Source organism: Phascolarctos cinereus, unplaced genomic scaffold (assembly GCF_003287225.1).
Source record: "Phascolarctos cinereus isolate Bilbo 61053 unplaced genomic scaffold, phaCin_HiC Scaffold_4;HRSCAF=312, whole genome shotgun sequence".
Taxonomy (NCBI): domain Eukaryota; kingdom Metazoa; phylum Chordata; class Mammalia; order Diprotodontia; family Phascolarctidae; genus Phascolarctos; species Phascolarctos cinereus.
Genome location: NW_027555847.1, coordinates 217,178,868 through 217,323,046, shown reverse-complemented (window position 1 = coordinate 217,323,046; position 144,179 = coordinate 217,178,868). Strand labels below are relative to the sequence as shown.

General features: G+C 37.3%; 2 protein-coding genes and 1 non-coding gene across 22 annotated transcripts; 1 reads left to right on the top strand and 2 right to left on the bottom strand.

The window, feature by feature from the left end:
* The first annotated feature begins 4,956 nt into the window (after window positions 1–4,956).
* On the top strand, window positions 4,957–5,063 carry LOC144457221 (U6 spliceosomal RNA). Its single transcript, XR_013486547.1, has one exon. It is a non-coding gene; the product is annotated as a U6 spliceosomal RNA (small nuclear RNA).
* A 33,851-nt stretch (window positions 5,064–38,914) lies between these two features.
* Window positions 38,915–59,933, bottom strand: GET4 (guided entry of tail-anchored proteins factor 4). Of its 2 annotated transcripts, none has more exons than XM_020977336.2 (9): window positions 59,542–59,933; window positions 51,203–51,281; window positions 50,246–50,327; window positions 49,135–49,284; window positions 44,533–44,671; window positions 42,608–42,748; window positions 42,445–42,520; window positions 42,092–42,164; window positions 38,915–41,681 (listed from the first exon to the last, which is right to left on the bottom strand). In XM_020977336.2, the coding sequence occupies exons 1-9, from the start codon at window positions 59,697–59,699 to the stop codon at window positions 41,593–41,595; spliced, it is 987 nt and encodes a 328-aa protein (XP_020832995.1). In that variant the 5' UTR covers window positions 59,700–59,933; the 3' UTR covers window positions 38,915–41,592. The 2 variants fall into 2 exon arrangements, with proteins under 2 accessions (XP_020832995.1, XP_020832996.1); XM_020977337.2 differs by lacking the exon at window positions 59,542–59,933 and adding an exon at window positions 59,134–59,513.
* Window positions 59,934–62,302: 2,369 nt separating this feature from the next.
* SUN1 (Sad1 and UNC84 domain containing 1) lies at window positions 62,303–128,247 on the bottom strand. Of its 19 annotated transcripts, none has more exons than XM_020977323.2 (22): window positions 128,160–128,247; window positions 103,166–103,262; window positions 98,849–99,034; window positions 97,252–97,445; window positions 93,886–93,912; window positions 93,598–93,783; window positions 88,429–88,626; window positions 87,772–87,855; window positions 87,342–87,452; window positions 85,831–85,929; window positions 85,192–85,285; window positions 83,024–83,082; window positions 82,710–82,855; window positions 81,613–81,699; window positions 77,354–77,397; window positions 76,425–76,560; window positions 71,755–72,018; window positions 71,083–71,167; window positions 69,155–69,270; window positions 67,025–67,192; window positions 65,457–65,549; window positions 62,303–64,097 (listed from the first exon to the last, which is right to left on the bottom strand). In XM_020977323.2, exons 2-22 carry the CDS (start codon window positions 103,240–103,242, stop codon window positions 63,987–63,989), a joined length of 2,565 nt encoding a protein of 854 aa, XP_020832982.1. In that variant the 5' UTR covers window positions 103,243–103,262; window positions 128,160–128,247; the 3' UTR covers window positions 62,303–63,986. The 19 variants fall into 19 exon arrangements, with proteins under 19 accessions (XP_020832982.1, XP_020832983.1, XP_020832981.1 ...); XM_020977324.2 differs by lacking the exon at window positions 128,160–128,247 and adding an exon at window positions 110,940–111,130 and having other exon boundaries at window positions 62,303–64,094; XM_020977322.2 differs by lacking the exon at window positions 128,160–128,247 and adding an exon at window positions 110,940–111,129.
* Between the last annotated feature and the right edge of the window lie 15,932 nt (window positions 128,248–144,179).

The window sequence follows — 144,179 nt, the reverse complement described above, 5'->3', positions numbered from 1 at the left end:
TCCTTCCTTCCTTTCCTCCCTCCTTCCTTTCCCTCTTTCCTTCCTCTCTTCCTTCTCTCCTTCCGTTCTCCCTCCCTTCTTCCCTCCTCTACTTTCTTCTTCCCTTCTCCCTTTCTTCCCTCCCTTCCCTCCTTTTTTCCTTCTTCCTTCCCTCCTTTCCTCTTCCCTCCTCCTTTCCTTCCTTCTTTTTTTCTTCCTTATCTCCTTCCCTATGTAGGAATCAAGACACTGGAATTTTTGTCACCCAGAGGCAAAATCAGCCATTTTTGCAGCTGAACAAATCAACTAAGCTAATGTACATAGCCAATAGAGGCCATGTGGTACAATAGAAAGAGTACTTCAGATCCTACCCCTGTTACTACTTCTATTACCGTAGGCAAGTCACTTTTTAACTTCACTGGGCCTCAGCTTCTCATTTCTAAGATGAGGGGATTGTACTGGACAGCATCAGAGATCCCTTCTTTGTCTACACCTCTGATCCGATGAACAGCCTCTACTCAGTGACCCTTTCAAGAACTGTTCTGGTCCCCTACTGGGTTACTAGTTTTTGTTTTTGTTTTTTGGCTAGGCAATGGGGTTAAGTGAATTGCCCAGGGTCACACAGCTAGTAAGTGTCAAGTGTCTGAGGCTGGATTTGAACTCAGGTCCTCCTGACTCCCAGGCCGGTGCTCTATCCACTGCACTACCTAGCTGCCCCTCTACTGGGTTACTAGTAACCAAGTTCCTACATCGAAGCTTGCCCTAGTCTAGTACCAATACCATGCCTCTGCGCCTATCCTGGGTGGAGCCCTTCTAGGTAATTATTCCCACTTGATTTTCTGTCAGCACAGCTAGGTGTTACAATGGATAGAGCACCTGCCTTGGAGTCAGGAGGACCTGAGTTCAAATATGACCTCAGATACTTGACATTTACTAGCTGTGTGACCTTGGACAAGTCACTTAACCCTATTTGCCTTCTCCCCCACCCCCCAAAAAAAACCTGCATCTGGATCTTAGTCTATTCATCTGCATAAATGTGGGCATAACTGTAGCTCTCCTGTCACTAGCTCTTTAACCATGTAAACTGGAGACAGGGGACAATGTGGTCAGTGGAAAGAGCACTGAATTGGTCCTGCTGTCAGAAGACATGGGTTCAAATCCCTCCTGGGATGTTTACTGTCTGACACAGAGCATGTCATTCAGCTTCTCTGGGTCTCAGTCTCCTCATCCATATAAAAAGGGAATTGGACTAGGTGGTCTCTGAAGTCCCTTCCAGCTCTATGTCTTTAATTCTATAAACTTGGACCCAGCCTTATACTCCCATGGACTTCTTCTGGCTTTCCCCCCTCCCCCCCCCCAGGACTGAAAATCCAATCTTTCAGCTTTAGCGACATCTACTGTTGGAGAGAAGAATAGCAGAGGAATGTCTGATAAGATTTGAAAGAAGCCGATGGGGCTGGGGGCATTGTCATCAGACAAGAGTCCTAAGTGTCAGGCTGACATGGACATGGGATTATGAATGTGGATGTAGAGCAGTCATTTTGGGTGTCTGAGTAGAACGGACAAAGCTTGTGAGTCCCAACACCTTCATGTGAATGCCTCACTTGGATGAACCACTTCCAACTTTTCAAACTCCCTCCCATGATCCATAATCTTGTTTTTGACCAGAGGCTTCTTGTTCTATAATCACATTTTCCATGTTACAGGAGCAAATGAAATGATGGAGGTGAACACAGCATGTGTAATAAATTGGGAGAAAGCACCTACTATGTACTGAACACTGTAAGGAAGGCACTGGAGATACAAGCACAAGAGGAAGAGCTTATATTCTAGTTGGAGGATACAGCACCCATAGGGGAGTAGTGGCCAGGGAAGGGACGGTTGTTCTTCTTGTTGCTTGTCCTTCATTCTCAATGAGGACCGTGACATTAGGAAGGTGATGTCATGACTTGCAAGGGAATTGGATTTGAGTGAGGAAGGGCTGTGTACCAGCCTCACTTTCTCCTCTGGAGCCATCTGGGTTCAGTGGCAAGATATAGAAGAGGACAACTGGAGATGGCCCTGGATGGTGTGGGAGACTTGGGAGTTACAGGAATGGCAAGCGTAGCCAAAGGACAGCTGATTGTCACTCCTGTTAAATGAGCCCTTGGGATAGACTGCCAGGTTCTCATGGCCCCTGACACATGAACCATTGGGAAAACGGGGGAGGTCTCAGAAGGTGACATGGATGAAGTCGTCTTCGACCTCTTGACATAGCGTCATTGTCCCAGGCCCTCTGGAACATGCTGTGTCCTAAGACTTCTGTTATTCAGTGCTTTGTCAATCACGTCCTACTCCTTATGACCCCATTTGGTGTTTTCTTGGCAGAGATACTGGAGTGGTTTGCCATTTCCTTCTCTAGCTCATTTTATAGATGAGGAAACTGAGGAAAACAGGGTTAAGTGACTTGCCCATGGTCACACAGTTAGTAAGTGTCTGAGAATGAATTTGAACTCAAGAAGATGAGTCTTCTTGACTCCAGCCAAGCACTCTATCCACTGTGCCACTTCTAGCTGCCCTCTAGCAACCTTTAATACTGCATGAAATTCTATAAAGGGATATATAGGAAAACATTAGGCAGCTAGGTGGCACATTGAAGAATACCAAGTCCAGAGTCAGGAAACCTTGAATTCAAATCCAGCCACAGACACTAGCTGTGTGACCCTGGGCAAGTTATTTAATTCTGTTTGCCTCTGTTTCCTCATTTGTAAAATGAGCTGGAAAAGGAAATGGCAAACCACTCCAGTATTTTTGCCAAAGAAAACCCCAAATGGGATCATGAAGAGTTGGACATGACTGAAAACAACTAAACCACAGGGGAACATACACAGAAAGTCACACATGTGACCAGACTCCCCAAAGCTATGTTGCTTGGCCACTAAGAGGTCTCACTGGGCTCTCTGGCTGTCCTTCCCTGTTGTTCAGTCCTTTCTGCAGTATTTAACCCGATATCCTAAGACTCTCCCCAGTGCTAAGCTGGCTCTACCTTTCTAGGCTAGCTACAGACAGCTTAGGGAGTGAGAAGCTTAGGGAGGACAGGAGAGGGAGGAGGAGGCTTCCTGCACTAAAAACCAGTCATTTCCTCTGCCTTCCCAGTGATGGTAGCACAGAATGCCATCTAAGTCCATACTTAAAGCCTTTCCATAAAGGTAGACCTCTCCAAACCAGTGCTCCCAGGCTTAGGCTTAATCCCCACTAAACAAATTTTAAAAGACCATCCCAGGAGCAGCTAGGTGGCACAGCCTATAGAGCATTAGCCTTGGAGCCAGGAGGACCTGAAATCAAATCCAGCCTGAGACGCATTACTAGCTGTGTGACCCTATGCAAGCCATTTAACCCAAATTGTCTCAAAAAAAAAAAAAGATCCACTCAATACAGTTATGGTTCCTGTAAATGCAATGGACTCATTTTCTCATGCCTTTCGTTGCATAATTTTTTAGCTCTTATTCCTCAAACCTGGCTTGCACTTTGCCCTGCATACTATGTATATGGCATGTATTCCTATGGGGTTTATAGAACCCTTGGGGGTGGGGTGAGGTTTGAATCAATTTTATATAACAACCTCTGGAGTGCCTTTTCCCTTTGATTTCTTTCTTTATGTTCCTTCTGCTTATTTCAAATTCTGGCCTTCTCCATACACATCCTGACTCTCTTATTCTTACTTATTGCAAATGGAGGGAGAGGGGTTCCTTTGTCTTTTCTCACCCTTAATTCCTCTCCATCAGAGATTGGTCCTGACATCAAGCTTAAATTGAGCCAGCCAAACAGATAATCCCTCCTCATATGACAGCCCTTCACATATTTAAAGGCAGCTCTCATATGTCACTCCTCCATTGAATCTACTTTGATTCACATTTAGACTCAGACTAGACCTCACAGGCCATCTAGTCCAACCCCTCATTTTCTAGATGTAGACACTGTGACCCAGAGAAATTAAGGGCATTGCCCAAACAGCAGAAGTGGGATTTGAACTCAGGTCCTTTGACTCCAGATCAGTCGTCCGTTCCATTGGGTCATGCTGCTCCTCTTGAATATTCTCCCTCTAACCTTTTTTCTTCTTCTCTGGACCCCAGACAATCTCCCTACCCCCAAGCTATCTTGTCCCCTTGTGGGTTTTTTTTCTTGCTATTTTCTTCCTGCAGTCCTCTCTGCTCTCCCTATCTCCCTCATCTCTCTCTCCTCACTCCTCCGCTGGGGGGAAAAAAAACCCACAACCACAAACCCAGCAATCCATCTTCATTTCTCCCTTTAATATGAAGCTATAAAACAAAGGAAGGCATTGCTCACTCCCCACCCCACCCCCACCACATACTCCCTTTGGACCTCAATTCCCTCATTTGTGAATGACAGAATTGAGCTAGATTTTCTCCAAACCTGTGTCAGTAATTCTTGGATTCCATCAAAGCAGATGGTTCCCCTGAATTCCTTGGGGGCCAGTGTTTACAAGCTCAGGGGTTTCCTTTTCCTTTTCATTCTCCAGTTGTGCCTGCCTCCTTCTGACTGTGACTTGGTTCTATGCAGTTGTTATACAGGCTATATACATATACATATACATATACATATACATATACATATACATATACATATACATATACATATACATATACATACATACATACATACATACATACATACATACATACATATATATATATATACAGGTAGCCAGAGTGTCACAGTGGATAGAGCACCAGGTCTGGAGTTAAGAAGACCTGAGTTCAAATCTAGCCTTACTAGCTGAGAGATCCTGGACAAGTCACTTCACCCTGTTTGCCTCAGTTTCCTCATCTGTAAAATGAGCTAGAGAAGGAAATGGCAAACCGCTCTAGTATCTTTGCCAAGAAAACTCCAAAATAGGTCACGAAGAGTCAGATATGACTGAAACAACTGAACATCAACAACAAAGCATTTATATAGTTCTTTAAGATTAGCAAAGAGGTGCTCGCCTTGACAGCACTTATACTAAAATTGGAATGATACAGAGAAGATTAGCATGGATGCTGTGCAAGGATGACATGCAAATTCATGAAGCATTCCATATTTTTAGCTAATATAATAAAAATGACAATTCTACCTAAATTAATTTACTTATTCAGTGCCATACCAATCAAACAACCAAAAACTTATTTTATAGAGGTAGAAAAAAACAATGACAAAATTCATCTGGAAAAGCGAAAGGTCCAGAATATCAAGGGAATTAATGAAAAGAAATACAAGGGAAGGTAGCTTAGCTGTACCAGATCTAAAACTGTATTATAAAGCAGCAATCATGAAAAATACTTGGTACTGGCTAAGAAATAGAGTGGTGGATCAGTGGAATAAGTTAAGTACACAAGACACAGTAGTATCTACTGTTTGATAAACCCAAAGATTCCAGCTTCTGGGATAAGAATTCACTATTTGACAAACTGCTGGGAAAACTAGAAAATAGTATAGCAGAAACTAGGCATAGACCAACATTTTACACCATATACCAAGATAAGGTCAAAATGGGTACATGATTTAGCCATAAAGGGTGAGACTATAAGCAAATTAGGAGAGCAAGGGATAGTTTACCTGTCAGATCTATGGAGAACAGAAGAATTTATGACCAAACAAGAGATGGAGAACATTATGAAATGCAAAATGGATAATTTTGATTATGTTAAATTGAAAAGTTTTTGCATGAACAAAGCCAATGCAACTAAGATTAGAAGGGAAGCAGAAAGCTTGGAAACAATTTTTACAGCCAGTGTCTTTGATAAAGGTCTCATTTCTAAAATACGTAGAAAACTGAGTCAAATTTATAAGAATGCAAGTCATTCTCCAATTGATAAATGGTCAAAGGATATGAACAGGCAGTTTTCAGATGAAGAAATTAAATCTATCTGTAGTCATATGAAAAAATGCTCTAAATCACTACTGATCAGAAAAATGCAAATTAAAACAACTCTGAGGTACCACATCACACCTATCAGACTGGCTAACATGACAAAACAGGAAAATGATAAATGTTGGAGAAGATGTGGGAACATTGGAACACTAATGCATTGTTGATGGAGTTGTGAACTGATCCAACCATTCTGGAGAGCAATTTGGAACTATGCCCAAAGGACTATAAAACTGTGCATACCTTTTGATGCAGCAATACTACCTCTAGGTCTGCATCCCAAAGAATAGGAAAAGGACCCACATGTACAAAAATATTTGTAGCAGCTCTTTTTGTGGTAGCAAAGAACTGGAAATTGAGGGGATACTCATCAATTGCAGAAAGGCTGAACAAGTTGTGGTATATGAAAGCAATGGAAAACTATTTTTCCATAAGAAATGATGAGCAAGAAAACTTCAGAAAAACCTTGGAAAGACTTGTATGGACTGATGCTGAGTTAAGTGAGCAGAATCAGGAGAACATTGTACACAGTAACAGCCACCTTGTGTGATGACTAATATTGATAGACTTAACCCTTCTCAGCAATACAAGCATCAAAGACATCTCCAAAAGCCTCATGAGGGAAAATGCTATCCACATCCAAAGAAAGAACCGTGGAGTTTGAATGCACATCTAAGCATACATACCATTTGCTATTTTTTTTTCTTCTGTTGTGCTTTGTTTTCTCCTTCTGGTGGTTCCTCCTATTGGTTCTAATTTCTTCCTTACAACATAACTAATGTGAAAATATGTTTAATAGGAATGTATATGTATAGCCTATGTCAGATTGTGTGCTGTCTTGGGGAGGGAGGCGGAGAAAATTTAAAACTCAAAAGCTTATGGAAGTGATTGTTCAAAACTAAAAATAAATTAATTTTTTTAAAAATGACGAGCAGACAGATTTCAGAAAAACTTGGAAAGACTTACATGAATGAAGTGAAGAAAGTGAATGAAGCTGAATGAAGTGAGCAGAACCAGGAGAACACTGTACACAGTAACAGCCACATTGTGTAATGATCAACTTTGATAGACTTAGCTCTTCTCAGCAATGCAATGATCTAAGACAATTCCAAAAGACTAAAGAGGAAAATGCCATCCACATCCAGAGAAAGAACTGTGAAATCTGAATGCAGATGGAAGCATGCTATTTTCTCTCTCTTTTTTTTCCTCTCTTGTGGTTTCTCCCTTTGATTCTGATTCTCCTTTATAACATGACTAATATGGAAATATGTTTAATATGATGGTACGTGTATAGCCTTTATCAGATTACATGCTGTCTTGGGGAGAGGGAAGAAGGAGGGGGAAAAATTTGGAACTCACAATCTTATAAAAATGAATGTTGAAAACTAAAAATAAATAAATATTTTTTTTAAAAAGATTAGCAAACAGATTGACAAATATCTCATTTTATCCTTAACAATGCCTCTAGGAAGTAAGTGTTATTATCTTTTTTTATAGATGAAGAAACTGAGCCAGATAGAAGTTGAGTGGCTTGGGTCACCACAGCCAGTCTGAGGAAGGATTTGAACTCAGGTTTTCCTGACTCCAAGTCCAATGCCCTATGCACTGCACCACATTCAATAACATACCCAACACGAGGATCATACAACCCCAGCTTGAAGACCTCCATCAACAGGGAATCGACAACCTCCTGAGACTATAGAATTCATTTTTCAAGCATTCTAATTGTTAGGAAGGATTTCCTGACATCAACTCACTAGCATTTCCTAGTCAATGAAACTTGTTTCACTTTCTAAGGCCAAGAGAAATAACATTAATTTCTTTCTTTTTTTGGGGGGGGGGTGGGGAAGCAATAGGAGTTAAGTGACTTATCTAGGGTCACATAGCTAGTAAGTGTCTGAGGCCAAATTTGAAGTCAGGTCCTTCTGACTCCAGGGCAGTGCTCTATCCACTGCATCATCTAGCTGCCCCAGTTAGTTCCTTTTCAATGTGACAACCTTTTAAATACTTGGAAGTAGTTATCATGGAACCCATCAATCCTCTCGTCTGAGTTACAGAACCCCAGAGTTTGGCAATATAATGTACCCAAGTGGTTGCCCAGCGTCTAGTGGAAGGCCCTGTACCCCTTGAGGCAGCTCATTCCACTTTTGTGCAGCTTGAATTATCATTCTTATTTTTTTATTTGAAGTAATGGGAGTAAAGTGACTTGCCCAGGGTCACACAGCTAGCTAGCTCGTAGGTGTCTGAGGCAAGATTTGAACTCAGATACTCCTGACTCAAGGGCCAGTGCTCTCTCCACTGTACCATCTATCTGCCCTCTACCTTGAATTATTAGGAAGTTTGTCCTGACATCAATGTATTGACTTCTTTGCTACTCCCACCTATCATCCTCAGGTTCCAAACAGACCAAGTCTAATCCCCCTTCACATAATAACCTTTCAAATATTTAAAGGCAGCTATCATATTCCTCCCAAATCACATTTTCTTCATGCTAAATATGCTTCTAAAATATGCCTCTATTCTTAGCTTGAGTCCATACAAAAACAGGCAGAAGGCCACATCTAGCCCTCTGACCATAGTTTGCCAATACCTATAATCTAGTCTATCAGGATCCCTTTTGATCTGGCTTCAGTCATTCAGTGTTCTATTTTGTGTCATCTGGGAGTCTGACGAGCAGATTATCTTTGCCTTTATCTAAGTCATGCTAGAAACATTCAATGATACAGAACAAAGCATAGATCCATGGAGTACAACATTGGAGCCATGCTGCCATGTTGACATTGTAATATTAACAATCATTCTGTGAATCTCATCATTCAACCAGTTCTGAATCTTTCTTGTTGTGTTACCTTCTAATCCATATCACTTCCTTTTCTCCATAAGAATAGCATGAGTGGGGGAGGAGCCAAAATGGAGGAGTAAAAGCAGTGACTTGCTTGATCTCTCCCCCAAACCCCTCTAAATACCTATTAAAAATGGCTCTAATCAAATCAAAAAGACAGAGTGAAAAAAATTTCCAGCCCAAGATAACCTGGATGGTTGATTAGTAAGGTATATCACGTCAGGCGGGCAGAGGAGCACAGTTTGGAATGGGCAAGCAGTCCACAGTGAATCTGGAGCAGGCCTCAGAGGACTGAATCTCAGGCAGCTGTGGTAGTTTCCAGACTTCTCAACCCACCAAAGCCAAAGACAACTTAGAAGGTCTGTGGGAAGGATCTGTTTCTGCAGTGAAAGAGAGGCATGGGGTCCCAGCCCCATTCCCTGAGCTTGGCCCCAGGGGATGGCTGCCTCCTGAGTTTCTGGTCCACTGAATGAGGGGGAATCGAGTGGCTGGTCAGAGGGGGATTGCAGGGATCTCTCTGCTGGTGCAGGATTCTCTTGCTTTGCCAGTGCTTGGATCTGGGTCAAAGTTCTGGGTCTTGGGGCAAGGAGGAGCACTGGTGTGGTGGAGCTTGTAGCAGCTGTGGAAAGGAAATCTCCTCACAGATCCAAGACAGAAAAGAGTGCTTGTGGTCACTCATAGACCAGGGCATAGGACAGAAAAAGAGTAAACACCTCCCCTTTGATCATAGCACCTTGGAAGAACTGTAAATTTACAGGTCCCTAGAAGTAGCTCTAAAAACAGCTGCACAAAATTCCTGAAACTTGGGACAGTACATTCTCCACATTGGAAGCAGAATTCTACCTTAACAAAGAGTTTATAAGTCAAGTAATTGGCTGGGATCATGAGCAAGCAGTGCAAAAAGAGTCAGACTGTATTATCTTACTTTGGTGACAAAGAAGATCAAAACATACAACCAGAAGAAGACAATGAAGCCAAAGCTCCTACATCCAAAGCCTCCAAGAAAAATATGAATTGGTCCCAGGCCATGGAAGAGCTCAAAAAGGATTTTGAGAAGCAAGTAAGAGAAGTAGAGGAAAAACTGAGAGTGATGCTAAAGGAGACCCAAAAAAATACTGAAGAAAATAACACCTTAAAAAATAGCCTAACCCAAATGGCAAAAGAGGTCCAAAAAGCCAATGAGGAGAAGAATGCCCTAAAAAGCAAAATTGGCCAAATGGAAAAGGAAGTCCAAAAGCTTACTGAAGAAAATACTTCCTTAAAAATTAGAATGGAGCAATTGGAAGCTAGTGACAATTTGAGAAATCAAGGCACTGTAACACTAATCCAAAAGAATGAAAAAATAGAAGAGAATGTGAAATATATCACTGGAAAAACAACTGACATGGAGAATAGATTCAGGAGAGAGAACTTAAAAATTACTGGACTATTTGAAAGCCATGATCAAAAAAAGGGCCTAGACATCATCTTTCAAGAAATTATAAAGGAAAACTGTCCTGATATTTTAGAACCAGAGGGCAAAATAGAAATTGAAAGAATCCACCAATCACCCCCTCAAAGAGATCCTCAAAGGAAAACTTCTAGGAATATTGTAGCCAAATGCCAGAATTCCCAGGTCAAGGAGAAAATATTGCAAGCAGCCAGAAAGAAACAATTCAAGTATTGTGGAAACGCAATCAGGATAACACAAGATTTAGCAGCTTCTACATTAAGGAACCAGAGGGCATGGAGTATGATATTCTGGAAGGCAAAGGAGATAGGATTGCAACCAAGAATCACCTATCCAGCAAAACTGAGTATAATCCTCCAGGGTAAAAATAATGGTTATTCAATGAAATAGGGGACTTTCAAGCATTCCTGTGGAAAAGACCAGAGCTGAATATAAAATTTGACTTTCAAATACAAGACTCAAGTAAAACATGAAGAGGTAAACAGGAAAGAGAAATCATAAGAGACTTATTAAGGTTGAACTGTTTACATTCCTGCAGGGAAAGATAATATTTGTAACTCATGAGTCCTTTGTCAGTATTAGGGTAGTAGGAGGGGAAAAAATTACAGATATGTATCCATAGAAAGAGGGCACAGGGTGAGTTGAAGATGAAGGGGTGATATCTGGAAAATAAAATTAAGGGATAAGAGAGGATTATACTGGGAGAAGGAGAAAGAGAGAAGTAGAATGGGGTAAATTATCTCACATGAAACAGACAAGAAATGGATTTTACAGTGGAAGGGAAATGGGGGAAGATGAGAGGGAATGAGTGAATCTTATTCTCATAGGATTTGGCTTAAGGAGGGAATAACATACACAATGGGGTATGGAAATCTATCTTACCCTACAGAAAAATAAGGGGGGGAAAGGGACAAGAGAGCAGGGGGTTGATAGAGAGGAAGGGAGATTGGGGGAGGGGATAATCAAAAGCCAACACTTCTCAGGAGGGACAGGATCAAAAGAGAGAATAGGATAAATGGGTGGTAGGATAGGATGAAGGGAAATATACTTAGTTTTTCACAACATGACTACTATGGAAGTGTTTTGCATGATTACACATCTATAACCTGTATCATGATGCTTGCCTTTTCGATGAGGGTGAGTGGAGAGGGAAGAAGGGAGAAAATTTGTAACTCAAAGTTTTAAAAACACGTGTTAAAAGGAAAAAAAAGAATAGCATGAGTGAAATGAGCAGAACCAGGAGAACATTGTATACAGTCAGAACACTGTGTAATGATCAACTAGGAATGACTTAGCTCTCATCAGCAATGCAATGATCCAAGACAATTCCAAAGGACTCATGATGAAAGATGCTATCCACATCCAGAGAAAGAAATGATAGATTCTGAATGCAAATCAAAGCATAGTATTTTTACTTTATGTTTTTCATGGGTTTTTTCCCCCCTTTTGGTCTGTTTCTTCTTTCACAACATGATAAATATGGAAATGTTCTACATGATTGCACATATACAACCTATATTAAATTGCTTGCTGTTTTATGAAGAGGGGAGTGGAGGGGAGGAGAGAGGGAAGGAGACATTTTGGATTTTAAATTTTGTAAAAATGAATGTTAAGAATTGTCTTTCATAATTGGAAAAATAAATACTATTAAAAAAAGAATAGCATGAGATACTTTATCAAAAGCTTTGCTAAAATCTAGGTAACCTATATTCACAATGTGTCCCTCTTCTACTAGTTTAGTAATTCTATCAAAAAAAAGAAATGAGATTAGTCTGGCAAGACTTTGTGATCATTGCTTTTCTTTTTAGATGTTTGACAACCATCTTTTCAAATCTGGCCTCAGACACTTATAAACTGTGTGAACCTGGGCAAATCACTTAATCCTGTTTGCCTCAGTTTCCTCATCAGTAAAATGAGTTGGAGAAGCAAATAGAAAACCATTTCAGTATCTTGGCCAATTAAACCCCAAATGGGGTCATGTAGAGTTGGATATGACTGAAAAACAACTGAACAAAAACCATCTCTTTAATAACCCTTTCCAGAATTTTGCCAGGATTTGAAATCAAATTCACTTACCTACAACTTACAGACTCTCTTCTCTTTCCTTTTTTGAAAATCAGGATGTTTGTCCATCTCTAATCTTATAGCAACTTCTATTTTCCAAAATCTTTTAACTCTCACTAGCAGTTGCTCAGTGATCCTCTCTCAGATATTCCAGGACTTGAGGATGTAGTTCAATTGGACCAGGTGACATATTCATCAAGGGCAGCTAGGTGTTCTCTTACCATTTCCCTACTTTTTGTTGGAGCCAGGCTCTGACTTCTCTTGCATATTTGGATGGAATGGAATGGTGGTCCCTTAGTTGGCACTGTTCTGTATTGTCTAAGACCTGTTGTTGATTCTCCCTTCCGCTGTCTTCTGCTTAGGCATAACTGCTGAGGTCATTAAGGCTAGCCAGTCTGGCCCATGTCAGTTTGCCACAACATTTCAGACTCTCTGGGCCTGAAGTCAGGAAGACTCATCTTCTCAGTGCAAATCTGGACTCAAGACACTCACTATAGCTGTGACCTTGGGCAAACTACTTAACCCTCTTTGCCTCAGTTTCCTCATCTGTAAATGAGCTGGAGAAGGAAATGGGAAACCACTCCAGTATCTCTGCCAAGAAAATATGGGGTCACAAAGAATCATGTCTGAACAAAAACCCACACTGATGAGATCCCAGATCTATTAAAGCATTGGAGAATGTGTCCATACTAGTTGAGAGGGAGTTCTGGTTAACAGGCTACTAGTTAAGACAGCTTACTTTATCTTGCTTCATTTTCACTGTATCCCCAGAGCTTAGCACAGATATTAAGTAGGCACTTAATAAATGTTGATTGATTGATGAAATGAAAATGAGATGATAAATCCAAAGTGTTTTGAAGTGCTACATAAATGAGTTGTTATGATTATTGCCACTATTTTATTATTGTTGTAATTATTATTACAGTAGAAAACTGTTCAGCATCATGATGGCATAGGCAAAGGTAAGTTTATAGTCTGAAGTTCTTGATGGGGGATCATAAATTCTCCACAACCACCACACTTGCTTTGTACCTGCCCGCAAATGTTTCTTACACCTTAGCCCCAATGCAGTCCTAGGAAATCATGAGTAGTGTTCACTGCCGAAAACAGTCTAAAAGAGCCAAAGCTGGGAAGAGCTTTAGAAGCTGGACTTAGTCCAGTTTCTTCAGTTTATAGAAGCAGAAGCTCTAGAAAGCAAAATGACTTGCCTAAGGTCACACAGGGAGAAGGTGGAGTTTGAAGCCAGATTTTCTGCCTCTGGAGCTAGCATTCTTTCCCCTGTATCATATGACATAAAAACAAGTTAGAAATAAAAATGAGATTTTTTAAAAAATGCATATAGAAGAATTTGGGGCAGATGGCAGTTTTCTGAAATAACACTTGGCTTGGGATAACTCTAGTATACGTATGTTAAAATTTTTAAATGCTCCAAATTTAAAAAAAACACCTTTTTTTGAGAAGGAAAAAAAAACAAGCTATTTCTTACACCTGAACACACAGATCCTCAGGAGGTTAAAAAAAAGTATCTCTAAGTTGTCAAAGACTGAAATTTCTGTAGAGAAGTGGTTCTCAAAGTATGGTTGCAAGGACCACTGGGGTCCTTGAGACTCTTTTAGGTTTTAGGAAGCCCTTGATTTCAAAACTGTTTTCAAAATAATACTAGTTATTTCCATTTCTAACACAGTAAATATTGATAGATAAAACTCCCATAACTAAAAGCTCTTTTGGCTGTCCTCAGTAATTTTTAAGAGTGTATAGTAGAAAGGGTCCTGAGACTTGTTACAGAGCAAAGCCACCAGGAGATGTTTAAAATGCCAATTTACTTTTGATAATATTTCTAAAAAAAACCTACCCCCAAGCCACAGTACATTCACTTGGACCTTTCTTGAATTTAGAGTTAATGTAGCACTTTCTGAACCATACAGTACATTTCAACAGGACCAAGAAAAAGCTCCAAAGTAAAAACAGAAATAATCCATCAGGTACCTCTTTAAAGAAACCCCAAAACAAAAACTCCCAGGAACATCATAGCCCAAAGCTAGAACTTCCAGGTCAAAAAAAAAAATTACAAAAAAACAGCAAGAATTTAAGTACTGAGGAACCACCCAGGCAAACAAGGTTAAATGACTTTCCTAGGGCCACACAGCTAGTATATGAGGCCAGATTTGATCTCAGGTCTTCTTGAATCAAGCCAGCACTCTATTCATTGTACTAACTAGCTGCCCAAAATATAAGATTTAGCAGTTGCTAAATGTGTGGAGAAAATGGAATGATATTCCAAAAGCAAATGATACAGGTTCACAACCAAAAACATAAAATCCTACTGGGAGGAAATGGACCTTTAATGAAAGAGGGGGCTTCCAAGTACTTTTGATTAGCGCTGAGGAAAGACTTTGAAATGCAAAGGAGTCAAGAGAAACTTCGAAAAGTAAATACATTGGTAAGCATGAAGGAATTACACAAATATTAAATGTTTACATTCTAAAAGGGGGAGATAACACAAGTGTCTCCTCAAAACCCTAAGGTCATCAGAGGTCACAGAGAGAGTTAAATAAGTCAAAGGGCAGGCCTGGGAGTGGTTTTATTATGTTTTGATGATCTTGAAAGGAAAAGGTATAAAGATGTGGAGAAGAAATAAATTGGGGGAAAAGGAAGAACAGTGGGAGAAATTATCTCACATAATCTGAGTGCACAAACATGGAGGAGAGTCAAAGAGAAGCAGGTGATACTTGAACTTCACTTCCATTGAGGTAGTTCTGTGGCAATGGATAGAGCAGAAGTGGGCCTGGAGTCACAAAGACCTGAGTTCAAATCCAGCCTCAGACACTAGCTGTGTGACCCTGGGCAAGTCACTTAACCTCTATTTGCCTTAGTTTCCTCATCTGTAAAATAGGGATAATAACAGTGTTGGGAGGAGCAAAGAAGATAATATGTGTAAAGCGTTTAGCATGGTACCTGGACCATAGTAGGCATCATATAAATGTTAGCTATTACCTGAACTGGTCAAAGGAGGTGAGAATATACATGTAGAGTTGAATAGGAAAATGCACCTCACATAAAAGGGAAAGAGGAGGAAACAGGGAAAACTGAGAAATAAGAGGCAGGGTAGATTCAGGAAGGGATTAATCATAAGCAAAACAAACTCTAACCTTGTAGGATGGGTTGCAAATAGGAGTTTAAAAGAAAAGAAAAGGTTAAGAACCTGTGACTGAGCTCTGGGCAAAGGAAAGAGGAGAAGGACAAGGGAGAAGAACTAGATTTCATCAAGCATAGAGCATTGGTTCCAGGCACACTCTTTGCTTGCATCTTTACTTATTCTCCTTTAAGAGAAAGAGGAATGAAAGGAAGGGAAAAGCATGAAAATGGGAAAAAAGAGAAACAAATAACTGAAAATCATAATTGTGAAAGTGGGTTGGCTGAACTTTCCCATACAATGGAAAAAGATAGCAACATAGATTAGAAAGAATCTAACAATGGGTTGCTTATGAGAAACTACAAATTTAAAAGAGCATGCTTACCCAAGTTCAGAGGCCAGCTTCATCACCTTGAGCAGGATATGCTGAACCTGGGTGATGCTTCCAGGCAAAGGTTGCGCTAGGGCCCAAGGTCATTGATGGGGTAGGGGGGTCCACGCTGTTGCCCCTCCCACCTCCTTCCTTTCCCAGGTGAGGGATGGGGAGTAAATCAAAGGTGAGGAGTAAAGGATGAAACTCTCTTCTCTTATGAGAGGGGTTAACAGATACACTCTTGACTTAAGGAAGGGAGTGGGAGAAAAGAGTGACCAGGATTGTAAGGAGGAGCTTCAAAACTCCTTAACGATCAATCACAAAACCTCCAGAATCTGCCAAGATATTTTTAGCTGTTCTAACTTTTCCCTGCAACCTCCATGTAGCAGGATTCAGAGGTGTAGAGGGAGGGGGGGTAAGTAAGCCTCAGGGAACCAAAAAGCAACTGCAGTTTTCCCCAATTCCCTAGGGCCCAGAGAATTGACAGAATTGGGTATACACTTCCAGATAGGGCATCTGTCCTTGTCCTCTATGCTGCAGAAGGTGTACCCAGGTCCATGGCCTTGAACCGACCCAGTGGACCAACAGCCTGAGAGCATCAGGCTGAGTGCAAGACAGCTTCATAACTGTCTGCCTGAAAAGTACCTCCAAGCCTTGGTGCTTGGAGAGCGATCCCAACTGCAGAGCAAGAAGGGGGGGGGGGAGCTTACATACCTTCTAGTCTTGGCTGGAGAAGAACTTGGGGTTAGGTAGTTTCTCCATATGGACCAAAATGATGAGGTTTAGAGGTTTAAGGGTGCTGGGACTCCAAAATCACAACATACGGGTCCTGCCCGAAAGAATTGGACCCAAGCCTCCTTTCAGCCAAAGACAAGGTTTATTAGAACATCCATCATATTGGGCAAACTCTTAAGGAGTCTGAACATTAGTGAGCTAGTGGCTAGATCTTAACAATCTGAGCAGTGGCTAGATTTTAAGAATCTGAGCCCTTGGCTAGATTATAAAAATCTGAGCATCTTAATGGAGACTAGATGGACCTTATATACAGAAAGGCTGTGGGAGGGATCTAGGAGTGGCCAAGTAGTTTGGGGTGACTGGAGGAGGGGTCTAAGGAAGATCTGAATGAAAGTGGCCAGTAAGCTGGGGTGAACAGAACTCCTGGGACCTGAACCATGTGGCCAAGGGAGAATGGAGACTAGCTAGGATTAAGGGTGGGAAATGGCCTGGGGCCATAGGGAGGTAGGGCTAGGCTAGGTTAAGGATAACAGAATTGGGAGATTGGGTGTAACCACAATGAAAGGCCAGGTGATGGGATTATAGCCTCAGGCAAATGCCAGAGATTTGGCCATGTGGTCCAGGGTTTTTTCCTTTTTGGGGTCTAGCTCCCATCATCAAAATCAGCAAAAGAATGGATCAAGAAAGAGGGAATTCAACTTAAAAAACAACTAGAAAACAAAAAAATTTATAAACCCAATTAAACACAAAAATAGAAGCTCTGAATATCAAAGATGAGATTAACAACAATGAAAACAAAATAACCCAATAATTTTTTTTTAAAAAGCCAGGTGTTTTTTTTTCAGAAACACAACAATAAATAGATAAAACAGTCAATTTGATTAAAAACAAAGAGGAAAACCAAACGACCAGTATCAAACATAAAAAAGAATAAATCAAAACAAAAGGTGGCCTACCTAGGTTTCAAACTATGCTACAAAATAGTACTCATCAAAACAATTAGATAATAATTAAGAAACCAAGAGGTTGATCAGTGGAATAGATTATCTAATAAAACTAAAGACTCTAGTTATTGGGGTTGTTCTGCCAGACATTTGATAGAAATTTACAGGTATAGACCAACATCTCATACCATATACCAAGATAAGCTCCAAATGTATATATTGCTTAAGACTTAAAAGGTAACAAATTAGAGAAGAAAATTATCATCTTTCAGATCTATGGATGGGGAAGAATTCATGGCTAAATAAGGGATAGAGAAGATGATAGAAGAGAAAAGGGTCAATTTCATTTTTTGTATGGAAGTTATTGCAGTTAAAATTAAAAGTGAAATACATAAACTAGAAAATAGAATTTTAAATGAAAAAAATCAAACTTATAAAAAGGAATTACCTAACAACTAAAGAGGCCACATAGCGGCTTAGTGCAAAAATCCACAGAAGGTAATGAAGGGTGCACAGAGTATGCAAGCCAACATAATCAATGAGAAATTTGAAGAATAGGACTAAAAGGTCAGGGACAGTCATTTGGTGAGGATGAGAGAAGGCAGGTGGGCAGCAAGCATCTCAAGAGATCCACTGGTGTCTTCTGAATGTCAGGAAAAAGTAAGGAAGCCCTCCAGCACATTGAGTAGGTGTCCTGTGATGAACTTATGTAATGCATGAATGAGTTAAATGAGACAAGCTGGTATGGATGAATTGCACTATACATTGTTAGAGGGAATATCCAAATCAATGAGATCAACGATTCATTTGAATATCTCAGTTCTCTCTATAATAACGAATAACTACATTTCTGGGAAATATCCATTAGTTATAGTGCTAGGGGATTAAAAAAAATGACTCGGATTCTAAAAAGATCAAGGAGGAGACCATTTCTAGGGCTGTAATTATTAACCAAAAAGAGAGGTAACCATAAAAGACAAAATATACAATTTGAACTATATTATATAGGAGGCTTTTGCACAAAAATCAATGCAGCCAAATAAGAAAACTATAGGTTGGGAAAAGTTAGTGTCAAATATTTCTGAAAAAGTTATGAGAAACATAGGGAACTAAAAACACAAAAGAAATAGAGCTACTCCCCAAAATACAAGAGGCCAAAGAATATGAAGTTTAAAAAAACTATCAAGAATTATTTGTAAAAATTCTATCACTATTAGAGAATGCAAATCAAAATAACTTCTTTACTTCAGCATCAAATTTGCAAAGATAATAAAAGATGAAAATAGTTAATGTTGGAATGGCTGCAGGAAGACAACAGGAACACTAAGAATACACTGTGAATTGGTTTAACCATTCTAGAAATTAATTGACATGAATTGTTCAATACTGGAACCCAGCAATACTCCAAAGAGGTCAAAGATAAGGAAAAAGTTTCCAAATAGTATTATAAATAATATTGATAAAAAGCTGGAGCAGAATATATTATGCTTCAGCTGAAGTAAAAAAAGCAGGGATAGCAATCCTGATCTCAGACAAAGCAAAAAGCAAAAATAGATGTTATCAAAAGAGATAAGGAAGGAAACTACATCCTGCTAAAAGGCACCATAGACAATGAAGTAATATCATTACTAAACACATATGCACCAAATGGTATAGCATCCAAATTCTTAGAGGAGAAGTTCAGGGAGTTACAGGAAGAAATAGACAGCAAAACTATACTAGTGGGAGACCTCAACCTCCCCCTCTCTGTACTAGATAAATCTAAGCACAAAATAAACAAGAAAGAAGTTAAGGAGGTGAATAGAACATTAGAAAAGGTAGGTATGATAGACCTCTGGAGAAAACTGAATGGCAATGGAAAGGAATACACTTTTTTCTCAGCGGTACATGGCACATACACAAAAATTGACCATGTACTAGGGCGTAAAAACCTCACAATCCAATGCAGAAAGGCAGAAATATTAAAGGCATCCTTATCAGATGGTGAAAAGGGGGGCGGTGGAGGAGTTGGGGCAGGGCCTGCCCCTCCCCAAGAACCTCTTAAAATAGAAAAGAAAATGCTAGTTGAAAGAATCTAGAGATTGCCTCCGCGGGGGGGGGGGGGGGGGGGGGGGGACCAACCCTATGCTACAAACTCCATGACATGTAGTGGTTAAATTTAATCATTCCATAGATAAACAACAAATTCTGCAAACAACTTTCAAACATAAAGGAAAGAAATTTGAATAACACAATACTATTCTGTACAAACAAGAAATGGTAGTGGGCAGGGAGAGGGGAATAAAACAAAATGTTCCAGAGAGCAAAGGAGTCCCAGATGTAACCCAAGGTGACAAACCTTATAAACTGGAGCCTAATCAAAAAACAAACAAACAAAAAAGATTTATGTTATTTTTTTAAAAGCCTAGACCTGAACAAATTATTTGCTTTGCAAACACCTCAGACAACAGAAATACAAGAAAGGCACATAAATACTCTGCAGCAATCAAGAACGACAGAGTTAGAAAAAGGCTGACTCCTCTGAAGGCTTGAAGCACTTGGAGCCCAGCCCACAGAAAGCTCAGAGCTTTCCTTCCCTTTGCCAACTTTGCATCTGGCATCTTGACAGACTTGTTCAATGGACTCATCTGGGGGACTTTGACAGGAAAGTCACTGAAAGTAAGAGCACAGAATTATGGTTTATCCACATTGGCTGATGATCAGATAAAGTCTGCCTTGGGGACTAAACCTCTAGTGTTTGTCTTTTGGTGGACATGAGACCAGCTCCAGAAGTTGTTCCAGAAATGACAATTGGGGAGTTGAACCTCAGCAAAAACCCAAGATTAGTTCCTTGATGGCACAGACTAAGTTTTTACATACCATTTGTGTTATCCCTTTACCCCTCACTGTAAACTACAACTGCATTTGACTGCCTGATGGACTTGCTCAATGGACTCTTCTGGGGGAGGCTGGCCTCTGCTTTCAAAACCTCACTAAAGAGCCTGTATCCAGAGGAAGTGTGAAATGAATGGCAGTGCTGGGGCCATATCTTGCACTGGATCCAGCTGCTTAATATACTACCTATCCCAGTGTAGACCCAATCTCTTCCAGGGTGCCATACCAAGGGAAAGGAAGGCGGCCAGAAGAAACTCCTCTTGCCCCTGCAATAAGACATTTCTGGCTACTGTTCATCCAAGTCTGTAATGATTAGCCCCTTTTATTCTCCCATTGATGGCTCTTGTTTGCTCTGTTTCAATGCACAAATATAATCGGTTTTTATATACTTATTGTGGACTGTGGTTGAGGCTGATTAATAAAGATATAAAAAAGTTCTAAGTCATAATTAAGCAGGAAGTTTTACCTTGAGGAGGCAGCAAGAAGTTTCAGGATTTCCTCATGTCATTCGAAACCGGGGGCTTTCCTGTTCTAATTCCATATACTGGGCCTTACATAAGTAACTCAACAGAATTAAGGCACTTTCATTTCATTGTCCCTTTCCTGTGATTATGTTTTGTAACTGGTTTTTCTCTAGAAGCTATTGTGTTGGTTGAAAGTCTTGGTTCTTTGTCATGTGTTAAAAACCTGTTTGTGAAGATCCTTGTGTTGAGGGGGTAAGTCCAGTCTCAGTTGAACTGCAGTTCTCTTTCTCCTGAAATATTGTAATAAATAAAGACTTGTTCTTAATTTTAAAAAAAAAAGACAGTTAATAAAAGAAATTTTTCCAGAAAAAAAAAAGAGGAAGAACATCTGTGGGGTTAATAACAGAAAGACCTTTAAGAGATTTCTTTTTAAAGTACACCATTTGAGAGAATGTCACAAGTGGCTCAAAAGGAGTGTGATCCTGAATTGCAGGTATGGATATCTGTAGCTGGGGAAAGATTGAGGGGATGATGTTGGCATGGCCAGAGGTAGAATCTTCTTAACTCAATGTCCCTATTGTGTTACTTCCTTTGGAACAGGAATGTTTCCCACCTGATTAAACCTGAATCTGGTTATGAGGTGGAATTGTTACCACATAATTGGTTGTCAACTATGATTCTTACCTGAAATCAGAGAAAGCTAAGGCTGCATTATTCTTTTATACAAATGTACTGAGTCATTCTGTGTCCTTAGGCCTGGGGGACCAGTTTTTTAAAAATTTAGTATGTATTTTATTTCCCCCCAATTATATGTTAAAATTTTTTTAACTTTTTTTTAAGTTTTGAGTTCCAAATTCTATCACTCCCCTTTTCCCCTCTCCCCTTCCTGAGATGGTAAGCAATCAAATATAGGTTATACATGTGCATTTATGTAAAACATTTCCATATTAGTCATTTTGTATAAAAAGACTTGAATAAAACAAAATGAATGAAAGAAAGCAAAAAATAGAGTGCTTCGGTCTGTATTCAAATAATATCAGCTATTTCTCGGTAGGCAGATAGTATGCTTCATCATTAGTCCTTTGGACTTGTTCAGATCTGACTTCATTTGTGAGAAGTGTTTTGTAGTTGTGTTTATATTGTTCCTGAGTTTGTCTTGGTAAGTAGACTCCCAAGTATTTTATATTATCTATAGTTATTTTAAATAAAATTTCTCTTTCTATCTCTTACTACTGGACTTTGTTGGTAATATATAAAAATGCTGATGATTTATGTGGGTTTATTTTGTATACTGCAACTATGCTAAAGTTGTTAATAATTTCAAGTCATTTTTTAATTGATTCTCAAGGATACTATTCTAAGTATAACATAACTGCAAAGAGTGATAGTTTCGTTTCTTCGTTGTCTATTCTAATTCCTTCCATTTCTTTTTCTTCTTTTATTGCTATAGTTAACATTTCTAGTCTGATATTGAATAATAGAGGGGATAATGGGCATCTTTGCTTCTCCCTTGATTGTACTGGGAAGGCTTCTAGCTTTACATTACAGATAATTACATTACAGAAAATGGTTGCTAATGTTTTAGATAAATATCACTTGTCATTTTAAGGTAAGCTCCATTTATTCCTATGTTTTCTGGTGTTTTTAATAGGAATGGGTGTTATATTTTGTCAAAGGCTTTTTCTGCATCAGTTTTGTTATCAATATGGTCAATTATTCTCTTGGTTTTCCTACTATTGAACTAGTCCTTCATTCCTGGTATAAATCCCACCTGGACATAGTGTATGATCCTTGAGATATATTGATGTAATCCCTTTGCTAGTATTTTATTTAAAATTTTTGCATCAATATTCATTAAGGAAATTGGTCTATAATTTTCTTTGGTTTTGGCTCTTCCTGGTTTAGGTATCAGTACCATATTTGTGTCACAAAAGACATTTGGCAGGACTCCTTCTTTGCCTATTTTTCCAAATAGTTTCTACAGTATTGTTATTAATTGTTCTTTAAATGTTTGGCAGAATTCACTTGTGAATCCATCTGGCCCTGGGGATTTTTTCTCAGGGAGTTCATTGATGGTTTGTTCAATTCCTTTTTCTAAAATGGGTTTATTTAAGTATTCTATTTCCTCTTCTGTTAATCTGGGTAATTTATGTTTTTATAGATATTCATCCATTTCATTTAGATCATCAAATCTATTGGCTTAAAATTGGGCAAAATAGCTCCTAACAATTGTCTTAATTTCTTCTTCATTGGTCATGAATTCACCCTTTTCATTTTTGATACTAGTAATTTGGTTTTCTTCTTTCCTTTTTTTAATGAAATTAACCAATGGTTTATCTATTTTATTGTTTTTCCCCCCATTTATTAGTTCAATGGTTTTCTTATTTTCAATTTTATTAACCTCTTCTTTGATTTTCAAGATTTCCAATTTGATGTTCAATTGGAGGTTTTTAATCTTTCTTCTAGCTTTTTTAATTGCATGTCCAATTCATTAATCTGCTCTTTCTCTATTTTATTGATATAAGCAATTAGAGGTATAAATTATCTCTTAAATACCGCTTTAGCTGCATCCCATAAATTTTGGTATGTTGTCTCATCATTGTCATTTTCTTTAATGAAATTATTATTTCTGATTTTTTCTTTGACCCAGTTATTTTTTAGGATTAGATTATTATTTGTTTCCAATTAATTTTTTATCTATCTTTCCATTGACAGTTAATGAATGTAATTTTTATTGCATTATGATCTGAAAAGGATGTATTGACTATTTCTGCTTTTCTGCATTTGGTTGTGAAGTTTTTATGTCCTAACACATGATTAATTTTTTGTGTAGGTGCCATGTGCTGCTGAGAAAAAGATATATATATCCTTTCTATTCTCTTTCACTTTCTCCAGAGATCTACCATATCTAACTTTTCCAGGATTTTATTCACTTTTTTAACTTCTTTCTTGTTTATTTTTTGGTTAGATTTATCTAGTTTTGAGAGGGAATGTTGAGGTCTCCCACTAGTATAGTTTTATTGTCTATTTCCTCCTGTAATTCATTCAACTTCTTCAAAAACTTATATTCTAGGGGGCAGCTAGATGGCATAGTGGATAAAGCTCCAGCCTTGGAGTCAGGAGGACCTGAGTTCAAATCCAGCCTCAGACACTTGATACTTACTAGCTGTGTGACCCTGGGCGAGTCACTTAACCCCAATTGCCTCACCAAAAAACAAAAAAAAAAATTTATATTCTATATCATTTGGTACATATATGTTTAGTAATGCTATTACTTCATTGTTTATGACAACTTTCAGCAAGATATAGTTTCCTTCCTTATCTCTTTTAATTACATCTATTTTTGCTTTTGCTTTGTCTGAGATCATGATTGCTACCCTTGCTTTCTTTGCTTCAGCTGAAGCATAATAGATTCTGCTCTAGCCCCTTACCTTTGCCCTGTGTGTATCTCTCTACTTCAAATGTGTTTCTTGTAAACAATATACTGTAGGATTCTGGTTTTTAATCCAGAATGGATTATGCTATCCATTTCTGTTTTATGGGTGAATTCATCCCACTCACATGTATAGCTATGACAACTGTACATTTCCCTCCATGTTCTTTTTCCCTTGTTTATCACTCTCTTCTCTTACCCTTACCCTTTCCCTCCTCACAAGTGTTTTACTTCTGATCATTGCCTCCCCCAATCCACCCTCTCTTTTATCAGTCCCTGCCCTGTTTCTATTACCCCCATTCTTTTTATCTTATCCTTCCTTATAGGGTAAAATAGATTTCTGTATCCAAGTGAGTGTGTATGTTATTCGCTCTTTCAGCCAATTTTTGATGAGAGTAAGGTTTATGCTTTGCCTGCCACCTCCCCGCATTCCCCTCAATTATAACAGCTCTTTCAAATCTCTTTTATATAGAATTTACCCTCTCTCAATCTTCCCCTCCTTCTTCTTCCAGTGAAATCTTTCTCATCCCTTTATTTTTTGGGGGGGGAAGGGATATCATCCCATTAAAGTCATCTTATATCCTCAGCCTCTGTCTGTGTATAGTCCTAATTGCCCTTATAGTTACAAAGTTGTTAAGAATTAGAAATATTATCTTGTCATAGAAATATAAAGTTTGACCTTATTGAATCTTTTATGTTTTTTCCTTCCTGTTTCTTCTTTACTTTTTTATGTTTCCCTTGAGTATTTGGAGGTCAAATTTTTTATTCAGATCTGGTCTTTTAATTAGGGATTCTTGAAAGTCCTCTATTTCATTTAATACCCATTTTTCCCTGAAAGATTATATTCAGTTTTGCTGGGTAGGTGATTCTTGGTTGTAATCCTAATTCTTTTACCTTTCCAGTATGTCATATTGCAAGCCCTCTGGTTCTTTAATATGGAAGTTGCCAAATCCTGTGTTGCCAAATTCTGATTGTAGCTCCAAGATATTTGAATTGTTTCTTTTTGGCTGCTTGCAACACTTTCTCCTTGCTTTTTTTTTTTCTTTTTGATCATGGCTTTCAGGTAGTCCAATAATTCTTATATTATCTCTCCTGCATCTATTTTCACATTTTCTTCTACTATTTTTTTGTCCTTTTTTAAATTTTGTTTTTATAATTTTTTAAGGAATTATGTTCTTTAGTGAGCTTTTGTACTTCTTTATCCATTTGGCCAATTCTATTTTTTAGGGAGTTATCTTCTTTGGTAAATTTTTGCATCTTTTTCCATGCTATTGACTCTTTTTCCTTTTTGGGGTGGGATGTATTGACTCTTTTTTCATGATTCTTTCATGTTGTTCTTATTTCTTTTTCCAATTTTTCTTCTATCTTCTCTAATTTGCTTTTTAAAATTCTTTTTAAGCTCTTCCAGTTCTTTTTAGGCCTGAGACCAAATCACATATTTCTTTGGCTTCACATGTACCCATTTTGACACTATTGTCCTCTTCTAAGTTTGTGCCTCGATCTTCCCTGTCACTATAGTAACTTTCCATAGTCAAGTTCTTTTTTTTGCTCATTTTTTTCTGCCTATTTTGTGACTTGGTGTTTTTATGTGAGAGTTGGGCTCTGGTCCTGCACTATCCTAAGCTTTTTGTGTTGGGGCTTAGGGCCATTGCTGGCTTTCACTGGGCTTCAGGCCTAGCTGCTCGTTTGCACTGGACAAGTAGACTTCCCTTCTGGCTCATACTGGAGATGGAGCCTCCCTGTTCACTTTCCCTGCATGTGGGGTTTAGCTGCTGGCCTGCCCCAGGGTTGGAGCCTTGCTGCTGGTTTGCTATGGAAACAGAGTCTTTCTGCCGGTTGGCCCGGGGGGAGGCATCTTGTAGCTGGTGTGCCTCAGGGGTGGGGCCCTGCTGCTGGGTTGCTATGGAAACAGGGACTCTCTATGGGCAGGTCCCAGGAGTGGGGTCTTGCTGTGGCCAGTCCCAGGACAGGGCCTCACTACTAGCCAGCAATGGGGTCAAGATTACCCTGGTGGCTTGTGCTGAGCGGGAGGCCTCTCTGAACCCAACACACTGCTCACTTGCCTAGGGAGCGCTGTTGTGAAGCTGGCTGCAGCAGCTGCTCTCTACCTCTATCTCCTCCCACCCCAGTGAGACAGACCTTTCCTGCTATGCTGGTAAGCTGCTCACCTGCTGTTCTGAGGTGGTTTTCAAGTTGTTTGGAGGGAAATTTGGGAGGGCTTCAAAGAATTCCTTTCTCACTCTGCCATCTTGGCACTGGAAGTCAGGAAACCAATTTTGATGCTGTTATGATCATGCCTTTGCTTTTTCCTTTTAGACCAAATTTCTATAATCAAGGAAGGTGGTCAGAAGCACAATGAAATTATGTAAGATCTTATTGTTTTCAATCTGAATGAGTGGTCATTCTATATCCCAACTAAGTGAATTAGTGCTCAGACTTGTCATTTGCCTGTTAAAAGTTACATAGTTAAGTCCCTGAAATATTCTTTCAGAATGCTATGGGGATGATTGGACAAAGATAAAAAGCTCTTGTAAAACAAAGATATAAATCTATTAATTTGTGAGGTTAAAGTCAGAAACCTTTTCTTTTTGGTTTTAAGGAACAGATTTTCACTGCAATCAATCATCTTAGTGGAGAGTAATCTTTGTGTAATATCTATTCTATTTGAATATGGTTAACTGGACATATTTTACTACTGGCAACCCACTTGATATATGCTGTTCTTTATAGGCAACTGGGTATTAATTGCTTAGTGTATCTACACAGCCCATCTCAGGTCTTTTGTTACAAGTGGAATAAAGTCAGCCTCTTGTAAGTAAATTCATTTGTATAACCATTGAACCTGGAGGTAGAAAGCCTCTACCTACCAAGAGCATTGTTACCTATATTTTCAGATATAGGATTAGATCCTTAATAGCATCTGATCCTCCTAAAGGAAATGGGATTAACTGGAGTGGGAAAATTTTGAGATAGCCATAAGATCAGATGATTACATATGCCAATTTCTACTGGGGTATGTGAAAACATGAATTCTCTGAAATTTCAAGTGAACTACGGGTCCCTAATCTGATGTTCACCTTACAGCTCTATTATTAATAAGATCAGAACCACAAAGTTTGAGCTGGTTTTCACCACATGAACTAGTAATTGAAGAAGTTTTAAAATTTGAGAGGCTAACTTGTTGCGATCTGTTTTGTAAAAGATTTTATTAGGAACATCTAAGGAATCTCTACAAGTAACTTGGAACCAGAAAAGCAAATCTACTGAAAAGGAGTCTCCTGCAGTGCTACCATGAGAATAGGACCTGTTCTGGAATGTTCAAGACACTTGGTGTTTCCAGAGACCAGACAACTACGTGGGCCATCTGAACCCAAAATGAAATGTGTTGCTGAAATGGACATTAGGAATGGGTTACTAAAATGCAAGGAGACTTGACATTAGTTAATGTTGATGGGCATTATTATTGTATTACTTTGGCTTTCTGTTTCACAGATGTATATGGATATATACTGAGATATCTTGGGGTCACATAAATTTACCCTCTATAATTTAGTCTTGGTCTTAGATATTCTTACTATGGCTTGTGCTATGATTAATCAGTCTTGTTCTTACATTAACTGGTCAGGGGAAATTGTGACAAGTCTCTCACTGACAAAAAGAGGGAAACTGAGAAAATCAAATTATTCTAATCCCATTTTGTAACTGATTCTATTCTGCATCACCCCCAATCTGTTGTAAAAATTGCCTAAGCCAATGTTTCTTTGTCTCTGAACTTAGTTCAGGAATTTAGCCACCCTGTAATAAATCAAGTTCAGAAATCCAGTTCTCCCACTAATCACCATCGACTCTCTTTGCCTCCTTGGAGTTGGGTGGAAGAAAACTGTAACAATTGTGGCAATTCTCTCCCTACTTGCTCGTGTATTGCTGTTGTGAGTTGTACCACTAACATAGTTCACTGATTTGTTCCTCTGCTTCCTCCATGAGAGTAAGACTGCTTGTGTACCACTCAAGGAATACTGGTGAAGAAACTATAGGAAACAATGTATGAGCAGGTCATGATGGGTGGAGTATATGGTGGGAACCAGGGCCTGAGTGTGACCCATGGTTGTTGTAAATAGCAAAACAGCTCTGTTACAACAACTGTCCCAGAGAAAACTTAAGCTCCCATGGGAAAACTTGCACACGACCCTGGGCCATCTCTGGCACTATGCCCTCTTTGTTCTGTTTCTGTATAATATCCGGCATGGCCTATAGGTGGGTGCGGAGATCTACCACTGTCTTCCTGCTGCCAACCAGCCCTAATAAATCTAATCTAATCTATTTATATTTATTTATATATATATATATATATATGTATGTATGTAAGTATGTATGTATATGTGTGTGTATATATATACATAAAACAAACCCTAATAAATCTACACATTTCTGCTTCTTTCTTCAGTATCTCAGTACATCCCTATAATGGTGGGACTGTTCTTTTAGACAGTTTGCATCTTTAAAATGGAAGAAAAGGGAAAATCTTGCTGTAGTGGTGGGAGGGGTTCCCCACTTCTATGGGGAATGAGATATATCGTATAAATGGAGAAGGGGACCTTGCAATGGGCATAATTTGCAAGGACATGGTACTTCAGAGTGACCACCCATTTTGCCTCAGGAGAAGAGAAATCAGAGTTTCTGGAGGAAATTGAAACCCAAAAAGGTCGGAGGGCATGGAACCAGAGAGATTTCATGGCACATAGAGAAAAGATGATCATGGGGGAAGGAAAAGACAAGTAATGAACAGCACAATCAGAGACACAGGAAAATATCTACTAGGGAGCAATATTTCTATCTTCTTTCATTGGCAGAAACTGGTATTTCTAAAAGTGAGGAACAAAAGAAAAAGGAGGCTAGGGAACATGACCTACAAGGCAATAACAGAAGCTATTTGGAAAAAAAGAATGCAAAATAAAAGCTTTACTCTCCTGGGGAACATGGAAACTAAGAAGGAATAAATGTAAGGGCCATAAATCAAAGAATAGAAGTCTAGAGCAGACAGAAAGAAGAGGAAAAATAATGAAGAAAATGAGGTACAGAAATCCTTTTTAGAAAAAGGCACAGAAAATCAAATTTAAAAACTAACAAAGAGACTTCTGGTTCACATGACCAACAAGATGGCAAACTAGGCATTTTCTCTGATCCCCACAACTTCCCAAATCTTTCCAATCAGAAATTATAAGCCAAAGATAAAGCAACTTCAGCTACTGTCATGGTCTAGGATACTCAGGAAGCCCAAAAAAGGTTAAGCAAAATACAACTGATGCCTACCCTAAGCTCAGCCAGCACCATGTCCCCCGCTGCCCATCACGCTAGCCAACTTGCAACAAAACTAACCTCACACTTCGGGTGCCCCTCCCTCTTTCTAGGACCATGGAGATGCAGGCTACAGTTGACTAAAGTTTGCTGTGGCCACAAAAGCCAGTTCCAAGGTGACAGCACTCTGTGGTATGAAAGAGCTCTGCAGGAAAGTGAAACAGAGAGAAAGAGGCAGGACATGGCTGGGTTTCAAATAGAACACAACTGTCCTTCCTCCCACCTCCACTATCTCCTTCCTCCCAGAGCCTCAGAGACCCAAAATACAGAAATCAATCCTATAGCACCAGCCTGGGAGCACTCTGGACTGCTGGTGCCTGGCCAGAGAACTGAGGAATGGAAGGAGTGGGACAGGACAGCATGCATGGGGGGGGGGGTGCAGAACTCCATTATGCCTGAGGGAAAGAGCCCAGTATCTATCTAAGGCCAGTGCCATTCCCCTGCTGTCATTTAGGGCAGAGATCTAGGCTAATGAACCATGAATTACTCAGTATGGGAGGAGGCTGAGGTGCTTTGAGATTGAGCCCCCAGGAAAACCACATTTAGAGGGAAGGGAATCAGAAAATGAGCAATGAGGAGATATAAGGAGGGAAAAAAAAACTGAAATCACCAGATATCTCAAGAAGAAGAAAACTCAAAGACCTTGAATATAAACAGATAAGTTAACAGGGAAAATGTTAACAGCAGAAGAAAATATGGTCTCCGGATCCAGTTCACGTGTCCATGAATAAATACTACAAGACAAAGGAAAAAAATCTAACAGTTGATGAGACAGGAGACCCTGTGGAATGTAAGAATACAGAAACATAACACAATATTCCTGAGTGGTTTTAAAAGAGAAATGAGAATTATGAGAGCAGAATTTATGGCCTGCACAGAACATAGCAGGCAAAACAGCTACAAAAGTCTCAATGGAAAAAAAAAATCCGGGAAGGAAAACACACAGAATGATGGACAATCTAGGACACTGCAAAATTCCTGAGCATGGCCCAAACTAGGTTAAAAAATACCTGGGAAATGTTTAACAAAATAAAAATAAAACATAGATAATGTTAATTTGTGGTTTTCTAAGTCTATATGCAGGGATCTGATATTTCAATTTCACCACTTATCTACAAGAAGAAAAACACAAAACAATAATATTAAAAGAAAACATGGTCACTGCAAGCAAAACATACTGAACTCAAATATAGGACGCATACAGACAATCTAAGGATCATAGGTCTCCTAGAACATGACAAGTCAAAAAAACTAGAACAGTATAATGCAAGAAATATTACAAGAAAAATACCCAGAACTTCTGAACACAAAAAATTAAATACTAAAAGAATTCATAGATCACCTCCAGGAAAAAAAAAAAGGCTGCAAACTCTAAGACACACCGTCATTAAATTTAACAATTCAACTCAGAAACAAGCTTTGTAAGTGATCAAGAAAAAGACCTTCAAAGGAAATTCAAATAGCATAAGACTATTATTATTCTGAACCCACCAGAAAACACAGAGAGGAGTGGTAACAATGTGTCCCAAAGAGCAGCGATGCTCAAGATGGAAGCCCAGGGTGACCTGTCCTACAAATCTGAGCTTAAATTTAAATGAAAAAAGATGGACATTCAATAAAAAAGTATTTGAAACATTCCTAGAAAGAAAACTAGACTTGAAGAGATTTGCTTCTTGAACATCCCAGACAACAGAAATACAGAAGGGGTACATGAATGCATCAGCCAAGAACAGCAATAGCAACACAGAGAGAACAGAGAGATCAGTAAACAACTTCTTTCTAAATGTACACAAAGAGACAGGGAGGGATTAAAGTGGGAGTCAAGTGGAGGTAACAGTGAAGAGGCAAGACCTGGGGCATTATGAACAGAACCTGGCAACTCATCTACAGATGAATCGATGTTGTTTGTTTTTATTTAGACTACATTACAAAATGGGAGGGTATATGAAAGGGGGGAAGAGATCAGAGGAATAGAGGGGAGTGATGTATGTTATTGTTCAGTCATTTCATCATGTCCAACTCTGACCTCATTTGACATTTTCTTGGCAAAGATACCTGGAGTGGTTTCCCATTTCTTTCTCCAGCTCATTTTACAGGTGAGGAAACTGAGGCAAGCAGGGTTAAGTGACTTGCCCAGGGTCACGCAGCTAGTGTTGGAGGCCAGATATGAATTCAGGTTTTCCTGATTCCAGACCTAGCACTCTATCCACTGCAGCAGTTGCCCCCAAGTCAAATTGAGGAGCTTGGGGGGAAAGCTGACCTCTAGGGTCTCTCAGAAAGAGAAGAACCTGCTGGGGAGTGAGTGAAGAGAGGTAAAGGATTGAAAAAGAGAGAGGTCTTGATAGTGGGAGAAGGTTCTACTGATGAATGCTCCTATGGGAGAAGTGAGATATTTTACAAAGGGAAATGGGGACTCTGTGCTGGGTGTTGTCTGAGGGATTTGATGTTTGAAAAGACCATTCATCCGGGCAGCTAGGTGGCACAGTGGATAGAGCACAGGCCCTGAAGTCACGAGGACCTGAGTTCAAATCTGGCCTCAGACCAAACATTTGACACTTACTAGCTGTGTGACCCTAGGCAAGTCACTTAACCCCAACTGCCTAAAAATTTAAAAAATGTTAAAAAAAAGAAAAAAGAAAAAACCATTCATCCTATATAGGGCAGAGAAGAATTGGAACTCCTGGGGGAAACTGGCACCACACCACAGAAAAGGGTAATCCTTGAGGTAAGCTCTACAAGGCACTAGCACAGCCCAGAATGGAAATTTCAGAAATTTTTTATTCTATGAGGAATACAAATAATAGGGAGGGATTATCTAATTATAGGGGTCATGAAAGAGAGAAAGAGGATGAATAATGAAGAAAGTGAGAGAAATTCTCTAAGGAAAAGGATGTAAAATTTTTTAAAAAATTAATGAACGGGTCCAATTGAAGGTAAGGGGGAATCTACTTGACTGAGGGGGGAAATAGAGGGGAGAATTAAATAATCAGATAAAAGCAGAAAATAAAAATAAATTAATAAGCAAAACTCCAAAGGGAAAGGGGCAACAAATAGGAAGAGGCAATCTAGGTAAGAGAAAAAGAGCCAGTGGGAATAGGGTCCCCATTAAAAAAAAAAAAAGATTAAGCTAAAGTAAGTGAAGAAACATAAGAACTTTACATCAGAAAGTGGGGAAGAAAATTATAACTTGAAAAAGAAACAATATTAGAGTCAAATGGAAGAAAAATAAACCTAATTCACAACTTCAAATGTGAATGGATTAAACAATCCAATAAAATGAAAAAGAGTGACAGAATGAGTAAGAAAACAAAACCCTACAATCTGTTGCTCACAAGAAACACATTTAAAGAGCAAAAAAATATATACAAAATAAAACTGAGGGGATGGAAAAAAAATTTACTATATATCAAGTAAATCCAAAAGGGCAGGGGCTGCAGTCATGCTGACAAGGCAAAAAATAAACAATTAAAAAATAAAAAGGGAAAGGAAGCTACATTATGCTTAAAAGAACCATAGACAACCATAGACAAATAGCATTAAACTTGCATGCTCCAAATACTTTAGCACTTTTCCTTAGCAAATTGCCTCGGGAAATGCCTTAGCATTTTAGATAGCCCAATAATTTTTAAATTATCTGTCCTGGATCTATTTTACAGGTCAGTTGCTTTTCCAATGAGATATTTCACATTGTCTTCTATTTTTTCATTCTTTTTATTTTGTTTTACAATGTCTTGATTTCTCATAAAGTCACTAGCTTCCAATTGCTCCATTCTAATTTTTAAGTAAGTATTTCCTTCAGTGAGTTTTTGGACTTCCTTTTCCATTTGGCCAATTCTGCTTTTGAAGGCATTCTTCTCCTCATTGACTTTTTGGACCTCTATTGCCATTTGAGTTATGCTATTTTTTAAGGTGTTATTTTCTTCAATATATTTTGGGTCTCCTTTAGCAAGCTGTTGTCTAGTTTTTCATGATTTTTTTGTATCACTCTCCTTTCTCTTCCCAGTTTTTCCTCTACTTCTCTTGTTTCTCAAAAACCTTTCTGAGCTCTTCCATGGCCTGGGACCAATTCATATTTTTCTTGGAGGCTTTGGATATAGGAGCTTTGACTTTGTTTTCTTCTTCCGGTTTTATGTTTTGATCTTCTTTGTCACCAAAGAAAGAGGCTACGGTCTGACTTTTTTCTGCAGTTTGCTCATGATCCCAGCCAATTACTTGAGTTACAAACTCTTTGCTAAGGTAGGGGTCTGCTTCCACTGTGGAGAATGTACTGTCCCAAGCTTCAGGGGTTTTGTGAAGCTATTTTCAGAGATACTTCTAGGACCTGTAAATTTTCAGTTCTTCCAAGGTGCTATGATCAAGGGCGAGGTGTTTACTCCTTTCCTGGCCTATGCTCTGGTCTATGACCACAAGCACTCTTTTCTACCTTGGAACTGTGAAGAGGATTCTCTCTTCACCACCACCACAAGCTCCACCATGCCAGCACTCCTCAGGACTGCCACCCAGAACTAAGACCCAGATTCAAGCAAGGACAAAGCAAGAGAATCCTGCCTCAGCACCAGCAAAGAGATCCCTGCAATCCCCCTCTGATCAACAACTTGATTCCCCCTCAGTCTGTGGGCTGAGCTCCGGAAGCAGCCATTGCCCCGGGGCTGTGTTGCTAGTGGGGCTGGGACCAAACTTTTCTCTCACTGAGGTCACAGACTTTTCCTACTGACTTTCTAAGTTGTCTTTGGCATTTGTGGGTTGAGAATTCTGGAAACTGCCACAGCTGCCCATGATTCAGTTCCCTGAGGCCTGCTCCAGGTTTGCTGAGGCCTTTTTTGCCTACACACCCACAATGAATTGCATTTCTCTCCCAGCCTAGCACGGCAGACCTTTCTAATCAACCAACCAGGTTGTCTTGGGCTGGAATTTTGTTTCATTCTGTCTTTTTGTGGGTTCTGCTGCTCTAGAATTTGTTTAGAGTCATTTTTTACAGGTATTTGGAGGAGTCTGGGGGAGAGCTCAAGCAAGTTACAGCTTTTACTCTGCCATCTTGGCTCCACATGCCCTAGCATTTCAGCCTTAACAAATTTGCAGATTCATAAAAGAAACATTAACTGAGCTACAAGAAGACACAGACACAGTAGTCACAGACTTCAATATCCCTCTCTCAGTTTTGGACAAGTCAAGCAGAAAGGAGCTAAACAAAGTGCTGGACTGCAAAAGCATATACAGATTTCTCAGCACTTTTACAAAAACTGGCCATGTATTAGGGTACAGAGATTTTGCAAACAACTGTAAAAAGGCAAAAAATATTAAATACATCTTTTATATACCATAATTGCAATAAAAAGTACTTGGTTCAGGGACAATCAACAAAAGACATGGATCCAAATGGAGATTTAACAATGGAATCCTAAATAATGAATAGGTCAAAGAATGAATCATAGAAATAAACATTATGTTACAGAAAATAATAATGATGAAAAGTACCATGCAATGCAACTGAAGCAGTTTTCAGGGCAAACATCTTATCCCTGTAAATACACATTAATAAAATAGGAAGAAAAAAAGGATTAACAAGCTGAATGTGCATTTAAAAAATTAGAAGGAAAATAAACCTAAAATAAGCATAAAAGAGGAAATATTAAAAATTATGAGAGAAATGGACAAATTAGAAACAAAAACCTGATGGAAATGATATATAAAAGTTGGTTGTTTGAAAAGACCAACAAACCTGATAACACAAAAGAAACAGAGGAATGACTTCAAAAATACAAAACATTCAAACTATCAGAAGACCAGAGAGATTTTAAATACCCCAATTTTAGAAAGGAAATAGATCTCTGTAAAGGATCTACCAAAATAAAAAACTCCTGGTCATAATTCACTGGCAAATTCTATCACACTTTTAAAGAACAATTAGTACTCATACTTACAAATTATTCTCAAAATTATTAAGGTACTCCATCAGAATCCTTTTATGAGACACATAATAGTCCTAATACCTAATCCAAGAAAAAATAAAGCAGAGAAGGAAAACTAAAGGTCAACATCATTATAATGACTCAAAAATTTTAAACAAATTCTTATCAAATTACAATTTCACCAAGAAGTCATTCACTATGATCAAGTGGGGTCACAATATACTGGGGATGGAAGGATTGGGCAGATAAGCGGCACAGTGGATAGAGCACCAGGCCTAGAGTCAGTAAGACCTGAGTTTAAAAATCCAGCCTCAGACACTTACTAGCTATGTGACCCTGGACAAGTCACTTCACCCCGTTTACCTCAGTTTCCTCATCTGTAAAATGAGCTGGAGGAAGAAATGGCAAACTACTTCAATGTCTTTGCCAAGAAAACCCCAAATGTAGTCCCAAAGAGTCAGACACAACTGAAAAAAGACTGAAATGCAAGCATGGTTTAACATTGGGAAAATAATCAACATAATTAATCATATTAAAAACCGAAACATCCAAAACCACATAATTATCTCAATAGATGCTGAAAAAACATTTGACAAAATACAACACATATTTATGCTATAAACTCTACAAAGTATAGGCACTAAGGGATTTTAAAAAATGATAAAAAGTATCTATCAAAAACCAAAAGCAAACATTATATGCAATGAGTATAGACTAGAACTTTTTCTAATAAATTTGAGGGTGAAGCAAGGATTATCCATCCTTCCCACTTTTATTTGTTATACTTATGAAAATGCTAGCAACAGAAATAAGGCAAGAAAAAGAAATTTAAAGCACAAAGATCAGTGGAGAGGAGATAAAACAATCCCTATTTGCTGATATAATGGTATTCTTGGAAAACCCTAGGAAATGAGCAAAGACATCAATTGAGACAATAGTTGCCAAGCTTCAGGTTACAAAATCTATATAATAACAAAACCCAAGAAGCAAAAATAGAAGGGGATACTCCATGGCAAGTAACAAGAAAATACATAAAATATCCAAGGATTGATCTACCAAAGCACATACAAGACTTGTGTAGACTTAATTACAAAGTGTTCCTTAAAGAAATTAAAAAAACAACTCAGTGCCAATATAATAAAAATGACAATGCTACTGGAGTTAATTTACACTTTTATTGCTATACTAAACAAATTGCCTAGGGGATACTTTATAGAACTTGACAAAATAACCAAATTCATTTGGAAAAACAAAAGATCGCGAACACAAGCATCAAACATGCAGACCACGATACTCCCAAGTGCAGCCCGAACCAGATCACAGTATAAATGGCAACCAATCAAATAAACAAGAGGACACTTTACTAAACTTGATAAAATAACAAAATTCATCTGGAAAAGCAAGACTATCAAGTGAAATAACGAAAAAAAGTAGGGACAAAGAAGGAATAGTATTACTTCCAGACCTCAAACTACATTATTAAGCAGCAGTCATCAAAACCATCTGGTACTGGTTAAAGAACAGAGATCAATGGAACAGACTAGACAAACGAGAATCAGACAAAAACTGAATTCAATAGTCCAGGGTCTGGTAAAAATGGAAAACATAAATTACCTAGGAAAAATATCTTTATTTGATTTAAAAAAAATAAACTGGGAAACCTGGAAAGGAGTCTGGCAGAAAACAGCCATAGATCAACACCTATATTCCATAATACATTCTTTTTTTTTTTTTTGGTGAGGCAATCAGGGTTAAGTGACTAGCCCAGGGTCACACAGTAACTGTCAAGTGTCTGAGGCCAGATTTGAACTTAGGTCCTTCTGACTCCCATGGCTGGAGCTCTATCCACTGAGTCACTTAGCCCCCTCTACAATACATTCTTAATGGATAAGGGATCTTAATATTAAATATCATGTTATTAAAAAGTTAGGCGATAAACAGATACCATACTTTCACAGATGGGGGAAGATGTATTCTTAACCAAACAAGAGATAGAGGCAGTTACAAAGGATGATTACCTGACAATTGAAAAGCTTCTATAGACAAAATGAATGCACCTAAGCTAACAAGGGAAGTGGTTAAATGGGGAAAAAAATATTTGTATCAAATTTTTCTGATATATAAGCAATTATTAAATATATATAGCTAACAGCCATTCCCCACTATATAAATGGTCAAAAGATATGAATACTTCTCAAAAGAATGCTCCAAATCACTGACAAAGGAAATGCAAATTAAAACAATGCTGCCAACAGTCAATGTTGGAGGTGTCATGGAAGGATAGGTAGCACTATGAAATATGACCACTTTGGAAAGCAATTTGGAATTGTGCAAATAAAATTATTAAAATGTCTATATCCTTTGAACCAGAGGTTCCATTACTAAGCTTATACCTCAAGGAAGTCATCAATAAGAATAAAGTCGCCATGTATTCCAAAATATTTATAGTAGGTTTTTCTGTGACAGCAAAAAATTAGAAACAAAGCATTTGCCCATTGACTGCAGAAGAGCTAAACAAATTGTGGTACGTGAATGTAATTGAACATTACTGTGCCTTAAGAAACTACGTACGACTACAGAGAAGCACGGAGAGATCTACAACTACATGAACTGTTGCACTAAGCAGAGCTAAGAAAACAATATACACAGTAACTACAAAATAAATTTTAAGATCCAAACAAAAAAATTAAGTGACTGTTACAGTGACTGTAACAAAATTATAAAGATCAAGCATGACTTGAATAAAGAGATGAAACTTCCAACCTACCCCTTTTTTGTGGAGGTGAAAGGTCCACAGGTGTTACATACTGCACTTGCTTTCACACTTTTTCAACATATCCATCAGTTGTGCTTTTTTTTTTCCCTCTTCAAAAATACTATTTGCTATATAGGATGGTTCTCAGGAAATGAGAAAGATATAGAGGGAAATTACTGTGATGCAGGAAAACCAAATGACGTCAGTAAAGACATTTTAAAAAATGACTTCTATGAACTGATGCAGAATGATTTCAAATCAGAACCAAGACAATGTCCATATGAATGTAGTGACCAACTTTGAAACATTTCTTGAATGTAGGTGTGGAATGACACATATGATGTCACAGATGTCTGATGTGGGTTCTACTATTCTTCTTTGTTGTAAGTGGGGTTTCTTTCTTTTTTAAAGGCAATTGGGGTTAAGTGACTTGCTGTCACACAGCTAGTTAAGTGTCAAGTGTTTGGTCTGAAGCCAGCTTTGAACTCAGGTCCTCCCGACTTCAGGGCCGGTGTTCTATCCACTGCGCCACCTAGCTGCCCCTGTAAGTGGGGTTTCTATATGAAGGGGTAGGTACACAGCAACACAGATGTTTAAAAAAAACAACAAAGCATCAACAAGTAGTTCAAAAAATATCAACAGAAAAGACCAGGTAAGGTTAGGTTAGCAAATAAGGGCAGGAAATGAGCCAAGTGATTCATTTCAAATTTTGATTTATTGATTTATTACATCTCTGGATCTGGAGCTGTGAAGTAGAATTCTCTGACTGTAGCATGTTCAGGATTCTTCCCACAACTGCACGTGATCTATTTGGGGACGTGAGGAAACATTTAAGAAGGAAAAAAATCTGTACAAAAATTATTGGCAAGAAACAGAATGCTAACATTACACTTAGTACAATCACTCCACAGAATCCAATTGGATGATGTCACATCTCTAACTTGCACACACTTTATAGGCTGGAAAGGTTTTATTGACAAGCTTATTACTGCACATGCTTAAATACACTACAGTAAAGGTACAAAGTACATGATTGTGTGACTGTAACATGGCCAATCTGCCCTGTCACTATTACCTTATGAACATCTGTGCCACAAAAGGGGCTTAATCTCTAAAAATTTTCTGGTAAAAATCAAGTGAAACACCAAAGTTTAAAAAAAGAAAAAAAAGCAGTAGGGTTGGTAATCAAGTCATTATCAAAGCCTTTAATTCTCTGGAGAACCTGATGGATACCTAATCGCAGCACAACAAGAAAATTTCAGGTTACTTTGTAGACACCACTAATGAGCCATAAGCCTAAGAGCTGCTGGGAGGTCTCTTAGTAGTTGGATGGAATAATGTTAATTTTTACATCAAGTATACAGAACAACACACATTTTTCAAAGGGTCTTTACTAAGTTGAAGTACTTACACTATTGTCTTAAGTATCTCGATATTTCATCACATCAAAGTTTTAATTATACTTATCTAGATGATTTCTAAGTGTAGATGTTCTGTACCAGGAATGGGGAAACTAAAAAAAAAAATTTTAAGCATCATTGACAGACAGACAACATCTATGCCATTATAGAACACTGGATTTGGAATCAGAAAACTTAGACTTCACCATCTATGTGATGTCTTGGGCAAAGTCACTTCCTTTTTCTAATGCTCAGTCTCCTCAACTGTAAAATGACTGGATGCAATGGCCTCTAAAATCTCTTCCGCTAAATCCTAGGAGGGGGAGGGAGAGAGAGAGAGAGAGAGAGAGAGAAAGAGAGAGAGTGTGTCTGTGTGCGTCTGTGTCTCTGTGTGTGTGTGAGAGAATCGATATTTTCTGTGTACCATCAGTGCTTAAATAAAGAAAAATATCTCACCAGCTAAGCTACACTAGAAGTATATCTGTGTTACAGACACAGGGTACATTTACAGCTTATTGAAATAAGCTGGCCCAGCCTTGGGTAAAGAGGTAAGGCCTGGCAACCTAAAGAGCAGCCTGCAGGTAGCTGCTGCTCCTACCCATCAGAAATTTGATGGAATATAGTACTCAGTGTTTTCATGTTGGAGAGAAAAAGGCTTAAAATGAGACACACCCCCTCCCCATTTAGCTATTTCAAAAATCAACAGTGCTTCAAATCCCAGTATAAAGTATTTATTTAAACTCAACATTAACACAAAACCTTCCTTTAAATTCCATTTGTTTTTACAGTAAATAAAATTGTATTTCCCTCCTCCCCATGCATGATCACTGTGTATTAATCTACGTCTTTTAACTGTGAAAAAATAAAGTGTTTCCCCCCCCACCCCCTTTTGTAATTATATTGGTAATATCTGGCATACTGCACTGCATCATAAGGTGATAAAATGTAGACTTGCTAACTCCTGGTCTGCAGTTATTCCTGTAATTTCATGTCTTTTTTCTCTAAAATGTTAAGTTAAAGGAATCATTCACCCAATAAAAATAAATATTGCATTAAGATAGAAATTAAAGTTCTGCAGTATCCCTTTTCCTTAAATGACATTTCAAAAGTGGTTGTACTTAGAAGGCAGGGGTTGCTGGCTTGCTTTATTACACACAACTGTCACCTTACACACATACACAACTAACACTGTCAAAGTCCATCAAAGGCAGCAAAATCCCACGGATGAAGGAGAAAGATTGACAACATGAGAATTTGTTATGATAAAACCAGTAGAATGGACTTCAATATCTTCAGCCTCTTACCTACATGCTACAAAGATCCATTCAAATTAAAGCAAAACTCAGAACACACACATTTGAAAGGCTAAAAAATAAATCAGTTTTGATGGGCACAAGTTCCATTGTGATTTGAGATAGCCAATTCTTTTGTATTCCAAAAATTTGCTGCACTTCAAAAGGTACTTAGCTTGATGTTATCTAGCTAACGAAATGCACCCTTTCTTTTGGCATGCCTTGAAACACATTTGGCACCAGGCTCAGAGATAAAGCTAAAAACTACCCTGCCTTTCAAGACATTCCTTTGTGACAGCAAGTTAATGCGTTATTTTTCCCCCATAAGAAACTGAAACAAAATGATTTTGAAAGAGTAAAGTAACAGTAATGCCTGTGCTTTATTTTGTATTAATCTGAAAAGGAATACTGCATTTGAAACCATAAATGACTATATAACTCAATCAAAAGTCACTTGTCAGCATACTGAAAAGCTGCTAACAATCACTCCAATCAGTTCTTCTGGCTACCCTTTTTACATAAATAATATAGACCAAACATTATAAACATCTCAGCAACCTTCTTTTAACAGAATGGAGAGCCCTCCTAGTTGTGAAAAACAAAATTTCAGGGCTCATATTCTGAAAATGTCTTTTGAGTTATCAAGTTGTCTGATTCATGCAGTTCCTAGTGAAAAAAGTTTTCAATCGAGTTCAATAGGACTGCTATCTTCTTGACCATCTTCTGCATCCTCTTCCTCCCCTGATCCCATAAGACTGTTCAAAAGGTTCCCTACAATGAAATGAGAAATGAATGTTGCAAGGGGTCATAACCATCTCAAAGTGCATTTTTAAAGTTTCCAAATCTATCTTTTTCAACTAAGAATCTACAAAAAAACTTTTAAAGGAGTGTTCAGCCATTCTTGGTAAAGCCAGTGGTAGCAAGCAGGTACATTATAAACCTAGACAGCCTCAGAGGCCTCTAAACTATTTCTACGAATAAGTGATGGTTCTTGTTTACATAAGTACTACAGCAAGCCAAAAGAAATTACAGCTCCTTAACATAAGTTCCTATCATGTAACTTAGAGATGGAACATCTGGCTAAACAAAATATATATGACAATAGGGATTTAAATTCAAATGTTAAGCAAGGGCAGTTAGATTAGTAATATTTGCAAATAAATTTCTCTCAGGCTTTTTACCTAATAAGCCTCCATAGGATGACGTCTGCTTGGGTGGTACTCCAAAAAAGAGCTGTCCTATTCTATCAAGATACTGAAAAACAGGAAAGAGATGCTACTGTCAATTTACAAACAATGAAAAAGGAAGCTTGACCTACATAGCTCACACACATCCATCATTTTCATAACTCAACTCCTTATGCTAAGTGTTTTCAACAAACACTCAATTTTGGTTCAATTTATATCTTCAACAAGAGTTAACTCTATTCTATCCTACTGAAGGTAAAAGTAGGTTTGTGAAGTCCTTTTCATTTTAAATAGTATGAATTGTCCAATAATCCAATTGCTCAAATAAAACACAGCTGGCTACTAACCTCATTGTACATAGGATCTCTCTTGAGTGAGGGCTGATACTGCTCACATAATACTGTAAATACAGTTAGTTTGCCTCTGGGGAAAAAAAAAACAGAAAAGAACAATGAAACCTCAGGCCATAAACCAAAATGCTGCTGCTAATAAAAAAACAATAAAATTTACCCTTCAACAGCCAGCAGCAGAAACCAGATAAAGTTGAGCAAGGGCTGTACAAATGGAGGTCCCTTCTGTATTGAAGGATGTTTCTGCGTATATGTTGTGAATACCACTGAAGCACTGCTTTTATTTTTTAAACAGAGAAACCTAAGGAAAAAAATTAAGAAAATGCTATATTTTAGGAAGACCATAAAAAGTAGTATGATTTCATATTTTAAAATTTCACAGAAAGGTCAAAGTACATGGTTTATCAAAGAAAATTAATTTCTTTGTTTTTGATTTAATTTTTGCAAGTAATTATTATCCCTATCAAAAGGAATTAAAAAGAACTGGCCCAAATTAGACAAAACATTCATCAATTTGTTCTAATCCAAAGGTCTGAGAAGGAATCCTCTTATACTCTTCCTGCATACAATAACGAAAAGATGTATCCCTTGGAAAAACTCAAAATACTATGTGGCTATTACACTCACATAGTACATAAGTGCAATGCCACTAATACAGGCAAATTCCACACATACCATAACGTATATAAAGGTCATGTTAAGAGTCCTTTGGGTCAGGAAATAAGGAGCGTAAATAGCTTCTGTGTAACAGTCAAAGTATCACACTAACTTTTAATTTTCATGCTATAGTTGTACAACTGTATGTCACTAACATTTTTCATCTTAAGATCTCCACAAATAATAATCTCAGAACATTTTGGGTGTACAAAAATAAGCTGCCTATAATGAAAAAATTCATTAAAAGTATTAAGTTTGGTTCTAGAGAGAATATTTAGAACAAGGAAAAGCTCTATATTTTAAACTTTTACACCAATTTAGTTTCAAGGCATTGTTGTATACCTCATATTTTCTAATATGCTGTAAGATGCTTGAAGGCAAGAACACATCTTAGATGCTCAACATATACCTTTGTCAATGAACCATCTATCACAAAAACCTACATGGTAAAGCCTTAAGCAAAGCAAGCACAAACCAGAGTATTAACTTCTGCACTTGAACTTTCACAAAGCAAATCCTATTCAAATGCATCCATATGCCAAACCAAATTGGGTTTTAGTAGAATAGAAAAAAAAATTACACATGTGAAAATTATGCATAAAGGAGAAAGAAGATTTGGAAAAAATCACACAGCCCAAGCATCTAGGATGGATGACCTCTGCCCTGTTTAGAATCTACAACACATTTAGGCTAGTCTCTTGTCTTTGCTTCCTCTGTCTTTTGGGGGGGGTCTCCACTTCTGTAAATCCTTCATCACACTTTAAAAATATTAATAAAAGTCAATGCTACACAGAATCATTATTTACAAACAAAAATGTTGGGTAAGAAAATCAAATTTCAGTTTCAGTGTTATCTTATTTACAGTAAAGAAAACCTTAAGGCATTTCTCATAATTAATCAAACATGTATTTCCTTTCAGAGACAAACTGGCTTAGAAGAGAAAGATAATGGTTTGGTTTTTCAAATACATCTTTTTTTTTTGGCTAGGCAATGGGGTTAAAAGTGACCGCCCAGCTAGTAAGTGTTATGTGTCTGAGGTCGCATTTGAACTCAGATCCTCCTGAATCCAGAGTCAGTGCTCTATCCACTGCACCACCTAGCTGCCCCTTCAAACACATATTGGAAATGAAACTAATCTAATTTGTAGGTCTTCCAAAGCAATTCTGGTGCTGCTCAATTAAAATAAAAAGTGATTTAGAAGTTCAAATAAGTTACCATAAAAATTACGACTTGCAAAAAGTTTTGACCTTCAAAGGTTATTAGCAAGGCATGTTTCCTAAAAAAAAAAAAAGTATTGAACCTACAGTCTACATCTTAAGATTCTGCTGCAAACTAGTTTTTTAAGCTGCTCTAGAATACAAGTTAGTTAATATAATCAAATATTTTCAAAGTAAACACTCTTTAAATGGACAAAATAGAAACACCTACTGTAAGACCGCCTGTGCTACAAACATGTCCACCTCACTGCGATATCCTCGAGAGGCAGAATATTCTACTAACATATTTGCACAACCTTCTCCATCTGTGGAGTGCAGAAAATGATACCGAGACTCACAATAATTCTGTTCTAGAAGGGAAGAAAAGAAAAATATTTAGTATTATTTTGATAGTTTTTAAAATAGAACTTTTTTGTCAAACATTTTCTGCTAAAATTATTTTCTGGCATAGCTCAAGATCAAATTAAGATCTTGCATCTGAAACAGAGAAGAAAAATTAGCTTGGTCATTAATAAAAGTTCTACAGCCAAAAAAATTAATGAAAACAAAACAGCCCACTTTAACACAAAACGTTCCCACCTACATAAATAAGTTGTTTGAAGTTCACAGACCTGTTGAAAGTAGAGACTGAAAGTCATATATCTGAACTAAAAACAAACAATGCTGTCCCTTACTTAAACTAAGTAAGAAATAAGAAAAGATGTGAAAAATTCACTAAAAAATAATGAGTCGCTACCTCAACTGTTTGCTAACACTCTTCCCTGTTAGAAATAACCTATCTTTTGGAAATATGCCCAAAGGGCTATAAAAATGTGCATATCTTTTGAGCCAGCAATGTTACTTCTGGGGCTATATAACAAAGAGATCATAAAAATGGGAAAAGGACCCACGCGTACAAAAATATTTATAGCAGCTCTTTTTGTGGTGGCAAAGAATTGGAAATTGAGAGGACGCCCATCAATTGAGGAATGGCCGAACAAGTTGTAGTATATGAATGCAATGGAATACTATTGTGCTGTTAGAAATGATGAACAGACAGACTTCAGAAAAACTTAGAAAGACTTGTATGGTCTGATGCTGAGTGAAGTAAGCAGAATATTAAAAATGTTGTACACAGTAACAGCCACCTTGTGCGATGACTAACACTGATTGACTAAAGCCTTCTCAGCAATTCAAAGATCTAACACAACTCCAAAGGCCTCATGATGGAAAATGCTATCCACATCCAAAGAAAGAACTATGGAGTTTGAATGCAGATAGAAGCATACTATTTGCTATTTTTTTCTTCTGTTGTGCTTTGCTTCCTCTTTCTGATGGTTCCTCCTATTGGTTCTAATTCTTTCTTACCACATCACTAATGCAAAAATACGTTTAATAGGAATGTACATGTATAGCCTATATCAGATTGCGTGTCCTCTTGGGGAGGGAGGGGGAGAAAAATTTAAAACTCAAAAGCTTATGGAAGTGATTGTTGATAAATCAAAATAAATTAATTTTAAAAAAAAGAAATAATCTATCTTTGACTTACATATTTTGACTAAAGAACTAATTTCAAAGCTACAGCAGTGAAAACAGATTAGCAAATTCATTAGGTTCCTGTTAACATTTTTTTAATCAAATCTAATTCAATATATACAACTGACCCACAAAAATACAAAATAGAAAGAAGTCTCTGCTGTAAAGGAACTATCTATTAGTTTATTAGTTTCTTTTTAATCAATTCTCATCCTAACTGTACCTTCAGTTCTTGAAATTCTACCTTTCGAGGCACAGTTCAAATATCTCTTCTATAAAACATACCTCCATCCAACTTCCACCACCCCCAAACTGGAAATACTTCCCATACTTCTTCTAAACTCTGAATATCTATAATACTTATGCTTTCATCATTTTTTAATTTGAACTACAATTATGTGTATGTCATATCTCTCCTATCATACTACAATTTACTGAAGACTAGCGCCCTGTCCTGTTGGTCCTTGTATTTCCCTTGGTGACTTAATAATACCTTGCCATATAGAAGTAAATATTGAAAACACAATCACTAGTTATTGATGATAGATTCTGACAAAAAAATTTAGTTCAATACTTTCCAACAGTGACTCAAACTTCAGTCAAATGTTAGTATTTATAATCAAGGCACAAGATCTTACTTTAGCTAAAAGAGATTTTCCTTCACAAAAGAACAAGCTGAAATTCTAATTCCATGAATTTGCTAATAGTTCTGTAAAGACTTTAGATATAGCACAAGCTTCTTGAGTAGAACTGTTTTGCCAAACTTAATTGTAAAGCATATATATGAAGAGAAAGGCAAAGGTGAAATTTAGAGGAATAAAATAAATCTCTAAAAAAGGAAGAGAGGATTTTTTTAAAGGGAGATAACAGAAGATCCAGGAAACCCTTCAGATTAAAAAAAAATAAAAACTGTGAAGATGGAAAAAATTATCAATACAGAGTCTATAACTGGGTCAAGACAAAAATAAAAAGACAATACTGATGACATATGTTTTATGAAATGATTAAAATAGGAACAATAAAAGTTATGTGGTACAGTAGAGAATTTCTTTCAGCCTATCTGAATCCTAGCTTTTAAAATGCTTATTTATGGCATGTGGAATAAAAGTCTCAAATTAGAGATTATCTAATAATAATGAGAGGCAGCATGGCACAGTGGGTGGAGAGCTGGCTTCAAAGGCAGAAAGACCTAGTCAAGTTCCCCCTCTGACAAATACCCCAAGATGTACGGCCTTGGGCAGGACATTTAACCCCTCAGGGCTCTGGGCTGAAGAGCAGATACTAACATATACTGGTAAAAGGAGCTTTGTCTTCACTCTCCCAAGGAAATCACAGGACCGGTCCCTACCCCCTTGATAATAGCTTTACAATTTATAAAAGGGTCTATAGTAACTAGATCTAATTTGACAAATAAAAAAATAAAAGCTCAAAAATGGTGAAATAACTTGTCCAAGGTTACAAGCCACATTAGAACCTTGATGACTGCCCCCACACCCATGTATATCAGGTCTTCTGTCCCTGGGCAAAGTACAATGACTGAGCAAACAGATCACAATTTAAAAAAAAAAATCTGAACTTTTCATAGAAATATATGAAAAAGAAAAATTCCCCTAAAAAATGTCTTTTGTCCTGAGGCTCCAGGTACTCTTTTTCACTCAAAAAAAAAAAGGTAAAAGAAACACTTGGACTATGCTCAGAGGTGGTTAATTATTTTCATTAGTGAACCTTCTTTTTATCAAAAAGGACTGATAAAGCACCTCTCTGCACATGTAAGGAGACAAGGTGATGCACAAGCTACATAAAGAATATGGAGCTAAAGAAGAGAGGCAGTGTGGAGGCCAATGGAATGAGAGAACCTGGATTCAAATTCCACTTTTCCCACTTACTACATTGTTGAAGCCTTGGTCAAGTCACTCAACTTCTCTAAGCCTCAGTTTATTCATTTCTAAAATGAGGAAGGCCTTACATTAGATGCCCCATCAGGTCTTTTCTAGTTGTAAATCTATGACTCGCTAAGCACTGATAACTAAACTCTACTAAAGAGGGGCAGGGCAAAAAGGCTGGATTAATAAAAAGTCTCAATTACTCAGCTTAAACTTTTTTATTTATTCAAGAAATGCAATTCCACTGGTTTTTTCCTTCCAGTTTCATTACTTTCAAGAATTAAATAAATAGTCTTTACAGGTTTCTGCTAAAAGAGAAAGAAAAATCTGAGGAAAGGTAGAGGTAACAATATCCTGTATTTTCTGAAACAGTCCTGATTTCAAGAAAAGAAAGCCTACTTTTAATGAAGTTTTACCAAAGAAATATTTCCAGACCATGTGTCCTGATTTTAGCTTCAGAGATTAGTCACTTTAAATATGGAAAATGAATGGAAGAGCTAAGTAGTCACAGGTTTCCCAACTCTTCTCAGGTTGTAAGAGAGCATCTCTTACCAGATCCATTTCTATTTCCATTATAATGAATATAAAAATTCTTTGTGATGACCATTTTAATCGCTGGTATGATACTTGAATGTGCAAGAAAAGTATCTTAAAAGTTCTCTTAGATACTCTAAACTTGTTTACATAATTAATTTACATTAAGAAGAGTTTACAATGTAAAGATATATTTCAGCCTAACTCTCTGAATTCCAAATGACTGGCAATTAATGAAGTTTCACTGTATTACAATTCATTTCAGCATAGTTAGGTTAGCTAAAGTATCAAACCAAAGTGTTCTTAAAGGTTTACTGAAAGTCAACAGGTTAAATATAGAAGCAAAAAGTACAGACACCTGAATTTGGACAAATGCTTCTTGAAGCATTTTAAAGAACACCCCAACATCTCTCAATCTAGAGCTGTAATGCACTATTTTAATTACAAAGTGAAAATTAAAATAAAGGTCATATGGCCACACCATATCAATACTCTAATAAAAGGTTATATTTATGCAAGTAATCTCTATTATTCATCAACTCACTGTTTTACATTTACATAACATTTCATTTCAGAGCACTTTCACATTCTTCAACTTTTTATAAGCTGTAGTTTAATCCAAGCTAAAAGGACCCTTTTAAATGTCATTTAGTCTAGCCCTTTCAATTTGCAGAAGGGGAAACTGGGACCCAGAGAAGTTAAATGATTCAAATATAGTTACACAGCCATTAAATAGCAAATCGAGGAGCTGAGCCTAAATCTTCTGACTTCAAAGCTAGTGCCCCCCTATGCAGCAGGTAGGGATCTCCTTTTACACCCATGAAATTGTAGCTCCCTAGCTACATTCCAATACTAAAGTGACCCAAAGGAAAGATTCTTACCTTTCCATAGCGTGATAGCCAATAACTGGTGTAGTTTTGGATGACCCAATTTCCCTGATCCACCACTGGACCATTTCAGTGCTCTGGATACAAATGCCACTCTTTCTGGAGAATTTGGATCCATCAAACTAAACACTTTAGCCAAATTTTCTAAAAGCAATATAAACATAGATCCTTAATCAAAGCAAACACATATTGAGTGTTCTGTGAATATACTACAGCTTACAAATCAACTCTTTTAAAGAAAGTTGCAGAACATTTAAAAAGATATGTACCAAATGTACTATTTAAATTCATATTAATTCTGAGAATTGTTAATATCCAATTGACCTCTCCGCTGCAGTGCCAGAAGCCATACTCTCCCTTAGTGAGTAGGAAGGGAAAAAAAAATATTTCCTGCCTCACTGCTTAGTCCAGATGTGAAGAAGTTGGGGGGCAGGGAAGGCTGCAGTGGGGAGGTTGGCCCCTGCGGAAGAATGAAATCTAGAATGGGGCAACACTATCAGGGGACTGGGGAGTAAATGTGCCAGGATGGAGTCTTAGAAACATTACAGACTCCTCAATTTTATTCTCCATTTTGTCGACAGGCCTCTGGAAGAGTGGTGGAGGCAAGGGGTGGCTAGGCCTCTCCATAGTCTTTCCAGCTGGGAAGCTCACAAAAAGGGCTTCACGAACTGCACGCTTACCGAATTAGACAGTCCGCCAAGCAAAGTTTCTTTGACAAAATGGCCGACTCGCGGGCAATGCGCACATCACCTCGCTGACTGGATGGGAAGCCGCTGTCCATCAAAGCGGCGGAGAGGTCAATTACTGTGCAGACATTACATGTTGCTCCTGTGTTGGGGGAGAGGACAGTGCCAAAAATCATGCTCCACCTATAAAACATAGATGTTTGCTAAGTGTGCCAGTATGCTCAGCACTAACTCAATAAGAGACTATGATCTTCAGTTGTGAAAAGTGCTGTGAGGCTTCTACAGCAAAATTAATGCCACAGCACATCACAACTCAAGGCACCAAAAAGGAATCATTACATCAGTGGCCAGCTAAAAATAATCTCTAAAATGCAGATGTACTTTAAGCACTGTAAAGCTCAACACAGTAAAATTCTCACCCAATAGCTCATCAGTTACTTTCGCATCTGATATCTCCAAGGACTCTAAAACCAGCATGGAAAGATCGGCAGCACTGTTCTGCTACAAAACATACACAAACAAGAAGCATATTGTTAGTCATGAAACTCTGCTTAGTTTCTAAAAACAAAGAGATGCTTTCAGTTTTCAAAGGCATATACTAAACAAGCAGCGCTAACCAGTTTTTCAAATGATTCAAATCCTGTGAACAGATAAATGAAGCTGTTCTAGACACAGTAACTATTTACTGGATGTACTATAACCAGCTGTTGTCATTGTTGTTCTTGCTGCTTGTCCTACGTTCTCAAAGAGGACCGTGACATCATGGAGGTGATGCCATGACATGAAAGTGAACTGGGCTGTGCAAAGTCACCAGCCTCACTTTCACCTCCGGAGCCATCTGGGCCCAGTGGCAAGATACAGATCAGGACGACTGGAGATGGCCCAGGATGCAGTGGGGGACCTTGGCCTTTTCCAGCTAAGGTCTTTAACTGGTCTCAGTTCGACAGAGGCAAAGCCCACTCAGTAATTAAGGCTTAATAAGAAATGAGGCAGAGAATGGCCTCTTTACCTAATCAAAAAAAAAAAATTGATCTGGGAGGGGAAGGCCCTTAGGGTTACTACCCCAGTGTAACTGGTTACCATATCAGTGAACAAGTATGAGGTATTTCTAGCTATAATACTGCCACTGTGGCACCCACAAGGGCTGGAGCCAAAGCTGTGAAAGCAGCACAAAATAAAGTGGGGCTCCATTTGGCTGTTATTGCAGATGTGGGTTTCTGTTCAATGGAACAACCAGGTTACTGCTGTCAAAACTGATTCAAAATGGGACAGAATGCACAGCACCAGCCCACGGAGTGCCACCTATTAGTCTTTTTCTTTTAGCATTCACATTTCAGTTTTTTCTAGAACAGAAATAGAAATGAAAAGTCACTTACTTGACTATGACTGAAGAACAACAATGCCCCTGAGTACATCAGTTCTCTTGCCTCTATGTGTTTGCCTTGTGACACGTACCTATAATAATGAAGAAAAACAACACTGAAACAGTCAAGTTATGCAGTGCTGCTACAAATGGACAAGAGGACTGTGTTCCTGACATCATTGACAGAGTCTAACAATTTCATTCAATTCCACAAAACAAAGACTTTATAAAGGCTTAACCACATCTAGAATTTAAATGTTAAACATACACAGGTTTTCAAAGAAGTTATAATTGGGCAGCTAAATGGAACACTGAATAAAGACACTGGGCCTGGACTCATTTTCTGGTCTCAGATGCTTACTAGTTGTGTGACCTTGACAAGTCCCTTAACCCTGTTTGTCTCAGTTTCCTCATCTGTAAAATGAGCTAGGGAAGGAAATGGCAAACCACTCTAGTACATTTGCCAAGAAAACCCCAAATGGGGTCACGAAGAGTCAGACATGACTGAAACAACTAAACAACAAAAAAGCTAGTATCTAGTTTTTATTTATTGCACATACAGCTTTATACCAGGGATGGACATGAAGTCTAAAGACCGAAGTTCAAATCCCACTTATGCCACTTACTGTGTATCTCAGGCAAGTTAATTAACTTCCCTGAGCTTCAGTTTCATCTGTAAAATGAGAGAGTAAGACTATAAAATGTCTAAGGCTCCTTCTACCTCTAACATTCAGAGATTTTTTTGAAGCACCATAAGCCCCTAGGAGGCTTTTATTCCCACAGGGCCTCTCTTCCTAACTTAATACTTTTAGATCACCTATAGCTTAGCCCTCAGGGATTGTAATGGCCTTGATCTCTGACACCTACTTGTTAACCAAAAATCTCAAGGGGAGGTCTGAGTTTCTTACACATTGCCAAATGACTTTGCTTGGTGGAGGGAAGGACAATAGTAAGGAAGCAGCACATTCCTATTAATTTAAAAACATTTATTATCTAATATCTATTTGTACATGATACATTTAGATGAAACAAGATCTCTGCCCTCTCCACTTGTACAGTTAGCCACTACAAATCTGGATAAACCATACATGACACAAAGTCAATAGAAGTAAAATATCAAATAAATAGTAGCAGCAGTCAGTCCCAATATATATACATAAAGTACACACTTGGGGAGCAGAATGAACAAGATAGACCTGAGAGTCCAAACCCTGAAAAGAAACAGGCAGAGAAAATAGCCAACTCCATTTTTCATCAGGCCTATAAAGCTGCACAAGTTTTCAGCTATTTGAATGATAGGAGATTGAAAGTTTAACAAGTTGGGGGAATGATATTCTAAGGATAGAAAGTTGCCTTGGGGGCAGGATAATACTAAAGTGAGATTTCTGGATGAAAGAAGATTTAAGCCAAGTATACAGAGGAAAGTACTGGAAATAAATTAGAATATAGAAGGCAAGGAACAGTGGTTTGTTCCGAGTTGGGACAAAGTAACCACTTCCACTAGTACAAGAGCAGTAGAAGTGGCAGAAAGTTGAAAATAAATTGTACTCCACATATTCTCCTCTCCACTTAATTTCCACTCAAAGTTCTACCATGTAAGATAACTGTGTAAGAAAAAGAGAACATCTTTAGCCACATCTTTCAAAACCTTCTGACAAACATTCTTAATCTTGTTTCTTGTTTTAGCACACAGATAAGTAATACTGGAGGTAGTGAGTCAAAATAATAAATAACCATTAGCTAAATGGGAAAAAGTTGGTAAAATCGGTTCATCTCATTTTACTAGGACATATGTAGTGTCCATAAAGATGAATTGCTTTTCACCTCTAAAGAATCTTTCTATAGACTAAAGCTCCTCTAGGTTTCTAAAGATGTAAATGTATTAAATGTATATGGTACTTTAAGGTTTGCAAAGTGCTTTTATATATTACCTCATTTTATCCTTACAATCGCTCTAGGAAGTAGGTGCTCTTATCGTTCCCATTTTATAGGAAAGCTAGGGAGCAGACAAAAGGTAAGTGACTTGCTCAGAGTCATAAAGGCACTAAGTAACTCATTGGAAGATGGTCTTCATTAACAGTTCTGGTAAAATCCAGGATCAACTTCAATTCTCTGGTCCTCTGGTGGCAGCCATAGAATCCATTACATCATAGGGCACAGACTCAAAGTTTCTCTAGCATGCAGAACAGCACCATTTTCTATGGGTTGGGCATGATTCAAGTAACTATAGAAGGCTGCTTTTCTACTATCCTGTATTTCATTTGTGGCCCCTCTCTGGGAACTGTACAGGTAGGAACTGTGAAGATTCTCCACTAGCACAGCTTTTGAAACCAGAATCACCTCAAAAACAAGATGAAGCATTACAGTAAGACTTCAATGAAGAATACTCTGTAAATACAAGATTAAATAAGAGTGACATCATATCTGTGAAAGCAGGAAACTGTCTTCATACTTAATAGTCTGCTTACAGGATAATAAAATAGGTTGCCTACTATATGTCACTATGCCACCACACAATTACAACAGCAAATTTACCTACAGAGAGAAATCAGTTTGACTATACACAAAAGAATTAGTGTGTTTTCCTTTATTTCTATGAGTACTGCCTCTTCTAGTTCTTTGTCAAGATATTTTTAAACATCATTCCGCAATTAACAATAGCATATAAATCCATATACTCATTTTAACTTAATGTAAACCCATATACTCTTATATCCTCTTAGTTACTGACCTATGGGAAATAGCCAAAGTCTTTTAACTTTCCATTTAATCTGGGACCTAAATATTGCCACATATTAGGGGGGAAATCTACTTACCTGTAGTGAGAAAAGAAAAACATTAAATCAAGTAAACATCCAAAATGCCTTTAGTTGTTTTGCTGCCATGCTGGGGGTGATGTAGGAATTTAAGGAAGAAATTCAAGAAACTTGGGTATAGGTCTACTTTACCTACCAGGTTCCATTCCATCAATGAATGATTCAGTATAGTCAGAAAGTTCAGTAAATACAGGATCAAATAAGAATAATGAAATATGTCTGTGAAAGCAGGGGGGCTGTCTTTATATTTAATAGTCTGCTTATAAGATAATACAGTATTTTTACTACAAAGGTAATTTATTTTCTGTCATCAGATCTCACAATTGATTTATTATGTATTTAGTATGGTCATCTGATATTTTAAAATACACTGTATATAACGCGCTATAGATGTTAAAGGATCACTTAGCAAACACTACAAGATCTTAGAAGACTGACAAAACTACTATGCAGCACCTCTCTGGGGTAATTTTTAGAAAGATTATTTGCATTTTTCAGTGCCAGGTGGCCTTTTAAAACATTTAACCACACACAGTGATTAAACTAAAAATGCAAACCTCTTTCATACTTTTAGATCATCTCTGAAGAATCTGGCTACAGAAGGAGATACTCTTTCAAAAATATCACAGGGAAAAATTATATTAAGAAAAAGTAAAACCTAGTAGTTTGGGCCAACTTTAGGCTCTAATTCTCACACAAAAGGATCAATATGCACAAACAAAAGAAGCAATGTGCCAGAAATCTGGGATCAAGTACAAATATCTAAACCATAACCATTTATACAGATAACTGTCAACATGAAGAATTTGTAATTTGTAAAGGAATCCACATAAGATATATCCTAACTTTGTGCTCCCCAGAACTACACAGTTCCACAAGGTATCCACCCCTAGAAGTTCTAATATTAAAGACACTATGGTAAATGTGAATGTTAAATTACTTACAGTGAATCAATAAGATACATCAGCATACTCATTGGTAGATATGAAAAAGACAAATACAAAGATTCCTTTACTCTAAAAATATGAAAACCATCTTTTCAAGTATAGAATCCGTCGACAGTCACTCATCATTAGGAACATTTTCACACTCAACTGGTAATGACTGAGCTCTTGAGGTCACTGGTACTTTCAGTTATTTTTCTATTTGAAGATAATGAGTATAGTAACTGAAATTTTTGTGCTGATCCTTCAGTGAGTTAAGAACGAAACAACTAGGTGGTACAGTAGATAGAACAACAGCCTTGGAGTCAGGAGGGCCTGAGTTCAAATCTGGCCTCAGACACTTGACACTTTACCTGTGTGACTCTGGGCAAGTCACTTAACCTTGATTGCCTCACCAAAAAAGAAAAAAAAAAAGAATGAATCAGGTATTCATCTTAGAATGGAGTAGATAAAGAAAAAGGCCCACAAATTAAACACAGGACAGCTGACAGTTTTATATAGTTACTTGAATCACACCTAATCCATAGAAAATGCTGCAGACTACTCTGAAATGCTCTCTGATCCTAAACGTATGAGCCAGTAGTTCTGACCCTTTTTTTTAATTGACATACCCTATTAGCTTGATTTCATTACAACCCAAACACTATATAACATGCACTTATTTCTTCTTTAAAAATAAAGTTAAATGACAATGGATTTCGGGGACACTTTCTCAGATCCTTAAAATCTCTCAAATCTCTCCAAAACAGGAATTATGTACTTGAGATAAGGCAATTTCAGGAAGAAACCTACTAGTCTTACACCCCAAGGAGGCCATTAACGAGAAGAAAGTTCCCAAATATGCCAAAATATTTATAGTAGGACTTCCTGTGGTAGCAAAGAATTGGAAACAAAATTCATCAACTGGGAAATGGCTAAACAAGTTGTGGTACCTGAATGCAATGTAACATTACCATTCTGTGAGAAATGACAAACATAATAAAGAGAAGCATAAAAAAATCTGTATGGACTGATGCAGAATGAAGTAAACAAAGCTAAGAAAACAATATACAAAATGACTACAACAATGTAAAAGGAAAGAACCACCAAAAATAGAAATTTAAAATATGAATGTTACAAAATTACAAAGAATAACCATGGCTCCAAAAGAGAAATATGAAAAGATACCCCAAAAGATATCCTTGGAAGATCCACTAAAGTGGTGGTATATTGCACATATTTTCAGACTTTTCCAATGTAGATGAGTTTTGCTGATTTTTTTCCTCTTTTGTCTTTACAAATATTATTTGTTATGTGGGATGGTTCTCTGGGTGGGGGAGAGTAAAGATACTGGGGAAATTTTGATAATGTAAAAAAATACATCAATAAAAATTTATTTTAAAAATAAAATTAATTAAAATGTATCTATTTTGAGAATTTCAAAGCTGAACCATTGGGAATCATCCTGGGATCACTGATCTAGGGTCCTAAAATTGGAATCCAAACTCAATATATTACTCAATTTTCTTACCTATGTCACCACTACTATAAGGTATGGTCTACCCTTAACTGAGTGTATCTATTTAATAACTGTAAATTAAACACTCTTAGTAACTTCAGATTCAATTGAAAGTAAAGAACAAGCTAAAAATCCATGTAACTGCTTTTCAGAAAAACAACAGATATGAAAAAATGCTTGTGTAGAAATCAATCTCAATTAAAACTTTGAGGTTCACTTACTCTGATTATAACTGACACTAACATTTACTGAAGATGCCTGATTGCCACAGAACTAAAGCCAATTTTAAACATAAATAAGGACATACTATCATAATGGATAAATAGCTAGTCTGTCCCCCGATACCCTAAAAAGGTGTGTACTAGCTAACACACAACCAAGTTTAATGTCTAAACACCTACTTAGTTTCCTTTTTTTTTTTTTGAGGGGGGAGAGGGGAATCAACTTTATTAAGTCACCAACAACCCCCTCCCATTTGTCAGATAATAATATTTAGCTTCAAATGTTAGCAACTATAAGCACAATGCATTAGAGTTTGTGGTTTCTACCAGGAGACTAATTAAATAAGTTGTTTTAAACTACTGGGAAACACTATTCTCATGTAAAACTAAAAATAGCTTTATTTTTAAAGAGCAAAAAAATGTTTTGTAGCAGAATGATAAAAACATTAAATGTAGCTTAGTTTGTAGAAATTTCAAAGCTACCAGTCAAAAACTATTTAGATGTTACAATGGTTTTTTAAAAATTGCTTTCAGTTTAAGACCAAATGGAGAGATTAACATTCTTTTTTATCATAGGGCTGCAGATATTCCATAGGAATAAGCAGGTTATTTGAAAAACTTCTTAGAAAAGAAAATATGGGCCTGATCACTTTATCTGGACAACCCTCCTTTTTTATTTTCCTTCAACAAATATGAAGAATTGCACTTACAAAGCTTTTGGTGGCACATAAATTGGCAGCTTTTGTAATGCTAGCAGTTCAGATTAAATATCACTTCAGTAAAATTCACTTAATTACTTATCGTAAAAGGAAACAAGCTCAAAATGTCTCTGGAACATAATCTAAGAGCACATTAGACAACACTGCTTACTAAGTTCAAATTAATAAACAAAACAGAATTTAAGTGAAAACATGTTTTTAAAAAAAAACCCAAAATACTATTCTTACTTTACAATTATGTTGATGCAAGTTGGGATAAGCAACAAAAATGGGTACAAATGAGCTTTAAAATTTGTACCGCTTTTGAGCAATGGCAATTTACACTGTGTACAGTATAAGCCAAATCCTATCACAGTAAGAATCACTATGACATATTTCCAAGTTCTAATCAATGCCCACTTAACTTACTTTTAACTCATATTACAAAAATTCCAGTACAACCAACTGAGTTCATGTAACCCCTCTAAATTACAGCAAGACTAGAACTGACCCTAAGATAAGGGATTTTAAGCTTGTATGGTTCAGAGATTATCTTCTCTAATCCAACCTATTAGTTTTGGGTTTGGTGTTTTGGGTTTTTTTTCACTATTTTTACAGATGAGGAAGCTTGAGGCCCAGAAAAGTGACACGAGCACTGGATCTGGAGTTAAGGTATCTCAGTTCTATACAAAAATGCTACTTAATACCAGAGTGATGACTTTGGGCAAGTCCTTTTAGTTCTTTGGGCTTAACCTTTCCTGCTCTAACTCTACGATGCTGGTCAGTAACCAGATAAGAAATTGAACCCAAGTCCTCTGAAGCCAAATCCAAAGCCCTTTTGACTACCCAGTATTAATCTTAAAAGAAAATTCCTATGGCCAAATTACAACAAATACACACATATTCTTCCTGGTTTCAACTACACTTATAAAAGATGGCAGTGGATAATAGAGGAAAGGATTTTAAAACCAATCTGATTATTTTGGGGGGAAACTGCATTTTAACTATCTTTGAAGAAAACTATTTATGATTAAGGTTTTCCTCAAGGAAAGCAGTGCTAAGACCAAAAGGACCATGATAATTTCAAATACACATTCTCTTTTATTTTGGAGGTCAACGAAAAAACAATTTCTAATACTAGTTTAGTCTTGCCCAATCAACACAGATCCCTTGAGAAAGAATAAAAATCTCACAAAGATGACCTAAACCATGCTTGCACAGTATTTCACAAACCCTAATCACCGTCAACTGATGCCTTGCGTTAAAGAAATTAGCCAATTAAATTCTGCAAGGCTGATGGGCAGGCCTTAACACACCTTATAAGCTACTCAGAGATGAACTAACGCACGACCACCAAGAATAAGGGCAGGGGAGAGTCTACATATAACAAACTTTTCACCCTGTTTAAACTCAAAAGCCCCTGGAGAGAGAAAAACGGATTTTCTTGGGGAGGGAATGGCGTGGGGCTCTCGGCGTGGGAGGCTGACAGTCGTTTCTCTCTCCTGGACCCGGGCAGGGTTATGGATGGTAACCGACATGGGAGGATGTCAGGGAGAAGGCGGCCGGCCCCCACGGACTGCGATGGTCCTGAAATGGGTCAACCAACAAAATACATGCCCGCTCTTGATATCCCAGAAGCAAAGGGATACAGACCCTGGGAAATTCTGCCCCTCACCCCACGCCCGGCCCGTGGGCACAGGCCTGGCGAAAGGGCAGGGGGCTAGTCACTGAGCTGGGCCTGGGGAGAGGGAGGGGCCCTCAGGCTACCTGCAGAGGTCAAGGCCGGGAGGAGGCTGAGGGGGTGGGGTGGACCCACCCAGCGTTTTGAGGCCCCAAAGGCGGTACGCGGCTGGGTCAGGGTAGGAGACCGGCACCCCTCCCGGCCTGGCCCTGGAAGAGGGGCCCGGAAGGCCCATTCCCCATCCCTGGACTCCCCTTTAGGGATCTCTCCGGCCCTGATCACACTAACCCCGGGCCTCTACCCCCCCCACACACACGACAGGCATTCGCACGAGCCAATGAGAGGGCGGGCTGCTTTCCATTCCGCCAATAGAGAAAGAGAGGAGGGCGGTGCCGGTGCCAGGTTAGGTTGACGAGGCGGAAAGCTCTGGAAAGCATAGGCCGGCGCCCCGAGACAGGCGGGTCGCCCTCCGGCCGGCCGCGAATTCCGGCTACCTGAAGAACAGGGTCCGGTACATTTGGTGCGCCTCATAGTACTCGCCCTTCTCGACACTAGCGCGGAGCTTGCCCTCCACCCGCTGGACCCCGCCCCGGTTCCGGGCGCTGTTCCGGGCGCTGTCCTGCTCGGCCATCGCCGCAGCTGCTGCTGCCATCCCGGGGGCCCGCGCAGAGAGCAGGAGCTGAGGCTGCCGCAGCCCGTAGTCACTCTCCAACCTCCCCGGCTTCCGTCCTGGCGGCGGCCCGAGGGCTTCTACGGTGGCTTGCAGGGAACAGTCGAAGGCGCTTCAGCGGGCGTGTCGGCTATGTGCCATTCCACGTGACCTCATGGGAGGGGATGCGGCGACGACGGCAAAGGGAGGGAGGAGGCCGACTGGGGAGGGCCGCATCCCAACAGAGGAGGAGACGGGGGCCGGAGGAGTGGAGTGACGTCACAATCTCCATGTGTGAAGGCGGTGGCGCGCAGGGGCTGGAAAGGACCGTGCGCCCACTTTCCGAGAACTCGGCGGCTGCAGAGTCGTGAGATAGACGCCTCTGAAGTTGCTTCAAACCTCGGCCAGCGCCCTCCTCCCCCTCCCCCACACCCGTACGGGTCGTGCTTTGTGCTCTACTTCGGGGTCCTGGGCGGCCCACCTAGAACCGTCCGTCCCCTGCCAGTGGCCAGAGCTGAGGCTCCGCCGAACTAATCAGACACTTCTCCAAGGAGGCCTTCCCTGCTAATCCGGAGTCTGTCTTGATCTGTTACTTAGATGTTTCTTCCCTATAATCTTGCGTACATCTGCCACTCACCCCTATAGATTTAGGATTAAATAACGAAAAAAACAACTTCCCATTTAATCCTACACTTCTGTAGTACTACTAGGGCTTTAATTCGTTCATCTTTCCTTGTAAACGGTAAAACTCTGCGTATTTAGAGTTTTTCCTAGTCACCATCATGCGCAGCTATAAGACAATTCGAATATCATTAAACGAAAATGTTTTTCTCTATTTTTGCTATTCCACCAGTGTCTTCAAACTGTTAATGCATAAACAATGGCTGAGGATAAAGACAAGCAGGTAGTCATTTCCCTAATGGAAAAAGGTATCTTTGCAAAAGTAGTATGCCCCCTTTTGGTTAGAGAAAGCAAATTCAAAAAAGAGATGACTAAAGAATAAAATGTGTATAAAAAGTTTGTTAGCCGCTTAAATTGCCATTTTGTAGTGCTATTAAAATAAAACTCAGAAGCAGTTTCCTAATAAGGCTTATCATTTTTCCCTCATACATAACTGTTGCTTGATATACTCAATTCCAAAATAAAACTACTATTTCCTATTTTTTCAGTATTTACTACATACTTCAAAAACATAAATCCATGTAAATCACTGCCATATTTGTATGAAAACATATATCCAAAAAGGTATACACAAAGAAAAAACAGTGAGTCCTTTGACAATACAGGTTAACCCAGTAGAACAAATAGCAGTAGTTTAAATATTATGGTGTCTATAGTTTCCACTTTGTGTACACACAAAGCAATAAATCTCAACTTCATCATTCAGTTTTATATGAAATGTCATTTCATAATGTGGTACAGTGAAAAGAACAGTGAGGGGATCCAGGTTCTAATCACTGGGAGTCTTAATTTCCTGTTGGGACAAATCACTTAATATCACTGGGCCTGAGTTTCTTCTGAAAAAGTGGAGAATAAGACTGTTTTTCAGCTCTGACAGTTGGTGATATATTCTATATCCTGGATTGAAAGTAATTTTAAGAGATTACCTAAATATTAGATAGTACAAGAAAGCCCTACTTCTGTTTATTTATGGTTACATTGTAATACTTGAGACTTCTGTATAAACCATATACTAAGCATCTTCGTAACCAGTGCTCAGTATTTAAGAAACTAAGTCAAAGTGCTATCCTTGGGGACAATTGTTCAAGATAGCTTTTTTTAAGAGGAATCCTAAGGAGAAGGGGGAGGATTTGGTAAGGGAATATACTTCTGATATAAAACATTTATTCTGTGTTTGACCTAGATGAACTTAAATCTGATGTGTGCTTGTATTTTAGTTATTTGTTCACATTATCCAATCATTTGTTGCGTCAGGATCCCCATGCCAAGACCACCCCTCTATTTTTACTCCTCTCTTTTTACTATTAGGAGACACCCTGTTTTCCAGAGCTGAGGCCCAGTCCTTTGTGTTAACCCTCTGGATGAACTCAGCCACAGCAAAATCCCAGAATTGTTTCACACCAGCCCCAGGTGATCCCTGAGCCTGGAGAACACCTGCAGGACCCCATGTTCTGGTCATGAAGCCCTGCTATGAATCAAGTTTGTATCATTTTTGCTGTTACCCCTCGCTGTCATTGTCACTTCATAGCAATCAGCATGTGTATTCAGATTTGCCCACACTACAGCGGTTCTCAGTATCAGAGGAGGCCCAGACACATGTGTCTAGTTTCTTTCCTCCAATGAAATAAAGATTTTGCTTATGACTACTGTTAGCTCTTTAGTTTTATTTTGTTTTTATTTATCTTATTTTTCAGAGTTAACTGTGGTTGTTATAACCTATGTGACCTCTTTGGTATTTTCAGTTAACAACTGTTGCATAACCTCTGTGATTCTTTGGTCATTTGTTTTCAGAATTGACAGTTCTTTGCGTTACTGATACATAAGCTGAAAGAAAGGATTTACTAAGTGTCTATTGGATGAATAGTATCAATTTAAAGTTATTAATTAATAGACCCCTCACATTCTGTGGCAGAAGTAACATAAACTGAGAAAAGAAATATACTCTTTATTATTAATTTGAAATATTACATGCACTTTTAAAAATTACAAACTCTTTATTTAAACATCTCAATAGCATCTTGTGAATTTGGAGGCAGCAAAAGAAACACTACCAAAGACAAATATTTTGAAAAGCATTTACAAAAATACATTGCACAAAGTCCTATCTCGCATCTTTAAAAATAAATTAGTATTCAAAATATTCCCATCCCAGTCCCCAAGCTTAATTTACACAGGATAATTTTGATTTATGTATTTAACCTATAATATATGAAATACCTGTACATATTTTATCCAACTTCTCTGTATAGGCATTAGTTTGACTTCTAAAAACGGTGAACAAATGCTAATTTATGGAGTTTTTAAATACATTTGAGGACTGTTGTGCAATATACATAAAACTCTATTCAGAAAACCAGTCAGCACCATCATTTTAAGCCTTTTTTTGAAAATACAATACATATGACAGCACAAGTGGCAATCACAACCAGATAAGCCTCTAAGATCAATCAAGCAGGAATGCTGCATGCAGTGTATAATATAATGCAAATCCCAATTATATCCAGTAAAAATGTTCTTGTAGGGAAAAACAAAGGCCTTAAAATGTAATAATGGCAGCTGAACTTGCTTGCTACTTTAGCTAATACACTTTCAGTATCATGTGACCAGTGGAATACAAATACAACTGTTAACATATCAGTGTCTGTTCTACAGTAGAATTCAGAACCAAAATATTCTACTTTTTTCAGATCCTAATTTTATCTTCTTAATGTGTAACCCAGACTAAACCAATTAACTTAATTGGAATAAGCATCATTCAGACCTGAGATCTGAGTTGTCTTTTTAAATCTAGTTCATCCTTAAAACTAACAAATAAAATTTCTTTATTTTGCTCAATCAATATTAGGAGATACTATTTACTTTGAAAAACTGGCTCAAGAATAAGAGCAAACCAAAACAAATTTGAAAGGTACTGCTTCCTCACCTAATCTCTATCCCATCCCACCCCCCTCTCCCAACCCACAAAGATAATATAGTAAAGTAAAGTAACATCTGTGTCTGGGTTAAGGCAAGTGCTCACTAATCCTGAAGAATAGGAGTTTAAGCTGCTGATAAATAATTAAAGACATTTTGGTTGCATTATTTTTCCCTGACAGTAATACGTATAAGGCTTAATAGATGAAATACATATACCAAAAAAAGTCCTCAAAATCTAATGAAAAAGCCAAAGTACTGGGATTAAAATCTTAAGGAACCTTTTAATATTTACTTGCCTTGTTCCTGATGCCAGGCAAATACAAGTGTGTAGATGAATTTATGTTAAAATAGATTCTAAAGTTGAAAAACAAAAGTAAACGGTTTTGCTAACAATACAATTCAAACTTCATACAAGAAACATCACCTGTTCTGCTAACTGATCTTTGTGAACCAGAGTATTCGGCATGCAGTTTCTCAGCGAGACCATTTGTTTAAAAAAAAAAAGCTGTCAATAGCAAGCTGAGCATCGGGAACATTTTATCAGTTGAATTTTCAGGTACTGTCTTTCTGGCAGTCTTGTGAAGTTTATTATAAAGGATAATTTTGTCCTGCGGTAAAACATGCCCTCATCCAGTGTTTCAGGTTGTTTGATATATACAAAAATGTACAAGAAAAATAATGTGGACAGTATTTTTACTTGAGTTCTCCATGTACTCTGAATCGATAGAGACATGTGTACTCAGGATGGCCCCAATTAGAAAAAATCCGAAGTTCCACAATCTGGAAAGCTTTTCCAGGGCTCTTCTTAAAAAGAAAACAGAAAGAAACTTGCATTATTTCATATTTTTAACAAAAAAAAATTCATCAATCATTTATATTGAGAATCAGGATACAGAGAGGTTTGAGTCCTTGAAACCTTGAGTTAACAACCTGAATTTCTTCATCTCTACCTGAGCTACTTCAAGGGGTCCTCAAATCAGTAAGAGAGATATATATATATATATGAAAGACTATCATTTTGTTCTTTACTTAGCTCCCTCAAAATATGCAGCATCAATGTCACTCCTCTCATATGAGCTCCGATACATGTTTAATGTTAAACAAAGGAAGAATTCACTCCAAAGTTCAAGAAGCTGGGCTAGGAGGGTTCCAGAGTAAAATGCTATGATTCATTTCTTTCAGCCAAGTCAGAATTTATTTTTTATATTTAAAAAGTGAACTGTCTCACAACTGAGTTAATAATCTAAATTAAAAAGTCCCTAAGAGGCAGTATGGCATAGGTCTAAAAGACACTGCAGCTACTGATGCATACCTAAGGATACCTGTGGGCTGCATACATCCTGACTTAGTTTTAAAATGTAGATGATATTTAAGTTTAATTGTACTTTTATTTATTTTGTTAAATATTTCACAATTACATTTAAATCTGGTTGGTCCCACTCAGGAGTGTTGTTGGCCTTGTGTTTTTTTTTTTGTTTTTTGCTAGGCAATGGGTTTAAGTGACTTGCCCAGAGTCACACAGCTAGGAAGTGTCAAGTGCCAGAGGCCACATCTGAACTCAGGTCTTTCTGACTCCAGGGCCAGTGCCACTTAGCAGCCCGCCCTGGCTTTGTGTTTGAAGCCTCTGGCCCAGAGGACAGAGTACAGGTTTCAGTGTCAGGAAAAACCCAAGTTACTACTTGACACACCCTGACTGTGTGACCCTGGGGGCAAACCACTTAACCTCCCAGTGACCTTCCTGTAAATTGTAAAGTTGAAGAGCAGACACCAGTATGCATTGGGAGAATACTCCCTATACCAATGAAATAACAGTGAAAATAAAGCCATTAATAACAACTTGGTTATTAGTCACAGCCTTGCTTATAGTATCAGCCTAATAATTTCAGGGTACTTCACCAACATGCTCTAAAATATAATCTTTTCAAAGTGGAAAGTTCCAAATACATTTACTTCCCAATGGCAAAACATCAGACTACTTGCTGGGGTTGGTGTTTAGAAACAGCCAAATGTCCTTATTTTGTGAATTTGCGTATATACACGAAAACCTAAAATTCAGCTACACTTGGCATATATATGGAGTGTCCTAAAACTCTTAGTGCAGTTTTAAGCTTTAGGAAACTTATCTATAACACATCTAAATTATCTGTACATGAAGGCCCTTACCATTGCTTGAAATATCTGAAGTGATTCTCCTTCTTGATCATAAACAAACTGTCCTAGAAGCATTCCTTCTTCTTGATGTTCACTGTCTAAACCCTATAACCAAGAAGATAGAGTTGTTAAATGAGAACACTCTCTGTTTGCCAGAATTTTTTCAAACATTAAGTTTATATGAAAAAGAAATCAAGAAATAACTAGCCAACAAGCCATGTCTTATTCAGGAGGTCAGAAACTGACAGGTACACTTTTCCCAAGTTTACCCAAGTGTCAGAAATATTGGTATATCTGGATTAGGAATCTGATGACCTAGATTCAAATCCCAGATTTTAGAACCACATGTCACTTTACTTCTCTGGGAGGAAGTTTCCTTATCTAGACAAGATGACTTATCTCTAAAGTACTTTGCAATCTAATCAAAGTCTCACAGCAATTTGATCTTTATAGCATACCACATATGGAGAAGAAGCAAACACCTTTTAGTTTTGACACATTGTTTATTTTCTGGTGAAAGTATTCTAGTGTTTCTTACATTTATAGTACTTTTATTCAAATAGGAGTTAAAGAGTAAAGGTTGAAGGAGGGTGAGAGTTCATCCTGCTAGTGGCCACTAAATGTAAATTTGGCCACAGGAGTTGCCATTTCCTCTATCTTGCCTCCCACCCCCCACCCCCCAACTCCCATCACTGGTCAGCTCTGGGCAAAGTCTGAGGTGGTTTAGGAAACTGGGAAGAGTAAACTCCCTGAAGCTGCTTCTCCCTCCACTAAGGCTTGGCCTAGTGAGGGGACACCTCCCTACTCCTGATTCCTACCCAAACCCCTCCATTCTCTTCTTCCTAGAGTCCTGGGGTTCTTAGCCTGGGACTTGTTTTTTAAACTGTTTTGAAAACTTTCAATAAAACTTATTTCCTTTGTCATCCATCCTTTGTATTTAATTTTATGCATTTAAAAACATTATTCCAGGAAGGGGCTCACAGGCTTTACCATACTGTCAAAAAGGTCCACGACACAAAAAAGGTTAGGAACCCTTGCTATAGTCTCGCTTCTATTCCCAAGTTCCCAGAACACCTGAATCTGCCTTTTCTCTAAAAAGTAGATGAATATTAGTTTTGTCCCTTACGTACCTAATAGTACTTCCTTACAAATTTTGTCTATAATATCTATCAAAAAAGAAAAAATTAAGGTAACATAAGACACACACTTTTAAACTTGGCTATTACTAGCAAAGACAAAAAGCAAACCAAAAAACCCCTTAAGACTATTATAGATGTGCTCCTGGTAACCCAAGTTGGTACTCTCAATTCATTTTCCCTTGAAAACACTGTTAAATGAAATGGCTAGGTTCTATAGTACAAGACTACTACGTATACATCTACCACACTGCGGGTTAATAGTCCTTGTGGGTGGCATAGGTTTATCAAACACTATCCTCTAAGTTCCAAGTGAGAAACAATTTATTTCTAAGGTAGATGCTGCTTAGCTGACTTTCAATTTCTCCAGCTTTTGTCATGTCTAAACTTTCTATACAGAAACTCCTATTTTATCTATAAACATTAACAAAGAAATATACTTACATATACTGAGAAATCTTTAGGAGCACTAGTGATGTTGCCTGTTGGTGAAAGTGTCTTTGGTATATGTTCTACTGTAAAAGCTGTTGGATAGATCATCATTGATAATCTCACAACAAGGTAACCTTGAGATCCTTTAAATGCCCAGCAATTCCCTGGATATATGTCAGGCTAGGGGAAAAAATACTGACAATTAAATATTTTAAAACAATTTTTACAATTCATAAAATACTGCAATCTATCAAATGTAGGTGGGATTCTTTCTCATTTATTCAAAAAGATCAGCATGAATGCTAATACAACAGGATTATGTTAGAACTTTATTTTGGCAAAAAGTCATTACAAAACTATGAAGTTTTGTAACTAGTAAAAATATAAAATCAGCTAAATTACTGAAAAGATATTTTTAACTACTGATTACATTTTATTTCTTTGCTGGTAATGAGCAATTTTTTCTTTTTGGGGGGGGCAATTAGAGTTAAGTGACTTGCCCAGGTCACACAGCTAGTAAGTGTCAAGTATTTGGTCTGAGGCTAGATTTGAACTCAGGTCCTCCTGACTTCAGGGCCGGTACTCTATCCACTGCACCACCTAGGTGCCCCGAAAATGAGCAAATTTTTTTTAAAAATTTCACATTAATGTCAACACAGTATACTTAAGAGAGTCAAAAAAAGTAGCAGATGTGAAAATCAAATATTTTCTAACATTTAAGACATTCAATTTTGGTAAATAGCTATAAACTAAAAGTAAATTGCAAAAACCATGATTTTCTTATGCAAATATAGTATTGAAAACTTCGACCCATTAGTAATGCAATCAATTAGTAGTGCAGCATGGTACAGGGCAAACAGCATGGACTCTGGAGCAGAGGACAGGAGTAAAAAACCCCACCTCAAATGCTCACTACCTCTATGGAGGTCATTGCCCCTCTCTGGGCCTCCTCTTTCTCATCTGTAAAAGGAGAGCTGGACTAGATGGACTAGGTTCTTGTAACTACAACATTTTTGGTAGCTTTTATAATTTTTATAAAAATAGGTGAAAAAAAGTAACTGGCAATATTATGTTATAATTATTACATTGCCTGGTCTCACATATTTCTCTATTTCCTTTTGAAAAACCAGCAATCTGAGGCCAATAGGGTTAAAATGACTTGCCCAGAGTGACACACTTAGTAAGTGTCTGAATTCAAATAGAGTTTTTGAACTCAGGTCTTCCGGACTCCAGGCCTGGCATTCAATCAATTATGCCACCTATGCAGTAAGCATAAAGATGGGAGATGAGGGTGTGGGTGGGTGGGTGGGTGTGGGTGTGGGTGTGTAATAATAAGGCCAGTTTCACTGGACCATATGGTGTAGGAAAAGGAGTAAACATATATAATTAGACTAGGAAAGCAGCAAGTAGTGAAGTTGTGAAAGGCTTTTAAAAACAAAGAAGTTTGTATTTTATCCTGGAGACAACAGGAAGCCAATGGAATGGAGCAATGAATTTGAGCCAGAGCACAGAGATAGGCCAATCACAATTCAGCTATGGAGTATGCTCGTATACAAAAGCATCATTCTATTTAGGGGCCATGAAGGAGCAGTACTTGTATAGTGGGCTCCCAACCAGTAAGAAAATATCATGGGAGCCATGGAGTAGCCAGGAGAACTGTAGGGAGATAAGACTGACTCACACACTGGAAGCCATTCAATTATATACTGGAATGTATTCAGTATTACAGTAAAATGAATATATTTAACAAGTTAACATCTTCTATCAGACTTTTCAAAATTAGTTGACATAACAAACCTCCTAAAATAATGTATGAATAGGTGGGATTGGCACATCCTAATAAGGACAAAACCTTTTTATCCAAAGTTACCTCCATAAAACTGTATTGGAAATTACTCACTCAATTGAACAGTGCTATCAAACAAAAAATATCTCATGGAAAGGATCTTTATGTTTGGTTCTGATGTACAAGTCTCCAACTCACACCCATTTATTTAAGATTAAGTTTAACTCCTGAAAAATATGTCAGTTCATCTGTGTGAAAAGTACCCTGGTTGACATTTTACTTTAATTGTATTTGGATATCTAAGCTGGAACACGACTACAGAAAACAATAATATATGTTAGACAAAATTCACTCACCTGAATGACAATTCGGGGAGACTGTGAATGGTACCACAGAGGAATTCCAAACACACTAATTAATGCAGTTTTGGTTTCATATGTTTCAGAACAGCGAGTACTCAGAATGCTACCACCTAAAAACAAAGTCATTTTGTTTCAGTATTGTATTTGACCATAGTGAAGAAATTTAAAATACTGGTCTTGGAAAATCCTGTTTTCAAGTAAACTCTTCTCAAATCTCTGAAAATTTATCTCAGACCACCAATTGTAGAATTATTTACAATTTTAAAGGTTCAACATTAATATTGTAAGATTCGAATAAAAATAAGCACTTACCCTAAAATTATTTTAACTCAGTAATTTGACTTAACTGGGACAAAAGCTAGTCTAAGGAATGTTGTAAGTCAAATATGAGATCCTGACCATCTGATGGTAATATGGCGTAAACACAGAGCACTGGATTGAAAAGATTTGCTTTGAAGCCTGGCCCTTCCTCCAATTTCATATCAATAAAATGAGAAGAATTTTAACTAGCTGATCTCTTAGGTCTTTCAGCTCTGAATCTGATGCACACTGTGATCTTCAGCCTCTTACAGAAATATTCTTAGACACCAACTTTAGTCAACTATCAGTATATTTACAGAGTACAGACATAAATGCATATATAAATATGTATACATACATAAATCTGTTAGAGAAACAGAGTAACTAATCACAAATGTTTATTTACTACATCATTTGCAATACATTTATTAAGAGCTATATAAAGTTTTCTATTACTTTCTTCCTAATTTCTATCTCATATTTTTACTTCAAAAAATCATTTATGATATCATGCAATTTAATTTATAAGGCAGTTTTTGGGGAAAGAGACAACGTGGTTTAGTGAAATTAGTACTAGATTGGGAGTCAAGAGAGATCAGGGCACTGAATCTCTCCTCTGACTAAGTGACTTGTTTCTTGGTCACACAACCTCACGGAGCCTCTGAAGTTTCAAGTTTCACCTATTTCAGAAAAGCTCTTCTAACAACAACCTACAGTAATAAACATACCAGTCTACAATCAACTTTGCCTCATCTGAACTCCTACGACCAACATACAGCTCATTTTCCAGTTATATTTTACTTTATTTATATTTGCCCTTTAACATGTATTTCACCACATTTTGTCTTACTTTGCCACTGAAATTTTGTTTTTAATGATGTGTATTGTGTTTCATACTTCTTTGTTCCTACCTTGTTCAGGTTTGTTTGTGTTTTTCATATTAAGCACCTACTTGGTGCCAGGTACTGTGATAGGCACTGGTCTCATGAACACAGTAGATGCTTATTATTTGAGGAATATATGAATATATGTGTAATAATATTTGTACTGCTTAGTTCATAGGTTTGTTGTGAGGATCAAATGAAATGGTACACATAAAATGCTTTATAAACTTTAAAGGGCTATATAAATGTCAGTTATTAACAACATCAACATGTCATCAAAGAACAAGATCAAGTCCCACTATAACAAACAACACAGGGTTTTTTGGCACCGAATTTCATAGTGACATAGTACTACTACACTATGTACCAAATGAAACATGCCTGGGCCATTTATTAGACTAGCGGTCTAATACGGAAATTTAGATGTAATAGGTCAACAATATAATATCAGACAAAGCTCAGACATTATTATGGCATAACGAATTTTTGTGGTAATGGTTTTCTGATTGCAGCAGCAAACTTAGAATTTTAACTTCAAAAAAACCTTATAATTTGCCATTCTTTAAGAAAATCTGATATATGAATGCCTGAATTTAACGCTGCATGAAAATTCATTATTCTATAACTTTTCTTAAAACATTAGGTGAGTTTTTCATCATTTCAAGGACAAATCAAGGAACTTTTGATCTTAGCACGGAATAAAATATCAATTTTTGATGACAGCGTGATTTTACTTACCTCCAGATTCTAAAGCAAAGTCTACCATTCCTGTTTTGTCCTGGGAATACAGCTTCAGAGCATTATTAACAATAATACGTGCTTGCTAGATGTGCATGGGAATAAAAAGGAGAAACAGGAAAGAAATATTTCAGTTTTTTAGTTACAGAATTCCTTTAAACAAGACACAAATAAAGAATAATTATCTTAACTTCTATGCATTTAAAAATGTTTTAGTGATCCTCTTTTTAAAACGTCCATTGCTATAAATTAACCCACCTTTCTGCCCACTTTGAGCACAACTACTTGCTTGTATCAAATATGTATAGCTAAATAAAAGAAATCAACAGACTGGATATTTCTGAAAATGCAGAGAACTGGTATCCTCGTTGTTAAATATTAAGAGTAGATCTTTAGGTGACTTTATTTATACCACGAAAGAGCTTCAAGATGTGATTGTCATGAAAACATAGTTAGCTTCACTATACTATTGGGAGATGTGCATATAATTAAAGAACAAGTGGGAGCCACATAAGTAAACAGCACTTCACTCAGAAAAAAAGAGCTCTTTTCAAAATGTTCTCCTTACACTTAGGAACCAAATGATTTGGTAAGAATAGCCGTTACACCAAGAACTTTCTTAAGACAAAGACAATTCATTTCATCATACAGCTTTTTAGCATTTAAAATTACCTTTTTACCTACCGCTTCTGTTATGCCAGAAATCCCCACGCTGTCAGCATTTACCAGTGCCTCAGAAGTTGGAATCTGTTTTGTCATGGACATGTGGAGTGTAACATTCCTTAGAATTTGCAGCTCTAAATCTTGTAATAAAATCTGCAAGTCACCTTTGCTTACAAATTTGGAAGAAAGCCACTGTAGCAGCCATTCAAGAGAACCATCTTGCTGATCATCAGAAAATATAAGTTTGATAGTTTCTCGGATTTGAGTATCTACCTAGTTAAAAAAAAATAGTGCAAGGGACCTGTGAATTTAATTCACCTATTCATTTGCATCAAAGCAATTACGAAAAACAGTTTTTCCTCCTACACTTAAAAATCCTCCTGGGAAAGCAGAAAAATAAATAGCAACAGGGAAAAAACTATGTAATAACATTTGGGTAGGGAGAAATACAAAGGAATGTATCAAGCCTTAAGATCAAAAGCTAGTATACATATTAGAATCTTATTGTCCAACCTCCTCATTTTGCAGATGTGGAAACTGAAGCCCAGAAATTAAGTAATTTTGCCAAGATCACATATGTGGTCAGTGGCAGAGCCAGGATTTGGTGTCTGATTTTCTGATTCTAAATTCAGTGCTTTTTCTACAATGTCAAGATGCCTCTAGTTTTAGTTGTCCTAAATACAAATGCAGCAAAAAGAATCTGAATGATAGGGGCAATTAGGTGGCACAGTGGATAGAGCACTGGCCCTGGAGTCCAGAGTACCTGAGTTCAAATGTGGCCTCAGACACGTAACACTAGCTGTGTGACCCTGGGCAAGTCACTTAACCCCATCGCCTAGCCCAAAAAAAAAAAAAAGAATCTGAATGATTTCTTCAAAAGAATTCAAAGCTGATAGGAATATTCAGTATGGAAATTTACCAAAGAGGAAATTATTTCCAGGTATAAATAAAATATTAAGAAATGAAATGTTTTTGAGTTTCTTAGGGAAGAAAAAAGATATACTATGGTTTATACAACAAATGTAGTTCTGGAAAGGTCTGTGTAATTCTATTTACATAAATTTAATTCATATTATATGTGTGCTTTAGGAATTCATGAAAGGAACTCTATGATAACCTTTCCATAAAGTAAGTCAATAACAAACAACCCCTTAGTTTATATGCTGTGAATATGAATTTACATGTACTGGATTTTCTGAAAGAATGGCATCTAAGTTGATGGAAAAAAAGTATTTACAATCACAGACATGTTAGATTCTTATTCTTAATTTTTTGATGACTGTTCATGTGGGTATCTCCCAAGATTTTGCCCTTGGTCCTCTCCTCTACCTCTTTCTACATTCTTAAACTTGGTGATTTCATCTGATGCTATATAATTTAACATCACCTATCAGTCCATGAAGATGGATGCCAAATCTATAGCTCCACCTTAACCTACTTCCCCTTTCTATTCCCATGCACATCTATACTATATTTCAAACCTAATGCTAAACATCCCACTCTCGATGTCCCACCCTTCTTGAAACTCGGTATATTCAAATCAAATGGTTTCCCCCAAAACAACCAGTGTATTCCTTCTAACTTATTTGTTTTTATCTCTTGAATACAATGCCATCTTCCTAGTGATAAAGGCTCAAAACCTCAAACATAAGATTCTTTTCTACCTCTCACTCCCCACATCAAAAAATTTCCCAAGTTCTGTCAAATTCTACACTCAAAATCTCTCGTTCATATCCATCTCCTCCCTTTTTTTAAACAAAACAATTTTTCTTATAAAAATTGATAACATATTAACAAGTACAAAAAATAAATGTAAGATGGATTATAACTATAAGGCAGCACAAAATCCCATATATTTCCATTTTCATTTTAACAAAAATAATTTTTTTGCACCCTTTTCAATCTTTTTTTTCCCTTTCTGCACATTTATAGTTTTATTGTCGTTATTTCTTCTAAAGTCATATCTAATTTTTTTCATTATTTTCTTATTCTATGACCTTTATACTCCTACTGTGCTCACAATACTTCAGGCCCTCTCTCTTCCTTTTTAATCCATTATGATAGTTTCCTTTAATTTCTTATCTCTAGTCTAACTCTCTTATTCTTCTATGATACTGTCTAAAGTTACCAATGTACTATTCTGATCAGGTTACTCATTCATTCAAAAAACTTCCAGTGCTAACTCTATGAAATTAAATGTAAACTCTTCTACCTAGCATTCAAGGCCCTTGAAAATGTGACTCCAAAGGACCTTTCTAGCCTTATACCATTCTACCATACACAGTCTTCTTCATGTAATCTTTATTCCAGCCTAACTAGATTACTCCTCAATTCCCTAATCATCTTGCTTCCTGCCATACCTACTCTTTTTTTTTAAACAAACTTTTATCATCTTTCATGCCTGCAATAGATTCCACTCTTCCCACCTGTCTATTCAAGTCTTCCCTTCTCTGAAGCCCCATCTCGGGAGCCACCTTCTCCATGAAGCCTTTTCCCCCAATACTTTCACCTCTCTAGACTGCGAGTTCCTTCAGAATAGGGATTTCCTTTTGACTTTCTTTGTATCTCCTGTACTTAGCACACAGCATAGCATAAATTATATGCCACACACACATATATACATGTATATTTGACACACCTGGCATATATGCACTACACATGTACATATTTATACCACATGTGTATGTACAAGTACATCACATATGTATTGTATGTGTATGTCACATGTGTGGTATATGTGTATATGGCATATACATATAAGTGTAACAGGGCTTAATAAATGCTTGTTGACTAACTCCCTACCCCCAGCTCCAGCTAAATGTATTTCTGCCACCAGAAATTTCTCACAGCACTTTGCCTAGGCTTTGAATCTATCCCATTTCTTCTTGTATCAGTACTTTGCATATGTCTACACTCTCTCCCTAACCTCAACACCAATTTATATTATAGGATTGTGTCTTAACAATCGTCACATCACTAGTGTACTCAATATAGCAACTGTCAAATACGTATGTTGAACTGAAATGAAAATTCCAAAGGTGATACACTGTTTCCATAAAGTCTTCAACATTCACCACAAAACCTATTTGCAATCAACTTGTAACAGTTAATGAAATCTAAAATGTATTGGCTAACAGATATTTTGCTTGAATAATTGTTAGCTGGCATTCTGGAATCAAGTTTAACTTTTGAAATGATATAACGAAAAATCTGATACTGATTATTTTCAGAGCATTTCACCATCTCAATATTTCTGAACGTTATCTCTTACATAGTACAGGAAATTCTTTTCTGAGGAAAACAGGAGGAGATAGAATTTGAAGTAAGGGTCACTCCAGGAGTTGAGGACTCCTTGCAGGTGATAGAACAAGGAAAGAAGGGCAGGGAGACTGGGATCTAAGGATAATCTAATGACCTTCCTGAAAACCAAAGGAATCTCCTATAGTACTATAGCAGGGACCAATGCTTGAAACCATGGACCTATGGATAGGTGTCTACACATACATATACGTACATACACATACACACACACACACACACACACACACACACACACACACTCCAAAAGAAAGACCATTGAGAGAACTGTGGGAATTATGTGAATCATACTGACTCCATCTTGTGACTCAATTCTGGATCTAGCTCAGTTTCCTTTCTATTCAATTATGTGTCTAGTCCAATTTCTGTCTTGTGAGAAAACTCTATTCAATTATGGGAATTGTGAGAAAACTCTATTGCATTGTTTGTACCTAGCCCTGTCTGGCTGGGAAGCTAGACCACCTCTACTTGCTGCTTAGAAAGCCTTAACTAAGGACCTAAGTTATGTTGACCAGAAACCCAGTCAGATCTGAAGACTGATGCAGAGTTTTCTCACAATTATATTACAAGCAACCCATATGTCTTATCTGAAAACTGGCCCCATACTGGTCGATCATTTACCATTCCCTTGCTCCTCTGAATACAGACACTTGTACGGGAATGGGACACCTCTTTTTCTGATTTCAGGAAATTGCAACTGTTTGTTCTCTCACTCCCAACTTGGAAAGTCCCTAATCTTCCCACCAATTAGAAATCAGATTAACTAATCTTCTATCCTGGCTTATATTCTGTTAGTTGTTTTCTTTTAATGCATAAAAATTAATGTCCCCCTGTATTCTGGGGTCGAGTGCTAAGCTGAAGAGGTCCAGTCCCAATTTCTTATGCTATTGACATCCATGGCTTAATAAGTCAATATGCTCAAAAGCTTGGGAAAAAAAATTTCACCTGTTTATATTTTACAAGACATATATCCTAGCCTTAATACTACTGATGTTGACAAAAGAGAAAAGTTTGCAATTCTAAAATACAGCATGTACAAACAGAAATGGATTTGAAGTCATAATACTTCATTTCAAAGCTCAGCTCTGCCTTTTACTAGATGTATGATTTTAAAGTAAATCACTTCACCTTTCGGGGCCTCAGTTTCCTTATCTGTAAAAATAACAGTGTTCGACTGGATAATCTCTCAGGTGCTTTCCACCATTAAACCTATTAATCAATTTAGAAGTTTTCAATAATATAATATCAAAAACTATATACACAATAATAATTAACAAAGAACTTCATTTCATGAAATTAAGAAATGTAAATACACGCTTAATATCTCAGATCATAAAATACATCAGTAACCAAATGCTTACTTTTTCATGCATTGTCTCTACTTTCTCACAGCTAGTCTTCAAGTCTTGCCAAGTTAATAATTCTGACTTCAAATGACCGAGTTCCAGTTCTAGATGCTTAACTCTGGACAGAAGATGTTGTCGTTCATCAACTCCACTAGTAAACCAAATGAAGAAAAAAGGTAAATTTACTCAAAAACCACATTAAACACCAAAAATATATTAAACCATTAAAAATAAAGACTATGAGGATGTAATACATCTTACAAAAAAGATCACATTATGAAAACTGAACATCTTGTCCACAAATGAAAACTACTATAAATATGTGCAATGATAATGCTCTTAAAAGAAAAAAAACCTCAATTATTAATGCTAAATTAAACAGAAGGGACAACAAAAACATAGACTTTTTGAGTACTTACGGGGTGAAGGACACAACTATCTTCTGGGAACTCATAACTGAACCTACAGTCTGAAGATCTGAGGCTCTCTTTCTCTCCATTTCTATTTCTCTCTCTCTCCCCCTCCTTCCCTCTCCTCTTTCTCTCCCTCCCTCCTCTATTTCTCCTTCTCTCTCCCTTTCTTTTTGAGCAAGCCTCTCCATCTTTACTAAAACAGGTCCGAGACTTACAAAGTTGCTATAGAGTGAGTCAAGATCTTTATTCTGTAATTCTCTAATGCACTTGTGATTAATCCTTCACAGAAATCCAAAAAACTCTGAAGACATTCCACCAACAGAAGCCTTACGCAGTATCAAAGAAAAAATTGTCCCAAAGCTCAGCATCTTGTTGGGTGTCTTCCAAAGTGGAATTGAGGTATGCTCTGATCACATAAACCACATCATGACCTCAATTAAAATCATGCCTGACACAAATAATAATCCTTCTGTAATCAAAAGTTTCTCTAAAGTGGGAAAAAGAATCAAAATATATTAAAAGTATTCATACCTAATTATTCTTGACTTGGTCTGATCTAATTCTTCCTGGATAAGCTGAAAAATATAAAAACAATAACCAAATAGAGAATGTACACATTTATCTTTTAATATTTTAAGTATGCATTAGCTAACTTGGGAAGATACATTTACCATGATAGGCTAAGTTCTAGTAAGGTTTCATCCATAGGAAATCTATAATGGAAAAACCATTTGCCTATTTTCCTCAATTCTTGAAATAAAACCACTTCAACCAAAGACAGAAATAATCTGATTGAATTTATTATCACAATCTTTAAAAAGTAGCCACTTGGATAAATCAAAGGGTGGGAAAGAGAAAAGAATTACACTTTTATCTTTAAAGAGTCAGCATTACTTATCAGTGAATAATTTGGCTCTTAACTGACCATGTCCATCCCACATAGATGAATATCTTAGACCATAGTGAACTTTTCCTTTAAACTATAATAAGGCTTAATACTGTGACCTTGAGATTAAATCTACAATCATAACTGAAAAAGTGAGACTATGAGGATAAACAGAAGATGGAATAAGAATCTCTCCCAATTCCTTGATTCTTGAGATCTAAGGATTTGATCTACCCTTATGACCTATCATTTAGAAGAAGCTTCTCCTTTAATTACAGACTATCATATTTGGGTGTGTGACTTAAGGACACTGGTCTTATCACTTTATATATTTAAAATCTAATATAATGTAGCCAACAAGATGATGTTAGCAGATTAACTGAGTTGGTAATGGAATCCATTGTAGTCGTGATACCTTTTGAAAAACATATCAATAGATCAATATAAATTTATTAAGCACCTATGCACCAGGCACTGTGCTAACAAAATATAATATCCATTCCTGTTAAAAGAAAAAAAAAACCCTAGAAAGCATAGGAATGGAGCTTTTCTTAGGATAAATAGTATCTATCTAAAACCAAAAGCAAGCATTATCTGTAACGGAGATAAGGCAGAATTATTTCTAAGAAGATGGGGGGGAAGAAGGGAAAGCAGGAAAGCCCATTATCACCACTGCTATTCAATACTGTACTAGAAATGCTAACTGTCGCAATAAGATAAGAAAAAGATTTTGAAGGAATAAGCATAGGCCATGAGGAAACAAAACTATCACTCTCTGCAGATGATCTGATGGTTTATTTAGAAAACCTTAGAAAGTCAACTAAAAAACTAACTGAAACTATTAAAAACTTCAACAAAGTTGCAGGACATAAAATAAATTCACACAAATTATCAGTACTTCTGTATATTGCAAAACAAAAGCAAACAAAAAAACCCCAGCACAAAGAGATAGAGAAATATCATGTAAAATAACCACAGACAGCATAAAATATTTGGAAGTCTACCTGCCACAACATACAGGAATATATGAACACAATTGCAAAACACTCTTCACACAAATAAAGATCAAAATAATTGGAGAAATATTAAATGTTTATGATAGGCCAAGGCAATACAATAAAAAAATGACAATACTACCTAAATTAATTTACTTATTCATTGCCATACTAATGTAATTATCAATTACTTTATAGAGCTGGAAAAAAATCACAACAACATTTATTTGGAGAAAGAAAAGGTCCAAACTATCAAGAAAATCAACGGGAAAAAATGGGAAGGAAGGTGGATCAGCAGTATCAGATCTCAAACTATACTACAAAGCTATAATCATCAAAGCAATTTGGCAGTAAGTAAAACTAGTAAGTAGTAAACAGACAAGATATACAATATATAGAAGCAAATGAGCACAGTACCCTAATGTTTGATAAACCCAAAGATCCTAGCAGTTGGGGCAAAAACTCATGGACAAAAATTTAGGGGAAATTGTAAAGTAGTCTGGCAGAAACTAGGCACAGACCAACATCCCATGCCATATACCATATACTAAGAGAAGCTCAAAATAGCTACATGATTTAGACATAAAGAATGCTATCATAAGCAAATTAGTGGAGCATAGAAGAAATTACGGGGCAGATCTATGGATAGAGGAAAAGTTCATGATGAAACAAGTGATAGAAAGGTTCATAGGAAGCAAAATAGGTCATTTTGATCACACAAAATTAAGTTTTTGTGTAAATAAAACCAATGCAGCTATAATTAAAAACAAGAAACTGGGACAAACCTACACAGCAAGTTTTCCGATAAAAGTCTTATTTCTAAAATACACAGGGAACTGAGTCAAACTTATAAGAATAATAACCATTCCCAATTGATAAAAGGTCAAAGGGTATGAACAGGCAGTTTTCAAGCTATCATTAGCCACAGGAAAAAAAAATTCTAAATTACTAATAATCAGAGAAATGCAAATTAAGACAACTCTGAGGTACCACCTCACTCCAATCAGATTGGTTAAGATGACAAAACAAGAAAATGATAATCCTGAAGGGGATTATAGATATGGGAAAAGCTGTAAACTAGTATAATGAATCTGGAAAGCAAATTGGAACTATGCCCCAAAAGCTATTAAACTATACATACTCTCTGATCCAACAATACTACTTTTAGGTTTACACCCCCAAAGAGATCAAAGAAGAAAAAAACCCATATATGCAAAAATATTTTTTTTCGTGGTATCAAAGAATTAGAAACTGAGAAAATGCCCATCGATTGGGGAATGAATAAACAAGTGAGGGTATATGCATATAATGGAACACTATTGTGCTGTAAGAAATAATGAAGGGGACAGTTTCAGAAAAACCTGTAAGACTTTATAAACTAATGCAAAGTGAAGTGAGCAGAACAAGGAGAACAATCTACACAGTAACAGCGATACTGTAAAGATGACTGACTATGAAGGATTTAGCAACTCTGACCATAGCGACCCACCATAATTCCAAAGGACTTATGATGAAAAATGCTATCTACCTCTAGACAGAGAACTACTAATAGTGTTATTTTTTTCTTTTTCTTTTTTACAGAACATGGCCAATGAAAAAATTTGTTTTATATGATTTCACATTGAAATGAGTTCTTTATTTCTTGCCTGCTCACTGGGTGGGAGAGAGTTTGGGGGAGGGAGAGAATCTGAAACTTAAAACAAAATTCAATTTCTTTTTAAAAAAGGAAATAATGCCAGGGATAGTTTCAGAAAAACCTAGGAAGAATTTTCTGAACTGATGCAAAGTGAAGTGAGCAGAACCAGGAGAGCAATCTACGTAGTAACAGCTTTAAGTTTAACAGTTTTAAAGATAACCAAATTTGAAAGACTTATGAACTCTAGTCAATACAATCACCAATCATAACTCCAAAGGACTCATGGTGAAACATGTTATCCACCTCCACATAGAGAACTGATACTCAGGGTGCAGACTTAAGAATATATTTTCTTCTCTGTCTTTTCTTTTTCTTTTTTCTTCTTGGACATGGATAATATGGGGAAATAAATTTCACGTCCATACATGTTTTATGAGAGTCAATATTATAAAATGTATGAGCATGGCTAGTGATATACTATAAATGCTCTCCCATTTCCAAACTTGGAATTCAATTTGGTTTTGGGTTTTTTGGGGGGACGGGGGGGGGGCCCTAGGCAATGGGGTTAAGTTACTTGCCCAGGGTCACACAGCTAGTAAGTGTTACATGTCTGAGGCTGAAGATGAACTCAGGTCCTCCTGCATCTAGGGCCAGTGCTCTATCCATTGCGCCACCTAGCTGCCCCTAGATTTGTTTTTAGAATTGGAGTGGCATAGGTATATTTCTAATACATAACCCCCCTACACAGAGTAGGTACTTAATAAATCTTTGTTGAATACTTTGTTGAATGATGACAGGACAGAGCACATAGCTCATGCAGACGACAACCTCTGGTATTATAATGAAAAAACTAATTACAGAGTACCACAGGTTTCATTTATTAGTGCTGGCACTGGAACCATGTGAACAGATACCTAGTCTTGTACTTCTCTTTGTATCCCACAGCATCTAGGTACATAGTATGAACTCAAAAATTATACTTGATTAACTGAAACTGAAGAGAATCCAGAAACAAGAATGGGAAAAATTGCTTACTAAGCATGAAAACCAGTAACCCCCAAGTCACTCTCAAGGGCTTTTCACAAACATTCTTTCATAAGGACAATATAAAAGGTTCAACAACAAAAAAGCTTTAAACTTCTCTGAATAATTACCAAGGAACTTTAAAAAATTATTTTACCTGAAGTTCATTATTGGTTGTCATTCTAAAAGATGAAAAATAGCCTTATGCTAAAATAACTTATGCTAACGTTAGAATGGAAAAACTAAGTACCTTGTCCTTTTCAGACAATTTTCCAAGAAGATCTTCAAGCTTCAATATACGGAATTCATTTTCTTGTTGGAAAGCCATAAAATCCATCTTAAAAATAAAAAACAAACATGCTGAATGGAAATTTAAAGCAAGTGATCGCAAAACACATATAACTTTTCAACTGCTAATTTCATTTGGCCACAATTTATCATATCAAACTTGAAGAAAATAATTTAATATACATTTTAATAATGTCTAACTTTAGAGAGATTATTCTATAGAAAGTTATATATCCAAATTAAAAGTAAAAGCAGCCTACGCTAAACTAAAAATCAGAAATGAATTCTCTTTTAATCTTTTTAAAAATAATAGCAATAAAAAAAATCCTATAGTTTCTGCTGCAATGTCAGAAAATACCATAAATCATAGTCTGGTCTGTTGAGCAGGTCTCTGACAGAACTGGAAAAATAAATTAATAGATCTGTCATAATGAAAAATGAAAGAAAAAAGTTTCCTACTCTATAACCCAGTCTGTTTCTTAAAAACACCTGGCTATTCAGATTATTGCTACTAACATTACCAAGATACAACTGTAGGTACTTCTACAGTCCTTTTCCCAGGTGATGTCAAATCCAAAGACAATGTTGAAATCATTTTACAGGCTAATACCTAATTTCCTTTTTAAAAAAATTAGTCCAAACCAAAAAGGATCTTAGATAAAATCAAAGAATTCTTATTCACCTGTCCTTTCTCTGGCATGGTAAAATACTGAAAAACAGTTCAAACAGGAAAATCCATTGTTGAAACCCTAGCAAACAGAGGTTTTCTTAAAAGGTTGTCTATAAAATATTTTAGGGAACTTTCTCCAATAAAATGAAAATATAAATTGCTAATTAAATCAAACAGGAGCTAAATATGGGGGCCAGAGTGGGAAGGTCAACTTTGTTGGAACTCTCTTAAAACATGCAAGAAGGTACAAAGCTTCTTTATTTGAAAATTTTAAATTCAAAGAACAGTGCTCCCCCCACACTGAACCTTATTGGCCAACAACTTGACTAATTTACTGTGTGGAGTAAAACACTGAGTCAGTCATCTACGAAAGTACTCAAACAATTTACCTCTGTAGGTTGATTAACGTGAGAAGAATCAGGCTTAAAGAAGTATCTGGACTCATCCACCCTCTGTGCTCTGTGTATGTTTGTCCAATTGAATATAGGCAAGAGTGAAAGGAAACTTTCCATGTTCCATAAATAAAGACCTATCCCTTAGAGAAAAACAAAAATCAAAAAGTTAAAAATTAATTTCAAGAAAGCATATAAGACATTATATTTAACTAGAAAATTAAGGGAAAGTATCTTTAAAAAGTAAACATGAATTGTCATTTAAAATAAACATGAGTAATCAATTTAAAATGAAAACAAACTTCACATACCTAGCAAAAGTAAAAGTGAGATAATTAGCAGTAGCAACTTGCAAATTTTTGGAAGGCACCTGAAAATAAAAATGAAAATGCTTAACTTGCAACAAACAGGAGTTGAAAAAGAAATCAACAAGCATTTATTACATACTTACTAGCTGCTAGGCACTCTGTAAGTTCTTATGATACAAAGAAAAGTAACAGCAGCCCCTACCCTCAAGAAGTTCACATTTGAATGAGAAAAGACAACATGCAAACTATTATAAACAAATAAGATATGGGTGTGCGTGGGTGTGTCTGTGTGTGTGTGCGGGTGTGTGTGTATAGAAGGGATTCCAGGTATGGTGGATAGCCAGAGAAAACACATGGAGTTGAGATATGGAGTATCTTATGCAAAAAAACAGCAAAAAAGGCCAATGTCACTGACTGAAGAATATGTACATGGGAGAGGTAAGAAGGCTAGAAAGATATGAAGAGGCCATGTTATAAAGAGCTTTAAAACCCCAGAGGATTTTATATTTAACCCTAAATGCAAAAGGGTGCCACTAGAATTTACTGAATGAGGGAATGACATGGTTAGACCTGCAAAGATCATTTCCATAGCTGAGTGGAGGATGGACTGGAGTAGGGGGAGACTTGAGGGAGGTAGGCTATTGCTATAGTCCAAGCTTGAGGTGATTATACCCTCCCTGCACCAGGCTGGTGGTGGTAAAAACGGAAGTGGGAACACACGAGAGATATTAAAAAGGTAAAACAGAAAGGACTTGGCAACAGAAAGGATATGGGGGACTTGAGAGTAGAGTGGAAGATGACACTGACTGGGGTTGTAAAAGTCAGGAAGAGAGAAGAGATTTGGGGGGGGCAAATATAATAATAATATTTACTACACTGATTTTCCTTCTAAGCATTTTATATAAAACATCTTTGCCCTTAAAAAAACACTGCTATTCAGCTCTTTTTGTGGTGGCAAAGAATTGGAAATTGAGAGGATGCCCATCAACTGGGGAATGGCTGAGCAAGTTGTGGCATATGAATGTAATGGAATACTATTGTGCTATAAGAAATGATGAACAGGCTGACTTCAGAAAAACCTGGAAAGACTTATATGGTCTAATGCTGTGAAGTGAGCAGAACCAAGAGGCCTTTGTACACAATAACAGCCACGTTATGCAATGACTAAGATTGTTAAACTGAACCCTTCTCAGCATTACGAGGATCTAAGACATCTCCAGAGGCCTTGGGATGGAAAATGCTGTCCACATCCAAAGAAAGAACTATGGAAGTTGAATCACTATCACTTATTTTTACCTTCTGTTGAGTTTTGTTTCATCTTTCTGATGGTTCCTCCTATTGGTTTTAATTTTTACTTACAACTTCACTAATGTGAAAATATGTTTAATGGGTATGTAAATGTAAAGCCTATATCAGATTGTGCACCGTCTTGGGGAGGGTGGGGGGTTGGAAAAGCGAGAAAAATTTTCAACTCAAAAGCATATGAAAAAAATTTAAAAATTTAAAAAAAAACACTGCTATTTCTTAAAGGCACATGATTTCTATCCATTTGCTCAATTTCATAAACTTTCATAAAACATAATCTATGAATACAGCAGTGATAAGTATAGATTTCTAACATCGTAGTAATTATTATTATAGACTATTATCTGCCTAAGTTCACCAACATAACATCAACTATATAAGGATGAGAAAAGACATAGAGGAGTGAATGAACATTTACCTGCACAAATCTTCAGCTTCATTAAAGCTTCTGAGATAACACATTTTTGATAACTGGAATTCTGTGTATACTAGTGATTTGTTCTAAATCCTTCTCCTCTGTATCTAACACACTGCTATATTTCTAACACTACTCTAATGTTGCCTTGGGTTGTCCAAGACACCAATCCATCAACAGACTCCTTACTACACATAAGACACTGCATACTCAATTGTTGAGTATCAGGAAAGTGTCTGACTGATTAAAACTTCAGTGAATAAAGTCCAAAAATGACCTGACTTATTCCCTATTCTATGAGATTCCAATACAAGTAACCTGATTTTGATTGCTCTAATACTTTTTAATAAACCATGATTGCTAACCAACAATTAAAGTGAGTGAATTTTAATAGCAAAATGGTCCCCCATTTTTGAAACTTAAAATTGATATACAGGAAAAATTTTCTTACCTTGTAAGTAGGAACACATTTAACCAAGAAATCAAAGTAACAAATTGGTACCATCCAGTTCCTAGCCACCAGAATACTCCAGAGGCTGCCTTCCCTAAAAATAAAACATAAAAAGTAGAACTGTTCTGAGGAAATCAAAGCCTCTAAGTGGTAACAACCAAGCAACAAGCAACAACAAAAAAAAATCACTTTGATTATTTTGAAAGTAGATGATCAAAGAAATCTGTGAACAAGATTTTTACATGCACCACAACAGGACTAAGTCATATAGCAGTGGTTAAGAGTAAAACCACAGAGCAACATAAGTCATAGATGCACAAGACAAGATGCAAAAGAATTTATTTATTTATTTATTTAAAGCATTAAATCCATGCACTTCAATCACACTGAAATCAAGCTTCTAGCGATGAATTTGATATCTCAAATCTTTCTCACACACACACATACACACACACCAAATGCTAATGCAACTAGAAATTTAGGATGTTAGCACTTGTAGGTAGTAATGATTGAAAAATGTTATTTCAAGAAGTCAAAATGAGAACCTAAAAATGAAAGTCATCAGATCACATAGAAAAAATACTTAATTTGCCAAAAGCCTTTCAGATCATGCTAGCGTAAAAAGCCAAAAATAACCACCTGGAGAAACAATAGCCAACCAAAGAAACGATAACACCTTCTTGGACACAAACCATCCTGTAGTTCCAATCCCTTGTAGTGTTTGCATCAAAAAGTAACCTATAACAGATAAAAGGTGTATGCACAGTGCACACACAGAGAATGTAACCAGGATACCATCCTCTAAATACATAATAAAATAGCTTCTCCCACTTGACAAATTCATGAAAGTAATAAATTTGTTTTTAAATTTTACCATTCTCTATTTTTATTAAGTCAAAGGATTTTCCTTGCTTTCAATAAAATTATTTATAAATCGAGGAAGATAGAAATTCATTGAAATTGACTAGCAATATGAAAAAGCACTTGTTATGAATTAGAATAATTTTTCTTCAATTCTACACTTTTTTCTTATCTTGTCCCACTAAACTGTCTATAACATACCAGTCACTTTAACAAGCATTTCCTAAAATCCAAGTTTCATAAAAATTCTGTTGGAGATTTCTTTTATGTTTGAGAACAGTACTACCAAATGTTATGATAAGGACAATGCAACATTCTCCTTAAATTAAGCTGTAAAAAAGTCAGCATAACACTCTTGGTGAAATGATGTTTACATATAAAATTTTAAACCTAATATTTTTTTTAAATTTTTTATGGCCTCTCCCCTAGAGAGAAAAAAAAATCAGCAAAACATAACATAAATAACTTTACATTAAAATGACACATACTGTAAAGTCCATGGCTGCTTATGAGATTCCTTAATTACTGTTTCTCTTTTACACTGACATTGATGTTATATACATGTTGATTTTAACTGCCTGAAATCTCTGCAATCAAAGTATAAGAAGGTTCCAGTAATAACTGGCTTTTACTGAAACATAAAGAAGTCATCTGTTCAATTACTGTTCATTTATTTGATAACTCACAAAACAATTTTATTTTAACTAACTTTTACAGCCTTAACAGGGAAAAAGTTACTATTTCTTTCTCCATGAAACACAAGAATCAAAGATAAACAGAAAAGCACACACTTTAAACATCTTGCTGACTTTTATAACATTTCCAATTAAGATAAAATGGTGTTGAATTTTTTCAAATAGGGCAAAATGTATTTAACATAAATGTTCTTTATTATGCAATTTAGATAGGTGGCTATCTGTAAAATAATATTGTATCTCAAAAGAAAAATTAACTTGGTTTTTACTTAAACCTCCCTACAAAGTTGAATTCTATCCAGCAAACCTGCACTACATAAATAAATTAGACAAACAGTTAATCTACAAATTTATTTTTATTTTTTGCTTAAGTTTCTATTTTGACTGTGCTTTATTAGATCTGAAGCTACTTATTACTTCACTCACAGAGGGGTTGTAAGGAAAGTGCTTTACAAACTTCAAACACCTATTGAAAAGTGAGTTATTGTTATTTAAAATCCTTAAAAGTTTTTATAAAAACAAAGCAATAAATGATTAACAGTTGTGAAATAATGATGAAAAAGAAAAACAAACAAAAAAGGTGCAAGAGTCAACCTGTGTGAGAAAAGGTGTGCCAAATGGTCCTTGCTACCCTTTTTGACCTTGAAGATTGCAAGTGGGTTGTTGTATATGTTTCAAGATGTTTCTTCCCCTTACAGTCATCACCTGTTGGTTGTGGTAACAATTAAGCATTAATTTAACAAATTAATAAGCAAGTTAGTCAATTAATAGACCTGTGTCCAGTCATGTTAAAATAGCAATTTATAAAAAACAAAAAAAAATCAGTTAAGTGAAATCTGGCAGTTGTTTCTATAATTTAAGTATTTAAACAGTAGGTCCCTTAACCAATAATGGATATTAGCTCTGGATATTGACATATGGCATGTGTCACTCATGTAATTTAATCAGGCCACTAAAAAATTATAACCTGTGCAGAACTGAGCCAAAGACTAAGTTTTCACACATATGATAAAGCCATACTTACACAGTGATTCACCATTTACACTGAGGTGACCATCCTCTCTGAGAAACTCTTTTACATTCACACACCCACAGTAATTCGAATGAGCTGCAATATATGCAAAACAGGCTTAGAAAAATTCATCTCTCTCAAGTTCAAATTCTTCTAGCTTTACATGAAGCCAGTGCAATAAGATAGTTTTAAATGAATATCTGAAGCTCTACCTAATACAGGTGAATGCTGGTGAGGTTTTATTATTGAAAGATTAAAAAAAAAAAGTAATGACTGGCAAACTGAATTCCCCAAACCAGCAGCAAATAAAAGAAAATCTTGTTTAAAAAAAAAAGTTTAGCAATATAGCACAGAAGTCCTGAACCAAAAATCAATCAATTTAATCGATTACCTTTGTTTTAAAAAGGTAAAATGAATCAAGAAATAATAATGTTGAAAAAGAGAGATTATAGCAGTATACTTTGATACAACTGTTTAAGCAACAGCCAATTTTCAGCTTTAAAGATAAGATAAACTACTATCAGTAAGCTCAGAAAAAAACAGCCACAAGAAGATAGTACTGACTGAAGGAGAAGAAAATATAGATGAAAAGCCATAAGAAAAAGTACAGTTGTTTTCTCCACCTCTAAAGCACTGTTTGGTGGGAAAAGAAGAAAATTTGTTAAATACCTTTTGATTCATGGCTTTTCGTCTTATAACTTTTTGATTCACAATCTCTAGATTCATAATTTTTCAATTTGTAATTCTCTGATTCGTAACCCAACTTCATTAAAACAACTTGAAAAAGTTGAACTAAGAGTGATGAAAACGATGCTGCTGTGTATTTGGCCAGACGTGAAATTCTATTCATGTAGAGAGATGTACCTCCTATTAAAAAAAGTGTGAATACAAGTTATTTCCTCCCACAAGACTAACACTTACTCTTCTACTGATCAAAAAAATCATCCTGCAAATTACACAATCATATAAAACCAGTAAGGTCTTTTTAGTTAGAGAATTTTAAAGAATTCATATAAATTTAAACAAATGGCCCTAAAAGTTAAAATGAAATTTTCATTAAAGCTGTATTCCAGCAAAAGAATATGGATTCTTACAATATCCTGGCATGAACAAAAATAACGTGCCAGATTTATCAACACCAAGGATCTCATACTAGCAAACAACTGTAAAATATCATCCAGGTACGGGGGTGGGGAACTTGTGGCCTTCCAGGTCCTTAGATGCGGCCTTTTGACTGAGTCCAAGTTTTACAGAACAAATCCTTTTAGTAAGGGGATTTGTTCTATGATGTTTGGATTCAGAGGGCCACAATTGAGGCCACATGTGACCTGAGGCCACAGGCTCCCCACCCCTGATCCAGGATCCATTTCATTATAACAGACTTTCTTCTGCAGAGGACAAGCCATGGTTTTCATTGGGTTCACTGAGGAGCAATAAGAAGAGAAAATGCCCTCGCTCTTCCTATTGTGCCTGGGAGGCCGTCATCAATCTGAGAATGCAGTTTTCTTTGGCATTTTTAATGTTGCAACAACTTCTTGAAAAGATCTGGTGATTTCTGATAGTTACTGTTACTCATATACATTCAACAAACATCCATTTAGGACACTTTATATACAATACATTTCTACATGCCAAAGGCAGATTTAAAAAATGAGAGTACCTGCCCTCAATGAATTTACAATCTAAGAGGAAAAACAGCATAGTCCTATTAATTCTACCAAAGTTGCTAGAGATCTTTATTCTTAAGGTATTTTTTAAGGTGTAGAAAAACTTAAATTGCTGCAGTAAAACTACTTATAGAGTAGATGTAGAGAAACACAAGATCACTTTCACTAATCAGCTCTCTTTGGTACTTCAGTTTAGATAAACATTTTTTTCCCAGTACAATAAAGCTAGAAACAAAATTTTAGTTTTTTGGTTTTTTTAATCAAACATTCAACTGTCAACAAACATGAATTAAGTGACTAGCATGTACAAGGCACTGTGCTAGGTGCTTATGGAATAATGGAATGGAATAACCCCTGCTCTCAAAAAGTTCATATTCTCATAGCAGAAAAAAGTACACATATGTGTATATAGAATATATGTAAAGACATAGTTTTAACACTATAAGAAGAGAACTAGATGAACTAAATTAGTTCAAATCAAAGGTACTGACTTTTAGGTTGGCTAGATAAGAAACAGTTGTTAAGTGGAATATCCATGCCCTGGTGGTGCCAGCTTCTTATATTACATCACATCTAAATACAGTATAAGTTTTGTTAATATTATCCTCTACAATCAGAAATCATATTGAAAAGTAAATCATTACCTGGGATAACATGAATTATTTCTTCCCTTGGATCTCTCTCTTGTAAAGAAAACAATGGCTTTACAAACCATTGCTTGCAAAAATCTAAGACCTAAAGATATAAATTCCCTGTCCCACCCTCCCTCAAGAATATTAGAATAATCTTCTAGGGAACCCTATTATAAACCATATGCAAAGCACTATGTCGGTTTCTGTTTTTATTAGTTTCAGCAGAATTTGTAGAAAACAAATATCAGAAATTCCCTTTTTTACAGTTTTTTGGTTGCAGAAGTACAGCTCTCTTCAAGTCTTCTCCTAACTCCATGTCTTTGTCCACAGACAGAATGGACTTCCTCCTCAGTTCTCATTTGTAAAGTGCAGAGACTAAACTAGATACATGACTTGATAACTGCCACCAAGCTCTAAATCTATGAATCTAAGATTGATCTCTTCGCCTTCTCACAATTTTTCCTGTCTTTAATCCTCAGCTCAGGTACTATCTCATCCACAAACACTTTCACTAGCTGGAAATAGCCTTCATTTCCTTGAACCTTTCAAGTAACTATTCTACCACCTCTTCTCTCTGGACTTAATCACATGAACCACATCATTTTCAAGACAAAAAATTTTGTTTTATTCTGTCAAGTCACTATTTTGTAGTGTCTGGTGCTTTGTAAGAATTACAGAATTTTGACATTAGAAGAGAACTCACAGATACTTCCCTTTCAACAAGTATTATTCTAGGCACTGCAGACAGAAACAAAACTCAGGGTTGCTGCCTTCAAGGAGTTAATATTCTATTCTTCCCACTGCCACTTATCTGGATTATTCCAATTACTTCATAACAGGGTTTTTTTTTGGTGCCATTCTCCCACCCATTTCCAACTCCAATCCATCTTTTATGGCACTGCCTGACTATCTTATTTTATAGCTTTGGTCAACACCTTTCACCTGCTCAAAAAATCTTCACTGGTTCCTTCATTTATCATTTAAGGCTGACCAAATTCTAGCACCATCCTACCTTTGTGACCCTCATACAACTTCTTTGCAAGTACTCTATGTTCAAGCCAAAATGAAAAACCGTCTTCTGGAATACAACTTTTGGAATGCCAACTTTTGTTTACAATATTCCATTTACCTAGTATACCTTCCCCATCCTGTCTAGAAATTCAGGTTCCTAACCATTTTCAAATGTTCCCTTTTCGGTGAACAACCTGTCCGTGATCAACCCACCCACAAATCTTTTTGTTTTCCCCAACAGACCTCAAAGTAGGCTTTGTTGTACATCTCTTCAATGTAATTACATATTATAGTTATGTATTTACATATCTTGTCAGATTCCCTTATCAAAATTTAAGTTCCACGAATGCAAGATCCACTTTTTAGATACCAGTTCTGAGTGCCTAGTGCAGAGCTTTACACATCAGCCAGCTAAATAAATGGTTATTGAATTCAGACTCCCTGGACAATCACCCTTACATCTCCAACTGAGAGTTAATCTCAACCTTGAGGCTTAGTATTTAATGGTATTTGCATATATTTCTCCACCCTTCTCCACTTATAATACAGCATTTCCCACACCTACCCCCAACCCCAAAAAAGTTCTGATTCTCTTTGGCTTCTGACCAGTGGGCTGAATTGTCTACAAATCAGAGAAAGAAAACTAAGTTAGCTAAATTTTCTATACAATGAATGCTACTTTGTTTCCATCCCTATCTTTTATGACAAATGGATCCTGGTAATTTATCTAGTATGGGATGAAAAGACTTGATAATTTGATTACAGTAAAAAAAATTGCATTTTGAGCAAAAACAAAACTTAAAGGGAGACTGATAATAAGGAACAACTGTATTTACATTTTAAATTCAGATTCAACTCAGAAAACATTGTTAATGTCTGTTCACAACATAAACATTTAAAAAAGATGTTTCACATAACATTTTATTTCCTCATGTAATTTTTCCTCATTCTTTCTTCTTATATTAACAATATGAGCAACTTTACAAGAAAAAACAAAAGTGGGTACTCTCATTTTGCCCACTGTGATATAAGAATGCTACAAGGGATATGTCTTTCAAAAGTACACCCTATGTTTTCCAACCCTTATCAAGCAAGCATTTTCAGCCTCTCCAAAAATACCTCTGGAAATAAAGCTAAATTTATAAGAAATATAAAATGTGTATGTTTTGAATTTAAATGGCTAAGTAGCATTTAAGAATGAAAACTTTCCGATAATAGCTAAAGGCTACTGTTCAAGCAGCTCGTGAAAGGCTCTTGGGAATACAGAGGCTAAAGGGACACAGCAAAAGTGATAGTCACAGTAGTGACTCTCAATGGTAACAGTTTTTACCAAAGATCCCTTATTCCACCTGAAGGGCCAAGGGCAACCTTGCAGTCTTAGCCAAACTGTCAATCAAACAGAACCCACTCTGTGTTATGTGGCTCCACAACAGTCTTAGGAGCCTATAGGAGAAATGGCTACAGTCACTGCCTACGGAAACAAAGGGTAGTGACTTTCAAAAAAGCTAAGTGTTTAGCTGGTAGAAAGGGATTTTCTCTTTTTTGGGGGGTGGGTTAGGCAATAGAGTTAAGTGACTTGCCCAGGGTCACATAGCTAGTAAGTGTTATGTGTCTGAGGCCGGATTTGAACTCAGGTCCTCCTGAATCCAGGGCCGGTACTCTAACCACTGTGCCACCTAGCTGTCCCCAGAAAGGGATTCTCAAAATATGCACAGGTAGTGTTCTGTGGGAAGTTCCCTATGGATCTGCCAGTAGTAAAAGTCCCTAGATTCATACTCCATTCTGTGAGGATGTTTCTGGGGTACCTCTCAATTTAAATTCAAGTCCAGGTAAATAATGTTAGAACACTAATATTAACCTGGGCAATTAATGGAGTTGCTTTTCCTATAACAAAAGCAATCATCACAAATATAAAATCAGTACACAGGCCTCTCCAAGAACTGAATTCAGTAAATATCTCCATCTCTTCACCTGCCCCACCAAAACTTTCCTCTTGCTCCTCCTCAGAAATACAACCATAGATCTATCAGATTAGTGGGTTTGATTCAGCAGTAACATTTCTGCCTCTCTTTCCTACCATAATCTCCATAAAAATTTTTTATTACAGAAAACATTTCTTAACTGTCAGGCATTATTTTTGTAATTTTATCAGTAATTCAGACGATGCACATATGGGGCACTAAGCAAGAAATAATGGCATAATGTCTAATTTATTTTAATAAGAGCAGTTTGAAAGTGGCATTGAAAACTTTTCAAAATCTATCATACTTAAAAAAGAAAGCTGAAAAGCATTTGTTTGCTCATATCCAAAATGTTATGCTGTGATGTTAATGGGTAACAAACATTCTCTAGAAAAAATACTATCCAATTGCAAGCACACTAGTTATTTCATTGCTTAGTTTTTTAAAGCACAAATAACTCAAAAATCCATAGCAGAAATGGTTTAAATAAACACATATCATTCTGTAGAATGAAATAGTTTTACAAGGCTATCATCCTAATATTTTGCTTAAAAAAACTAAACTTACGTTTTTGACTCCCATCCCTAAAATAAATTCTTGAAGATGGCACGTGGGAAGTAGAGTAGGCTGTGAGGACATCCTTTCGTTCAGAAAGCATACTGCAATCACTGCATATATAACCATTGTTCAAGGTTGTGTCTGTTTCTCCAGTTGCTAGGTCACCATTTCCCTGAATAACAGTTTTAGTCCCACCTAAATTTTTTTTTAAAAATAGATTGAAATTGCTTATTTTGATATGAATTAACCTAACAAATAAACATATTTTGGAGAAAAGAAGGAGCATGGACTAGTTACCTTTAAGATCACCATCATCATCAAGACCTAAAAACAAAACAAAACAAACACATTCTTATTGTTGAAAACAACACAAACTAAAATGTGTAAAGGAGCTTAGAAACTACAATAGCTAGAAATTCGAATTATATTGCATCATATTAAGCAGCATTTAAAGCTTCCCCTCCCCAATTTAAGTATAAGGAAACAAAAAACAAAATCGTATCTCTCCCTGCTTCCTCCATGCGACTATTGGGGAAAGCTACATTAATTAGTAGCATATGCTGCTTCTGTTGCCTGGTAACCACTTTTGCTGCCAGAACAAACAGCACAGTGAAACAAGAATACTAACTCTTGCCAAAATTAGCACATAATATTTTGGAAACTTACTCAAATCCTTCAAATCACAGTATAAGAAAAAGGAATGAGTATGAAAGTCATAGAGAGACAAGCAACTTTTAAAGAAAGCTAACATAACAGTAATAACCAACACTAAAAAGCTTTTTAAGGTTTGAAAAACACTTTACATACATTATCTCATAAGATAAAAATATGTAATGTAACCAATTCCTTTATAAAATAAGATGCTCTATCCACCTATATTATTTTATATAGCAAAAAAAAAATACCACCACATGAGAGGAAACCTTTTGAATTATTAATTTTAAAAAGTCCAATTTCTTATATTTACAAATCAGATTAAACTTCTTGTTCTTGTTCAGTCATTTCATTCATGTCCAACTCTTTGTGACCCCATTTGGGGTTTTCTTGGCAAATATATTAGAGTGATTTGCCATTTCCTTCTCCAACTCATTTCACAGGTGAGGAAACTGAAGCAAAAAGTGTTAAGTTACTTGTTCAGGGTCACATACCTAGGAAGTATCTGAGGCTGGATTTGAACTCAGGTCTTCCTGACTCCAGGCCCAATCCACTGTGCTACCTAGAATGCACTAAATTAAAACTTATAATTATACTATTTATATTTACAATTATGCTATTTTACAATTATGCTATTTAAGAGAAATGATAAATTTGGCTCAGAAGGAAACCTGAAAGGATCTAGTCAATTTTTCTGAATTCCAACCAGGACAGCAAAAAAAAAAAAACCTATCAAAGTCAAAGGAGCATCAACTCTTGCTAAATAAGATAATTATCATTTTAAAATCTTTAAATGGTCTAAAATGTTCTGACAATAAACACTAAGGACATTAAGATTCCCATGCTTAGTTCTATGACAGATTATCTCAATCGATAAAAATGTATTAAGCAGGGGCAGCTAGGTGGCACAGTGGATAAAGCACCAGCTCTGGAGTCAGGAGGACCCGAGTTCAAATCTGGCCTCAGAGAGCTTGTCACTTACTAGCTGTGTGACCCTGGGCTATTCACTTAACCCCGTTGCCTAGCAAAAAACAAAAAAATGTATTAAGCATTTATAATGTGCTAGACACTTGCTAAGAATTCAGAATTTTAAAAAAAGATGCAAAAGACAGCTCCTGCCTTCAAGAAACTTACACTATAATGAGGGAGAAAACATGCAAACATATATATTCAACGTAAACCATATATAGGATAAATAGAAAATAATTAACTGAAGGAAGGAGTTGGGAAAGGCTTTTTATAAAAGGTGAGATTTTAGTGAGATTTAAAGGAAGCCAGGAAAGTCAGCAGGTGGAGTTGAGGAGGCAGACTGGCATAGGGGACAGCCAGAGAAAATGTCTCGAGCGGAAGAGATGGAGTGTCTTGTTTACAGAACAGGCGGGAGGCCAGAGTCGCTGGATCAAAGAGTATGGGGCAGGCAGTACGGTGCAAGAAGACTGGAAAGGTAGGAGACAGCTTTGAATGCCAAGTCCGAGTATTTTGTATTTCATTCTGGAGGCAATAGGGAGCCACTAGAGTTTATTCATTAGGAGGGTGACGTGATCAGACCTTCACTTTAGGAAAATCATTTTGGTGGCTGAATGGAGAGGACAGATTGTAGTGTGGAGAGACAAGGCAGATAGACCCACCAGTAGGCTATTACCTAATAGTTGAAGTTTGAGGTAATCCACCAGAGGGCCTGCACTAGAGTAGAGGCAATATCAGAAGAGAGAAGGGAATGTATGAAGAGATGTTGAAGAGGTGAAATCAACAGGCCTTGGCAATAGCTTGGATTGAAGGCGGGGCGGGATGGTAAGAAACAGTGAAGAGTTGAGGATTAACTCCTAGATTGTGAGCTCGAGGGACTGGGAGGATGGTGCTGCCCTATAACAGGGAAGGTAGAAGTAGCGGGGAGGGTTTGGGGGGAGAAAGAAAATGAATTGTTTTGGACATGTTTAGTTTAAGACGTGTACTGGATATCCAGGTTGAGTTGTCTGAAAGGTGAATGGAGATGCAAGATTGGAGGTCAACCAAGAGACTGGGGCAGGAGAGGTAGATTTGAGAATCATCAGCAGTTGGTAATTAAAAGCATGTGAGCTGAAATTAAGTAGCATAGAAGAGAAAGAGAAAAGGGCCCAGGACAGAACATTGGGACACTGGTTGTTATTATATCATTCTCCCTATTCTTCCTTCCATTCACAAAAGAATTCCAGAGGTTAAAAGTGAGGCAAGATCCAAGTATAAAGAAAATTGCTTTGCTACCGTAACACAAAATATTATGTCATTATAGTAATAGTATATACAAGTAGTATAACAAACCTGAAATCACAATTCCTAGACAAATTCAATCTGCTGGATGGCATATATAAAAGTTATTTATCATTTTATCATATTTAGGTAGTCTCTATATCACTTTTCTACAGAAAGAGAGCAAATCATAAAACTAACCACTTAAGCCCATAGGGTCAAATCAGAAATCAACTCCAAGCAATACTTACCTATACAGTACAACTGCTTTCCAATGGCTCAGAAATTTTAAAATAAAAATCTCTAACCTTTAAATTTTCTTCTGTTTTACGTAACAATTTCAAAGCTTTCTAGTATGTCACACTGTATCAGCTAGTTTGAATTTTTTGGTGATAAGTTTGCTTAAAGGTGATTCCCATGATACCATACTTAGAAAACAGATCTAGTTATGACATCCAATTACATTACTTTAATTGTCCAGATCAAAACAAAAACAAATATTCCAAACCTCATGGGAAATTGAGCAGAGCAAAGTGAAAGACTTTAGTATTCAAGTAAGTTATCTTTATGTCCATAAACAAATCATTTAAACTTCTGGTACTTCAGTTTCCCTAGCTATAAAATGGAAAGAGTGATTGATATTTACTTCTTAGTGATAGTCCAAAAAATTATTAAAATATAGATGATATAATCTGAGCTTCTTACAAACAAGAAACACATTTAAAATACACAAACACACCTCACATAATTTTTTCCAAAGGCAACAGTCTCCCATTAACTCACCCCAGAAATGGACAACTTTGGTCTGTTTACGAATTAAAGACTCATCCAGGACAGAAGATCTTAAAGACGTATCGCTAGCATGGCTATCAAAGGTATTCTGGCTGAGAAGGGAGGAGGAGTTGGAAGCAGCTTTTCTTGCAGTATGATTTACAGCCAAAGACTGTTTGTTTGTGTTTCTATGATGTTTTGATGTCCTATCCAAAAAAGAAAACAAATCTGCAAACTTTCTCTGACAAATACAAAACAATTAGACTTTAATGATGAACTTAATAATAATGCAAAGTAAACATAAATTCCAACATCAAGAAACTAATATCTTAAATAATTTAAGTGATTTGCTTTTTATAAATTCATACAATGAACTTTTTATGCTTCATCAGTACCAACAGAGAAACTTCACATTATTTCTCAAGGACAAGCAAAATTTGTGTTTAGATTAGTGAATCAAGGACAGATTCAACATCCTGGAATATGGCTTTCTGCATTTACATTCTCCATCTACTAGAAAAATGACTTTAAAGCTAAGTTTTTATAAAAATTCAACCTTATATAAGAAAAATGCCAGAGCTGTTGATTTGTATCACTGAAGAAAGTTTCCATACCAGGAGTTTCCTACACAAATAAAATCACAGGCTCAGATTTCTCCCAAGCCCTACTCCCTTCAAGTCCTCCCATCCTTCCAGAAAAAACAGAAAATTGTCAAGACAGCTTTTCCTACTAGGCTATTTTTATTTAAAGCATTTAGTATATATATTTAATTAACTTAAATGTTAAATATTTAGAAAAAGTATACTCTTTCTACCAAATCAACTAGGGGAAGCATATATAATAAGACAATTTATAATGATCAGAATTTGAAGAAATTTTGTATGGTTTCCTCTCATAATTCATATGGGAACAATTCAATATGAAACATTAATGTTGGCCCTTTTGAATCTATTCTCCTACAAATGCCACTCACTTTTTTCTCCTCCCTTTCATCACCTTTGTACTGAATATTTGTGCTGATTGGTCATAATTCAGATTTGAATAAGGTTAAAGCCGTTGCCTTAATACTTCACCAAAGCATGAAAATCATCCCATACGTATTCATAGACCTTAATCTACCACATAAATCTTGTAATGAATGTGCACATACAGTTTATAAAATCTCTCTTAATCACTAATATTACAAAGCTGAGTTGTAACAAGTTTGTTTTGGCAAGATCCCTTTCCCCTTTCCATGACATTTGGTCAAGACAGCTGAAGTTCAATTCTTATTACCCTGGATGAATAAAACTTTTTAAACCATGACTATTAGTACTATATCTGGAACTGTAGCTGCTTTATTGTGTGGCAGCTGTCTCTTTCGCACTCTGAAATATAACTGAATAGGACTTCAACTTAATAAAATGTCAGTGCTTAACTCTGTAGAAGGCCAAAACATTACAAATTCTAGAAGTGGTTACCTGAATATTTCTACCATATCAAAAATTTGCAACATAATATTAATCCTTAATATGTGAAATTTGTTAAGGTAAAGTTTTACACAAGATATAAATACATGTGATTTTGGATAGTGAATAATTTTTAAAAATCAAAGGAAAACATTGCTTACTTTGAAATCTTGTCTTTGTGAGAAGTATTTCTAGTATAGGAGTGAGTATTTTCCATCTGACCATCATCACCGGTGTATGTTGTAGGGACCGAATGCAAGCTTTGACGTGACAGTCTTGGAAAATCAAACACAGGATCCAATTTATGTTCAGTCTCAAAATCCAGGGCATCTGAAGAATAGCTTGAACTACAATGAAAACAAACTTATCACAAGGTTATCAAGTTTTAATGTCATTTGGCATAAAGCTTAAAGAGACTTACTAGAACAAACAGATTATCCAATATATTTGGCCAAAACATTTTTTAAACTGCTAATCATTAAAGGAAAGTATAATTATTCTAATAAAAAAACTTACTTTAATTAACCCCAAGACCACTTGGAACATAAAAAAGGACAGCATAGTTCTTGATCAAAGACATCTTCTAACTACTTCTGCATTTTAAAAACAAACAATATATTTCCTAGTGTGATAGCAATAGGTTTCTTAAACATCTACGTATTTAAATCTAAGGCACTGGGAATCTAAATCTAAACCTACGGCATTGGGAAAAAGTACTGTAGCAAATCAATAAGGTAACAAAATATTTTCAAATGTTCATGCTGAAAATATATTCAATATTCACATGTAGGTTTAGGTTAAAAGAGTTTATACCACAAAACAGAATGCTTTGCATGATATGAAGGAAAAAAACCATCGGTTTTAGAGCCAGAGGAACCAGGTTCAAATCCTGCCTCTCCCCTTTGCTATGTATATCACCCTGGGTGAGAACATTTAACTTCTTTGGGCCTTAGTTTCCTCACCGATAAAATGAGGGTATTGAAAGAGATTTTTCTTAAGTACCATTCCACTTCTAAATCTATGATCCTAAACATAATCCAAAATAACACCAGATTTCTTTGAATGGGATACTACAAATAATACTAATATTTTTTAAATATTAATACTAAATTAACATTATTTAGTATTACTCAAAGCAGTCATTTTTCCCAAAGAGGAATTTAACAACCCAACTGTTCGGTAGAGAGTGACATATAGCCTCAGTGCAAGACTTAGCATCATAGGTGCTCAGAGTAATAAGACTTTTGAGAGGTTACAGAATCCAAATAACATTTGGGCAGTGCAGCAGTGATCATCCAAGTATAACATAACACTATTTCCACAGGAAAATACATTCAGAGTTCTAAGAAATGCACAAGCTTTCAGAACACAACACACTCTAAAAAGGAGACTACCTGTAGTCTCTATTAAATGACTGAGGACGAAAAAGCAAAACAGAACAATTGAGATGTCCCAATTCTGAACTAGGAGGGAAGAATGACATGAGAATATATTCATACTTATTTAGCAAACAATATAAAAGATTAGGAACATTAGCTAGAATAAGACTCAAATAGTAAAGGCCTAATCTGGTCCTGAAATAGAGTAAAACATTTTAATTTTGGTCTATTATCTTCATGAAGAATATTTAATTTTTTAATTAAATTTTTATTTCCTGGCTTTTAGATATAAATCAAATACAAAATGCTAAAAAATATTTTCCCAGAATCTAAAATCAGAACCACATAAAGCTATTTAAATAAATATTCTCTCCAATAAATGCAACTTTACGAGCTGCAGTGAGCATCCAATAACTGTGGTCGACTGTTTGCCAATGACAAATTAATTGACCAACATATAAATGAAACTCTCCACATATTTTTAGCTGTATCACCTCAAATTTATGAGAAAAACAACTAAGAAAATGCACACAGGTAAAGTAAGCTGTGCAGTTCAAATAAAAGCATAGATGAAATGCTGGCAGAACTCTTAAGGTCTAACCAAACTATTTTATTTTATTGGCTATTACTTGATATAAATAGGCAATAGGTATAGCTTGTAAAATTTTTTTTTATATAAAGATTTTATTTGCTAAAACATGACCTATAGGCATATCTTACTTTAATACCAAATCAGACCTATAACACATCACTCCACAAAAAAAATCAGAGGAATGCTTTTTCATCTGCTTTACAAAAGGATTCATTAGTTCTTGAAGGGTTAGTTACCTTACAGCATTTAAAATATGATTTGATTTGCTTTTACAAAAATTAAATTTATAAGGCTTTTAAGGAATACATCTATTTTTTAAAGTGAGCACAGAGACAAGAATTGGTAAGGCACACAAACTTAAACATACAATAGTAATTCTTTGATAATAGCAGTAGTCCAACTTAGGACTCTCCCAAGTTCTCAGAGTATCCTCTTTTACTTTTCAACTGCATATTCAACTGGGCAAGTCCCAAATCTACTTACAACTATAACACAAGGAAAGAGAGGGGTGTTAACTTTGTAGAAACACCAGTGTTCATCTTTTAGGCAACCATGAAACATCAATGCTGCTTTCCCAACATAGACCTGATCACAAAGTTTTAAAAATACTTAATTCTGAAAAGAATGTCTTCAGAACTAACAAATAAACATATAAATTATGAAGACCAACCTCTAGTTATGTTCATACTATAGAAAATAAAAACTGGAGTTTAGCAGAGTTAATCTGTTCATTCCACCATGAAAAACCATAAGTTCTATTTACGTAAACAAAATGTATTGCCATGTAAAAATGTGATGTCGATCAGAATTATGAATCAGATAAAAAGTAATGAAGAGAATTGAAGTTAAAGACAGTATTCTTTTGTAGTTTCTTTTCTAAATTCTCAAACAAAATTCTTCTAAAATGCTTTACAAAGTTTTCTGTAAAGATTAAATCTCTTTATCCTTCAGAGTCATGTTTTATAAGAACTTGTAATGAAAGCCCTCTTTGTGAACATACACATGTGTGTATGTATTTATACACACATACTCTAAACATACTGCCCTTGAATTCAATCAAAACATTTTCTAAAAAATCAAATCCTAATCAGTCCAGGAATATATTTTCCATATTTCCTCCTAAAACCAAGTACACACCTTAAGTTCACAAAAAATTAAACACTCTATTGGAAAGGGATATAGTAGAATAAATATTAGTTTGGGAGTTAGAGAGTATGAGTTCTAATTCCAGATCCACTATTAATTGGCAATTATCACTTAACCTAGATAGGTTAATTTTCTTATCCATAAAATGAGTAAGTTAGAAAATCAAATTTTTAAGGTCCATCTTGGTCTTTCTAGAATTCTATGATCCACAATCTTAGATTTAAAAAAATCTTTTCTTTAACCTATTGATTTTAGCATTTGGGAAGGACCAGACTTATGATTTCATTGGCGTAATGGGAAAGGCCAGTGCCAATATCCCTCCAACTCAGGGGTCCATGAACTTGTTTTTTGAAGTATTTTGATGACTATTTGAATATAATTGGTTTCCTTTATAATCCTATGTATTTTATGCACTTAAACACATTATTCCGGGAAGGGGCCCATAGGTTTCACCAGGCTGCTAAAGGAGTTCATGATGCAAAAAAAGGTCAAGACTCCTTCCTCTAACTGATGCAGATGGGCAACTACTAAGCAACTCAGAGTAGTGGAAAGTTGCTAGGCATAACAGGCAGGGCCCACAGAGTCAAGTATGTGTCAAAGGCGGAACCTGCATTGAGGTCTTCCTGACTCAGAGGCCAGACCTCTATGTACTGAGCAGTACCTCTTGAGTTTTTAGTATAGAATAATTTAAATGACAATACACTAAAAAATAGAAAACTGATAGTTTATTTTTTAAAGTTGGGTTCCTATAACCTACTCCTCTGCTAAAATGGCTAATCTCCTCAATTCATATGTTCTTTATATGGTTATTTTGTATCTCATGTGACTACTAACAAAGGGGAATAATTTTTTTCTAAGATTTTAAATACACCAATACAATTAATTTATTATTAGAGGATTATAAATATAGAACTGGAAGGACCCTAGGAGGCTATCTATTCACAATACCCAAATTTTATATGAGGGAACTGATGATTCTATCACTACAAAAATTTTTCTTTATGTTAACACAAGTCATTTTGGGTGGAGTCTTGGGATAGCATTTTATTTGTAATGAGTAATCATCGAGTCACTGGAAATCTGTTGGCTCAAAAATTTATGGCATTTAAAAAAAAATGCAAAGCAATTTTCCAAATCAGCTTACTAAATTAAATCTCCACAGTATAGTATTTATATAGACTTAAAAAAAAAAAAGAAAAAGCCTTTGATGTACATTACTCATTTAGAGTAGTGTGGACATTTAAGTACATCACAATTAAAAAACCCAAACCACTTACACACAGACACACACTCACACTCTCTCTCTCTCTCTCTCTCTCTCTCTCTCTCTCTCTCTCTCTCTCTCTTTTTCTCTCACTCACCTGAGTCCATACGTGTAGCCAGTGTTCTCTGGCACACTCTGAGGAGGAGTGTACGTGTGGAGACGTGAAAAATCCATGTTCAAGATTTCAAATCATACTATAGGAGGTAAAGAAAAAAGCAATGCCTTTTAAGTTAGAAAATGAAAATGAAACACAAAGAAACCTGCCCAATATGTACCTTCACTGTGATGGGCTAAAATGTCATTATCAATGCTCTCTTGAACGACATGATTCATCTAGTTTTAATAGTAGCAGCTTTATTAAAACACAGATTTTTCATAACTACATACCATAGAACACTTCCTTTTTGTGGTTTGTTTTAGGTATTTACCCCATTTCCCTCTCAAAAACTAAACCCACAAAAAAGATGCTAAATCCTATATGTAAGCTCCTAGATTTAGTACAATACTTTTCATAAATTAACCTCATAAGAATGCTCAAAACACTTTGCACTCTCATTTTTCAAACCGTACAGTTAAGAAACTTTCAAAGCATTATTTGACTGCAAATTTTTTTTGTTACAAGAATCAAAGAAAGCTGAAATGAGTCCCTATTTTTAATTAGCACTACAGTAACTGACTAGATAGCAAGAGCTTTCACCAAAGCACAAACCATACAATAAGCTTTAATTAGAATTAAGTTGTTTCTTCTCCTCAGTAAAAACTAAAAGTTCTTAAAATTTAAAACCACTTGCAGCAAGTATTTTGCTTCACAAGTCATCACCTATGTCTCTTAGACTGATTTAACAAATTTTCTTCTGAGTAAAAACATTTTACACACCAAAAAAAAAAAAACCTACTACAACAATAAACAGCAAAGTGATGAGTCACCACATAGTTGAAAATTCTAATGAAGATAGAGAAGGGACAAAGAACCATCTTGTATAAAATGTCTGTGTATAAAACAGTAAGTTTTTAAGACCATTCTAAGTTACTTTAACTGTCACTCAGCCTTTTCTTTGAGAGGGGACTGAGGGATAAATCCACTAATCTTTTTTTTTATCTTCTTATGAAAATCTGAGGGAGCTGGTCAATTTTAAAAATATATCAGGTTTGGTTAACAAAGTAATTATAAACTATTTTCCCACTTCATATCTTTCACATTTTTCAACTCCCTTCTAAGAAGTCCCTGCCTCCAATGGGGACATACACTCTCAAAAAAGGTGACTGTTCCTCACTGGACACTTAGTTATATGTATTTTAATGCTGCCATTTTACTTATGTAATTATACTACAGTACCCTTGTATTGTAGTAGATTTGTTTACTAGTCTTTTCATTTGCCTCTATTTCCTTTTTTTGTTTGTCTCTGTCCATACTGTTAACTGATTTTGACAGTAGAACACAATAAAGCGATGAAAATTTAAATTTGAATGCAAGAAATCTAAGGAATCAAAAAGAAAATGGAGAAAAAACTTTCCCCAAACTTCATGTACTTTCTAGCTTCAATACTAACTACAAGCAGCTTCAATAACACACACTTGGCTCGATTATAAAGTCCTTTATTGCTTACTAGAGAACCAGAATCATACCAAACTGCTTCTAAACTTCTTATTTAGCAGCAATCTAATAAATGTTTGCAGACTGACTGCTGAATGACATCCTAAGCATCTAAGAGATGAAACCTGTACAACATATGGCCCATAGGCCAATTGAGACCCAAAGGATTTCTGGAAACCCGAAAAATATGTAGAGGATGTAAAATAAAGTAAAGATGTGATGAGTGCTTTGTCTGTGCCCCACTTAACCCATCTTCCACTAGTCACTATTGTGTCTATCATAACCTGGCAGGTGGGCTACCACTGCACCCTCTCTCCTGTTTGTCACATGACCTGTGGCAACCAACCATCATCAGTCTGTCTTTAACGACAAGACTATCTGTGGCCTGAAGAAGTTTAGCTGTTTTAATTTTGGCCCCTACCTACTGCCAAGTTGTACAGGTCTGCAATTGAGGCTGGACTACATAACTTATTATCAGTCATCCTCTGGATTATGTAACTAATTTAATGATCACCACTCCATATATTCAAATACTGGAAAAATAAAACATTTCTAACTTTTCTATTCCCAAATGATTGCTTAACTTAAAGTACATTCATTCAAGGGGAATAAATCTACCACCCATCACCACCATTCTATCTATACCTATTGCCATTCTTTTTTCATTAATAAAAACTTCTTGCAAGGGTCCTTTATATCCTTACTTACAAAACTAGTGACAGATTTCTAAAAATGTTTCATATATAGCAGGACTATGCAATACAGGAAATTAAAAGTTAAATAGTCACCAACGACTCTAGGTGCTTAAAAGATTTCCCCACTGATTTACTAGACCACATAATGAATTGACCTTCTGCTCAACAACTACTTAATAGTGAGTATTTCTAGCCTTGGTTAATTGTTAGTTTTGAAATCTGTTATATGTGCCACAATACAAAGACTATTTCCTAGATGAAATTAGCCAGCTTTTCTTTGGTAGTTAAGAGGACTGGCCCTAGTAATAAGAATTTAAAATACTGGAGAAAAAAATTTTAGGAAACAAAAAGTCAAGCCCTATTTCTAATTTTCTCTTTAAAAGGTAATATTAATATATTGCCTTGATTATTTTTATATTTTTTGTATACTGAAGTCCTCAAAGGGAAAACATTGGAAATTTCTGGCAGTATAAGAAAAGGGGTACTTAACAAGCTACCAGATCAGCCTATGACCTTTAGCAGGCAAGGGGGTGGGGGCTCCCCCCCCACAGTAACAAATACAATACAATTCAAACATTTATCAAAAGCCTACTATGTGCTAGGAAAAAATTTCCTGCCCTGAAGGACCTTGCTGGGAGTGTGGGGGAAAAGCGTGAGAAACAGATATAATGGATAAACAGGTAAGTATAATACCAGGTAATCTGAAGGTAGAGAGAATACAACTGAACTAGAGGAATGAGAAAGAGTTTCACAGACTCAGTAGCACATCAACTGTGCTCAAAGGAAGATAAGAATTCTGAAAGAGAGAATCCATTATAGGCACATGAGACACCTTGTGATAACACAAATAGATGGGAGGCTACCACTGAGTTGGAAAAACAAATTGTACAGTTTGGCTAAAATGTATAGTATATGAAAGTCAGTAATATGGCTGGAACTGGAGTGTAGAGGGGTCCTGAAATACTAGGCTGAGGAGTTTTTATTTAAACTAGAGGAAATAAGAAGCCACTGAAGGTTTTTGGGTAGGGGAGTGATATGAACTGACCTGTGTCTTAGGAAGATAATTTTGGCAGCTTTACAAAAGATGGGAGGACAGATTAAAGAAGGAAGTAACTAGAGGCAAGAACTGTCAGGAGGTTATTACAGTAGTACAGGCAAAAGTAGGGCAGGAAATAAAATGGTAGCTGTGTGGGTTTCAAAAAATTCCCGAATGCCTAAGTTTAAAATAAATAAATTCCAAATGGTAGGTCTCATAGTTAATACTGAGCTGTAAATTGAGTTTTAAATTATAGGTAAACTGTATCTGGCTCAGTTTTAAGACAAGGTAAAAATGGATATCAGCTGTGTATCTAATGTGCTGGTATAACTTGGATCCTATAACAACTCTTTACTGGCATATTTCTGCAAAGCTTTTCATATCACATCAAAGAATACTGAACACAGTAAAAAAGGTGTACAAACAAAAGACAAGTTATTGCTCACGTTTCCTATCAGCAAGCACTGACTAAATCCTAACAGTTGCCCAGGGTCAGGAATCATAACATCAATGATGAGAAAAAACGGAGAAAGCAAACTGGATTTGTTTATTTGGGGGTGAAGGAGAAAAGGCCATAACGAAATTAAACAAATTTCCCAGATCCTTAAAGTGTGTTTGCAGTAGTTACAGTGATCAGTGATCAAATGACTCTTTAAGCTGTGAGAAAGATTAGTTGCTATACTCTTCTTGTTATTCTTAATTTGCTTTCATAATTGTCTGTATTTATTTTGTTATAAACAGCCCTTTCTTGTTGCATGAGTTACATGACATCGAGTTTGCTAAGTTAAGTTCTGCAGCCACATTAGTTTCATTAAAGAGTAAATTAAGAAATAAATGTGATCTACCAAAACCCGAGGAAGGTAACAGAATGCTAGTTTTAAAGTAGCAGAAAAATCCATTTTAAAAATAAACATAACCTATGTTTAATTGTAAAGGTCAAAGCATATTTAGGAAACTTCTGCTTTTTCTGAGAGAAAGACCTTACCAATTCTATATGGCTTACCTGACAACTAGCTAAAAATCAGTGCATTATTTACAATGCAAAGCTCATTAGCACAAAATTAAATAATTGTGATTAAATGTAATATTCAGAATCCAAGTAAAGAATATGAGAACAAGCTATTTTCTACAGCCCCTAAATTTGAATTTGGGCATCTTCAGATCACTGGATCAGACCACTGGTTTAACTGAGAAGTGGGGGAGTGGCAGGGTGAGAGAGAAGATAATACTGCTTTAGTTATCACCCTTTTTTGTTGTTGAGTTGTTTCAGTCACGTCCAATTCTTCATGACCCCATTTGGAGTTTTCTTGGCAAAGACACTGGAGTGATTTGCTATGTGCTTCTCCAGCTCATTTTGCAGAGGAGAAAACTGAGGCAAAATTTAGTGACTGCACAGGTCACTCAGGAAGTGTCTGATGTCATATTTGAACTGTCTTTCTGACTCTAGGCCAGGCACTCTGTCTACTGTGCCACCTATCTGCCCCTATTTATTGCCTCTAGAGACCAGAAAATAGTTTCTATCCTGAGGGATACTCCACGATTACTTACATGGCTACCCCATCTAGAATGGAGCACAGCTTACCAAGGTTGACCAACTATTAGTCACAATTAGCTTTTCAAAAGAAAAGAGTTAAAGAAATACACTACTCAGAAACTCTTATTTTCAAGGAATAGCAGTCAGTGATGAAGAATAGGTTATCTTGTCGCAAGAAGCTACTAAGTCTCTTTCTGGCTTTCTAACTTTTCCTTTGGTATCTCACAAATTCATTCTTTATTACTTTGCCCTTCCCTTCTCCTTTAAGGGGTCATAATATAGAACTGATCTATTTTTAAAATATTTTATTGAACTTTTGTGTTCTATGTTAATAACTATTTTAAAATGAAGTTAATTTAACTATTTATCTGCCCCATCCCTCCCCTCAAAATTAAGCCTCTTCTTATTATTTTAATGGGACCCTTGGTTTTTTTTTTCCTGTCTGGATTACTGAAATGAACAAAAAACATAGCTATGATAGGCCCAGATTTTATTTTAAGCATTGCTAGTCAACATGTTAAAGTAGCAAATTTGAACTTTTTTTTTTACAATCCATTAGAACATTTAAAAATAAAAATATACTTTGAATCATCTATTGATAACTATTTAATTCTTTGGGGAATACACAACCATTGTTAACAGCATTTTAAAAAATACTGATCCCAGTTTCCATTTATATCACTGCTAATTAAAGGAGATAAGGTAATATTATATCTTTGCCATTTGCATCGCACACGGAAGGAAGACACTAGCCATAACCCATGACCTACACCCTAAAAATGACAGTCAAAGATCACTGAATATGGATTATATTTACATCTAGTTTTCAGAGTTAAAATGCCACACATCTTGGGTATGATTGAAGACTTAGAAGAAAAAGATCCTGGAAAACCTTCTGAATGTCTTTAAAGTATGCAGACTGTCCCACGTTAGCAGTCGGCACGGTGCTATGCCCAAATGAAGATATACAAACAGCAGTTCCACTCTCAGGTCTTGATTCTGTTTCTTTGAGACATACCCTATTGCTCATTTCACCTGACTTTTTTATTTTTTGTAATAGTTTTTTAAAAATTGCAAACTGCATTGCTACAAAGAACTCTGGATTCTTTGTAGAAAAAGAGATACTAAAATCTAAGTTTTGTAATAACATAAAGCAATACTGTTTTTAAGCCTGAGACTGAATTCTGTGCCCCACAATGAAAATTAGTACCACAAATTTGTCCTAAGCACAATGCAGGAACATCCAAGTTCCACATGCAGCATTCCCAAAGCAGTTCTAGCCTTAGCATTTAAAGTCCTTCCCTAGTAGTCCTTGATTTTTAAATAAAGAGCTTCAGATTACTATTGCTGTCTGTAGCTGCTTAGCTCAGTTGATTAAAGACCAGTGATAATCACACACACACACACACACACACACACACACACACATATACAGTCTGATGGATCTGTAGTTGTATGTAGACAAGCTAGCCTCCCTGTGTTCCATTCTTAAATCTAGCCAGTCTCCCCCAAAGCATGTTCTATATTTCACAACACAATCACATCTGATGAGCAAGTGGATTAAAGACAGGAACTTTGTATTATTTTGGTTTCATAACAAGATTAAACTTTAATATTTGCACCTTCTGCCACAACTGGAAAACCATTTCAAAAGTGTATAGTCTTGGGGGCAGCTAGGTGGCACAGTGGATAGAGCACCGGCCCTGAAGTCAGGAGGACCTGAGTTCAAATCCGACCTCAGACCAAACACTTGACACTTACTAGCTGTGTGACCCTGGGCAAGTCACTTAACCCCAACTGCCTAAAAACAAACAAACAAAAAAACCAAAAGTGTATAGTCTTACTAATTGTGCATCAGTGGTATTGTTTTCATACATGAAAAAACATTACTATTACAATGAACATAAAACCACAAAGAAAAAATTTATTTGGTCTCATTTAAGCTGTTTTATTGATACTTAGTACAGTTAAAGTCAACAGCCCAAAAATTAATTAACACAACGCTAATAAATCAGCATTCTATTCCATTATGGACACAAACGTCAGTTTCAAACTTACAGAATATGTACTTTGAAAGACTATTCAAGAATTTTATAGCATAGATTTAAAATGTTTCTCTTGACTTTTAAGGTGTCTCAAACATATTAGGAGTGTTTCTCCTTCAAAAGGAATGATAAAAACAGTTTGATAATTTATAGCTGAAAATGCAAATATAAAAATTTTTTAAGTTTGTTAAGAAACCAAAATAGTATGTAAAGCATATGATTGAAAGCTTGGTTTTAAACACCTATCACGTAATCTGAATGTTTTCTATTCAGAAAAGTATACATCCCTAGTGGTCTAAGAACTGCTGAACTTAACAGTTTGGCAAATGATATCCATCAAAGTATCCTCAAAATGACAAGTTACACAGCTACATGTTTCAAGCCAATTATGAACCAAGATAATCAAATGGGACCACAATAAACAAAATCTGGTATTTAACAGGTTATAGGGTCATGAAATCAGTTTTGAAGATATACTAGAAAAAGGCAACAAATTTCTCATTTCAAAGATGACAAAGAAAACAAATTTCAGCATCATAAACAGTATCCAGAAACTGATGGAAAACTTCACCAGGTATTATTTCCAAAATCAAAATATGTAAAAAGTTGCAATCTATTCAGAAGGCCTACAAACATTTACAATTATGAAAAGGCTAGTTATAATAAGTCACTGATAACAAACTGAGTCACTTATTAAGTGGGTGAAAGAATAAAAGCAGGTTCACAATTTCACCTAGATAAGAAACCTTTAAAGTAGAGTTAAAGTGAAACTGAACTTGCCACAAATATATCTGGATTGGCCACTTTAGGTAACAAGAGTAGTGCTCTAACAGTTTATTTTTGCAGCATATGTAAAAGCAAATAAAATGACCAAAAAGAAAATCAGTCTTATTTAATATGTGTCTAGAAAGCACCAAGATTAGTCTCTTTATTACAATTCAATATGACAATAATAAATATATCAAACCTCTTTATCCAAAGTTCCAGGGTCCACTTTCAGATCACCTGCTCAGAGCATTCCTACACATTATCATGATTTTATTCCAAAAGTTTCACAAGCACACAAACAGATTCTCGAAGAGGGAAGTTTGCAAGTTGACAGCACCGTGTTTTCGCTTCCACACCAAAGAATCCTAAAATGGCTTCCCAGTCTCAACAAAGCCTGAAGCCTGGACTAATCTGATCCAGCCTCTCTAAGCATCAACTGTCAGTCAAAGGGAGCCTTTAAATTTATTGGACACTGCAGCTTTAGCCAGCCCACAGACATTTAACCCATTAATTTCCTCTCAAACTGCCCAAAGTTTCACATGGATAAACTAGAATCTAATCTTAAGAGTAGCCAGATAATTTACAAAATAAAGATAGCAACTTCCATAAGATTTATTTTATTTATATTTTCATTTCAAATATTACAATATAAAAATGAAAATCTGGTTATTATATGGGTTACATGTGACTATAACTTTTTAATATTTTAAAATTAAGATATCCTTCCCCCTTTTAAATTAATACTAAAGGCTGAATTAACCATTTAAAAATTACTTCCTTGTTAAACATAGACCATTTTATGGTTTAGTGCGTGATTTTTTTACATAGGATGGAAAGTTACCAACAAAAAAGGAATAGAGCTTTCTTTAAAGAGGAGAGATCTGCAAAACAATGCTCTTACAACCAATTAAACTGGATTTGATTTACATATAAAAGACATTTTAAATAAAATAATGTTGGTTTAGAAAATATTAATTTGTTGTTCACTCTGGCAGAGAGAAATAACTGATACTTATATAGTACTTCAAGGTTTCCATTTGATTGTCACAAGGCAATGAGGTAGGTAGGGTACTATGAGAATTACCATCTCCATTTAACAGATGAGGAAATGGATTTGAAGGGGAGAAATGCTTTATGTGACTTGTTAATGGTGTCATAGTCAGGATTCAAAGTCTTCCAGACTCTAAGTCTCAAGTTCTTTACTCCTTTCATTACATCATGTTTTCTCTCCAGAGAAATATCAATAACCCTTAAAGACAAATTGATAATCTCCCACAATTAAATATAGCAAATCAGAACCATATTCATATTCATATACTTTTTGTATAAAAAAATTTCCCTTCTGAAGCACATAATTTGGAAACTTTTAGATTCAGAGCACACAGTGCACAAATCCAGACTTTCTTTACTTTTAGGAAGAAGACAAAAGGAAAGGTAGGGGCATATTTACAATGTATAGAAAGCTCCAAGGTGTAATAGTTCTAAGGAAAAATAAGACTGTTTTCCTAAGCTATATTATCACATCCTTACATGTACAAGTGATAAATTTTCCAATGTCTTTTCAGCAAAATCCCACTTCCTCTTACTGCAGTACCATTTAACTATAGTAAAATCAGAGTTGTCAAATAATATCCTGCATACACTATAATGTGTAATGTATATGGAAAATCAAGTATTAAAGTATATGCTTCAGAACTAAACTGTTAATAGAGGGAAAAATCTTATCATAGCAAAAATTTTTACAAAAAATATTTTGTATAAAAAAGACGTATTTGTCACTTCTAGCTAGATTGCAATACTACTTTCTTTATGTGCTTACAACGAATAAAAAACTGTACAATAATTTTCTATGGTCCCTAGGCATTTGACCTTCATTCTCTTTTGGAAAAATACCCAAGTGCATCTTCCCTAGCATCTAGCACATTGTTTTATACATACTTTGATACTCCAGTGAAGTCAGAGACCATTACAATACTGGCTCAGGTTCTCCCTCCAAGGAGACATATCTCAACTCTTCTATGACTCAGTTCTGAAGGGGAAAAAAAATTGTCACCCTGAAGTGAATGTTACTAAATTTCTAGGAACTCAGGTAGGCTGGTCCTCTTTCAACCAGCCAGTACTTAAAGCCTTTACAAGTTGGTAAAGGCCTGACAAAGGTTACTTAGGTTCTCATATACTAAAGGATGAACTAATGGTATATTGTTTGCATTGTAAACAGTGATGAGGAGAATTGTAACTAACTCCACAAAGTTCATTTTTTTAAGATGACCTTTTACATCAAACATTCCCCAGAACATTCAGCAATACTAAGACTTGTGATCTCATTAATTCAAAAGTTCTGTCCAAAGATGCAGATCCCAACCCATACCTGCCCATCCTGATTAACTCTTGTAGATATCCTACCATAAGTTCGACAACAGAAGATCCATCTAAAGTGAGCTTTCCTTACTTTCTACTGATATACTGAAGTTACAACAAAAAGGCTAAAAGAGCCCAAAAAGATGCTTCGGTAAGCAAATAACTGACTTATTTGCCAAACAGAGATGGCTGCCAAAGGCTTCACCAGGTTAAACTAGGAACTTGATCATAAAATTTTGTGGAGATAATAGACAATTGTGAGTAATATTAAATATTAGTTCATAAAGCAGAGAAAGGAGAATGGAGTTAGAAGACAACCAAGAAGAATCAGTCTGAAGCCATTTAAGGATAAAAGTAGAAGGAGAACAACAAATGGAAGAAAACTGGAAACAATTTATAAAAATCAGTATTAACAGCTTTCTCCATCAAGGACAGTGGAACCTCTATTCCATCCCTAACATCACAGTCTTAGAAGGACTTACAAAGGAGACAGAAATGGCACTAAAGAGAATAAGAATAGGAAAAGCACATATGTTGGACCAAGTGTGGCTATAGGAGGTCTGTACCAGAAGCAACTCAATTTTGAGAGTATGGAAGGATCAATGTGCCAGGTATCTGGAAAGGTTAGATACCAAACAAGTGGAAAAAAATCTGGGACCTTATTAATACCAAAAAAGGCAACCTGATGAGAGAGCACCAGTAACTAACAATCTATATGCCTACTACCCTATCTCTACAAAACTTTAATGAGAATCACTTATAATACACAAAAAGTTTGTGTTTTGTTGTATTTGCTCCAGAACTATTTACAGAGGCAAAATCCCATCCTAGCAAAAAACAAACAAATAAAGAACACCTCAATGACAGCAAATGAGATATTTATTAAACACTTGGCAAACCTTAAAGCACTATATAATTACTATTATTACTGACAGAGAATAAGCAGACTTTTCCAAATGAGATTTAGGAAAAAAAGCCACATCAATATAATGAATATCCCACAGTGTTTACTGCTTGTTGGTTATGAAAAAAGCATTTGATTCACTAGACCAAAACCCAGCCTGATGAGCTCTTTCACAAGGTGTCTCAAGATTCCTTAAAAGACGTAACAATAAAAATATCATGTCTTAAAAAAAAAAGAAAAAACATGTCTAGCAATTCTCTGGATTATAAATATCAGGTGAGGCATAAAACAATGGAGCTGTATTACCACGGTGATAGAAGAAACACTGCACAGAGCCCAAATTGAAGAGGGATTCCCTATGGATAGAGAGGTCCTCCAGGTGTCCCTGTTTGCAGATGACATGTTGATTGCATCAAGGAGCACTGGAACACTGCAGAGCATGCCTGCACAACTTGCGGCCTGCGGGTGACCCAAGTCCGCTGCTGGCAAGGCAAAGGACTTCCTCTGCATACAAAGGATTTTCCTCTACATTTTTTTGCATGTGCCCCCCCCCCCAAATCCTTTGGCATGCCATAAATGGCCCAGGCCTGCTGTAGAATATTCTAGATGAGATCTGTAGTCACTCAAAGGACTCTGACTTGACAATTCACATAGCAAAGACCAGACAGATAAAGAATGTCCACTGTATAGTTATTATATATATTTGGACACACTCTGTAATACAACACAAACAAAACGCAGAAGCTTCCACAAAAAGATAGTGTGGTATAATGGGAAGGGGACCATACTTTGAATCACAGGCTTTTGTTGCACATTTAAGGTCTGCTACTTCCTACCTCTTTCACCCTCAGCAAGTCATAGCCTTTCTAGGCCTCAGTTTCCCCTCTGTAAAATGCCCAGGTTGGATTGGATAATGTCTACAATCCCTTCCACCTTTCAATATATGACATTGTAATCACTTTATGAAGATGGAGAAAGAAGGAAACAAGCATACATTAAGTGTCTACCAGGTACCAGGCACTGTGCTAAGCACTTTACAAATATCTCATATGATATCAGTACTACTACAAATAATAATAGTAATAAGATACTACTACTAATAGTCCAAATTTATTTAATATTTTAAGGCTCACAAAATGCTTAAATACATTATTTCATTTGATTCTCACAACTCAATGAAGAAGGTGCTATTATCCCCATTTACAGATCTGGACACTGAGGCTGAGACCAGTTAAATGACTTGCACAGTCACACAGCTCACATCTAAAGAAGCATTTGAACTGAGGTCTGCCTGACTTCAGAACTCTATCCACTAGAGGAACTAGGTACCCATAGATGAAACTGTACTGCTTCCTTCTTTTTCCAAATGGGTTCAAAAACATATCACAGATTATTTTAACTTGTTAACAGATAAACTAATTTTCAGATAAATTGTTATTTATTTTGTTGGCAGCTAGGTGGCACATGGATAAAGCTCTGAGACTTGGAATCAGGAAGACTTGAGCTTCAGATATTTACTAGCTGTGTGACCCAGGACAAATCACTTAACCTCTTTCTGCCTTAGTTTCCTCAACTGTAAAATAGAGATAATAACAGATTACCTGCTACCTCACAGAGTTGTTGTAAGGATCAAATGAGAGAATATTTGTAAAGCACAAAGCATAGGTGCTATATAAATGCTTATTCTCTTTCCACCCTTTTTGACTGAACTCTACTAAATGACAATAATTCAGAATACTTTTAGAATTTTATTTATTTATAATCAGCTATCAATTCATAGAGGTTTTATCCAATCAGTTGCCCAATCGTGTCATTTCCACCTCCACATCTATCTTATAAGTCACTTTGTCTCCATTAACATACCCATCATCTTAGCTCAGGCTCTTATCTACTCTTGCCCAGACTCAAGAACTTTCTAACAAATCTCCCTGTCCCAAGGCCTCTCCCTACTCCAAACTATCCTCCAAGTCATGGTGACTTTCTAAAGTGAACATCTGACCATGTAATACACATCTCCCTTGTTCTATGAACTCTAGTAGCTCCCCATTATCTCTAGAATCAAATAGAAACTTCTCTGCTTGATATTTGAAGCTCTTCATAACCTTGCCCTGTTCTAACTTTCTAGTCTTATTAAATATCACTCTCTTCCATGACATTTGTAATCCAGTCATACTAGTCTACTTGGGTTCTGCACACACATCCAATGTTTCACCTTCCACTTCCCTGTCTTTGCACTGGATACTCCCCATGCCTGGAATGTGCTTTCTCTTCACTTCTGCCTCTTAAAACTCCATTTGCTTCAAGGCTCAACTCCACTGTTACCTTCTGATAATCCATAAAAGTTGATGAGGCCACCAACACAGTATATAGAGAGTAAAGAAAGGGACAGAGCCATGAGGAACAATCACAGTTAGGTGGCTATCATCTGGATAATGAAACTACAAAGGAAGCTGAGGAGGAATGGGCAGAAAAGTAAGAGGATAGATAGGAGAGAGTAAAGTCATATAAGACTAATGAGGAAAGCTCAGATGGGAAGAGACGGTGGTCAACAGCATCAAATGCAGCAGATCAGTCAAGAAGAATGAAGACTGCAAAGAGACCAATTTTGCAGTTAAAAAATTACCAGTAACTTTGAAGAGAATTGTTCCAGTCAAGTGATAAGGCTGAAACCTAAATTGCAAAGGATTGAAGAGTGATAGGAGAAAAGAAGGTAGAGTAACTTTTTTAGGAGTTTGGTTTAGAAGAAAGGGAGGATAAATATAGGATGATAGCTCAAGGGAATGGTACAGCCTAATGAAGATTTTTTTCCAAGGATCAGGGAGATTTGGGCATGTTTGAAGGCACTAAGGAAGGTAAGGACAAGTTGAAGATTGAAGAATGATTGAAGCTATAATCTATAAGAGAGACAGACTCAAAGACACATGGTGAGGGATTGGCCTTGGCAAGAAGAAAGGAGGAAAGAGCTGGAGGAAAGAGATGGAGATGACATCAAGGGGTGCTGAAATAAAGAATAAAGGATAAGGCCATTTCAAATGGTCAATTTTCTCATTAAAGAGGCAAGGTCCTTAGCAGAGAAAGAGTAAAGGGGAGTGAGAGAGAGTTGAGGAGAAAAGGTTTGGAAAAGATTCTGTGGAGAGTGAGATTGGGAATTAAGGAAGTATTAAATGAGATAGAACTAGTCTTCCCAATGACACAGGTATAAACATGTCATTCTGCCATCTTACTGCTCAAAAATCTTGGTTTTTTTGTTTTGAGGAAGATCACCACCGTATTGAGTAGATCCAGTTGTGTTCCTCACCTGCTTTTGCAATGCCTATCACCCCATTCCTGGAAATTACTCCCATTGTTACATCACTTCTTATCATTCTTAGTTTCCTTGAAGGCTCAGCTCCAGTTCTTCACTGCCTTTTTTCTATCATCCCAATTGATCTCATGCTTTTTCACTGCACATCATCTATCAACTGTACTCAAACTTCTCAGCCTGATACTCAAGGCCCTTTCACAAACTGGTTCCAAGTTACCCCTCCTGTCTTCTCTTACATTAGTTTCCACCATGTACCCTTGACTAGAATTAAAGACGCCTGGGTTCTAGCCCAAGGTCTGCCACTAACATCTAGTTGTATGACTTTTGAGCACACATACACTTCAGGAAGTTAGGAATAAGACATAAGCAGCACATACACAGAAACTGTCTTTGTGAAGTGTCATCTGGTGGTGAGAGGAGCAGTGCAATGGATGGAATCAGAAGATCCACTTTGAGTTCTTGCTCTGCCACTTACTAGCTGTGGGGACTGTGGGTAAGTCAGTTTACTCTTTGGACCTCAGGGTCCTCTTCCATAAAATGGGTATAATGTTCTTTTCTCACAGGATTGTTATGAGGAAATATGTTAGAGTTTATGTACTGACTGTTATCTTTCATCTACCTTATACTTGTCCAGCACTTTACTTTGCTGCTATAGAATGACTTTGGCCAGTTTAGTAACACCAGTGACCTAACTGGCATAGAAACTTTTTTTCAGATAGCTTACCAGATGCCCTGGGTGTAGAATTTCCAGATGACACTTCACAAAGGTAGTTTCTGTGTATGTGGTGCTTATGTCTTATTCCTAACTTCCTGAAGTGTATGTGTGCTCAAAAGTCATACAACTAGATGTTAGTGGCAGACCTTGGGCTAGAACCCAGGCGTCTTTAATTCTAGTCAAGGGTACATGGTGGAAACTAATGTAAGAGAAGACAGGAGGGGTAACTTGGAACCAGTTTGTGAAAGGACCTTGAGTATCAGGCTAAGAAGTTTGAGTAGAGCTGATGGACCTTTTCTCCTCAACTCTCTCTCACTCCCCTCTACTCTTTCTCTGCTAAGGACCTTGCCTCTTTAATGAGAAAACTGGCCATCTGAAATGGCCTTATCCTTTATTCTTGTTCTTTATTTTTTTTCTTTTTAATTCTTTTTTTAATACAAATTTATTTATTTTTAGCTTTCAACATTCACTCCCACAAGTTTTTGAATTCCAAATTTATACCCCATCTCCCCCTCCCCACCCACAAGGGCATGCATTCTGAATATCCCTTTCCCCAGTCTGTCCTCTCTTCTATCTCTCTCCCCTTCTCTTATCCCCTTCCCCTTCTATTTTCCTGTAGGGCAGGATAGACTTATTTCCCATATTTCTTATTTCCCAGTAGCATGTGAAAACATTTTGTTTTCAGTTATGCAAAACACGTCCATAGTAGACATGTTGCGAAAAACTAACTCTATTTCCCTTAATCCTATCCTGCCCTCCCATTTATTCTATTCTTTCTTTTGACCCTGTTCCTCCTCAGAAGTATTTACTTCTAATTACCCCCTTTCCCAGTCTGCCCTCCTCTCTATCATCCCGCTCTCTTGTCCCTTCTCCCCTATTTTCCTGTAGGGTAAGACAGATTTCCATACCCAATTGAATGTATATGTTATTCCCTCCTTAAGCCAAATCCTATGAGAATAAGATTCACTCATTCCCTCTCACCTTCCCCCGTTTCCCCTTCCACTGTAAGAGACTATTCTTTTCTGGTTTTTTTTGTGAGATAATTTACCCCATTCTACCTCTCCCTTTCTTCTTCTCCAAATATAATCCTCTCTCATCCCTTAATTTTATTCTCCAGATATGACCCCTTCATCTTCAGCTCACCCTGTGCCCTCTATCTATCTACATATACACACATATAATTTATTTTCTCCAACTACCCTAATACTGACAAAGGTCTCATGAGTTATAAATATCATCTTTCCATGCAGGAATGTAAACACTTCAATCTTAATAAGTCTCTTATGATTTCTCTTTCCTGTTTACCTCTTCATGTTCCACTTGAGTCCTGTATTTGAAAGTCAAATTTTCTATTCAGCTCTGGTCTTTTCATCAAGAATGCTTGAAAGTCCTCTATTTCACTGAATTACCATTTTTTCCCCTGAAGGATTATACTCACTTTTGCTGGGTAGGTGATTCTTAGTTGTAATCCTATCTCCTTTGCCCTCTGGAATATTATATTCCATGCCCTGTGGTCCTTTAATGTAGAAGCTGCTAAATCTTGTGTTATCCTGATTGTGTTTCCACAGTACTTGAACTGTTTCCTTCTGGCAGCTTGTAATATTTTCTCCTTGACCTGGGAACTCTGGAATTTGGCTACAATATTCCTAGGAGTTTTCCTTTGGGGATCTCTTTCAGGAGGAGATCTGTGGATTCTTTCAATTTCTATTTTGCCCTCTGGTTCTAAAATATCAGGGCAGTTTTCCTTGATAATTTCTTGAAAGATGATGTCTAGGCTCTTTTTTTGATCATGGCTTTCAGATAGTCCAATAATTTTTAAACTGTCTCTCCTGGATCTATTTTCTAGGTCAGTTGTTTTTCCAATGAGATATTTCACATTGTTTTCTAATTTTTCATTCTTTTGGATTTGTTCTACTATGTCATGATTTCTCATAAAGTCACTATCTTCAATTGTTCTATTCTAATTTTTAAGGAAGTATTTTCTTCAGTAATCTTTTGGACTTCCTTTTCCATTTGGCCAATTTTGCTTTTTAGGGCATTTCTCTCCTCATTGGCTTTTTGGATCTCTTTCGCCATTTGGGTTAGGCTATGTTTTAAGGTGTTATTTTCTTCAGTATTTTTTTGGGTCTCCTTTAGCAAGCTGTTGCCTTGTTTTTTGTGATTTTCTTGCATCATTCTCAGTTTTTCCTCTACTTCCTACTTGCTTCTCAAGATCTCTTTTGAGCTTTTCCAAGGCCTGGGACTGATTCATATTTTTCTTGGAGGCTTTGGATGTAGGAGCTTTGAGCTTTTTGTCTTCTTCTGGTTGTATATTTTGATCTTCTTTTTCACCAAAGTAAGATAATATAGTGACTCTTTTTGCGCTGCTTGCTCATGATCCCAGCCAATTACTTGAGTTTTAAACTCTTTGTTAAGGTACGAATCTGCTTCCAATGTGGAGAATGTACTGTCCCAAGCTTCAGGGGTTTGTGCAGCTGTTTTCAGAGATACTTGTAGGGCCCTGTAAATTTTCAGTTCTTCCAAGGTGGTATGATAAGGGGCGAGGTGTTTACTCCTTTGCTGGCCTGTGACTACAAGTACTTCTTTCTGTCCTGTAACTGTGAGGAGGGGTTTCTCTCCACAACCACTACAAGCTCCACCACGCCAGCGCTCCTCCTCACCCCAGCACCACCGCCCAGAACTGTGGCCCAGATCCAAACAGGGGCAAAGCAAGGGATTCCTGCCTCAGCACTGGCAAAGAGATCCCTGCAATCTCTCTGTGATCAGCCACTGGATTCCCCCTCAGTCTGTGGGCCGGAAGCTCGGGAAGCAGCTCCCCCCCCACACACACACACACGCGCTCTTGGGGAATGGAGCTGAAACCCAGCCTTCCTTTCTCAGCACCGACAGAAACACACTTTTCCCACTGACCTTCTAAGTTGTCTTTGGCATTCCTGGATTGAGGAGTCTGGAAACCTCCACAGCTGCCCGAGATTCAGTCCTCTGAGGCCTGTTCCAGGTTCCCTGCAGCCTGTGTGCCCACACCATGCTGCGCTGCGCTCCCAGCTCAGGGCGATACACCTTCTGATCAATCATCCAGGTTGTCTTGGGCTGGAAATTTGTTTCACTCTGTCTTTTTGTAGGTTCTGCTGCTTCAGAATTTGTTTAGAGCCATTTTTTATGAGTATTTGGAGGGGTTTGGAGAAGAGCTCAAGCAAGTCAAGGCTTTCACTCTGCCATCTTGGCTCCGCCCCCCTATCCTTTATTCTTTATTTCAGCACCCCTTGATGTCATCTCCATCTCTTTCCTCCTTTCTTCCAGTTCTTTCCTCCTTTCTCCTTGCCAGAGGGAAAGGAGGGGGAGAAAAATTTCTTTTCTCAGAAACACAGCATAAGAGTTGGAATCAGGAAAACCTAAGTTCACATCTCTCCTCTGACATTTCCTGTGTAAGTCACTTACTCTCTGAATTAAAGGAGGATAACAATACCCGTAGAACTTCCTTCACAGGCTGTTATCAGATTCAAATGAGGTGATATTTATAAAGCCTTTAGCAAACTTTAAAACATAAATTATATTACATATAATACATAAATATACTATTACATAAGTAACTATTATTATCTCTGACAAGTGAGCAGACACATGGTTTGACCTTGAGGATTTGATATCTGTCCCCATTTTTGTGCATAAATTACCTATAGCTCCTCAAATGCGCTTTAGCTGGAAAGGATTCCCAGAGCTATGGCCTATGCATGTAGGATCATAGATTTAGAGCTGGAAGGTATCTCTAGCCATCTAGTCCAAACCTCTCATTTTAAAAATGAGAAAAATGAGGACTGCAGATGTTAAAGTGAGTTGCCAAGGTCACACAGGTAGGGTTAAAGGCCAGATTTGAACCCATGTGCTCTAATTTCAGAGCCAGTGATCTTTCCACTGTACCATGTGTTGTATTCCCAGTAAAAAGGTCACAAAATTGCCATTTAACACATCTGCCTTGGCCTGTGGAAGCAAAGACTGTTATTTCAGTGCAAGTAGGTCAGCACCAAGGGAACTGTTCAGTGATCAGGAGAGCTCCTACAGACTCAGACACTTGTTCTGTGTCTGAAGCTATTACATTACCCCCAAAGAAGCAAATATACTCCAACAGCTTCAACTTTGTCTCTAATAGAGTTCTTTGTCCTCTGAACTCTCAGATCACTTTACTTCTAGCTCTCCAATACTTTATATTATAGTTATTTCTGTTTTGTGTCTTACCCTTCAAGGAATATATGCATGTTTGTCTGTTTTGACTTTTTGTTTGTTTGTATCTTCATTAGTCATCATGCACAGTTTCTTGTGAAGGCCTTTAATAAATATCTGTTGAATTAAGAGAGTTATCTGTTTGCAATAGCTGAATAAAAAAAAAGTTTTTTTGAATTCATCTTAAGAACTGCTTGTCTAGTTGTGGTGTATGAATATAATGGAATATTACTGTTCTATATATAATGAGCAGGCAGATTTCAGAAAAACCTGGACTTACATGAACTGATGCCGACTGAAGTGAGAAGAACCAGAACATTATACACAGTAACAGCAACATTGTGCTATGACCAACTTTGATAGACTTAGCTCTTCTCAGCAATACAATGATCCAAGACAATTCCAAAAGACTCATGATGGAAAATGCTAACCACATCCAGAGAAAGGACTATGAAGTCTGAATACAGATCAAAGTGTGTTATTTTCACTTTTTTGTTTTTTGCTTTTCCTTTCTCGTGATTTTCCCCTTTTGGTCTGATTCTTCTTTCACAACATGACTAACGTGGAAATATGTTTAACGTGATTGTACAAGTATAACCTATATCAGATTGTTTGCTGTCTTGGGGAGGTGAGGGGAAAGGGAAAGGAGGGGGAGAAAAATCTGGAACTCAAAATTATACAAAAATGAATGTTGAAAACCAACTATACATGTAATTAGGAAAAAGAACTATTAAGGAAAAAAAGAACTTGTCTGAGTTGATACTGAATAATGTGCATTTTATTTAGCACAAAATTCAAAAGCATTTTCCATATATAATCTATCTACTTAACTCTTCCCTTCCCTTTCAATTACCTATACACCAAGACTGTGAATATCAGGGGAAAAAAATCCAACTTAACAAGTATGATGAAGTTACACATACTAAAAACACTGCAAAGCCAATTAATGAATTGTTACTTAAATACTATGAGTCATTATAATATGCACATAATTACACCACAGGCAATAACACTCTACTTGCATCTACCAGCTACAACTTTATACTAATAACTCACACTTACCTAGTACTTTAAAGCTGAAAAAGTTTTCCCCATGGCAACTCTGAGAAGTGATTTTACTGTCAACCCCACTTAACAGGAGAGGCTTAGAGATGTTAAGTGACTTGACCATTTTCACAGAGCCATTAACCAATGGGGCTAGGACTGAAAATGAGGCCTCCTCTTTCTAAATCCAGTGAGTGCTCTTTTAAAAAAAATATTTATTTATTTTTAATTTTCAACATTCACTTCCATAAGATTTTAAGTTCCAAATTTTTTCCCCTTCTCTCCCCTCCCCCAACCCCAAGATAGCATGTAAATTGATATAGGCTTAACATATACATTCATATTAAACCTACTTTCTCATTAATCATGTTGTAAAGAAGAATCAGAACCAATGGGAGAAACCACAAGAAAGAAGAAATGAAAAAAAGAGAGAAAGAGAGAGAGAGAGAAAGAGAGAGAGAGAGAGAGAGAGAGAGAGAGCAAATAATATATTTCAATCTGCATTCAGACTCCATAGTTCCTTTTCTGGATGTGGATAGCATTTTCCATCGTGAGTCCTTTGGAGTAGTCTTAGATACTTGCATTGCTAAGAAGGGATAAGTCTAACAAAGTTAGTCATCACACAACGTGGCTGTTACTTCACTCTACATCAGTTCATACAAGTCTTTCCAGGTTTTTCTGAAGTCCTCCTCCTCATCATTTCTTATAGCACAATAGTATTCCATTACATTCATATACCACAACTTGTTCAGCCATTTCCCGACTGATGGGCATCCCTTCAATTTCCAATTTTTTGCCACTACAAAAAGAGCTGCTACAAAAGTATTTTTGTACATGTGAGTCCTTTTCCCATTTTTATGATCTCTTTGGGACACAGACCTACAAGTGGTATTGCTGGGTCAAAGAGTATGCACCCTTTTATAGCCCTTTTTGCATAGTTCCAAATTTCTCTCCAGAAAGGTTGGATCAGTTCACAACTCCACCAACAATGCATTAGTGTTCCAATTTTCCCATATCTTCTTCTCCAGCGCTCTTTCTACACCATTTTCAGTACACGAGTCTTTGGCAAAGGTAGGAGCAAATAAAAGACTGACTTCAATTTGTCACCACTGCTACTACCGTAACCTGGTGCATGGCAATTTTTTGAAAAATGTTTTATTTCTTCCCTAATTACATGTAAAGACAATTTTTAATATTCATTTTAAAAACATTTTGAGTTCCAAATTTTCTCTCTGCCTTCCTCGCCTCCCTCCTTCCTAAGATAGTAATTTGACATAGGTTATACATGTTCAATGATGTAAAACATATGACCATATTAGTCATGTTGCGAAAGAAGACACAGACCCAAAGGGGAAAAAAAAACATAAAAAAAATACAGAAAGTGAAAAATAGTATGCTTCTATCTGCATTCAGACTCTAATTCTCTCTGGAGGTGGACAGCATTTTTCATCATGAGTCCTTTGGAAGTGTCTTGGATCACTGTATTGTTGAGAACAGCTAAGTCATTTACAATTGATCATCATACGCTATTGCTGTTACTGTGTACAATGTTCTCCTGGTTCTGCTCATTTCACTTTGTATCAGTTCATATAAGTCTTTCCAGCTTTTTTGGAAACCAGCCTGCTCACCATTTCTTACAGCATAAAATTAATAAAAAAGATAATCAACTCTGAAAGACTTAGGAACTCTGATCAACACAATGACCAACCACAATTCCAAAGGACTCTTGATGTAAAGTGCAGATAGAGAGGTTATGGACTCAGGGTGCAGATTTTGAAGCACATTTTCTTTTTTCCCTTTCCGCCCTCCTCACACTGCCCCAAACATGGCTAATGTGGGAATGTATTTTTCATGACTACATAGATGGGTTGTATTTTTCTTGCCTTCTCAGGGGCAGCAGGGAGAAAATTCAGGACTAAAGTAAACAAAAAAAGAAAGAAAGAAAGAAGACGGAAAAATAAGATGAACGCTTTTAGCACACCATTCTATGCTCAGTTTTGTTAAGCTACCTACTAAGAATCCAATGAAAGTCACAAACTAACCACATACCCAGAATAGGGCTCCCAAGTGAATTCAAGATCTCAGAGGAACAGCTATAGTTCAGGTCCACTGTTCCACCTCCACATGGTCTATCACAGAAATCCTGGTGTTGCACACATAGACATTTAGACTTTGCAACAATCCCTGTTTCACCACCCATACAGCCCCCTGATTCACTGCTATCAAATCCTAAATAGGGATATATAATGGTAGTATTTTAGTATGCTAGGAATCTAATAAATTTTCACAACAGTGTGATAACACAGAAGTCTCATCTCTATTATCCACTCTACACTTCAGCCACACTGAAGTCCTGGAAGTTCTCCTAACATAACTTATATTTGTTTATGCTGTACCTGAATGCCCTTTGACCCACAAGACAGAATAAATCTTACCATTTCTTTAAGAGCCAGCCCAAGTGCCTCTATTTCCACATTTTGTTGTTGTTGTTGTTGTTTTTTGATCTACCCAGTCAGAAGTAATCTCTGCTACCTCTGAACTCCCAGAGCACTTTGTTTGCACTTTGAGGGGATGTGAAAAGAAAAGGCATGGGGGACAGGAGGAGAAGAGGATAGGATAGGGATCAGGGATGGCTTGCAGAATAAGAAAGATGAGGATTTTAAGAGGGTCAAATGAGAGGGGAACACATTCTAGGAAGGAGAGGTGGCTTATGCAAATGCATATAGGTAAAGAGAGATGATCAAGTTCAGGGCACAACAGCTGGTAGTGCAGTTTAGATGAAAGGTAGGGTGTATGAAGGAGAATGTAAAATTAGATCAGATTAAAGAGGTATAGAATTCCAGGTTGAAATTCCAGATTGCCTTGAAGGTCCTTAAATATAATAATAGTACTAATTAAATGAATGACTGAAATGCATATAGCAGATCAAAGTGTCAAGGACAGAAAACAAATTTCCTAGAGGTCCTGAAGCTTGGTAAACTAGGGTTGGTATTCCTCTTCAGCCCCACTGAGCTAAATTACCTCCATTTTGGTAAGCTGAGTTACAGAAATTACTTTTCCTCGATGTTAATGTAATTGAAGTGTTAGAGGGGCCAGCTTTGAAGGGTCAACAAAATTTGAACCACCTGGGTGGTTTGCCCTGGTGGACAAGCTAGCCAAGTTGAACGGGCTAGCTTAAATCTGTGATTTAAGTGGTATACAGAACTTCCAAATATTAAACTCCAGCAATAAAAGGTGCAATTTTTTTAGAGTTGCCTGGGACATTGGGAGGCTAAGTAACTTACTCAGTGTCACGCTGTATGGGTCAAGCAAGACTAAACTGATCTTCCTGACTCAGAGGTTAGCTATCTCTTAAACAATTTGATGCCATTAAAAAAGATCCTTACAAAAAAAAAAAACGAATGGCAGTGCAATAAGGCATCAATGAGGCAATATTTGATTTCCTGGAATTTTTCATTATGACACTGAAAACTTTTGTCATATTACAAACATGACACCAAGGCTGTAATATTACAACTAGCTGTCAATACTCTGCCATTTCAAATGGACCTTTCTAAAACCTATCCTCTAAAAACCACGAGCTATCCTTAAAAATACCAATTCAAGTGCAGCAAGCAGTGGGACTAGGAAGATGCCCAACTTCTTGAAAGCAAATGTATAAGCTGGAAGTACTGGGATATATACAGAAGACTGGGGACTGAGGGAGGAGGGAACGTCTAGACAGCCATCTTCAAGTACCTGAAGATCAGTCATGTAGAGGAACGGATTACCCCTTGTCTCATTCGACCCCTGGAGGTAGACCAAAAGCAAAGCACAGGAGAAGTCAGAGGCAAATTTAGGCTTGGGGTTAAAGGAAAAATTCGTTACAATTAGAACTGTCAAACTAGAAAAGGCCGTTCTGGGAGGTAGTGGTTTCCCAGTCCTTGGAGATCTTCAAGCAGAGGTGCATGACCACTTCTGTAGTATGTCAGACTTAGGGGTCTTTTCATCCATGGAAGTCGGCCTTCCAACGCTCTGTGATTGTATGAAACGCCCACAGGCACGACTAAACACCCGATCAGAGAGGGGCTACTAACCAGGAAAGCATAATTCCCCCCACCTCCCCGTCCTGGAAGCACAGCGTGTTCTCCAGCCTCCCTGCTAAGCGACATAAAATATTTACTGAGCTCTAGGGAGTGGCGGGCGGCGGGGGGAAGAGGGGCGGGCGGAGCCAGGCTTCAGAGACACTCCCAGAGTGACGTAGGAAAGTAACGACCAGGGAGGCTCAAAGAGAACTGAAGCCTTCAAAAAAACAACATAAATAAATAACAATAAGAAGAAATCGAAAAAAGCCGCAGGGAGGGGCCCCAGGACGCCGTTCCAGCCCCGCCCCGCCGCCGCACGCGGCCTCCACACACCCCACGACGCTAATGAGAGGGAGGCTCCTCCCCTTCCTCCTCCCCTTTCTCCCGGCGGTCTCAGGCTCGGGGTGGGCACTGAGGCGAGATAGAGCCGACGCCCGGGAAGGCGCTCCTCCGCGGGGCTGGGGCTCGATCCCTCGCCCCGTCGGGAACGCGTCGGCGGCGCCAACCCGGCGGCTGTTAGCGACGGGGGCGGCGCCCGGGCCCAGCTCCGCCCAGAGCCGGCCGGCTCAAGTCCCTCCCCACCCCGGGTAAGGGGGGGGAGGAGAAAAACCTGCTTCTCTCCGAGGACCGGGAGACTAGCCGGCCGCCGGGCCTCGCCCTTCCCGGGAGGAGCCGAGGAAAGCAGCGGGCCCCCGTTAAGCCCCAGCCTCTTCCCTGCGCAAGGGGGACCGGCGGCGGAGTGGGGGAGGGAGGGGGCTGAGGGACGAAGGGAGAGGGGTCCCGCGCTCGCGCGCTCCCGCTTCTGCGCTCACCTGCTCTCGCGCGGCCACCGCCTCGGTCTGTGCCTCCACCCCCCGGAGGCTCGTGCAGATGCCGTCACGCCCAGCACGCGCCCCTGGCAACGTCACCTACACTCCCCGCCCCCTCCTCTCTCTCGGACACTTCTTACTGTCGTCTCCCACCCTGGCCCAGTCGGGTTTATCCAAGAGACTAAGAAGCCAAGCCGCGGGCGCGGGCCACTCTCGAAGTTCCGAGGCCGCAAGGGAGAGTAGCTGTCGAGGAAACCGGCTCTCTGACTGTTCCCCGGATAGCCCACCTGGACCGCTCCTGGCCAATTTAAAGTCGCCCTACCTGAGGGGGCGGGGCCTGGGTGGGACCAATCGGGAGACACGCCGCTGCTGCTGTTGTGCCGGGAGGTCTTTAAGCCCCAAACCCTGGGGCTGCTACGTGGCTCGCGCTTAGAGTAGAGCCCTGGTCTAGGAGGCTGGCAAAGACCCGAGTTTGGATCCTCCCTCCCTGAGATCAGTTACCTTCTCTCAGCCAGCTTCTTTTTTCTGAATCTTAACTAAAAGTCCACCTCCAACAGGAAGCCTTCCCTGGCCCCTCTTAATTCCAATGTGTTTCCTGTTAATTATTTCCTATTTAAGACCAACATCTCACACCAAATACATGGTGGATACATGGGTATACGATCCACATATAAAGGGTGATACCATAAGCAAATTAACAGAGCATGTAATAGTTTATCTAATACTTTATGGGTAGGGGAAGAATTTAGGACCCAAGAAGATAATAGAGAATATTATAAAATGTAAAATAGATAATTTTGATTAAAAATTAAAAAGTTTCTGCACAAACAAAACCAATGCAACCAAAATTATAAAGAAAGCAGAAAACTGGAGGGGAAATTTTGCAACAAGTATCTCTGATAAAGGCCTCATTTCTCACATATATAGAGAACTGAGTCAAATTTATAAAAAATACAAGTAATTCCTCAATTGATCAATGGTGAAGGGATATGAACAGGCATTTTCAGACAAAGAAATCAAAGCAATCTATAGTCATATGAAAAAAATGTTTATAAATCACTATTGATCAGCAAATTAAAACAACTCTGAGGTACCATCTCAAACTTTATCAGAGTGGCTAATATGACAAAAAAGGAAAATGATGGATGTTGGAGGGGCTGTGGGAAAACTGGGACACTAATGCCCTGTTGGTGGAATTGTGAACTAATCCAACCATTCTGGAGAGCAATTTGGAACTATGCCCAAAGGGACATAAAACTGTGCATACGCTGTGATTGAGCAATACCACTAGGGTCTACATCCCAAAGACATCCAAAAAAGGGGGAAAGGACCTATTTATACAAAAATGTTTATAACAGCTCTTTTTGTGGTGGCTAAGAACTGGAAAGCAAAGAGATGCCCATCAATTGGGAAATGGCTAAGCAAGCTGTGGTATGTAATTGTAATGGAATGTTACTGAGCTGTAAGTAATGAAGAGCAGAAGAACCTGGAAAGACTTACATGAACTGATGCATAATGAAGTGAACAGAACCAGGAGAATGTTGTATGTTACATAGAAACAGCAATACTGTTCAATGAAGAACTATGAATGACTATATGTGTGTGTGTGTGTGTGTGTGTATATATATATATATATATATACACACATATATATGTTATATATGATAACTATTCTCAGTAATACAATTAAAACAATCCCAAAGGACTAATGAGGAAGCATACTATCTGCCTCCAGAGAAAGAACTGATGTTGATTGAATACAGACTGAAACATGTTATTTCTCACTTTCTTTCACTTTTTCCTTTTATCTGAGTCTTCTTGTGCAAAATGATTAATATGACTAAAATATGTTTTACATAATTGCACATGATTGCTTACCATCTCAGGGAGGGGGGAGGGGAAAGATGGAGGGAAGGATAGAATCTGGAACTCAAAACTTTAAATAAAAATGTTAAAATATTGGAAAAAATATTTCCTATTTATCCTATATATAGTTTTCTTTGAATATATTTATTTTCATGTCTCTTCATTCAATTGTAAGAGGGCAGGAGCTGTCTTTTGCCTCTTTTTCATGCTTAGCACAGTGCCTGGCAAATATTAGGCACTTAATAAATGTTTATTGAATGAATAAAACGTAAACAACAATAATATCACCAACTTTAGAGGACTGCTGTGAGAATCAAATGTGATTATATAAAGGGCTTTAGGAGCTATTTATCATGAAGTGGAGAACGCTTGGCAGGAAGGGACCTTCTAAGAACCATTGAGTGCAATTATCCCATCCACACTGAGACTTTCCCCATCTTGGTTTCAATATATCCCAGGTCAGCATAAGAAATTACATGGGAATTTTTTTGGGAGTTTTCTGAAGCCACAGATGACACTTACAGGCCAAAGGACGATACAGAAAAAGTTTAGGAATTCAGAAATGCTTAAAATATATGTATGGTATTGTATAATATCAACCAAATTTTGCAATAAGGTACTGTAAACACCCCATAAGAGAAAAAGAAAAAAAAATCAGATTTCTGCTCTGGTACAATAGGGAGAACCAAAAAGTTTTGGGTAGATTTTCCAGATTTGATGCGGGGGGGGAAACCATGCTCAGATGTGCAAGAGTTAAGGTAGTGTTTTGATGTAGTTCCTCCCTCAGTACCATGTGAACTGAGAAGTGTAATTAATTGTAATTAACCTGTGGCTGACTATGCATTTAATCCTTGTGACTTTATATTATGTTCCACTATTGAGTTGTTAACAGCTCCAAGACAGAGAAGTGACCTCAGGCAAGTGAATTCCTTTGTCTTGTAAACAGAGGCAGACACTCTCAAAGGGAATTTAGATCTCCCTTTCCCCAAAGAGGGAAGATACCCAAAGGAGGCAAAGGCCAGTCCTTGAGATCTAAATCCCCCTTTTCCCTAAAGGAAAGAAGATGTCTGTGAAATTAAAGAAGATTTTTACACAGTTTATTAATATTTTTATTAAGCAGACAAGTAAAATTCTTGGGATGAGTAATCCTGACAGTTCAAAGTTTGAGCATAAACAATAAGATAAAGGGGTGCCTCAAAAAACTATAAAACAGAGCCCCATAAACAACAGTTAGGGGAGTCTCTGAAAATAAGGATGTTTCTGGAAAGTCAATAAACCATCAAATGGCTCAGGGTCTGTTTCAAGGCAGGTATGAGCTTAGTTGGCTGTAGAGCTGCTGATTTTGTACACCTCCAGCTGCCTCTGGGTCACAGAAAAGGATTGTTGGTATGTCAAGCCACTCCGTATCTTAGTTAATGCAGCCAGTCCTCATACAGCTCTTCTTGGTTACCTGGATAATTGGGGAGCTCAAGCAAGTTGAGGTAGTTAGTATACTCATTTACAAAATCACTGGTACAGCTTGGGCCTGAATTTCTTCCCTTGTAAAATTTTCTTTCTATATAGCCTGTATTTATTTGTATCTGTATTGTATAAAATTATTTTTGTATGTAGTCTGTATTTAACAGTAATGACTGCCCCTCATCACCTCATACCTGAACTATTGCAGTAGCTGGCTGGTAAGTCAGCTTGCCTCAAGTCTCTACCCACTCCAGTCCATCATCCATTCCGCCACTAAGATGGTTTTCCTAAAGCATGTATCTTCCCCCTACTTGAACTCCAATTGTTCCCTATCCACTTCAGGATCAAATACAGAAAGCTCTGCTTGGTGTTCAAAGCCCTTCATTACATACCCCCATCCTGCCTTTCCAATCTTAGACCTTGTTTCCCACCACATAATCTTCAACCATATGAGACACTCCATCTCTCTGTTCTGTCCATTTTCTCTAGCTATCTCAAATACCAGAAACACTCTCCCTCCTCTGCTCAGACTACTACTCTCCCTGGCTTTCTTTAAATCCCAACTAAAATATCATCTTAATTCTAGTGTCTTCCCTCAGTTAATTATTTCCTATTTAGCCTGTATGTATTTTCTCTGTGCGTATTTGTTTTCATGTTGTCTCTTTCATCTTATTGTGAGCTCCTTGAGGACAGGAATTGTCTTTTGCCTTTTTTTTGTATCCCCAGCACAGTGTCTGGCACATAGTAAGCCCTTAATAAACTTTCATTGATTAACAGGAAAAAAAAGTCCTTAAAGGCAGAGATTCTATCCACTGGGACACCTACCTGCCATATACTGCTGGAAGGAAGGTAATCTTGGAAGAAAGTCTCTGGTGGAAGGGAGGTACAAAGGAATGTTGGAATAGAAAAGGCCTTCTGCAGAAGGTGAAATTTGAGCTGAATCTTAAAAGAAACCAGGAGGCCAAGGTGAGGAGGAAGAACATTCCAGGGACAACCAGGGAAAATGCCCAGTCAAGAGTATCTTGTAAGGGGCAGCTAGGTGGCGCAGTACTTTGGCACCTTGACTTAAAGAATGCTTGAGTCTGTGAATTCATTCCAGACGATCCATCATGTACTTCAGTCTTTGAGGGGTCACAACCTCTCAACCTCTCATACCACAACAGTACCATGCTAGTATTAGGGATACAAAGAAAGGCAAAAGACAGTCCCTGCTCTAGAGGAGCTCACAATCTAAAAAGGGAGGCAACATGCAAACAATACATACAAAGAAGCTACTTACAGGATAAATAGAAAATAACTGAGGGAAGGCACTAGAATGAAGAGGGATGGGAAAGACTTGTTGTATAAACCCATAGAAGGTGGGAATTTAGCCCATAGAAGGTGGGAATTTAGTTAGACTTGCAGATAGATCACTTCAGGGCAGGACAAGGTTGAGCAGAATAGAATACAGAATAGATCATTGGAACTTTGGGACTTATTTTATTCTTCTTGTTATTAGTAACATCAACAAAATATATACTGTTATATGTCTGGAGATTCTTAGTGCAAGGTGTTAAACAGAATGGTTGACAACATACCTACTCTCTTCAACTTTAGTAGATTACTCCAGTAGTAGTTTGGCACCAGTGGTATCCAATTCAAATAGAAAAAGGCCGCTAAACTATATGTAAGGATCTCTGCTGGACACATAATGACTTAGACAGCCACATATTAATATTATCAATGTTTTATTGTATTTTATTTTGTTAAATATTTCCCAATTGCATTTTAATCTTGTTCTGCTCAATGGGGACTGGCCCTATATTTGACACCTCTGGAGTAGACCATTTAAAACAGATTGTCCTATAGAATCTATTTAATTTAGACCACCTACACATCAGCTGTCAATGCTTTTATACATCATTACTTGCCATAGAAAGGCTACAATTATATACTTTGCCTCACTATGATTTCTAGTGAACTGCCTCCTAGGCATGTCATTTGATATCATGACTGCTGCTTTCTGATGTGGTAAACAACTGATATAAAACCATGTGCTATTGGGCTGCAGTAATCATACAGGGTCACAGATCTAGATCTAGAAGGGACCTCAAAGGCCATTGAGCTTAACCCCTAATTTTACAGAAGAGGAAACCGAAGCTCAGGGTAACTGAGTCACTTTCCTAAGGTCAGATAGGTAGTGTGCATCAAAGGAGCGGTTAGAACTCATGATTCCAGAGCCAGTGTACTTCCTGCTCTATCTCCTATGATAGCTAAAGAGTTGGCCTAAATACTTTGTATCCTACTGAATTACTATTTCCTAAAATACAATACACAGTGGAATGGTATGACAATAAAAGTAAATCATTTTGCAATTTTGAAAAACTCAAGAAACTAATCAATGCAAGGAGTAACCAAGATTCTAGAGGACTGATAATTAAGCATCCCCCTCCCACCTTCTGTTAGAGAGGTCATAGAATCAAGATGCAAAATTTGGCATGTGTTTTTAAACATCGTCAGGGTGGGAATTGGTTTTACTTAACCATGCATATTTGTGGCAAATTTTGATTTTTTTGTTAATAAAAAATATTTTATTGACAGAGGAGATTGGGATAGAGAAGTAGGATAGATATAAAACTTCAAAGAAAGAGAGAGAGGAAGGTAGGAAAAAAGGAAAGGAAGAAGAAAAAGAAAGAAGAAAGAGAAGGGAAGGGAGGAAGAAGAAAGGAAGGAAAGGAAAGAAAGCATCATTGAAGCATTTTTTAAAATGCATAGAGGAGAACAGAGAGAAGGAAAGAGGGGGATATAAATAGACAAGGCAGCTTTTAAAGTTACATGTTGAAATGTTACCCAAAAAAACTCCAACCCACATCAATTTAGTTCCTTTATGCTTTCATAGTATCCTAAATTTTAGAGCTGAGAGATATGTTGATGATCTAGTCCCACCTTCCTCATTTTATATATAAGGAAATTGAAGCCCAGAAAATTTAAGCAACTTTTCCAAAACAATGTAATTAATAAGTAGCAGAATCTACATCTGAGGCCAGGTCTTCAGACCCCAAATCCAGTGTTCTTTCTAATATACCACAATTTCTAGTTTCCAGTAGACCATAAACTCCTTGAAGGCAGAAACTGGTTGGGGTTTTTTTCTTTGTATCTTTAATAACTGGTAAATGTTCTTGTTTTTCAGTTGTTTCAGTCACATCCAACTCTTTGCGACCCCATTTAAGGTTTGGTTGGCAAAGATACTGCAGTGGTTTGCCATTTTCTTCTCTAGATCATTTTACAGAAGAGGAAAACTGATGCAATCAGGGTTAAGTGACTTGCCCAGGCTCAGCTAGTAAGTGTCTGAGGCCAGATTTGAATTCAGCAAGATAAGTCTTCCTGACTCCAGACCCGGTGCTCTATCCATTGCACCACCTACCTCCCCAACTGGTGTACTATAGTAGGCGTTTAATAAATGTTTGGGGAAAAAAAAGCTACATGATAAATTTGTCATGTACTTTGAAAGTAAGCCCAAGCTGCACATGGTGGTAATCTGCAGTTTCATATACAATCCTCTTTTTCTGTTCTGCTTTGCATATGGAAATATTCGTATCATTTGGTGTTTGTTAACCAGAATTTAAAAATGTAAAAATATACAAAGTATATCATTTTGGTGCTGTCTCAGATTTTGGAAAACTTGACAAAAAGTTTTGGCCAAAAGTGTTGCTGACTCTTCCCACCGTCTGCCTTGAATTAATTTTATCCAATCTCTGGTGTGTCAGTTGTCCAAGCATTTCTCAGGAAGCATTCACTCTGCACAAAACCACAGACGTCCTATTGAAAACATCCTCAGCTGACCACAATTTACTACAGTTGGCAGCAAAACACCACGATTTCATATAGTATAAAGCAGAGCCAGAATAAGCCACTAAATGAGCTTTCATCATCTAGAACTGCAAAATTGTTTCATTGAGAAAAGGTGGTTTCTAGGCCTAAGCTGAACAGAGTCCAGTTCATTTTTGCTAACCTGAAACTATAGAGTCCTCAGCCTCCTGGTCCAGATCCAGCTTTCTTAATCTTGATACACAAAGAATGGAGTATTCTATTTCTTAGCCAGTCTTACTACTCCTTGCTCAGGAGTCAGGTAGCTGTTTACAATTGAGAAGGCGAATCTGCTACCCAAATCTTAAGAGTGAACTCACTAAGGAAACAGTAGTACCTCCTAGAAGGAGGCAAATATTCCTTCTTCTCTATTCTGCCCAGCTTGACCTAAAAGGCAGAGCTCCCCATAGGAAAGAGGAGAGGGATGTGGGCATCTACTAACTAGAATTCCATTTTCAGTTTCCTTTAAAAAAAAAAGTCTTATTTTTATTGATATCTTTCATTTTCTTATCACCTTCATTTCTAAATATATCCCTCCCTCCTCCTCTACTCCGTCATCCTTTATGTCAAAGATTTTTAAAATAGTTTATAATTTTAACTTTTCAAGTAAGTGTTTGTTTTAAAACAAAAAATTTGATCTGTCCCTCCTACTTGTCTCCATGGAGCAAATTCTCATATTAGCCACATCCCAAAAATTTGTCTCTTTCTACATTTTAAGTTCATCACCTCCTCGTCTGAGGGCAGCTAGGGGGCACAGTAGATAGAGTGCTTGGCCTAGAGTCAGGAAGACCTGAATTCATATGCAGCCTCAGACACCTCCTAGCTGTGTGACCCTGGGCAAGTCAATTAACCCGTTTGCCTCAACTTCCTCATCTATAAAATGAGCTGGAGAAGAAAATAAAGCACCCCAGTATCTTTGCCAAGAAAACCCCAAATGGGGTCACAAAGAGTCACTGAAAAATAACTGAACCACAACAAAAAAACCCCCTGTCTGTCAGGAAGTGAATGGTGTAACAGAGATTTTAAAAGGGAAAAAATTAGTTCATTAAAACCAATCACCACGTCGACTTTTTTGTTCTTTCTGTTTACATTGCTGTTATTATTATGTACGTTGTTTTTCTGAGCAATGTTTATTTCTTACAGCACAATAATGTTCCACTACATTTGTGAAACCACAATTTCTTTATCCATTCTCCAATCAATGAGCATCTATTTACTTTGTTTCCAGCTCTTTCCTATGACAAAAAAGTGCAGCTATGAATATTTTGGTATCCATTGGGACTTTCTCTCTTTAACCTTCTTAGGGTATTTGTCTGGCAGTGTGATCTTTGGGTCAAAGGGTATGGGCATTTTGAGTTGTTCTTCTTAAGCATAATTCTAAATTACTTTCCAGAACAAATGGAACAATTCACACACAGCCCCACTGGAAATTTCTTAGTGTGTCTGTCTTTCCAACCCCTCCAATATTGACTTTTACCATCTTTTGTTATTATTAATAGGATTTTTTACTGAGCCAGTCTCTTACCTGAGAATGACAAAACAGCTGTCCAGAGACAAAGTGCCAGTAATTGGGGTAGTGGTTTAAATAATTAGTTCTATTATGAGGAACAGATTTGCAGATCAGGAACTCTCCTGATCAGAATTCCACCTTGCTGAAGTGAAGACAGAGATTACATTATATAAATCACCATGGGAAGGGAGAGGGAAAGGTGGATTATGAACATTTGTTTTCCAGAGCCTCAGTAGTTTCCCAGGGCAAGCCCACAAGTCCCACAATCACTAAGGTACGGTGTCCTGAAGTCCTGTGGGAACAGCATTGTTTCAGGTCCTTGGGAGTCGTTACTTGGTGGGTCACAGGACCCACAGGACAATCTTTGATTCGCTTTACTTAAGGTACACAAGCACAAGAATGCAATGATATGAGATTCTTGTCAAGGGTTTGACTGATCATTTCATCATTGCATTGTAAGTCTGACTCCTGAGCCAGAGAGGCAGCTCTTAAGAAATCTAAATTATTAGTATATTCATTACATATATCAATTAATATGAAAATCTTGATTCTCTTCACATCATCTTGGCCCATTTGCTGGATATAAGGTGAAACCTCAGAATTGTTTTAATTTGCATTTTTCTTATCACAACAATAATAACTGTTACTGAGCCCAGGAGCTGCTCATTCTCTCCTTCAGCGATCTCTCTCAGTTCCAGACTAGACAAACTTCAGTTGTTGAGGAACCTGGCTTCTAAAGGGAGAGGGCAGGCTCTCATTTCCCATACTCTGATGACTCTTTACATTCCCACCCCAGAACCTGGGGGAAAAGAGCTTAAAGCTTAGATTTTTGTTCCTCAAAAGCAGGAAGTAGAAAGGCATTCCATGTACAGTTTAGATCAGACACAGGACATCGATTTATTTCCTCAACACAAAAGAAATGCTAAAAACACAGATGACTCACAAATCCATGTCAGGAAAAAAAAAAATCTTAAAGAAGTAGCAGTACCACCTTACAACAAACACAGTTATACCTTTCCAGGAGGCTGAGACAAACTTCAGTCCTAGGACCGATAGATAGGCATTTGACATTTTTCCTTGACTCTGAAACAGTTCCCTACAGGACCACGTCTTCTGTTAAGCCAGGCCAAGGGTTAAGCTCTTTCTCCAGTCATCTCCTGCTATGAAGAAACTACCCCTGCCACCAATTAGCTTCTGTTAAAGGACATGGGATCTCCAGTCCTTTCAGTCTCACAAAGTTGTCCCAAGGCTTGTCATATCCCTCCTGTTAGTGTTGTATGGTCTCCAATTCTCAGGGAAGGAAACACAAAGCAGAAAATGTATTTCAGGATCCCCATTCTTCAAGCTTATCTTGGCTAGCTCAGAAGCTGTTCCAGCTGTCATTAGGGAGCAGTCACTATGCTACTTTCCTTCCAGCCCTCATGGGGAATTCCAGAGTCATAAAATGCTACCTGGAAAGTCAAAGGAAGAGAGAGGCAGGGGCAGTCATTCTCTTTTTAAAGTTCACTGGGTCCGTGGCCTTTCCCATCCTTCATATAAAAGGGTTACTTAATCATTTCAAAACTCAACCCCTTCAGAACGAACTTCCAGATGTCCTTGGAAGTTGTCAGAGAATCTATGGTGAATACTTCATGGCATCATCTTTACAGGTTCCCCAAGCATGATCCATGGGGTACACTTCCAAGTACATTATTATTAATGATTACAAGCAGTCTTTTATATGGTTATTGCTAGTTGGCAATTTTTTGGAAGAACTGTTTGGAAAAAGAAGGAAGAGAATGAGAGTTTGTTAAATGCCTACTATGTATCAGGCACTAACTGTGCTAACTTCTTTACAAACTTTACTACAAACTACTTTACAACTACTCACTTGATCCTCAGGACAACCCTTTCGAGTAGGTACTATTATCCTCCAAATTTTACCATTGAGGAAACTGAGGCAGTGGCAGTTAAGTGACCTGCCCAGGGTCATACAGCCAGTAAGTGTCTGAGGTTAGATTTGAACGTAGGTCTTCCTGATTCCAGGCCCAGTATTCTACCCATTGTCTCACCTAGCTACCTCTGGTTCTCCATTCCCCAGCTTCTGTCAAGTTGTTATGTGACCTGGGCCATGTCATTTAAGTGGTCTCTTCCTCCATTTCATTATAGGTCAAATGGCAATGATGTCAGTAGGTGCTTCACAGATCACAGAAATGTTGGGGGGATGAATTAAATAAGAGCGAAACACTTTTGAGTATCAAAGAGGAGAGTACTTTATAAACACTATAAGGCATTTTCTATTCTTCTCTGAACCTGCATATGATACTTCCTGGTGTATAATTTCCTATGATGGAGTTCTAGAAATCCACTTACAAATCCACTTTGTGATCCTTTTGTGACAGGTTCTAAGAAGAAGAGCTTAACCAGAACAGATATATCTCTCTCCTTTCTTATCTTGCCTGTTGGATAAGTAAATAAACTTAATAAGCATTTACTATTGCAGGTACAGGTCATTGTGTTAGAAGCTAGGGACAGAAAGACAGAATAATAAGCAGTCTCTCCCTGGAAGGAGCTTATATTGCATTTAGAGCTTAGAGTGGGGTCGTTGGGAATACAAGGTTTACACAGATAAGTAAATCCAAGATAATTTGAGGTAAGAGAGCTCAAAACAAAGCCACTGCACTTAGTCTAAAGAGTTGTCTTAGTAATCTTTAAAAAGCCATCTTTCTCTCTAAAACTGATAGGACATGCTTTATGATTCAAGATTTTAAAAGTAATTTAAATTCCATTGAAGTTAATGGATTGAGTCTAACCACCTCCTCTCCCCCCCAATCAAACAACAAAAATCAAACCTAATAATGTGCCTTAATCATCTTAAAGAGAATATTGAGCAAAGTTGTTGTTTGTCCTTTGTTCTAGATGAGGACCAATGACATCATGGGGTGATGTCTTGACTCCCGTGTGAATTGGTTTTAAAGGAGACAGAGTTGTAGGAAGTCATCACTCTTTTTCTGAGTCACTGAAGTCCAGTGGCAAGACAAAAATCAGGATAACTGTCCATAGCCCATGATGTAGTAAATGACCTTGGCATCTTTAATGTCTAACCAAGCTCCAAGCACTCCATGGCACCTACGTCAGCTGCCCTCATGGCCACAGGAACAAATTGTTCTCATCTACCTATTCCACTGAGGAAAGCCTTCACTTGCTTGGGGTAGACATCCCCCTAACTCACTGATGGGTTTGAAGCCTGTGTGGTTACCCTCAACCTGGTTTAACCTGTCTGCCAAGATGGTTTCTCAAGGTGTGGCCACTGTGCATGCTACAGCTTCTTGGAGCTACAGGTGAGAGTTGGATGAATCAAGGGGACACCAAAAGTGGATGAGCAGCCCTGCAAAGGGCTCAGCAGCCCTCACACCAGAGGTGCTAGTCCTCTTAAATATATACCTCTCACTGAGTAATGAATAACATAACCAAAGAACCAAATCAATATTTCCTGGGGCACAGTGGTATATTGGAACAAATGAAAAGAAGGGGTTAGATGAGATGACCCTTGAAATCTTAGAAGAGTTGTACAGTTATCCTTTCTACACTGCAACTTTCCCCATCACAGTTTCAATATATAGTAGGTTGGCATAAGAAATTAAATGGGAGTTTTTTGGAAGCTGCAGACACATGCCAGAAAAAGAAAATGGTGACCTGCAAGAGAAGCCCATGGTGAGTCTGCCCTTGTTTAGGTAAGTCTGAGAGAAGAGCTCCTGGATCTGGCTACTACCCTCTGCCAATGTTTCCTTTACTGAGCTTGGTTCAGAGACTAGTGATGCTTAAAATGGATGTTTCTGGCCTTGCTAGTTAACTCACGAGTAATCTGGAGATGAGTCAAGCTTTAGACTCCCACAGGTAGATCTCCTTAATAGCACATCTTTCAAACGAGATAATATATGTAAAGCACTTTGCAAACTTTAAATGCCAGCTGTTATCCTTGGAGAAGGGAGGGAGGATCTTTAGCAGAGATCCTGCAGCACGAGGGGCTGACCCTCTAGAATATTGCTATGAATTACCTGAACAGTGCAGGAAGAAGACGAATGACAAATGTTGGTTCAGCAACCCTGAAAAGTGTCTAACTGCCTAGAGGAGGGATCTGTCTAATGAGTCCAATAGGCTTTTTTTTTAGTGTTCTGTGATTCTCCTAGCGAATCCTTTGCAGCTTATGCATTTTCTGCGGCAGGTGAAATAAATGCTCTCCCACACCTGATAGCTACACTGCATACTGACAGCCTATGTGGGAAATGGGGATCCTATTGCCCACATTTGGGGAAACCTGAGCTTTTTTTTGGAGCGTTCGTTGGAGTGTCAGGGGTTAAGGCATCAGCCAAAGAGAAAAACTGATCACCTTCGGGTAAGAACCCCAGGGTACTTGGAAAAGGGTCCCAAGCCACAGGTTACTTTGGGGTATAGTGGAAAAAAATACTTTCTAAACCTTAAAGTAATATAATAATAATCACTAACATTTATATAGCACTTTCTTTATGCCAGGCACTGTGCTAAGTATTTTACAATTATTATCTCATTTGATCCTCACAACAATGCTGTGAAGTGGCTACTATTATTATCTCTATTTTACAGAAAAGGAGACTGAGGCAAACAGTGATTAAGTGATTTGCCCAGGGTCACACAGCTAGTGAGTGTCTGAGGCTGGATTTGAACTCGGGACTGTCCTGACTCCAGACCCAGTAGTCTATCTATTACATCACCTAAAAATAAGTTGTTATATGTATAACCTATATCAGACTTCTTACCATCTCAGGGCGGGAGGGATAGAATTTAGAACTCAAAACTTAAAAAATAAACAATGAATGTTAAAAATTATAATTGTTAAAAACATGTAATTCAGGGAAAAGTAAAACTTTTTTTTTTAAAAAGGTACGTTGTTATATTGGTGGAAAGAGAATGAACAGACACCTGAATTTTGGTCCCTGACTCTGGCATTCACTAATGTGACCTTGAGCAAGTCACTCAACACAGATCCTCAGTTTCATCATCAATAAAGTGGGAATAACACCTGTACCATCTACCTCACAGGGCTGCTTTCAGGCTTTGTAAACCTTGAAGTACTAAACCAAAGATTCTTTTTTTTAAGGCAGTCAGGGTTAAGTGACTTGCCCAAGGTCACACAGCTAGTCAATATCTGAGGCCGGACTTGAACTCAAGTCCTCCTGACTCCAGGGCCAGTGCTCTATTCACTTCACCACCTAGCTGCCTCTAAACCAAGGATTCTTAATCTTCTTTGTGTCATGGACCCCTTTAGCAGTCTGGTGAAGCCTGTGGACCCCTTCTCTAGGTAATGTTTTTAAATGCATTAAAAGCAGAAAACAAATTCATTAGATTACTAAGGAAACCAATTATACTGAAATAGTAATCAAAATATTTTTAAAATTTTACAGACCCTAGGTTAAGAACCCCTGTTCTGAAAGATTATGAATAATTATTAATAACGATCCCCACCTCTATGTTAAGATCGTAGCATACTGGAAAAGAGAATTAAAAGAGGCAGGTTTTCCTACTCTCATAGGATATTTTGATGCTTCTCTTGTAAGTGAGATCACCATCTTAGCATGACCTGCCACTGGAAAGGTACTTTCTGAAAGGACTATGAAACTAATGCAAACAAGGATTCTGAGGCCCCACTTTATTAATAGAAAAAATGTGAAGTTGACAAGTCATCAAGTAAATTATGTCGGGTAATGGTTTAATTTCTGATCAATTGAAGCTGCAGTTTCCCCCTGAATCCTTCTGCATTGTTCTTCACTATCAAGTATTTCAAAGGAAAATTAACGTTTTCTAGCCTGAGCTTGTACCTTGCAGCAGAACAAGCCAGGTTCTGTTCTGTGGTATATTTGGTACATGATTTTAAGTGTTATTTTTGCATTATAAAAGAGTCTCAACACAAAAAGAGAAGATTCCATTTTTTAAAATAATTAATACATTTGGGTGTCAATTGGCCCCAGTACATTTGGCCCCAGATTCAAGAGAGAAGAGGAAAGGAGTATTGGTGAGTGAATGATGATCTAGGCATTCCCTCTTGGCTGACCTGCTCCCTGGATGACCTGTGTTTTCCCAGTTCCTCCTTTCAGGCAGGACTTTCTCTTTAAATAATAACTGAGGCTCAGCCCCTAACCTCCCCCACTACCCCAACAATGAGGGCAGCCAGGTGTCCCAATGAATAAAGTGTGGATAGATAGTGCCTAGCCTAGAGTCAGAAAGACTCATCTTCCCGAGTTCAAATCTGGCCTCAGACACTTACTGGCTGTGTGACCCTGAGCAAATCACTTAACCTTGTTTGCCTCAGTTTCCTCATCTGTAAAATGACCTAGAGAAGGAAATGGCAAACCACACCAGTATCTTTGCCAAGCAAACCCCAAATGGGGTCATGAAGAGTCAGACATGACTGAAAAATGACTGAACAAGAAAAGCAACACCCCAATAACAGGAATAGGAGGTGCCTGAGGCAAACTGCCTCTGGAAAGGCTTAACTCCATCTCACTTACAAACTTTCCCCCACTAGGACTGCTGACTCCTTTGCCTAGGAGAATCCAGATGTCCTTGTTCCCTGCTTTGGAGAATCTATAAAAAATGTGAATGAAGAGTTCTTTTGTTCAGCCCAAACCTCCTGCTGGGAAGACCTAGCAGTTATGAAAATCTTTCCTCTCCTCTAAGTTCTTTACCACCTAGTGCTTTCTCTGTGCTGAATGTACCCACGAGGATGTCCGCAAATCAGCAATGCAATTAATTACTACATTATCTGGTAAAAATTATTTCTTTTAAGCAAATGGCAAAACAGAAAGCAAAATCAATTCCTAGGAAAGAAGGATTGGGGGTCCAGGCTCAACACTCTCCCAGGAAAGCATGAGAGTTGGGGTGATTCAAGGGACTAGAAAGGAGGGCACTGCCAGTTCTGTTCTCAGAAACAGGAATGGTTCCATCTACTCTGCATCTGTTCTCTATGGCTTCAGAATAGCTCTGCGGCAGCCTTTGTCTTAGCATCTTGGCATTCTCTCTGCTGCCAGCACTGATGGTGACAGCAAAACTGCTGAGGTAGTTTGGGGCTGCCTCATCCCTTGCCCCCTTATGGCCTCTCTTCTATTCTCACTTAGCATGAGAGAGAGAGAGAGAGAGAGAGAGAGAGAGAAGAGAGAGAGAGAGAGAGAGAGAGTGAGAGAGAGAGAGAGAGTGAGAGAGAGAGAGAGAGAGAGAGAGAGAGAAAGAGAGAGAGAGGCTTTTCAGATATTACAGTATCTGTGTAACCCATTCATCCACATGGTAAAGGCAAGCTAGGGATTTTTGCTCTGACTTGCAGGCCTCCATCT

Coding starts and splice junctions, on each gene's coding strand:
- GET4 (XM_020977336.2), bottom strand. CDS start 59,699: ATGGCAGCAGCAGCTGCGGCGATGGCCGAGCAGGACAGCGCCCGGAAC. Junction 44,672..49,134: donor GGCTATCACGCTATGGAAAG/GTAAGAATCTTT, acceptor CTTCCCTTCTAG/AACAGAATTATTGTGAGTCT. Junction 42,749..44,532: donor GTAGCACAGGCGGTCTTACA/GTAGGTGTTTCT, acceptor TTTTTTCCTTAG/GTTTCTCTGTTTAAAAAATA.
- SUN1 (XM_020977323.2), bottom strand. CDS start 103,242: ATGGATTTTTCACGTCTCCACACGTACACTCCTCCTCAGAGTGTGCCA. Junction 87,856..88,428: donor GAAAAGCCATGAATCAAAAG/GTATTTAACAAA, acceptor CATATATTGCAG/CTCATTCGAATTACTGTGGG. Junction 72,019..76,424: donor TAGAGACAATGCATGAAAAA/GTAAGCATTTGG, acceptor TTTTTTAACTAG/GTAGATACTCAAATCCGAGA.